Below are 144,179 nucleotides of genomic sequence, written 5' to 3'. Positions count from 1 at the left end.
TATTTTTGTAATAAAAATCCAATATTTAAGCTGCATGGTCCTCTTGTAACTTCCTTTCAGGGGGCCTCCAACCCCAACTTTTGTTTAATGTCTTTATGAGTTACCAGGACCGCACCCCTATAGGTGAGTGAGCAATCACCTGGGACACTGTATATACACTTGGAACCATGCGTCAGAGGGGGGGGGGGGGGGGCACCAGGTGGCCCCGCCCTCTGTTATATAAGACCTGTCAGAAGAAGAGAAGCGTCCCACAGCGGGAGCCTCCCATTGCGCAGAGTGGCCCGAGAATGAAGAAGAGACGCTGTGGAGGAAGATGCCGGACGAGAACACCAGAGCAAGAAGAAGAGGATCGGAGGAAGAAAAAGATGGAGGAAGAAGAAGATGGAGGAAGAAACCGAAGGATGAAGAAAGGAAGAAGGAAGAAAACCAGAAGAAAGAGGATGAAAGAAGACTTTAATAAAGGAATTGTCAAAAACTGTCTCTTGTCATTTTTAACACTTTTGTCACTTTTTTGGTGAAATGGTAGGAAGTACCCCCTTACCATTTCACACAGGGGAGGAGGCCGGGATCTGGGGGTCTCCTTGTTAAAGGAGACTTCCAGATTCCAATAAGCCCCCCGCCCGCAGACCCACACAAACACCGGCCAGGGTTGTGGGGATGAGGTCCTTGTCTTTATCAACATGGGGACAAGGTGCTTTGGGAGGGACCCCAAAGCATCCTCCCAATGTTGAGGGCATGTGGCCTGGTACGGTTCAGGAGGGAGGGCGCTCTCTTGTCCCCCCCTCTTTTCCTGTGGCCTGCCAGGTTGCGTGCTCAGATAAGGGTCTGGTATGGATTTTGAAGGGGACCCCATGCCATTTTTTTTGGCGTGGGTTTCCCCTTAAAACCCATGCCAGACCTGAAGGGCCTGGTATGGATTTTGAGGGGGACCCCCACGCCATTTTTTTTTTGGCACGGGGTTCCCCTTAATATCCATACCAGACCTGAAGGGCCTGGTATGCTCTTGGAGGGGAACCCATGCTGTTTTTTTTTTAATGAAAGTCTCCTGGCCTGGGGGCGGCTTAAAGTCATGTTGTAAATCGCGTAAAGTCACGCTGTGATTCACACTCAAGTCGTGTCCAAGTTGCCTCCCAAAGTCACGCTGGAAGTCGTGTTACCCCTGTGTGAATGGACTGTTAATGATACGGCGTGCGCTATTATGAATTGCGCCGGCATATTATGTGTTGCGCTTATGCGTGCGCCGGTTCATACGCTCACTTGATAATTTATCTGGCGCACAAATTGAGTTATGACCTGGCGCAGCGCATTCATCTTAGTAAATCAGCCCCTATGTGTATACAATAAAATACATACAAGTCATATCATATTACAGGAAACATAATTAACAATGACTAGATTTTATATACACAAGTGATAAAATATAGAATATGTAGATAACATTATTGACATCTTTTTGCACCAAAATAGATATCAGAGAGATTGAAAAACAAACTCTTTGACTGTCAAACAAAATACAGTGGTGTGAAAAAGTGTTTGCCCCCTTCCTCATTTCCTGTTCCTTTGCATGTTTGTCACACTTAAGTGTTTCTGAACATCAAACCAATTTAAACAATAGTCAAGGACAACACAAGTAAACACAAAATGCAATTTGTAAATGAAGGTGTTTATTATTAAAGGTGAAAAAAAATCCAAACCATCATGGCCCTGTGTGAAAAAGTGATTGCCCCCCTTGTTAAAACATACTATAACTGTGGTTGTCCACACCTGAGTTCAATTTCTCTAGCCACACCCAGGCCTGATTATTGCCACACCTGTTCACAATCAAGGCATCACTTAAATACGAGCTGCTTGACACAGTAAGGTCCACCAGAAGATCCTTAAAAGCTACACATCATGCCGAGACCCAAAGAAATTCAGGAACAATTGAGAAAGAAAGTAATTGAGATCTATCAGTCTGGAAAGGGTTATAAAGCCATTTCCAAAGCTTTGGGAATCCAGCGAACCACAGTGAGAGCCATTATCCACAAATGGCGAAGACATGGAACAGTGGTGAACCTTCCCAGGAGTGGCCGGCCGCCCAAAATTACCCCAAGAGCGCAGCGACAACTCATCCAAGAGGTCACAAAAGACCCCACAACAACGTCCAAGGAACTGCAGGCCTCACTTGCCTCAGTTAAGGTCAGCGTTCATGCCTCCACCATCAGGAAAAGACTGGGCAAAAATGGCCTGCATGGCAGAGTTCCAAGGAGAAAACCACTACTGAGCAAAAAGAACATCAAAGCTCGTCTCAATTTCTCCACAACACATCTTGATGATCCCCAAGACTTTTGGGACAACATTCTGTGGACCGATGAGACAAAAGTGGAACTCTTTGGAAGGTGTGTGTCCAAGTATATCTGGCGTAGAAGGAACACTGCATTTCATAAAAAGAACATTATACCAACAGTAAAATATGGTGGTGGTAGTGTGATGGTCTGGGGCTGTTTTGCTGCTTCAGGACCTGGAAGACTTGCCGTGATAAAAGGAACTATGAATTCTGCTGTCTACCAAGAGATCCTGAAGGAGAATGTCCGACCATCTGTTCGTGTACTCAAGCTGAAACCAACTTGGGTTCTGCAGCAGGACAATGATCCTAAACACACCAGCAAGTCCACCACCGAATGGCTGAAGAAAAACAAAATGAAGACTTTGGAGTGGCCTAGCCAAAATCCTGACCTGAATCCTATTGAGATGTTGTGGTATGACCTTAAAAAGGCCGTTCATGCTCGAAAACCCTCTAAAGTAACTGAATTAGGACAATTCTGCAAAGATGAGTGGGCCAAAATTCCTCCAGGACGCTGTAAAAGCCTCATTGCACGTTATCGCAAACGCTTGGTTGCAGTTGTTGCTGCTAAGGGTGGCCCAACCAGTTATTAGGTTTAGGGGGCAATCACTTTTTCACACAGGGCCATGATGGTTTGGATTTTTTTTCACCTTTAATAATAAACACCTTCATTTACAAATTGCATTTTGTGTTTACTTGTGTTGTCCTTGACTATTGTTTAAATTGGTTTGATGTTCCGAAACACTTAAGTGTGACAAACATGCAAAGGAACAGGAAATGAGGAAGGGGGCAAACACTTTTTCACACCACTGTAAGTAGAACAAGTTTACTCCAAAAATGGTTTATAGCTTGTGGCTTTTAAGCCCGAAAAGAGAGGTGGCTTGTAAATGTACAGTCCACCTCATCTCAACCTGAAGCAATTGTCTGTTACAATCCCCTCCACGAGGGTCCTTGTGCACCCATCAAGTTCAATAAACAATACATGAGAAATTTCATAGTTATGTTGAAAGGTCAATTGCACTCCTGTGACCCTTACGAAGAGCCCAGCCAAAGGAGCTCAGGGTTGACCAGGTTCTCCTTTAAACTGCCTATCACATACATGTGGTCTCATACATGCATCCAAAACCGATGTTGGGTTTCTTCCCCATAAAACAAGGCACACTTACATTGAAACAAATAAATAATTCCTGCATTATTACAATTTACAAAATGTCTGGGCCTAAACAAACTATCAGGGACAGCCACATGCCTGTTGGTCTCAACATAATGACAGTAGGCGCATTCCTCACATTAATAAGTGCCTTTTGTAATATAGGTATCACTACTCCTAACACTGATACATACTCTGCACCAGGGAATCTCTTAGCGAGGTATGCTTGTATGTAAATTGTGGAGTTTTGGCAAAAAATGTTTTAACTGAAGGATCATCCATAAGGAGATACCAGCATTTCTTCAAGATATTCAAATTTTGGCCCTGTTTTGTGTATCTCCTAATTAGTCTAATAGTATCTTGATCATCTGTCTGTCTCTTTTGTTGCAATAATTTGTCCCGTGACTGCACAGTGGCCCTTTCATAGGCCTTCTTCAAACAGGATCTGCTATACCCTTTCTGAAGTAATCTATCAGCAATCTATCTTATCAGTCTCCTTGTGGAAACAGATATCATTAGACTAATTCCATCGGATTTTTGGGCATTGACTACACAGAATTGACTTTAATAATGGTTTCAGGTGAGAGCTATCAGTGTGAAGAATCATTTTACCAGCAGTGCTTTTATGAAAGAGGTCCTTATGTGAGTTTTGCTATTATCTGATCCTGAAAATTCTACGTCAAGAAAAGCGACTTTTCGCTGATCATAAGCCATGATAAATTTGAGGTTGAAATCTCTAGTCTCATTATTATCATTGTTATTACATTTTATAGAAAAATATGGTAGCAGAGACTCACAGCCATCTTATACCACAAAGACATTGTCTAAATAGCGATGCCACAGTAGCACATGATTGGTGTATACAGTCAAATTCTCATCAGCAAGCATTTGGCGTTCCCATTTTCCCAGACACAGTTTGGCATAGAAAAACGCACAGCATGTACCAAAAGCCACCCCCTGTATCTGGAGGATATGGGAACCACCACATTAAAGATATTATGTTGGAGAATAAACTTTAATAAATCAAAAATAAACTGATTGTAGGCCCATTACTTCTTTGATGAATGACAGTGTGGATGGCCACAAGGCCCTGTTGTGTGGTATACTACTGTTCAATGATTCAACATCAATGGTCACCAAAATGGTGCCTTTAGAAAGCTGTGGATCTTGTATGGGCTTTAGAAAATGAATAGTGTATTTTACAAAAAAATAGAAGACTGAATATGTGGGGGCACAGATGTGCATCTATCATATGACTAGCCTTTTCCATACTCAAGACTATTGGTCTACCAGAAGGGTTATTTACACTTTTATGCATTTTCTGGGAGGCATAAAAAGTAGCCACTTTGGGGTGCAGTACCCTTATATATTATAAAGTGTCTTTTGAAATATTTTCATTATAGAAGGCCAAATCGAGCAATCTATATAAATCCCTATTTGATTTTTCAATCAAGGAGGTAGGTACTGGACTTTACCACTCCTTATTGCATAGAATTTTATGGCACATCGCCTCATATTGATGATTGTCTATAATGACCACATTGCCACCTTTATCAGATGGTTTAATAGTGATCTTGCAGTAGTTTCTAAGTTAGTGTAAAGCTTCACATTGAGATTCTGTTAAATTAGATTCCTGCATGTTCTGCATTGGCATAGACCTTATCTGTTTGATTGTTTATTGTAAAAAAATAAGGATCTTAGCATTTGGGCGTAATGTGGGAAAATTGCTGTATTTATTCTTAAATTTGTCAATATAAAAGTTCAGTCATTGCCAGATGCCTCAAGAAGAAGTTGCTCTAGGTCAATCTCATCAATTTCATTTCTGACCTCATTTTCCTCAAGGAGGTCAACAAGGTTATGAAAATCCCTTGAGTCCTGTCTCGTAAACCGATACCAATCTACATTTTGAAGGTCATCTGTAGTATTGTTCTTGTCATGTAAGACTCAGAAAATAAGTTTATGGGCAAATAGGTGAAGGTCTTTAATGATTTCAAACTTGTCTGTATTTTGATCTGGGCAAAAGCTCAAACCAAAAAATAATGTAAACTTGTTTTATCTGAATATAACATAGGTAGAGGAAGAACATGGGATTTTAACGGTGCTTACAAGAACACAAGGAATATAATCATATTAAAATTATTTTTTTATTGAAATCACAATCTTGAAAAAACAATTCACTTAAAATAGCTGAGGTAGTTACAAGGGGATTAGCAGTTGAGGCCCCAAAAATAGGTATCAAGGAAGTTCATTGCACATTATCCCGACATGTTTCGCTTATACGCTTCCTCAGGGGATGTGCAAGCTATTACAAAAAAAAACTGATAAAAAGGGAAAAACAAACAAAACTCCAAAAATAAACTGCATAAATATGAGTAAATATATAGTAGCGCATTAAAAAGCCAGCCCCAATAAAAAATGCTTACCCTCAACCAAACATTTTATCTGAAGTTAACATATGTGAAGAGAGTTTAATGACATCTAAGCCACTCTGTGTTCAGGTGGGTCACATACAGTTGTATGCCCCTGCCAGTTCACATTGTAGAGGGTGTTTTTCCCTGTTGATTTTGTAAAGAAATGGGCGCACTACCTTGTGTTTTGAGGATAGTGCCTGATAAAGTGGAAGTCAGTGTTAGTAATTGTACATCATCCAAAGAATAAAGTGCATAGTTGTGACTAGATTATCCACCACCAAAAGTTTAACCTCTTTTTTAGAGCAATAATGCCCTCCTTGTGTTACTCCTGCTCTACCTATACTTATACCTATATGGGACTTAATAAGGAGCGAGGCTTGTTTGAAGAGGTATGAGGGCTATGTATGTAGTCATGTACTATGGACAACTATTGAGGGATTTGCGCAGCCATGTAAAAGCAAGGTTGTCATATTTTTAATATAGTTACTATGTACAGGGTTAAGTGATTTTCTTACCCTGTTTATAATTTACTTCCTTGTGATGGAGAGGATTCCAGGGCTCAGCAAGGGGACTACATCATAACCTTTTAATATAGGAACTGATTTTATTGGCTGGCATATACATACATTAATATCGGTGTTGTAAGTCTACTGTGATATACACTTGTATATATTAAGTGTGGATTATGAAATATCAATTTTTGTTACACTATGTTGTATGCTTTTCAGTGAACAAATTTCCTTCTCCCCTAAAGAAGAAAGAAATGTTGCAAGCCATCAGGAATAAAGAGATTTGTACACAACAACCATGACCGTACATTTACATTGACAGACCTTTGAGGTTTTTTACCTTACAGTATTACAAGTATTCGTTTTAATGTATTTGTTTAAAAAAATGATTTTTTTTTATGGATTTGTATTCCCAAGTAGTAAATTGCTGTCCTTGCTGAATCTGGATGGAGATATCCATTCCAAAGGTTGCCTCAGAGTCAATGAAGAAAAGTTGTGACTTCTCCCAGTTCACTAGTTCACCAGAAACCTCGGCATACCAGCCCCACACCCACAGAGCAAATATAGGGAAGACCCAGCATAGGGTGACCATGTGTCCTGGATTGCCCAGGACAGTCACGTATTTTGCAGCTCTGTCTCGGGTACCAGAATGAAACTGAGCCACCCTAACGACAATGCCCTGCAATGCACTGCGCATTCTGCACCCTGATTGGGCAAAGCGTTGCCCAATCAGGCCGCAGTAAAAGCTGGGGCCGGGAAGCCGGCCGTGGCATCCTTAACAACCGATGAGTCATCAGGTGTCAATGGGCTTCTCTGCTGACTACTGATTAATAAAAATATTAAAATAAATTGCCAGTAAAAAAAAGTAGCAAAAGTAACAAAATAAAGGGTGTGGGGACTCCTGAACCATACCAGGCCACATGCCCTCAACATAGGGGATTTGATGGGAATAGGGGCCTCATCCCCAGAACCCTGGCCAGTGGTTGTGGGGGAATGCAGGCAGGCGGCTTATCGGAATCTGAAAGCCCCCTTTATCAAGGGGTCCCCCAGATCCCAGCCCCCCCATGTGAATGAGTATCCATTCACCAAAAAAAGTGTCAAAATGTAATAAAAACACAGAGACAGTCTTTGACAATTCCTTTATTAAAAAATAAAAAAGTGTCCCCCAATGTAACTTCATCGTCAATCATGCCGCCACCATCGATGAACCCGAAAAGGAAAAAAAACACTCCCGCCCTCCATGAAGGCTAGCCGCTTACTGCAGGCTTCGCCGTTTGACAGTTCTTATATAGGTAAGGGGCAGGGCCACCTGGTGACATCGCCTGGCAACCAGGTGATGTCACCAACCCAGCATGCACCGGTCTGCAATGTCACCATGGTGCCGTGCCACCAGGTGATGTCAATGAAGTAAAATGAAGTACAAAGGCTTATAAAATATTGCAGCCAGCCACAATGTGCATTTTTGCAGTCAAAACACCCCACTATATGCTTGTTAGGTGTTCCCCAGTGGCGGCTGGTGCTCAATATTTTTGGGGGGTAGCAAACAAACCCGCCCCCCTCACTCGCAGTGCTGCCACCCTCAACCCACCCCCCGCAGGAGATGGACCGGGAAGGTGCTGACTCCCCTCGCGCACGGCAAATGCACGGGAAGGTAGCGATCGGTGGCTTTACCGTAGATATGATCCGAGGTGAGATGATGAGATGATGAGATGAGCTTGCCGAGGGAGGAGCCAGGGCTTCACCTCCTGGCCCAACAGGAAGTGGGTCCTGAGATCCGATTGGCCAGGAGTCCTAAAACTTTTTGGCCAAATTGGTTCTCAGGACCCACTTCCTGATTGGCCGGGAGGAGAATCAGGAAGACAATAGCGAATATTAATTCGCTATTGTCACACAACTATATAGGCTCAGGGCACAGTGCTCTGCTCCCCGAGCCCATCCTTTTTGAAACAAATTAGAGCCTCCGGCTCCAATAATGTTCTTCAAAAAAGAAAATTGGAATCCATGCGTCCGACGCCCTGCATGTAGATTAGGGGGGCAGCGCCCTTGCTTGCCTTATAGACGAGCCGCCACTGGTGTTCCTATTGTCACAGCATGCCTATAACAATAAAAAAATATGTCTTATTTTTTAAGATGCTTCTCAAGATGAGGTGTCAAGGCTGATTGCAAGCTTTTTTAAGCAATGTTAGAGTGGGCCTGTCCAAGCCTGTCCTCATTAACATACAATGCAAGAAGCCCAGCCTCTATGCATTTAACCCTTTGTTAGGACAGACAGTTCAAATCTAGTTACATTTGATAATGAAGATCTGTCTAAACAGTACAAACAGGGTTAATCACCCCCCCCCCCCCTCCCCCTTGCTGGAGGGTCCATAATAGAGCATATGTAAAAGTTGAGATGCAGTTTTTATTTTTTTTACTTATGCTATGCGAATGGGAACAGGTAACAAATATAAAGTAGATGTTATCCCATTTTGGCTGCAAAGGTGGAAATACAATTTAAGGATTGGTTAACTGCAATATATAACATTTCGATTTGGGGTTCAGATATGTTTTTAGACAGCACCCTTTTTTTTTTTTTTACTTTGGCCACCTACAATGTGGAGCTCTGTCTTTAGCCCACAGGAAACTGCCCCTACCATAAAAAAAAACGAGTTTGTGTTTAACTCCCAAGCCACATGTCCCAGGATGTCCCAGGTCCTCCCCTGTCTGAATGGTCCTTCCCGATGTGATTTTGCCTAGCTTGCCATTTTTATCTTTGATGAGTAATCCACATAATATCCAGTGGAACCTTCAGAGCATACCCTTGTAGACATATTGTTTACTTTACTCCATAAAATAAACTGTCCCTTCTGCAAAGGGGAATAGAATTGGATGGCTACTGCCATTGGACAGACCTTGTTAAAATCCGCATGCATTACATAATGAAAATGTAGTTTAGGTAGACTTAACCTTTAGGATTTAGCAGTCCTCTATATATGGATTAGTATTATTTCAGGCAATTCTGCAAGAGTATATCCTTTATCTAGGTCAGTTTGTCCACAACTCATCTACTACCTTTTGTGGTTATCAGCTAATCCAGACAAAAAGCAAATCCAGTTATGTGATTAATGGCAGGAGGTATTCTATGCCAATGAAAAAAAAACGTTCTCTTACAATCAGATGGTGAAGCCAAACCTGTGCACCTATTGCTGGAAAAACAACCAACCATCTTCCTGGACCATTTTTAGGTGAATATTTCTGTATCCAGGTGGAGAATTGTGATAAAAAGTCGCCAACTGTCAGCGCTAACTAATTAGGTCCAGACAAGATGAGCTGAATTGATCTTTCATAAAATTAATCCACTCAGCAAAGCCAGGCGTTATAACATTTTCAAGCTGAACTCCCCTGTGAAGTAATAGTGACATTACTCTGCCGACCTAGCCCTCCAACTCCACCATGATCAACTGAGCTCATGCTGAGCAAGTTTTTTTTATGGTGGATGGCTGATAAAGATAAATATCATTACTGAACTAATTTAATGTGGGACAAATTACATATAAGATGAGAAATAAGTCTGCTGGATACTGCGCTTTTTTTTCTGTCTCCCACAGCTGACTAAGCTTGTCTGCATACCTCCCAACTTTGTGTGATGAGAAAGAACGGCACATTATAGCACAAAAGTATATAGTCAAATGACACACCTCTACCATATGTCCCCAAACATGGACCATGAGGATAATGTTTCCTTTTTTTTTTTTAAACAACAAATATAATTTTTTACAGGTTATATGAAAAGTTTAATTCCGAAAAACCCTTTTAATATTAAAATAATACATTTTTGGTTCAATTGTTTTTATTATTTTTGATACCAGCAACTGCAGAGCCCCTAAGAGACATAATGTATACAAGTATGGCATCGCAGGCCAACATAACAGAGTAAGTATCAAAAGGCTCCTGCGCTACTATGGGAAGGATATTTTTAGATACCTGGATGGGTGCTGCACACACCGTGTGAATCAAACAAAACTCAAGCAATCAAAATTAAAAAACAAAGGGTGGTGTTGCGCTCCCAACGTGACAGTATCACTATAAAAATGTGAGAAATAACCTATAGATCCATATCAATCACAAAGTAAAAATGTGACAAATTAAAGTGAATAGTGCTAATAAAGTGCAAATGTGCTACTAAATATCCACGATATTCACTACAATCTCTGTGTAAAAATAAATAAATAAAATCAATATCTAAAACAAATACATGCGAGTATCAACATAATCAACAAAATACATGAGGATAACCACATATGTGATACATCAGTGTAAATCAAATCTGTGCCCCGCAATATAGCAGAGTATAAAGTGCACAGTGTTTTTAAGGTGTAATCAAATAATTCTCCTGTGATGGAAGAAACTCTTCTAAACGGTAGTGAAGCCAGTGGAAATCACACACAGGTGGCAAGCAGTGTAAAAGACTGGTGATTCTCTGGTGTCCACAGAGCCCGTGGGAGTGCTATATAATTATCTTACTGTTGTAAGGTGAACATCATGTACTATAAAATCATCCGCACAGGGATTGCTCCTGTCTTTGGCTTCTCCTATTCAAAACCACCTTCTTTGAGTCCACCATGGATATCTTGAGAAACTCGTAAATAAAATATAGAGCCTGCTATGGTGTAGTATTTTTGTAGTATTTTTGTAAAATCCACGATTTATTAAAGAAATTAAAATACTACTCACATTTCATTCAAGAAATTTGCACAATGAATGAATACGAGCAGCGCGCTCATGTAAGAACGGCACTTACGGTGTCCGTCTGCTTTCCTACGCATTATGTCACTGTCACGTGACTTCGACTGGGATCTCCATCTTCCATCACAGGAGAATTATTTGATTTCACCTTAAAGACACCATGCACTTTATACTCTGCTATATTACGGGGCACAGATTTGATTTACACTGATGTATCACATATGTGGTTATCCTTATGTATTTTGTTGATTATGTTGATACTCGCATGTATTTTTTTTAGATATTGATTTTATTTATTTATTTATTTATTTTTATACAGAGATTGTAGTTAATATAGGTTATTTCTCACATTTTTATAGTGATACTGTCATGTTGGGAGCGCAACACCACCCTTTGTTTTTTAACATAACAGAGTAGCTGTCCTCCCAGATGATTAAAGATGTTGCAATAATCTGTAAAGAGAACAATACAGTACTGTATATGATCTCAAGGCTGTAGCATATTTTATCATAAAACTACAGAAGAGAAGGTATAAAGTTGTGAAGGCGCCATCTTGATGGCAAGTGAGAAAATATGCTTCTCATAAGTCTAGAAGGCGGCAGTCAAAATCAGTTGGCATGAAGCTTGAGACCCATGGATCTTAGGTTTAGGTTTTGTAGAAATTACCCATTTTGTCGGTGAGTTTGGCTGTCGATTTGTCATTAGCGAGCATCCAGTGTATCTTGGATTTTACTGCTGCTAGAGAAAGAGAATCTGACAGCCAGGCTCTAGCTGTCATTTGTTTGGTTGCTGTAAGAGTTGTCTAAACTAATGTTTGGAAAACCCATCTGGTTTCAAGTTAAGTGGTGCCTCTCCAGGGAGCATCAGAATATCAACCCTGAACAGCACGCACTTTCAACATATCGTAGACCTGAGTATATAAAATATAAGCGATTTGACAGGTCCACCGTATGTGTACATAAGCACCAGGTTCTGAGTAGCCACGGAAGCAAGTCCCTGTATGTTTCACAGTATAATGTGTGACTTGAGTCAGAACTAGGCACAAACAATACGATCATTTATAATTACCGGTAGTTTTTACCAGTACATTCTGAGAGCATGATTTAGTGGTGTCCCAAATTTGCTGCCATTGTTGTGGCTCCAGGGTGACGCTAAGATCTGATTCCCACTTCTGTATGTAGGCATGACAGGGTGGCAAGGAGCCAAAAATAAGATGAGAATATTCTCAGAAATACTACCGGTACCACAAGCCACATCAGAAAGGCAGAGGGGTTTGGGTTCCTGGAGAACTGGGCCGACGTCTCAGCTGATCACCAGTTCTATAGAAGAGACGGACTGCACCTAAATGAGGTGGGTGCAAATATGCTGGGAGTGAAGATGTGTGACATTGGTGAAACCAGTCAGGGACCAGCATTGCTGGAGCAGGGTGATGCCTCTAGCTGCCAGGGGAAGAACTCCTCCAGTGAGGGTGGGAGTAAAGCCAAGGGGAAGGAAAGGAAAATTTTGGTGGTAGGGGACTCAATTCTCAGAAGGACAGAGAGGGGGGCTAAGACCCGGCTGTCACGGTGATTGTTGGCACCAATTACAGAGTCAGAGGAAGATGGAGTGTCCTAAAAAATTATTTTAGGGATTTAGGCGCTAAATTGAGGAATAGGACCTCCAAGGTAGTATTTTCAGATATACTACCGGTACCTCAAACCACACCAGAAAGATAGCGGGAGATTAAGGAAGTAAACCAGTGGCTGAGGAGCTGGTGTAGAAATGAGGGGTTTGGGTTCCTGGAGAACTGGGCCGACTTTTCAGTCAGTTACCAGCTCTATAGAAGGGACAGACTGAACCTAAATGAGGAGGGTGCAGATCTGCTGGGAGTGAAGATGGCCAAAAAGTTAGAGGGGCTTTTAAACTAGACGACAGGGGGAGGGTCCAGAGGTAGAGATAGTCAGCGCGGAACATATTCCAGAGGGTAGTATAGGGGACATTAGTGTTAGGTTGACTAAAGCACATAAACCTAAGGTAAGTATAGTAACAAGTCCTATTTGCAATCTCGGAACACCCAATAAGAGGCTAGTATGCGACCGGTCTAAACTACGTTGCATGTTCACCAATGCCAGGAGCCTGGCGGACAAGATGGGAGAACTAGAGATACTGTTCTGCGAGGTGGATTTCGATTTTGTGGGAATTTCAGAGACTCGGTTCAACTTCATGATTGGCTGGCAACCATTCAAGGGTATTCCCTTTATCGCAGGGATAGCGAGGGTAAAAAGGGGGATATCCTGTATATCAAGAATAATGTGAATGAGAATGTGAGAGATGACATCACTAAGGAAGCTAGGGAGGAGGTGGAATCCTTATGGGTAGAGCTCCAAAGGGATGAAACTAAGGGGAAAATAATACTGAGAGTATGCTATAGGCCCCCTAAACTGAGGGAGGATGGGGAGACAGACCTCCTATCACAATTTGGATTAGCAGCAAGGATGGGAAGTGTCATCTTAATGGGGGATTTTAACTATGCAGACATAGACTGGACAGAAGGAACTAGGCATTCGTCTAAGGCTCACCAGTTCCTAAATGTCTTGCAGGAAAATTTCATGGGTCAGATGGTTGACGCATCAACTAGAAAGTGTTACTAGACTACTGATTACCAACAATACAGACCTGATCATGGATGTGGAAATAAGGGGCAATTTAGAAAGCAGTGATCATAGGTCAATTAGCTTTAGTATAAATCACACAAATAGGAAACATAAGGGGAATACAAAGACACTGAATTTCAAAAGAGCCAACTTCCCTAAACTACGAACCTTGCTAGAAGATATACATTGGGATAGAATCTTAGGAGTAAAGAATAAAGAGGAGAGATGGGTTTTCTTTAAGAGCATATTAAATAAGGGCATTAACCAGGGCATCCCATTGGGGAATAAATTTAAAAGAGCAAACAAAAGTCCTGGATGGCTTAACTCCAATGTGAAAATACATATAAAAGCAAAGGAGAAGGCCTTCAAAAATACAAGGCTGAGGGATCATCATCAGCATTCAGACTTTACAAGGAATGCAACAAGAAATGTAAGGGTGAAATTAGGGCAGCTAAGCTAGAACACGAAAGACACATAGCGGAGGAGAGCAAAAAAATCCCAAGAATTTCTTTAAGTATATAAACAGTAAAAAAGGAAGGACAGATCATATTGGCCCCATAAAGAATGAGGAAGGAAATCTGGTTACAAAGAATGAGGAGATGGCAAGGGTACTGAATGTATTCTTCTCCTCAGTCTTCACTAGGGAATCAGGGGGCTTCAGTAACCAAAACTTCAATGTTTATCCTCATGACACATCACAGGATAGAGAGAGAGATTGACTTGGAAAACTTAGCATAATAAGTCACCAGGACCAAATGGCTTGCACCCAGTCTACTAACTGGAATGGTATCAGCTGATTGGAGAAAAGCCAATTTAGCACCAATATTTAAAAAAGGGCTGAAATACATCCCTGGGAATTAGAGACCAGTTAGCCTAACATCAATAGTATGCAAGTTCCAGGAGAGGATGATAAGGGGGGACTATATACAAGATTTTAGTAATGAAAACGGCAACATTAGCAGTAATCAGCATGAATTAATGAAGAATCGTTTTTGCCAAACCAATCTAATAACCTTCTATGAGGAGGTGAGCTGCCATCTAGATAAAGGAAGGCCCGTGTATCTGGATTTTACAAAAGCATTTGACACAGTTCCCCCTAAACGTTTACTGTACAAAGTAAGGTCCGTTGGCATGGACCATAGGGCGAGTACACAGACTGAAAACTGACTACAAGGGCAAATTCAGAGGGTAGTGATAAATGGGGAGTACACAGAATGGTCAGGGGTGGAAATTGGGGCCCCCCAGGGTTCTGTGCTGGGACCAATCCTATTTATTTGTTCATAAACTACCTGGAGGATGGGGTAAACAGTTCAATCTCTGTATTTGCGGACGATACTAAGCTAAGCATTGCAATAACTTCTCCGCAGGATGTGGAAACCTTGCAAGAAGATCTGACCAAATTAATGAGGTGGGCAACTACATGGCAAATGAGGTTTAATGTGGAAAAATATAAAATAATGCATTTTGGTGGCAAAAATATAAAAGCATCTACTCACTGGGGAGAGAACATTTGGTGGAATCAAGGATGGAAAAGGACCCGGGGGTCCTAGTAAACGATAGACTCAGCAATGGCATGCAATGCCAAGCTGCTGCTAACAAAGCAAACAGAATATTGACATGCATTAAAAAGGGGATTAACGCAAGAGATAAAGCGATAATTCTCCCGCTGTACAACATACAGTGATATGCAATGTAATATTGACATAAAATTACACACATAGGTTGGACTTGATGAACTTTCAAGCTCACCTACTATGTAACTATATGTAACTTTGTAATATCAAGCCTGGGGAGTATGGATCCCTATGACAGCGGCTTTCAAAGGGCGTCAAGGTTACCCTTTTATCAGGGACAGGGACCGTAGACAGAATTAGATGTCTGACTTTTTCTTTTTTTTTGAATAGCGGAAGGTTTCTGTTCTAGGCAATTTAGTATCTGCTTGCAAAGTATTAAATGACTTAGGGCCACATGAATTCAGGAGGCTATGCACGTCAGCGATTATCAGGTCAACACGATGCCAAAATGCATGTGGGTTCTCTTATCCTGGTGGAAATGCAGGGTTCCCAGGGAAGGACATTAAGGGCAAAAGAGGGGACTGAAGCCTGTCGAAAATTTAAGATCATCCCATATGGATAGGGAATGCAGAGTGACAGGGGTTCTACAAAGAGGATCTATCACATTGAAGAAGCCATAACAGGTTATTATGGGGGGTAGTGTGTTAAAAGTAGAATAGGATTTTTTTGTGCAGGTATATTGTCAGGCTTGGTTGGCAGCCAAGCCTGTTTTCTTTTGATAATCTAGATTGGGCGAGTGACTCAGGGAGGGCTGGATGACTCACAGGTAGCATCTCTGAGATCTCCCCCTACTTCTAGAAACTTGCAGAAGATTCTGGAAGAATGAGAGTGGAGGAGAGGAGGAGCTGCCTGTATTCTGAGGGCCATGACCAATCTCCAACAGATGGGTTGTCAGGGGGAAGGCCCCTCAAATACTCAGGGTCAGCCCAGCTGGGGCAGTGGAGTTTGGGTGGGAGATGGAGTGTTAGGCTGTTGGTGGCCCTTGAGGGTAGCCCCTAGTCTGGGGAGGGGGGTGACCTCAGGCCTGGGTTCAGGTGCAGAAGGGACCTTCTTCATGACACACAGAAGGGTCCTGACCAGAGGCACAGTAGCAAAGTCGAGGATAGCAGGAGAACATTGCCGGGCAAATCTCCAGGGAGGAAGATAGCCATGAGGGCTGGTGAGTTTACAGTCAGAGGACTGAGAGCCATGCCTTAGAAGACTGGGTGCAAGCAGTCTGGAATGGATGCAGAATCAGTCTGGGAGGACTGTGGAGTCTTAGCCAGGAGGGCTAGAGAAAGGGGCAGCTACAGCCAGGCGGGCTGGCAGTGCTTGAAGCGGTGGTACTGGGAGCAGTAGCCACAGATGAACAGCTTGGCACTAGGACTTTCTTTTGTGCTACACTACCAAAGGAGCTTATGGGTCCCTGCCTGCAAAAGGCATTTGCTACTGGTATGATTCCTCTTGTCAGACCATCCATACAGTGCCAGCTGGTCCTCTGAGTTGTTGTTCCACAAGCAAGATTGGGCTGGAGGTACTGTAGAAAGAGAAGTGTCTATAGGGACGGTATATAGTTGTGTCCCTGAAGAATTCTTTGTGATCAAGTGGGCATCTCATAATACCCTCAACCCTATCCAAGTTCAATATCCCTAATAAAATATAAAAATAAAAAAAAATGCAAAGACTGATTCTTGTCTCCAGCATGTGGTGGAAAAATCTGTGTGCCTGGCTGTGCAGGATGGGAGATACCTACATTCACCAGTGGCTTCTGCGTGGTTAGCGCTACAGAGAGTATAGGAGCAGAGTCCACTGCTTCAAGGTATACTTCAGCCATAGCATGATATTAGATGAGAATGGGCAATTTAAATTATACGTTTTTGTAGAGATCGTTACATCAGGCCAAATAGAGGGAAAGAGGGAGTTGATTCCGCCTCCTGGCGGGAGCCAATGACACCGCTGCTGCGTCTCAGCCAATCAGGAAGGAGAGTCCCAGATGGCTGAGGCACTCGTGCACATCACTGGATAGAGATGAGACTCAGGTAAGTATTAGGGGGGCTGAGGGGAGGGGATACACACAGAAGATTTTTTTTAATTTAACGCATAGAATACATTAAGATAAAAAAACCTCCTGCCTTTACAACCACTTTAATTCTGAGGGTCACAGGCAAGGAGTCATTTTGCAAAAAAACATTCTCACCATCAAGGGCTCAACTAAAAACTAGATAGTTTGCACTTCAGCAAGAAGTGTTTGTCATCTGCAAGTGAAACATACCATGACCTAAAATACAACATAAAAGTTGCTGTGAAACAAACAGAGAACAGATTTATGATGCTAAAATATATTTATATATCTATCTATAGTAAGACAGTTGGGTTATACTGCTGCTTAAGAATTCTAAGAGATCATGTGTCCCTTAATGGACTCCAAGAAAAGGAGTACAAAAATACCATTGATTTTCTCATCTATTGAGGGACACATGGAGGGGAATTTACCAAGACTATAGCAGCCATAATCTGGAGCAGTTGTGCATGACAACCAATCAGGTTCTAGCTTTTATTTCCAAAGCTTAAAGTATAGAATTAAGTATGGGATTGTGTTTTTTTTAAATCATAATTACCTAGGTGGATGCAGCATTGATCTAATGCTGCATCTGTCCTACGCCGACTCTAAGGCTGAGAACTGAGCGATCGGACACTGCTGATGGGTATAGCTTTTTCTGAATTTCTGCCATATTACATACTGTTCACCTCCTGTAAAGTACCTTGTTATTTAAGTATTTTTTATTTTTATTTTACTTATTTGGAAGAGTTCAGGTCTTTCTATTTTTTTTGGGGGGGATCTGACATCTGCATGGTTAGTGAAGCAAGCAAAAGAAAAAAAAAAAGTGAAGGTCGCTCTGGATCTCAGTCACATGTCAAACACAAAAAAACACTCTAATGTGGCTCAAAGGAGGGGAGACGGGCTTGACTGCAATTCCATGTTGCTGTTATACAACTAATTCTCCTAGGAAACAATAAGAAAATTGTTTCCCTCGTCCCCTAGTGTTCGGGCATTGAAAATGTCAAAGGAAAAAGTAGTATTAAGGTATGTGCAACACTAACAATTGCCACTAGATGTCAGTCTTGGAGTCCAAATAAAATCACATTAAAAACAGTCCTAATCTCCATATAATTCCCACATGGTACAACAAGAACACTATTGTCATAAACTGTACTAAAATTCTTAAAGGTGAACTACCAGATAAAAAAAACACCATTTATTCAATTTCTGGATAAATTAAAAGGAATCATTATATGTATTTTACATACAGCTCATGGGACTACCTGAATCTGTCTTCATGTAAACCTCCTTTAATTCCCTGCATAACAGGACTCAGAGTGGGTGGCAGCACTGTACCAGGCTTTGTTGCTTTGCACAGCGCTGTCTATCTGGCGTTGTCAACTTCTCAAAAAGAGGCAAGTCACAGGCCTAGACCAAACTAAGCTCAGATACAGAGTCATCTAAGGTTACTGGACTTTAAATTTGAAATACGGGGTCGGGGGCACCCGCCTGACCATGACCACAAAAGCGTGCCCTCATTTGTAGCCACACCACCCACAAAATCACACCACCAGATTTTTAACATGCCCTGAAACAATTGGTCACAAAGGGAATGATGCAATGCAAGTTGGTGAATGGTGTGTGTGGTCAAATTGCAGTAACAGCAGGCGGTGCTTAAAGTGTAACTCTATACTTAGCTTTTTCTTCAGCAGTCCGACGCCCACAAGGTCCCTTGCTGGCATCTTTTTCCCTGTCTTCTTCCAGGTGCCGTTCTTCGGCCATCTTAATTGGCTGACATGGAGTGATGTCACTCCCATTCAAGTGCAGAAGTGCATTCATCCTGGAACACAGGCACTGTGCAGGAATGAGGAGAGAGCTGAACCAGACATGATGCTAGTTTGTTGACAAAGTGATTGCTTCGTCATTGGATGGAGCGGTCACGCGATAAAGGGCTGCTGTGATTGACCCTTAACCCTGATCTGTGATGCGCTGAGTCCCGTGGACCCAGCGATCAAGGACACTTCTGGAAGTGCTCCCCAGGGGTTGTGCGAGAAGAACGAGCACAGGAGGCCGTCATATGATGGCCTCCCAGACAGTGGCGGCCCATCCATTAGGGGCTCTCTAATAGCATGAATCTATCGACCGCCGCCTATTTATGCCTTCGGCACCTTTCAGGGCACCAGGCGCATGCATTACAGAGGCCAGGGTTTTGTTTTTTAAAGCGGAGGTCCACCCTAAAATGGACCTCCGCTCATCTGATCCCTCCCCCCCTCCGGCGCCACAATCGGCACCTTTCAGGGGGGAGGGGGGTGCAGTTACCTGGATAATCCAGGTAACTGCACCCACTTCCGGGCTAGCTGTCTGCGGAACGAGCGTAGGTTACGCCCCCGTTCCGCAATGCCCCGCCCCCTTTAGCAAGTGCCCCGCTGCCTGCTGGGAAACACACAGCTCCCAGAGGCAGCGGGGACCGTCTGGATTGCGCCGCGCGGCTCGCGCATGCGCAGTAGGGAACCGGGAAATGAAGCCGAAAGGCTCCATTTCCTGATTCCCATACCCAAGATGGCGGCGGGACCCGGCAGCCGAGCGAGCGATCGGCTTCGGGTGCCGACATCGCGGGCGCGCTGGACAGGTAAGTGTCACTATTTAAAAGTCAGCAGCTGCAGTATTTGTAGCTGCTGGCTTTTAAAAAAAAAAAAAAAAAAACGCGGAGTCCCGGTGGACTCCCGCTTTAAGCACCTGATTAGAGCCAGAGGCTCTCATAGGCATCAAAATATGATGGACTTGGGTCGCAGAGGATGCATTCGGAGCCCACGCAGGTACGTTACAACAGCGAATGAATATTCTTTTTTTTTTTTTACTTTTTTTTTGTGACTGCCTGGAATAAGGGGGGGGGGGGGACGGCACCCATGCGCCCCCACTTATAGCTTCACTAAATTTGACACAGAGAAAGAGCATTCGGGTCTGTGGGTTGAAACTCACATGAAACCAGTACTGAGAGAAATGCTGGGCCTGGCATTGCTAACCTTCTGAAAATGCTAATTGCCTGGCTGTCTGTGGCGTCAAATCAACACTGTACAAGAGGAGATTCCCTCTGTAAGTCACTGATCAACCCCATGTGCCCGTATGCCTAAAAACCTGCAAAATGTTGTCTGCATCAGAGGTTTTTGCACAACAGTGAGACACATTGGGGGGTTATTTACGAAAGGCAAATCCACAAGTGCACTTAGTAAATAACCCCCATTGTGTCATACATTGCAGTGTAATTTAGCTTTGGTTGTAAAGTTTCTGTCAATGTGGAGGATCTTATTGGACTGGCTGAATCTGCATGAGCAGCCCTCTAATATTAGTCCCAAGATTCTCTGGCACAGCCCTTGTATCTACTACCCAAATTTGGTCACACGTATCACAGCAAAATTTGATTCTTTCATTAATATTCAGTTATATTATCCACTTCCAGACCACCCACCCACAATGTACTGTGGACAGACGGCCGATGCAGACAAAGCGACGTACTGAGAACCCCCCCACTGTGATTGTCCGCAGCAGGAGTCTGTCATCAAGTCCCTGCCAATGATTCATGGCTGAGACCTGATGATCAGGTGTGTCCAATCCCTGCCCAGTGCTCTATGTTGACCATAACACGGGGTTCTGTACAGAGGGAACAATCTCTCTGTTTCTTGTCCCTGCAAAGGGATAAGAAACAATGAGATATGTGTGTGTAAAATCAGCACGTAATACACACATTGTTAGGCACACAATTGACCCCTTGATCACCGTAGATGTTGACTCCTTCCTAGCCAGTGCCATTAGTACAGTGACATTGTATAGTGTTATCACTGTATTAAATGTAACAGTCTCACTATAAGTTGCTGATCACGGCCTGAGTAGTATTTAAAAAAAAAAAATTATATATATATATATACATATACACACACATACACACATACATATACACACACACACACACATATACATAAACACAGTATCTCACAAAAGTGATTACACCCCTCACATTTTTGTAAATACTTTAATATATCTTTTCATGTGACAACACTGAAGAAATTACACTTTGCTACAATGTAAAGTAGTGAGTGTACAGCTTGTATAAAAGTGTAAATTGGCTGTCCCCTCAAAATAACTCAACACACTGCCATTAATGTCTAAACCGCTAGCAACAAAATTGAGTACACCCCTAAGTGAAAATGTCCAAATTGGGCCCAGAGTGTCAATATTTTGTGTGGCCATCATTATTTTCCAGCACTGCCTTAACCCTCTTGGGCATGGCGTTCACCAGAGCTTCACAGGTTGCCACTGGAGTCCTCTTCCACTATACCATGAGGACATCACAGCTGGTGGATGTTAGAGACCCTGCACTCCTCCACCTTCCAATAGAGGCTGCCCCACAGATGGCTCAATAGGGTTTAGGGCTGGAGACATGCTTGGCCAGTCCATCACCTTTACCCTAAGATTCTTTTGCAAGTCAGTGGTCGTCTTGGAGGTGTGTTTGGGGTCGTTATCATGTTGGAATACTGCCCTGCAGACCATTCTCCGAAGGGAGGGGTTCATGCTCAATATGTGACAGTACATGTTGGCATTCATGGGTCCCTCAATGAACTGTAGGTCCCCAGTGCCGGCAGCACTCATGCAGCCCCAGACCATGACACCCCCACTACCATGCTTGACTGTAGGCAAGACACACTTATCTTTGTACTCCTCACCTGGTTGACGCCACACTCGATGACACCAACTGGATCAAATAAGTTTATCTTGGTCTCATCAGACCACAGGACATGGTTCCAGTACTCCATGTCCTTAGTATGCTTATCTTCAGCAAACTGTTAGCAGGCTTACTTGTGCATCATCTTTAGAAGAGGCTTCCTTCTGGGATGAAAGCCATTACAAGCAATTTGATGCAGTTTGCGGCATATGGTCTGAGCACTGATAGGCTGACTCCCCACCCCTTCAACTTCTACAGCAATGATTTCAGAATTCAAATGTCTATTTTCCAAAGAAAACCTCTGGATATGACTCTGAGCATGTGCACTCAACTTCTTTGGTCGACCATGGGGAGGCCTGTTCTGAGTGGATCCTGTCCTGTTTAACCACTGTATGGTCTTGGCCACCATGCTGAAGCTTAGTTTCAGGGCCCTGGGGTCTTCTTATAGCCTTATGTAGAGCAGCAGTTATTTTTTTCAGATCCTCAGAGACTTCTTTGCCATGAGGTGCCACGTTGAACTTTGAGTGACCAGTATGAGAGAGTGAGAGCGATTAAATTTAACATACCTGCTCCCTATTCACACCTGAGACTTTGTAACACTAATGATCACATCACACCAGGGAGGGAAAATGGCTAATTGGGCCCAATTTGGACATTTTCACTTAGAGGTGTGCTCACTTTTGTTGCCAGCAGTTTAGACATTACTAGCTCTGTGCTGAGTCAGTTTAAGGGTGACAGCAAATTTACACTGTTATACAAGCTGTGCACTCACTACTTTACATTGTAGCAAAATGTAATTTCTTCAGTGTTGTCACATGAAAAGATATAATTAAATATTTACAAAAATGTGAGGGGTGTACTCACTTATGTGAGATACTTTCAATTTCGTTTGGGTACAACATTGCATGACCGAGCAATTACCGGTTAAATTAGCGCAGTTCTAAATTTAAAAAAAATGGCCTTGTCATGAAGGGGGTAAAACCTTCCAGAGATGAAGTGGTTATACGGGCTGAAAAACCTGTGTGTTCTGTGTTTACCTTAGGTCTGATTTTAAAAAAAAAATGGAAAAAGAATTAAAAATGGCACACGATACACATTAGCAATTGTCGTTCATAAACGGTTTCTGACATATCAACATTAAATACACATATACATGAGAAACTTGACAGAAGTATGTGAACGTTTTACAGACTTGTCTTTGATGTTTGTTTTTGGCTTCTTGGCTAGAATAATAAAATTTATTAGAACGGATCAGCAATTGGGAAGAAGTTGGATTAGTCCCCTTTATGACAAGTCTAGTGCTGAAAAAACCTGGAATGGTTCCCAAAGGCGTCCCATATTCAGGGCAAGTTAACATCTCTCAAGAGTGAGTCCTCATGTGTCTGACCATAGAAGACTTGAGGCCAAACATCTTCCCACACTTTGTACACATAAAGCTTTTCTCCCCTGTGTGGACTCTCTGATGTACAATAAGGGAAGACTTCCGGGTGAAACTTTTCCCGCACTCGGCACACAGAAAGCGCTTTCCTCCACACTGAGCTCTGCTGTCCTCATCTGATCCATGAACCCATGTGCTGACTCCTAAGCTGCTATTAGCTGCATGTTTTAATGTGGTCTTCTCTAAAGAGCTTTCAATGTTCTCCATCTTGTCAGAGTTCTCTTTGTTTAATGCTTTAGAAACATAAAAGTCAAGTCCCCAGCCAGCTGAGTAGGGGCATGCAGTCATTTCTCCATTGGTGTATTTCTCAAGGTGTTCACCAGCTACAAGAGAAGAACAAAAACTTATGAAAAATCACAGTAAAGAAGAAAATAGGCTTTTAGTCTAGGTTTACTGAAAAAGTATTTATACGCCTTTAAAATTTTCCACATTTGTCAAGTTACAACCAAAAACATATGTATTTTATTGGGATTTTGTGTGATAGACCAACAGAATATGGCACATAATTGTGAAGTTGAAGGAAAATGATAAAGGGTTTTCACATTTTTTTTACAAATAAATATCTGAAAAGTGTGGTGTGCATTTGTATTCAGCTCCCTGAGACAATACTTTGTAGAACCACCTTGACCTGCGTAGCCCAACAGTCCCCCTCTCAATAATGTCCCATACCAGCCCTTTTATATCTATAATAATGAGACCACACCTTCTCTTTGGAGTAAAATGGCCACAACAGCCTTTTATTAAACATAACCAAAATATTTTACTCCCTCCAAAATATGTATATAAATATATAAATATATATCTACAACTGTAAACAAAACATTTTGAACAACTTTATCAACTCCAGTCTGGTGATCTCTGATGGTAACCCACTTTAACTCCAAAACACCAACCTCACTGCTTTACCTTTTTACCATACCAGGCCTCACGCTGTGACCGCTCAGAGACAACCAATTCCTGCAGTGAAAAACCTCCCAGTATTCCGTCCACCGTTCAGAAATAAACCTGAGGGGCCCATAATACCAATGAGCCCCCCACCCTTTTATATCACCTCTGTTTACCGCCACCGTCAAAGACCACCAGAAATCTCACGCCACAGCCTGAAAGGGTGACCACCTTACCCTTGAGGGCAACCCCACACCCTCAGAGCTTGTTGGATCCCCTCCTGCAAACCCAAAGACCATAGGTCAATCCCGACATCCGTGAGATGAACCCCATCCCTCCTCAGGTACAGACCCTCATTGGACTCCAGCTCCCTGTGTCTGATCACCAGCCCTCCATTCTGAATCACGAATCTCCCCACCACCTTATTCACCCGGATCCTTGTCTTCTGAATGCTGGCCACTGACCTCGCCCATCTCCACTGCGTCCGGGCGACAATATCCGACCACAGCAGGATCGTACTGGGAAACCTAGCACGCAGCTTAAGAAAATCCGCCTTAATGTCAGTCAGCAAATCCCTGACTTTCCGGGCTCCCAGGTCATTCCCCCCAGCATGTAGAACCAACACATCCGGGGGCCCATGCAGCCAAACGAACCTTTCCACCACACTCACCACCCTCTCCCACCGCATTCCTGGTATCCCCAACCAGCGTAATTCCGCTTCGGCCCTGAAAATCCCCAGTTGCCTCCCCGCAGGTCTCATGTCTCCTCTCCAGGCCCCCCAACAAACGTAGGAGTGGCCCACGATCCAAACGAGGCGCGGTGTACCTCCATCTGAAACGAGAAACCAAAACCTGCTGATCCCCGACAAACAAAAAACCCCAAAGAAAAAACACCAACCAATGCCCTTACCTACCCCACGGAGATCCCAACCCTACCCCCGTGGAAAAAACTCCATTAGTCCAGTAACTGTCCCCGTTTTGCATTCCTTTTTAACATCCAACCAGGAATTCCACTAAGGGCAATCCCACTCCCGGGACCGCCCAACCACCAACTGAGGTCGAACGTACGACCGAAACCTACGCGACTCCCAACGACCTATCCTGCGCACCGCCGCCTCATCCAACCCGCACCGGGCCGCTTCCGTGGCCGCCCCGATGCGGAAGGAGTGTGAAGCATATTCCGACCCCACCAAACCACTAAGCGTCAAGCATCGCCGGAAAACCGCCACGAACTGGAATCTGGACAGGAAAGACCCGTCAGCGTGGACAAGGAATGGCCCCGGACTCCCCGGCCTTACCTCACGGTAACTCCGAACCGATTCTACCGGGCAAACCTGTGACCCCGCCAAACTGAACAAGCAAATTTCCACGCCCCTACCCCGTTGGTCCGTCTTCGAACGCCGAAGAGTTATACCCACCTCCGACCCTGTCACCCGCACGTCCTGATCCCACAGCCCCCCCGGAACTTTCTGAGACGGGCTGACCAACTCCCCAATCCGAAAAGCCCCGTAAAAAGCCAACGAAAAGGCCGCCGTGAATAACCAAACCTCGAACGGAGACGTGCAAACCGAGCCCAATTTACCACAAATGGCCACCAAGACCCCAAACGTCACCGGACGTCTCGTGTCCCCCCTCTTCGACTGCTTCCGAAAACCCTTCAGCATCTGACGTATCCAAAAACCCTTCGACCAATCCTCCGACCCCAACAACTTAAAAAGGAATGACAAGCCTGCCATTTTTCGATCGATCGCTGCCGCCGAGCGCCCGCTCTCCACGTTCCGGACCACGAAATAAAGCGCCAGCAGGCGCCAGTCCCCGGCTCCCCCAGCTCCGTCCACCTCTCGCACCAACTCCTGCCATTCCCGCCATACCTTAACGTATGCCGTCCAGGTAGCCCGACTTACAGACCTGCGTATCCAACCCGCGGCGACTCCAAGGGCAGCGCCCAAATCCACCCCGGGCACGGAATCCCGACTGCAGCCGCGCCAGGTGCCAGTTCCCGGAACTTGTCCCACTGGAAACGAGACAGGGAGTCAGCCAAGGAATTCTCCACCCCAGGTATGTGAACAGCATACAGAAAAACATTCAAACGCAGGCACCGAAGGACCAATTGGCGCAACAGTCTGATAACCGGAGGGGATGATGCAGACATGCGATTCACCACCTGCACCACACCCATGTTGTCACAGTTGATGCGCAGCTTCAAATTCCTGCAACTCTCCCCCCACAGCTCCAACGCCAACACAATCGGAAAGAGTTCCAGCAACACTAGGTTGCCCAGGAAACCCGCTTCCTTCCACGAGCGCGGCCAAGGTTCCGCACTCCACCTGCCCTGAAAAAACGCACCATAGCCCGTAGACCCGGCTGCGTCGGTGACCAATTCGACATCGAAGTTGCTCACCGGCCCTGACATCCAAACCACCCTGCCGTTATAGGAGGACAAGAAATCATGCCACACACCCAAATCGTCCCGGTGTTCCTCCGTCAACCGAATGAAGTGCGTAGGCGCCCGCACCCCCGCCGTCGCCGCTGACAGCCGTCGGCAGAACACCCGGCCCATCGGAATGATGCGGCACGCAAAGTTCAGTTTTCCCAGCAAGGACTGCAAGGTCGCCAACTGAACCTTCCGACGGCCCTGAATCTCCCGAATCGCCCGCTGCAAATCCACCAACTTGTCGTCCGGCAACCTGCACTCCATAGCCGCCGAATCTATCACTATACCCAAAAAACTCAACACCCCCACTGGGCCCTCCGTCTTTTTGCCCGCCAATGGCACCCCAAAAACGCCTGCGATGTGCTGCAACGTGGACAAGAGAATCGCACACACAGCGGAGGCCTGGGGGCCGATGCAGAGAAAATCGTCCAAGTAGTGAATGATTGACTCAATGCCAGAAACATCCCGCACCACCCACTCCAGGAACGAGCTAAACTGCTCGAAAACGGAGCACGAAACGGAGCAGCCCATAGGCAAACACTTGTCCACGTAGAACTGCTCCCGCCAGTGACAACCCAACAAGCGAAAACTGTCCGGGTGCACCGGCAGCAACCGGAAAGCCGACTCAATGTCCGCCTTGGCCATGAGCGCTCCCCGGCCGTAACGCCGCACCCACCGGTTAGCCGCGTCGAATGACGTATATGACACCGCGCAGACATCCGGGTCGATGAAGTCATTGACCGAACCCCCCTTCGGAAACGACAAGTGGTGTATAAGCCGAAATTTGTGCGGCTCCTTCTTGGGGACAACCCCCAAAGGAGACACCACCAGCGTGTCCCACGGCTTACCCGCAAACGGCCCCCCCATCCGACCCAGGGCCACTTCCTTCCCCAACTTTTCGTCCACCACCGTAGGGTGCAGCAAGGCCGACCTGAGGTTCCGCGCCAGTGGAGGCGTGTGGAGAGTGAGCATGGTGCTGCCCTGCCCCGTGCTCCCTGCCTGCTCTGATGTTCCCATGTTGACCCTCCCTGGATTACTTGATGCCGTCTAAAATCCCCTAGTACAAAGTGTTTGTATGGTTTCTAGCCTCCTATGCCATATGCGTTTATGCTTGGATATATTTGCTTAATGCCTGACATGCTGATCTGAGCCGTTTTTGGCTTGCTATTTTTTAGTCCGTGCATTGTTATTTTTCTCCTTCCTGGAGAACGGGGGTGCTGCTGCCTGTGCTGGGCTGGCGTAGCGTGAGCCGAGAGTCTCGCTGGGGATCTCGCGAGACTTTGCGCGGCTCCTGGACTCCTGTGACGTTATAGAGCCTCTCCCTTCGTTTTGAATGAGCTTGGCGTGCAGACGGCGCGCAGCGGGCCCGGTATCCATACTAGCTCTCAGCGGTGGGATCCCTGGCGTGTGACCTGTAGGAGAGAGGGGACTCCCGTGTAGAGTTCCCCCCCCCCTGCCGCCCCCCCTCCTCTTTTTGCTGGCTGCCCTCTATCAGATTGAAGGTCAACTGAATAGAAATCCACATTGACAGCGAGGCTTGTCTGAAACCTTGGGGGAGAGTGAGAAAGACCTGGACAACTGGGATGCTCCGCACAGACTGATGGAATGCTGCATGGCTACGGACCCGCAACCAAGATAAGTGGCAATAAATTTGTAACTTCACTGTCTGTTCAATTTCATGGGGAATTGAGAGGTAGTTCTGGATCTCCTGATGCCTTTCCTATAGATATATGGGGCTATGTATTGGCAACTGAGATAAATCCCTCTCTTCCTTTGACCTTAAAATATTATTGAAGTAAATCATCGACTGTTTTGCTCTATCTTGGCTACCTTGGCTATATATAGTGAATATGTGAACATATACATAAGTATAAATATATTACTAATACGGCGATGAGTTTTTGGCTGTGGGGTTGTCTACCGAGAACTGGAGGTCAGGGGTCAATGAGCACGGTCTCCTCTGATGAATGAGGGAGGATTTCTTTTTTACATCAGGATTGTTGCCATAACATTGTGATCCCCCCTCTCCTGAAGGCTCCTTTTTTTTTTTTTTTTTTTACCTGTAAGGCGGGCTATTTACGTGGTCATATAATTTAATTAATTTAATTATGTCAAGAAAAAGATCTCCAGAGGTGCAAACGCCCTCAGAGGGCCAACAAATTACGGGTGCCGCCAAGGAAAAAACTAACCAAATGGCTTCAGCGTCGGCGGCAGCAAAACTGGAGCGTTATGCTCATTCTGGCCCAGTCTCTCCGAGCAAGTCAAGCTCTCAGCAGGCAAATTTACATAATAAAGATATTAAAAACTCTTCGGCCGATAGGAGGAGTCAAGGTCAGCCTGTGGCCAACCCCCCCACTCCAATAGCTACGAAATTAGGGGGCAGTAAGGGAGGGGGTGGAAGCAAACTAGGAATAGTGCCAACAAATCCAGAAACAACTAGCTCCCATTTACCAACGACAGGTAATCTGGATGAAGAACCCACATTAAGAGACATTTTTAATGCAATTAAGGAATGCAAAGATTCGATATCTAATTTTGATGTACAGCTAAGACATATAAAAGAGGAACTGTTGTCTATGAGGCAGGAACTGAATAGGACTATATTAAGAACTACCGAGCTTGAGGAACGCATGGGCACAATAGAAGACGAGCTGAGACCGGTGAGGCAGGAAGTTGAAGCACTTAAGAAAACAGTTACTATACAAGCGGATAAACTCGATGAGATGGAGAACAGAAACCGAAGAAGCAATATTAGAGTGCTAGGCCTTCCCGAACACTGCGAGGGGACTAATTTGATTGGTTTCCTTGAGGGGTGGCTCCGAGAACTTTTTGGGGCCGCAACATTTACCCCGACATTTGCAGTAGAACGGGCACATCGTACCCCGGTAAAATCTCGCCAGGTGGGGGAGCGCCCTAGGCCTATAATGCTTAAGATCCTTAATTACCAGGATAAAGTGTCCCTATTACGAGAGGCTAGAATGAGGGGAGATATCAGATATAAGGGAGCTAGGGTCTCCCTGTACCCTGATTTCTCCCCTGACCTCCAGAAAAGAAGAGCCGAATTCATACCAGTCAAACGAGAAATGGTTAAATTTAAGTTAGAGTATGCGCTCCTATATCCAGCGCGTTTAAGGGTGAATGCATTAGGGAAAACGTTCTTTTTTAATACGCCAGGAGAAGCATCCCAATGGTTAGATGAAACAAAAAAGGATCTATAAATGCACAATGCAGGGTAGCTGGGTGGATTTCAAAGGAACTAGGGGCATATATTTTGGGGGGGTAGGTAGGAATAGGGAGTGTACTTGTTATAATTTGTTATACCCGGTATACTGCACAATGTAGGTGGGGGCTGGGGTTGAGCAATAAGGGTGTGTTGAGTGTAATTAAGCATTTGTAGTGGGGGACAAGAGGTCCCCATGAGTGGGGGTAGATTCTGGGTGAAAGCACCCAGTAGGATTGGTATGGGTGAGTGGTGGGAGTGTCGTGAGAAGGTCACAAGTATACCCCTAGGGGGTAGCCCTATGGGGCGAGGGGGGGGGGGTGGGGGAGGGGGTTTGGTAGAAGGGGAGGAGGGGGAGATGGGATGGGAAGGTGGGGAAAGGGAAGAGTAACAAAAATAATACAAGGATACACAAATTTTGAGATGCACTATTATGTAGAATATAGGATACACATATGTAAAACTAAGGGGAAAAAGGGAGAGAAAGAATTTTTTGGTATTACTATGTTTGTATATCAAAATAATACAAGGATACACAAATTTTGAGATGCACTATTACGTAGAGTATGTAGAATATAGGATACACATATGTAAAACTAAGGGGAAAAAGGGAGAGAGAGAATTTTTTGCTATTATCATGTTTGTACACTTTTCACTCTTTTCTTTTTCTCCTTCCTTTTGCTTTTCTTGGTTTAGACCACCCAATGTGCGGGTTGTTGATTGGCAGGAAAGGGATAGGAAGGGGGAAGGTCTTTTTTGGTGTCAATATACTTATATATTTTTATTTTTATTTTTTTTTTTTTCAATGGTTTTTGAGGAATCTGACCAATTTACAGATCGCTAAGCGGTGATGCAGGCGAAAAGAATTAAGATAGTATCATGGAATGTGCTGGGTCTGGGAGATCCGACCAAAAGGAAAGTGGTTTTGTCAGCTTTAGAGGGCAAAGGACCCGGACTATTGTGTCTTCAGGAGACGCACTTAACAGGTGACACGATTCGGTGTCTGCAAGGTCAGAAATACCAGACCCAGTTCCATTCCGTATTTTCAACCTATGCAAGAGGGGTTAGTATTCTTGTCGATAGGGCGGTTCGGTTTCTTTGCCATAATAGTTGTATAGATGCAAAGGGTAGATATGTTTTTTTATACTGCCAAATTGAGAATAATCCCTACGTGATAGCCAACATATATAACCCTCCTCCATTTAAACTAGAGATTTTATATGAGTTATTATCCTTTGTAATAGATAAACCTGGTATCCCTGTGATAGTAGTAGGGGACTTTAATGAAGTGTTGGATAAATCTATGGACAGGTTCCCAATCGTAAATACACCAATAGTGAAAGATTCCACGAGGTTAGCCCGCTTCTTAAGTGAGGCAGGTTTATACGATGCATGGCGCACTCGGTATCCGAGGGAGCGACAATACTCTTGTTACTCAGCTTCCTTCTCTACACTATCGAGACTCGATATGGCTCTGTTAAATAGTAGTGCGATGCCGCGAGTGGATGAGATAGAATATGGTCCAAGAAGTATCTCGGACCACTCCCCCCTAATACTGACACTTTGTGTTGGTAAGAAACAATACTCTGGCCAATGGAAAATCGACCCTGTTTGGCTGGAATTAATGAAAGATACGGACCGGGTGACAACTGACCTAAAGGAGTTTATTAATATTAATGTAGGTACAGCGCCAGTAGGAGTTGTTTGGGATTCTTTAAAAGCCTTTTTAAGAGGTCTTTTTATCCAATCAACTGCTAGGAACAGGGCCGAATTGAAAAAACAGGAAGAGGAAGTTATTAAGGCGGTGCTAGAGACAGAAAGACAGTATACTATAAACCCGAACCCTACTACCCAGAAGGCTTGGCTTGATAAACAGCAAGAATTCAAGATAATTACTAGGCGTAAGATGGAAAATAGATGTATACTGCAGAAACAAGCAAACTTTGGGGAGGGAGAGAGAGTGGGACGAATGCTGTCCCTGCTGATCAAAGCAAATACGGCCCCTCCAGCGATATTGCCGATTAGGACCCCAGAGGGGGAGACTACGTCTGAAACATCCACTATTAATAATGTATTTTATCGCTATTACAGTTCACTATATAAGTCCCAAGGGGGGAGTGAAGGGGGAGCTATAGCTGCTTTTCTGGGGAATTTGAATATGCCAACAGTAACAGTAGAAGATCTAGCAGTAATGGAGGCCCCGATTACTATTGAGGAACTCCAAAGTGCGGTGGCAGGGATGACTAACTTAAAAGCACCAGGACCTGATGGTTTGGCAATCGAGGTCTACAAGAGATATGGAGAGGTCCTGTTGCCACAACTGCTGGAGACATTGAGGCATTCCTTCGAGTGTGGAGCTCTGCCCTCTTCGATGTTGGAAGCCACAATAGTGGTTATTCCTAAAGAGGACAAAGACTCTATGGACCCGGCCTCATATCGCCCGATCTCGTTGCTGGGGTCGGACGTAAAAATTCTAGCAAAAGTGCTTGCAACACGTTTAAAAAGAAGTGTCCAAAAGCTCATTCATTCCGATCAGTCGGGTTTTATCCCGAATAGATCTACTAGTGTCAACATACGTAGACTTTTTTTGAATACACAGGTTTTGGTGGACAATGGGGGCTCCAGAGCAGTTTTGACTCTGGATGCAGCCAAAGCATTCGACAGTCTCGAATGGGCATACCTATTTAATGTGCTTACTAGATTTGGGTTTGGACCAAAATTTATTAAATGGATAAAACTGTTATATACGGATCCAAGAGCGAAAATTAAAATTAATAATGAGCTTTCTGAAACATTTCTGTTGGAACGAGGCACGAGGCAGGGGTGCCCCCTCTCCCCCCTATTGTTTGTTATGGCGGTGGAGCCGCTAGCTATCGCCATTAGGGCCAGTCCTGATATACAGGCATTTAGAAGAGGACAGGTAGAGGAAAAAATGGCATTGTTTGCCGATGATATTTTACTTTTCCTAGGGGATGCTCAAGCCTCACTGAAAGTGGTAATGAAGATGATCAGAGAATTTGGTTATATATCAGGATTAACCATCAAGTGGGATAAATCGGCTATACTACCACTGGAAAGCGGGTATATTTGTGCTCCCCAGGACATCGGGAACTTGAAACAAGTCGAGAAGTTTAAATATCTGGGGGTGTGGATTACTAGGGATGTAAACTCTTATTTAGATGATAATCTATCCCCCCTTCTAGTAAAGTTAAAACAAAAGGCTGATATTTGGAGTCGACTCCCCCTTTCAATGGCCGGCCGCTGCAACTTGATCAAGATGGTATGGCTTCCTCAAATCTTGTATGTCCTCCATAATTCACCTTTATGGATCGGGGAAAAATGGTTCAAGAAAATAGAATCTCTATTTAGATCCTGTATATGGAAAAAGGGTCCACCGAGGATTAGTTTGCGAACTTTGCAGCTGCCGCTGGAAGAAGGGGGGTTGGCGATTCCACATCCCAGACTTTACTACCTAGCGGCTCAACTGCAACACTTAGCTGGAGCAATAACAAAAAATTAAGCCAATCCCTGCCATAGGCTATTAATGTTAGGGTGCCCACATAACACGCTTATGGAAGCGCTTGAAGCAAATTCGTTTAATATGCGTTGCCCAACGATTACCCAGATTGTTAAAATCTGGAAAACAGCTAAGGCCCTGTTGGGATACCAACAGGTATCCGTGTTGGCTCCCTTATGGGACAATAGGAACCTAGATGAGCTATTTAAAGTGGAAAAAAGTAAGGAGTGGGTAAACCAAGGGATAGATAAACTAGCGCAATTGCTCCAGGATTCGGATATCAGATCATTTGCGGACTTAAGGTCTGAATTTTCTATATCGAATCATTCGCTTTATAAATATTTTCAGGTCAGACACGCAATCCAGGCCCAATTTAGATCACAGGAGATACAGTTGATTGAGATCCCGGTGTTATCTCAAATTATGTCCAGGGACACGCTCAAAGGATTGATTTCATTCCTATATAACAGGCTGGGAGATAAATTGCTAGACCGAAGCGGTATGATTAAAAGTAAAGGGAAATGGGAGAGAGATGTGGGTCCGTTGTCCATACCGGACTGGGACTGGATAATGGAACAGGGAACCAAGGTCTCTATTTCTCCGGCACAGAAAGCCTCTCAACTTTTTTTTTTCCACCAGGCATATTATACGCCTAGGAAAATGTTTAAAATGGGATGGAGGGATAATGATCAGTGCCCCAGATGTGGTCGGGTTGGGGATTTCATTCATATGTTTTGGAGGTGTCCGAAACTGTTCAGATACTGGACACAAGTTATAGACCATGTGAATGAAATATTTGGGTTGACATTAGAGGCAACAGTGAGGACCTGCTTGTTGGCTATACCGGAGGGATATAAAATCCCTAAAAATATATTTGAACCAGTTACTAGATGCCTGTTTCAGGCAAGGAAATTAATCGCCCAGAATTGGCAGGCATGCTCTAGTCCACTATCAGATATATGGTTGGATAATATAAGGAAAACTATTGGTAATGAAAGGGTTTTCTTTATTAAGCAGGGTAACGGTAAGAAATTTAAAAAGATATGGGGTTCTGGATTGGGAAGATTGGGGATTCCCCTATAAAGTATTGTGAACAGGCGTCTCTTAGCCTATATAGCTCCTTTATTTATTTGTACTAGGCATCCTTTGCTAGATGTGTCTTCTAATAGATTGGGGATAGGAGGGGGGGAGGGGGGGTGGGTGGAGGGGAGGAGTAGGGAGAGAAAAAATTTGTATTAGATACGGAATACCAGGATAATAGATACTGGCATGGTGTGTAGCCCATAAATACTAGGGGAGTTTTTATTACTTTTGTACTTCAATTAAATGTTACAAAATCCTTAGGTGATTATACTAAGCTTAAAATTTGAATAACTAAATATGCTACGATGATGTGGAATGGAAAATGAGACACGAGTGAGCGATAAGCTGAACCTAGTCTCTGGTATAGAAACACTGATGTGGCAAAAAAAAAAAAAAAAAAAAAAAGAGAAAAAAAAAAAAAAAAAAAGAGGTTCCGCGCCACCGGCGGCACCACCTTCAAGTCACAGGGTATCCGGAAACCATCCCGGAACCCCTCGGCCAGCAGGCGCGCTGCCACCCTATCTAGATACCTATTTAGGAAAGGAAGCATCCTTTCCACCCTCACCGGCGTCTTCCCTCTTGTTAGCAGCGTCGCCGGGACGCTTTCCCTTTTTAAAGCAGCGAGACAAGGCGTGAGCCCCCCCGCATCCGGAACACCTCGTGCTTGAACCGGCACGCACTTCCAAACTTGCAGGCGCCCTCGTTAAAAGACCAGCACACCCCCCACTTCTTTCCGGCCGACAGTCCTGAGGAGGGTGTACCCCCGGCCCCCCCCCTGAAAAAACGGAGGCGGGGCCCGGGCGGAGGACATCAGCCTCATCCAGAGGCTGATGTCCTTGTGATCCCACCGCAACTCCTGACGCACCGCCTTCCGCTGCCGGAACTGTTCGTCGTACCGGAGCCATGCCACCCCCCCGTACACCCGGTGCGCCTCCCCAATGGCGTCCATATAGCAAAACAACGCCGAGCAGTGTTCGGGGTTCTTTTCGCCAATGACGCTCGCCAAAATCGTGAACGCCTGCAACCAATTCGCAAACGTCCGCGGTATCAGCCTATAATGCCTCTTCTCCTCATCATCTTTTTTCGTGTCATTGGGCTTGACCCGATCCAAATTGAATTTTTCCAACGGGAGCAGCGAGAATATCTCCACATACTCACCTTTGGCAATTTTTTCCCGGACCTCCGGCTTCAGGTGCGCCGCGAGCGATCCCTCGAAGCAGACATACACCTCACATCGCGCCGCATCCCCAATCCGAACCACATCAGTCCGGCCGGGCGTTGCGGCCGCCTCCTCCCCACCGGGCCCCCCGCTCGCTACCAGCACCGCCGTAGCGGACGACGGGGGTTCCCCACCCGCAGCCAGCGGAACCCCCGCCGCCCCAGTGACCGTACCAGCCCCCCAAGGCGCCGTCAGGGCAGGAGATCCCCCACCCCCCCCAAACCTGTCCACCAACGCCCGCAACCCCTCCAACAGACCCTGCAGAGGCGGCGCGGGCCCCGGGTCCACCCGACCCGACCCCGCCACCTTCACCCCACCCAGCGGCGCCGGAGGCGCCGCTGAACCAGCCGCCCCCTGCACAGCCCCCAGCAACCCCTGCAAAACATCAGAAAAAACAGTAGGTACTGACTTACCGGGCCGACCAGGAACACGTCCCACAGCCGCGTTGCCGCTCTCCACCGCCGGATCCACCACTTCGTCTTCAGCGGACAGTTCTCCCTCCGGCCGGTCTTCCTCCTCCCCTCCTCCCCACTCCCAGAGGCCGCAGCAAACAGGTGGCTGGGAAGATCCGTCCCCACAGGGGCCTTGCTCCCCGACTGGCGTAGCGAACCAGACCTGGGGTGCCCCCCCGCACCACCCCTGGGCGTCAGTCCTCCATTTTGTCCCTCAAGCATGCCTGCATTCGCCCGGCGCCCCCCACCCACCGCCTGTGCCTTCCGGTAGGCCGAATCCGGTCGTTTTCCAGTCCCCTCCGCACCGCTGGCTGTCCCCCTGCTCGTGCGGGGCCCCCCGCAGGGGTCCCCCATGCGAACGGTTGCCGGGCTGGACGGCGGGGAGCCGGCGCCATCGCGGCTCGTGGCCCCGCCCCCCGGGGTAGGCCGGCGGCGTGCCGACAGCCCAAGGCCCAGAGTGTCCTGCTGTCTCCGTTTGGCGGGGGGGGACCGACCTGTCCTCCCCGGGCTCCGCCGATCACGAGGTGGCCGAGGGGCGGGGCCCGGCGAGAAGCGCGCCGGAGGCCGAGACCTCCGGGCCCGCAGCACCGGCTCCCCGCTACTCGTTCCTGCATCAGTCTCACCCATCCAGCGCTCCACCTGTTCGGTCAGCCACCCCGAACCCCGCACCTCCGCCTGAGCCCGTAGCCGCTCCAACACGTGGTCGATCGCCGCCATCTTGCCTAGGAGGAGCAGCGAAGAAAAGCTGCCTCCTCTGATATCTTTCACTCGAGACTGGTCCAGTTCCGGCTCCACCCCTTTTAAATATGGCTCCTCCCCCTTGTCCAATTCTCCTCCTCCACCTATCCTGTTCCTGTGTTTGGGTGTCTCCAGGCATCCGGTCATGCCCGCCCCTCCATTACCCCTCCCCTTCAGTTCGTATCATTCCGGGCTCCCCTTCTCTGCAAGTCTTTTTGGGGATGTCTCTACCTATTTTTTATATCTAGAGAGAGAAATTTTTGCCCATTCTTCTTTGCAAAATAGCTCAAGCTATGTCAGATTGGATAGAAAGTTCAATTTCGGTCTCATCTGAACAGAGCACCTTCTTCCATGTTTGCTGTGTCTCCCACATGGCTTCTCGCAAAGTGCAAGCAAGACTTCTTATGGCTTTCTCCTTGCCACTCTTCCATAAAGGCCAGATTTGTGGAGTGCACAACTAATAGTTGTCCTGTGGACACATTCTCCCACCTGAGCTGTGGATCTCTGCAGCTACTCCAGAGTTACCATGGGCTTCTTGGCTGCTTCTCTGATTAATGTTCCCCTTGCCCAGCCTGTCAGTTTAGGTGGACGGTCATGTCTTGGTAGGTTTGCAGTTGTGCCATACTCTTTCCATTTTCAGATGATTGATTGAACAGTGCTTTGTGAGTTGTTCAACTTTATCCCTGACCTGTCTGGTGTGCTCCTTGGCCTTCATGTTACTGTTTGTTCACCAAGGTTCTCTAATGCCACGTACACACGATCAGAATTTTGGTCCGAAAAAAGCTCCGATGGTTTTCCCAACGGGATTTCGCTCAAGCTGTCTTGCATACACACGGTCACACCAAATTCCGACCGTCAAGAATGCAGTGACGTACAACGCGTACAACGGGACTAGAAAAAGGACGTTCAATACCCAGTAGCCAATAGCTTCCATCTCATAGTTGAATCTGAGCATGCGTGAGTTTTTGTGCGTCTGAATTGCATACACACAATCGGAATTTCCAATAGAAAGTTTTTCCGTCTGAAAAATTGAGAACGTGCTCTCAAATTTTTGCTGGCCAGCTAAATTCCGATGGAGCAAACACACGCTCGCATTTTCCGATGAAAAGCTCTTGTCGGTCTTTTGCTGGCCGAAATTCCCATTGTGTGTACACGGCATAACAAACCTCTTAGCCCTTGTACACGCGGTCGGAGATTCCGACGGAATGTGTCCTATCGGACCGTTTTGTCGGATATTCCGACTGTGTGTGTCTCCATCGGACTGTTTCCGTCGGAATATCCGACGGATCAACTTTTCCAACTTGCCGGTAAAATTTTCTGACAAAATGCTCCGATCGGACTTACTCCAATCATGTGTAGCCTACTCCAACGGAAAAAGTACCACGCATGCTCAGATCAAATTCCTAGACCAAAGGTATTGGCTACTAGCCTGAACATAGTCCCGTCGTAACAAAATAACGTCATCACGTTATGTACAATCGGATTTTCCGACAACTTTGTCCGACCGTGTGTATGCAACATCACTTCCGGAATTAATGGTTGTCGGAATCTCTGACCGTGTGTACAAGGGCTAAGAGATTCACAGAACAGCTGTATTTATACTGAGAATAAATTACACACAGGTGGACTCCATTTACTAATTAGGTGACTGCTGAAGCCAGTCGGTTCCACTAGATTTTAGTTAGGGATATCAGAGTAAAGGGGGCTGAATACAAATGCACACCACACTTTTCACATATTTATTTGTAAAAAAAAAAAAAAAAAAAATTGAAAACCATTTGTCATTTTCCTTCCACTTTACAATTATGTGACACTGAGTGTTGATCTATAACATACAATCCCTGTGAAACATGACAAAATGTGGAAAATTTCAAGGGGTGTGAATACTTTTTCACTGTACATGTGTGCGGGTGTGGTGCGACTCACATTTGCATGGGTACAGCAGCACATTCATGTGAGTAGACCTGTGCTTCCTGCAGGGTAAAAGTCCCTTTTGTAATGCAGCCACGTGATACTGCATGGTGTTTTTAAATCATGTGGTGTTAAACACCCAGAAACACACTGCATTTTCTGATGTGTGAGAGTGTCTTTAAGACATGTTGCTGCAAAACAGTAGCGCGTTTGGCTGCGGTCGTGGGAGCGTGTTCAATGTACATGCATTCCTGCACACCGTGAACCTAGTCTTATTACCGCTAAGGGTCTAAAGCAGAACTCTGGGCTAAAACCTCTTTACATGTCCTTGTTGCTGATTTCCTGCCTTAACTGAATATGTCATCCATCTTCTGGTTCACTCAGTAGTTGCTCTGAAATAGCCTATTTATTTTCAGATCAAACTGTTAATTCCCTTTGTTTTACAGTTTGTAATACCAGTGGCTGCATTGCCTCCTATTCTCCCAGCCACTGTGTGGCACATCCCTCCTGTAGTTCTTTCTCTAGGAAGCAGTGAAGTAATTCAGCCCTACTTGCAGTGGTGGGTGGACCGAGACCCTCAGTGCATTCAACATGTACAGGCCTAGTGTACCCACCCACATTCAATACAATTCCCTGTGGTTGATGGGAACTGTAGTTTCCTTTTATTGCAGAGGATATGATGTAATCCCTGTTAGACCTCCTCCTTGGCAGAGCAGATACTGTTATCCTTTGAATTACAGAGATAAGGTCATGAAAATTCAATTAGACGTTCCCCCTAAATGGTAAAGATTTTAAAAATTGTATTAAAGCGGATTTCCACCCAAAAGTGGAACTTCCGCTCGTTGTGCTCCTCTCCGCCTCTGGTGTCACAATTGGCACCTTTCGGGGAGAAGGGGGGACAGGATACCTGTCTAATACAGGTATCCTAGTTCCACTTCCGGGAGCCTCAGCCGTGGGTATTGATGGCACCGCCCGGCTCCCTCCACCTTCCCCGGCCACAAGGCCAGCAGGAGAGAGGAGCGGAGCCTCACGCATGCACAGTAGGGTTCCTGGCGTAACCCCGTAAGGCTTCACTGCTGGGATCCCTTACTCGCAATGAAGGCGGCATGCACCCAACAGTTGACGGACACATCTGCAGGACAGGAAAGTGTCCAATTATTAAAAGTCAGCAGCTGCAGTATGTGTAGCTGCTGGCTTTTAATTTTTTCAGCGGTGGGTGGACCTCCGCTTTAACTCCTTAGTGCAGTGGTTCTCAACCTTCTAATGCCGTGACCCCTTGATAAAATTTCCAAAGTTGTGGGGACCCCAACAGTAAAATTATTTTTGTAGCGTGGGTTGTCAGAACGTAAGGCAAGACAAGTAATTTGTACCCCTAACCCACGCACATTTAGCGCTCCCCAAGTCCCTTCCACTCATACAGTATTAAAACCCCTTATGGTACATTTTAGGATGTACCACTCTTTCTCTTTGTTCTCCTTCCTTTCCCTTTTATCTCTTTCTATCCTAATTTCTTGTTTTCTTTCCCCATTCCTCTCTCTAGCTGTCTTTCTTGTTCTTTCTCTTATTCTTTTTCTCCCTTTTTCTTTGTTCCTCCCACACTTTTCCTCTCCCTTCTAGAGTACTCTGATGGACCGCGACAGGTACTCGGGTACCCTGATGGACCGCGACAGGTACTCGGGTACCCTGATGGACCGTGACAGGTACTCGGGTACCCTGATGGACCGTGACAGGTACTCGGGTACTCTGATGGACCGTGACAGGTACTCGGGTACTCTGATGGACCGTGACAGGTACTCGGGTACTCTGATGGGCTGTGACAGGTACTCTGGTGGACTGTGATTGACAAGTACTATGAGGGGTGCTGATAGGTCCTCTTTATTGGGGGGGGGGGGGGGGGCAATCAGTGTGATTGGTGTACACTGTAGGCGGTAACGAGATGTTACCGCAATCTCCTCCTCACACACGATCGGTGTGTGAGGAGGAGAAGCCGGTAACATCTCGTTACCGCGGTTTGCTTACATTTTAGTGATCGGCTGTGAAAGGATCACAGCCGATCACGTGGGTAAACAGCCGGCCAATGGCTGTTTACCAGCGTCGGTGACGAGCAGTGTTCCCGGGGAACACACCGCCACCGACGTGCACGAGCAGCGCGGTTGCGCGCATGTGCCGTGCACAGTGGGGGTGTGACCAGCCTTGACTTCATCACGGCCGATCACGTGGTAAACAGCCATAACCAATGGCTGTTCACCCCCTTCGGTGGTGAGCGGTGTCTCTGTGACACGCCGCCACCGAAGAAACAGGGATGCGCGCACATGTTTGCGCCCATTCCCTGTTTAAACGGGAGGCTATCATATGACGGCCTCCCGCCACAACAGGTGCGCCGCCTGGCCGTCATTTGACTGCCGGCCGTCAGAAAGTGGTTAAGTATGTCCCAATCATGGCAGCCATCATGCGGGTCTGGCTAATTAAAAGGAGCGCGATAATAGAAAGCAACACTGCTGCTTCATAGATTGATGTAAGGCAGTGATGCCATTTCAAAACAATACAACTTGTCCAAAATTATATTTTTGAAACCAATTTAGCTCTTATACCTGTATACGTCTTAATGCACAAAAGCAAGTTTCTCCAAGGACTGTTTATTATGCAATTACATCTAGATTGTAAGCTCTAAGCCCTCCTGTATTAAATTATATTGTAACTGTACCATCTGCCCCCACTGTTGGTGTTATATAAATCCTGTATAATAAACATAATAATCACTTAAAGTGGATGTAAACCCGAGAAAAACTTTGTCAAATCCTCCTCCTTGTTCTGACAGGTGATTTACATATCTCATGCCCTAGCCTAAGAGACATGCATTATTTTTTAGTTCCCTCCCACTCCTTTCTTCAGCAGCTCTGCAAGGATTGGCTGTTACACACCTCAGCATGATTTGGCATGGTGAAGTCATGTGGGGACTTTTCTGGGTTTTGACTGGATGTTAGGGATCATAGCAGAAGTTCAGTGTAAGAAATACACAGGAGAAAATGCATGTTGATAAGGGGAGTGTAGAAGTGGGTGGGGAGTCTACTGACATCACAACTCCACCCACTGAGCCCTGGAAAACAGACCCACACACAAAATCTGCAGTTTTTTGGGTCTCATAGCAGACAGAGGGGAGACATTTGACAAATAAGTATACATGCAGGAGGCATGTATATCCTTCTAGATAACCAATATTGCAGTAGTTTAGAGAGGATGAGAGTGGGTTTACATTCACTTTAAAGTGGTTGTAAAGGTTTTTAGTTTTTTTATGCATTCAAATAACAAACATGCCTATAGTTACCTGCAGCCCAGATCCTCCTCTTCTGGAGTCCCCATCGCCGGCGCTCCAGGCTCCTTTTCTTCATTGGGTGCCCCCACAGAAAGCTGATTTCCATGGGGGCACCCATGCGGGCTCACTCCCAAGTCCCACTGCTGCGTCCATTGATGCCTTCCCCCCCCCCGGCTTCACAGAACTTGACTGACAGCAGCAGGAGCCAATAGAGACTGTGGCTGGAGCCTTCAGTCCGCTCTCTGCTGAAAACGGGTCACAGGAGTGCAAAATTGCAATCCTGTGACCCATAGGAGAAGTACAGCCAAACGAGCCCAGGCTGGACTTTTAAGTATTATGCCAAAAAGTCACAGACCATATATGGGGCAATGCAGAATAAAATCTCCAACACTTTTCTGGTGACTGCTTTCTGAATGTCCTGTGCCAAATTTAGAAAAGCAGCGTGACAGTTCTAATGAGATTATAGCAACACTTTAACATTACGTTGCAATTGCAGCAACTACGCTGTAATTCATAAAGAAATACGTCAGTTTTGGAGATGAGGAAATTTTAAAAAGATCAATGTCATTTTGAAGTAATTTGTGTTGGGACAGAGGAGATTTTCTACCCCCACATTGTTGGTTGTGAGATGCTGGTGGCTCAATGGCCGCTGGTGTCCTACCAGCTAATAACACTTGGCCACAAAATGTCATTGGTTGCTAGGATGCTGGCAGACCAGAAGCCAAGCGCAGCCTAGTAATCAATTAAGCACAACATCCTTGAGACCTGTGCACAAGGTCAACTACGCTTTACGAATTACATGTAAAGACGTTAGTACAATTTCTACTTACCAGAGCATGGGTTTTCTAGAATTTCCTCCTTTATATTTAGAGAATCTTCTTGTGTTATCTCCTTTACAGTGGTACAAGATGAAGCCACGCAGTTAATAACAGGTGCCCCGGGTAATAGACATGGGTTGTCATGTGACATCTGAGCTTGGTCTAATAAAGCAGATTCCAGCTCATTCATTAATGGCACTGGCACAACAGTATTATCTGTATCTGATAAATGCTGTATATCTTTTAGCCTCTGTTGTTCATCAGGCTCCATCTTCAAGACATCATCGGGATTCAGGGGCAGCTGACCTGATCAAAAGAACAAAAATAAAAAAGACTTGATTTTACAAGAAGTTAAAGCAGTAGTGAAGTTTAGAGAAAAAAAAAAGCATTCCTCCTGCAGGTTAAGGGCATAATGTGCTAGTATGCGTCACATAATAGCCCATTATGGAAGACTTACCTTAAAACAAAGCCCTCCAATGGAGTGCTGTCACCACTGACAGGACTTCCATCTCATCTGCACCCAGTCTTCCTTCCAGGCTCTGGCCATTTTAATGGGCGAGCTGCGATGATGCAACTCCCACGCATGTGCACGGGAGCCACGGACATGGCACAGTGCTCTGAAGGTATCGTATACTCTGTATGCCGTTCCATCAGAGCACAATGTGCATGCGCTGGTGATGTGACTAGCTGCAGAAATAGTAAATTATATCCTAAATGGTGCACGTTTGGGAGACGATATTCTTCACCAGGCGGTATTTACTACCACTTTAAAACAAAATTTAACTTGAAGAACAAACAGTCTGTGAGGCTAATATGACCTGTTGAAGGCATAACAGACATTATTTACTGCTAAGCCAAACTAGCTTCTACAAGCTAAGAGAAGTGTACATGAGAACAGACACTCACATCCTTTACTAAGATTTATTGTCTCTGTAACGGGCCATACAAAGTAAGACTCAGATTGGTTGGCATCAACACATCTACCATTCAGCCAAAAAGAGCATTTGTGAGATCAGGTACTGTTGTTGGACCAGAAGACCTGGTTCACATTCAGCAATCCAATTTATTCCAAAGGTGTTCAATAGGATTGGAGGTCAGGGTTCTGTACATGCCACTTGAATTCCTCCATACCAAACTAATCAAACTATGGCTATTTATATTGACGCTGTATATACAGCATCTCACAAAAGTGAGTACATCTCCCACATTTTTGTAAATATTTGATTATATCTTTTCATGTGACAACACTGAAGAAATTACACTTTGCTACAATGTAAAGTAGTGAGTGTACAGCTTGTATAACAGTGTAAATTTGCTGTCCCCTCAAAATAACTCAACACACAGCCATTAATGTCTAAACCGCTGGCAACAAAAGTGAGTACACCGCTAAGTGAAAATGTCCAAATTGGGCCTAATTAGCCATTTTGCCTCCCCGAGTGTTATGTGACTCGTAGTACTACAAGGTCTCAAGTGTGAATGGGGAGCAGGTGTGTTAAATTTGGTGGTATCGCTATCTCACTCTCTCATACTGGCCACTGGAAGTTCCACATGGCACTTCATGGCAAAGAACTTTCTGAGGATCTAAAAAAAAAAAAGAATTGTTGCTCTACATCAAGATGGCCTAGGCTATAAGAAGATTGGCAAGACCCTGAAACTCAGCTGCAGCACGGTGGCCAAGACCATACAGCGGTTTAACAGGACAGGTTCCACTCAGAACAGGCCCCGCATTGGTCCACCAAAGAAGATGAGTGCACATGCTCAGCATCATATCCAGAGGCTATCTTTGGGAACTAGACATATGAGGGCTGACAGCATTGCTGCAAAGGTTGAAGGGGTGGGGTGGTCAGCCTGTCAGTGCTCAGACCATATGTCGCACACTGAATCAAATTGGTCTGTATGGCTGTCATCCCAGAAGGAAGCCTCTTCTAAAGATGATGCACAAGAAAGCCCACAAAATGTTTGCTGAAGACAAGCAGACTAAGGACATGGATTACTGGAACCATGTCCTGTGGTCTGAGGAGACCAAGATAAATGTATTTGGTTCAGATGGTGTCAAGCGTGTGTAGCGGCAACCAGGTGAGGAGTACAAAGACAAGTGTGTCTTGCCTACAGTCAAGTATGGTGTTGGGGGTGTCATGGTCTGAGGCTGCATGAGTGCTGCCGGGACTGGGGAGCTACAGTTCATTGAGGGAGCCATGAATGCCAACATGTACTTTGGCATACTGAAGCAGAGCGTGATCCCCTCCCTTTCAGAGACGGGGACGCAGGTCAGTATTCCAATATGATAACGACCCCAAACACACCTCTAAGATGACCACTGCCTTGCTAAAGAAGCTGAGGGTAAAAGGTGATGGACTGACCAAGCATGTCCCTAGACCTAAACCCTATTGAGCATCTGTGGGGCATCCTCAAATGGAAGGTGGAGGAGCGCAAGCTCTCTAACATCCACCAGCTCTGTGATGTCGTCATGGAGGAGTGTAAGAGGACTCCAGTGGCAACCTATGAAGCGTTGGCGAACTCCATGCCCAAGAGGGTTAAGGCAGTGATAGAAAATAATGGTGGTCACACAAAATATTGACACTTTGGGCCCAATTTATACATTTTCACTTAGGGGTGTACTCACTTTTGTTGCCAGTGATTTAGACATTAATGGCTGTGTATTGAGTTATTTTGAGGGGACGCCAAATTTACACTGTTATACAAGCTGTACACTCACTACTTTACATTGTAGCAAAGTGTAATTTCTTCAGTGTTGTCACATGAAAAGATATAATAAAATATTTACAAAAATGTGGGGGGGGGGGGGGGGTGTACTCACTTTTGTGACATACTGTATACCCAAAACAGTATTTTTAAGTTGTGGATAGAATAAGGAAAACCCCGGTCATGTATTACTGCTATTCAGGGTCCCATTAGGGAGATTTTCCCTCACTTTCTATACTGGGGACAATATTTAACCAGTCAGGAAATGAAGGAACATCTACACCAGAGAAACACACAGCAATAAAGAGTGAAGAGAGGTTCAGGCATTCCCCAACTCAATTTAAAAAACTACATTTTTTTATTAACCTAAAATTTTTTTTTTTAGAGTTCATTGAAGGACAGGGAGTCTTTAACTTTTGTCTTGTTTTGTACAGAAGAAATGGTCACTGGCAACAAAAAAATGCTAGCCAGCACAGGAATAAGTTCCCCCTCCCACACACACACAACCAGCATTATTATTATAAAGGATTTATATAGCGCCGACAGTTTATGTAGCGCTTTACAACTTGAGGGTAGACAGTACAAATACAATACATTTTAATACAGTAAGAATCAGAGGGCCCTAGAGCATGCCCCAGTTTTGCAGCCTGATGTTTCTCCTGGAGAAGAAACACTTTGGTCTGAGTTGGGCCCTAGACTCAATCAAGACAATTCAAATGATGAGTCCAGTTCTAGCAAAAATTTCAGAAGGTTCAAGATCCATCCGAACCATTGTAATGTCTGTACAGTTAAAGCCTATCCAACAGAGCTCATGTCAAGTGTACCCTTAACCGGTTCCCGACCAGCGCACGCCAATGTACGTCGGCAGAATGGCACGGGCAGGCATATTGGCGTACAGGTATGTCCAATCTCTAATGCCATCGTGAGCGCTGGTCGGGACCCCCACGAGTCCGGTCGCAGGTTCCGCGGACTCGATCTCCGCGGGCATACCCGCGATCGTCTCACAGGGCAGCTGAACGGAGAGATGCCGTTGTATACAGCATCTCACCGTTCTGCCTAGCAACTAGTGACGCTGATCTCTGCTCCATGTGATTGAAGCAGAGATCAGTGTTCACTAACTGAAAGCCCAGCCTCCAACAGTTAGTAACACACCCCTAGGAACACTTAACCCCTACATGGCCACCCACTGGTTAACCCCTTAACTGCCAGTGTCATTTAGACAGGAATCACTGCATTTATATAGCAGTGATTGCTGTATAAAAACAATGGTCCCAAAAATGTGGCAAAAATGTCCAATGTGTCCACCATATTGTCGCAGTCGCAATAAAAAAAAATAATAATTATCGCTGATCGCCGCCTTTACTAGTAAAAAAAAAATTATTAATAAAAATGCCATAAAACTATGCCCTATTTTGTAAACGCTATAACTTTTGCACAAACCAATCAATAATCTCTTATTGCGATTTTTTTAACCAAAAATATGTAGAAGAAGAATACGTATCGGCCTAAACTTTTTTAGATATTTTTGGGGGATATTTATTATAACAAAAAGTAAAAAATAATGATTTTTTTTTTCAAAATTGTCGCTCTATTTTTGTTTATAGTGCAAAAAATAAAAACCGCAGGGGTGATCAAATACCAGCAAAAGAAAGCTCTATTTGTGGGGAAAAAAAGAAGGTCAATTTTGTTTGTGAGCCACGTCGCATGACCGCGCAATTGTCAGTTAAAGCGACGCAGTGCCGAATCGCAAAAAGTGGTCTGGTCTTAAGCCAGCAAAATGGTCCAGGGCTGAAGTGGTTAACAGGAGTTTGTCTATGTATCCCAAGATGGGAATGTAAGGAAAGTGCGGTAGTATTAATATTAGGACCAGTGCAATGGGGAACACCCAAGGTGTAGACAAGAGACTAAAGGGCAGGGCCATGATTGTAATGTAGGGGCCACCCATGCCATTTCTTCAGAAGCCTGTGCTGTGACTGCCAGCTCCCACGTGAATGCGCGGGAATGACGTTATGCGACTCCGGCCAGTCACACAGGAATCCGCAAACCAGGAAAGGAAGACGGGCGAAGATGGATGCGATATCCACCTGGGATGATGAGGACTTCACTTGTAGGTAATTTTAACAGAAAGTGCTTTCATGCAATGCATGATAGCACATTATGCCTTTACTTTTGCAGGTCAGGAAAAAAAAAAGAAGAAGAATGGGGCTTTACTTCCTCTTTAAAGACTTTCTGTGTCCCTCCACGGACAATAAAGAAAAAGCATGTTTACCTCTGTCTGTGTTGCTCCACCTGTGAGACACTCTACCTTGTTGCCTGCACTCAGGACAACCTATTTACAAGACAGGAAATGAAGGAGCCTCTCTTCCGACATCAGTAAAACTTGGGACAGGGTTCTAATCCTTCCACACTCTAAAAAATAAAAGGTTTGGACTATAGATACGCTTTAAAGTGGATGTAAACCCTCACATATACCTAGTGAAGTGAACAGCCTCAGCTGATACACAGAGATGAAACAAATCTCCCTACATAAGTTTTACATGTATATCTGCTGACTTCACCTTTAGAGATTTTCTCTTCCTGTTCAACAGTGCAGTGAAGCCTGGGCATACAGCCAAGCCAACTGATTGGATGAAAAGCACAGATTCCCTTTCCTCATAGGTAGAGACTTTCAGCTCTATTCGTTGAATTGTTCAGCACTCTGCTATTCTATTTATAGCAACCTCCCCAACACAGAACTCCGGCTGCTTTTATCATATGTGACTGAGAACTTGTCAGGCTAATAACAGAAGAACGGAGCAGGAGACAGCTATGAGACATAGTGCTTTGAAGAGAGATAATAAAACACTGAAGATATACAGTTAGGTCCATATATATTTGGACACAGACACATTTTTTTGCAGGCATTTACCAAAACATATTCAAGCTATAGTTCTATAATGGATATGGGCTAAAAATGCGCACTCTACATTGAGGGTTTGTACATCCAAATCTGAGGAAGAGTTTAGGAATTACAGCTCTTAAGAATAGCCACCCCCCAGAAGCAATTGGACAGTTGAATCAAAATCTGCTTCACGGTCGGGTGTAATTTCTTCATCAATTAAGCAGGTAGTTGATTTTAAGTGTGATATTTGCATATGGAATCTATTACTGTGAACCTACATCATGCATTCAAAGGAGCTGTCCATGCAAGTAAAACAGGCCACTGTAAGGCTTTAAAAACAAAACAAATCCTTCAGAGAGATTGCAGCAACATTAGGAGTGGCCAAATCAACCGGTTGATACATTCTGAGGAAAGAAAAACGTACTATTAAGCTCAGCAACATAAAAATGTCTGGATGTCCACAGATGACAACAGCGGTGGATGATCGCAGGATCCTCTCTATGGTAAAGAAAAACCCATTAACAACATCCAGACAAGTAAAGGACACTCTCCAGAAGGTGGGCGTATCATTGGGGTTGATTTACTAAAGGCAAATCCACTGTGCACTACAAGTGCACTTGTAATTGCAGTCACTGTAGATTGCTGTAGATCTGAGGGGAAGCTCTGCGGACTTTATCATCCAAAAAATGCTGTTTTGTTTATTTTCCTTGCATGTCCCCCTGAGATCTACAGCAACTGCACTTCCAAGTGTACTTGTAGTGCAAAGTGGATTTGCCTTTAGTAAATAAACCCCATTATCAACAATCAAGAGAAGATTTCACAAGAGCAAATACAGAGGGTTCACCACAAGGTACAATCCATTAATAAGCCTGAAGAATAGAAAAGCCAGATTAGACTTTGCCAAAAAAACATCTAAAAAAGCCAGACCAGTTCTGGAAAAGCATTCTTTGGACAGATGAAACTAAGATTAATCTGTACCAGAATGACGGGAAGAAGAAAAAAGTGTGCAGAAGGCTTGGAACAGCTGATGATCCAAAGCACACAACGTCATCTGTAAAACATGGTGGGGGCAGTGTGATGGCATGGGCATGCATGGCTTCCATTGGCACTGAGTCATTGGTATTTATTGATGATGTGACAGAAGACAAAAGCAGACTGATGAATTCTGCAGTGTTTAGAGATATACTGTCAGCCCAGATTAAGCCAAATGCAGCAAAGTTGATTGGACGGCGCTTCACAGTACATATGGACAATGATCCAAAACACACTGCAAAAGCAACCCAGGAGCTTTTGAAGGAAAGGAAGTGGAATATTCTGCAATAGCTGAGTCAATCACTTGATCTCAACCCAATTGAGCATGCATTTCACTTGCTGAAGGCAAAACTAAAGGCAGAAGGACCCACAAACAAATAACAACTGAAGACAGCTGCAGTTAGAGCCCGGCAAAGCATCAGAAAGGAAGAAACCCGGTCTTTGGTAATGTCCATGGGTTCCAGACTTAAGGCAGTCTTTGTCAGTAAAGGATTCAACAAAATATTAAAAATGAACATTTTATTTATGATTATATTCATTTGTCCAATTACATTTGAGCCCCTGAAAATGGGGGGACTGTGTATAAATATGGTTGCATTTCCTAAAAATTTTACTTGATATTTATGTTCAACCCCTTAAATTAAAGCTGAAAGGCTGCACTTCAAATTAATTTGGATTGTTTCATTTTAAATGTATTCTGTTGGCATATGGAGCCAAAAGTATGAAAATCGTGCTGCTGTCCAAATATATGTATGGATCGTGCCCAGCTCATATTTCACGAATCAGGTTTACATCCACTTTAACTCATTAAATTGAAGGGGTGTCCAAATTCTTTTGACTATATAATGTATTTACTACATACAGTAAAGACAAGACAGTTTAGTTGGTTTAGAGATTTGTATGGTGTGCTTTATCAATTAAAAAACAAAACATACATAAGGGCAGCCATTAATAGATATGCTTTAAAAGCAAACAAAATGAAAAGAAAAAGCCTACTTACTATTATGGATTTCCATATGCACTGACAGATCTTGATAGCGATTGAAACAAATACCACATTGAGAGCAAATATTAGGGGGTTGACCAGTGTGGGTCCTCATGTGTCGGACCAGAGAGGACTTGAATGAAAACCTCCTCCTGCACTCTGTACACATGTAGAGTTTCTCTCCTGTATGAACTCTCTGATGTACAATAAGGGATGATTTCCGAGTGAAGTTTTTTCCACATTCAATACAGTGATAAGACTTTTCCCTGCTATTAGATCTTCCGTCAGGGTTTGATTTAGTGGCTTTTGTACATTCAGCTCTCTCCACTCCACTGAAAACAAGACCCTGCAATGCCTTTCTACAGCCATCGTCTCTTGCCTTACAACTGCTGAGATGTGGACAGTTTCTTTCTTCTGAAAAGGTTTTAAAGTCATCTTTGGTGTCACAACCTTGAAAGTCAATATTTTCCGGATTCTCTGCATGCATCAGCCTGTTGGAAGACGTGGCACTAGCTGAAAAATACAATGCATTAGTAGCTGAAGTTCTCAATCAATAGATAAAACACAATGCCAATACCCTATTAGTACACAAGCATGCAGAGGCGGCTCTCTAATTAGGCAAATTAGGCAGCAGCCTAAGGCCTCGCGCTCCTAGGGGCCTCGCAAGTGCTGCCTAATTCGCCTAAGTTGTGTGTGGAAATGGGAGGGAATGTCCCTGGTCGGTGTCCCCGAACCGTCTTTAACATGGGGGAACGCGGTGCAACTACTTTTCCCAGTCGTGGGCGGACTGACCACTTGAGAACAGCTTGATGTTCCGGGTCAGTGGGTAGCTGTATGTATTTCCCTCCTCCGACTCCTCCCCCTTCCGCTGCGCTCTGCATGTAGCAGCTGAGTAGCTCCCTGCTCTACTCTCCGGGATGGCTCGACCAGCAATGGAGGACTTGCCACGTCATCGAGGAGCCAGTCTGTCAAAGCCTTAAGGTACAACTACCCAACACTGACAGGCTGAAAGCATCCCGTGATATCACCTCCTGACTGAGTGCACCACGAAAATCAAGGCTGCCAGCCACCCGCCCGTGACCTCACAGCCCTGAGTGATGTGATGCATGCCATCTGGTATATGATGTCACCTACTGACCCCCTGCCATAATCATATTCCAATTTCTCCTCATCGTCCCCCCTGTTCCTGGCATCCCACTTCCCTATCTCCTGTCATCATACTTCCTATCATCCCCCCTGTCATCATTTCTATCCTCACCATAATCCCCCTGAGCCTGGCATCCTACTACCCCACCCCATGTCATCCTCATCCCCCCTGCACCCCACTGCCGGCTTCCTACCACCCCACCCCCATCACCCCCTGCACCCCACTGCCAGCTGCCTATCACCCCACCCCATCATCTTCCTCTTCCCTGCACCCCACTGTCAGCTTCCTACCACCCCACCCCCAGCTACCTACCACCCCACCCCATCAACTTCATACTCACTGCCAGCTTCCTACCACCCCACCCCGTCATATTCATCCTCACTGCCAGCTTCCTACCACCCCACCCCGTCATATTCATCCTCACTGCCAGCTTCCTACGACCCCACCCCACCATATTCACCCTCACTGCCAGCTTCCTACCACCACACCCCATCATCTTCATACTCACTGCCAGCTTCCTACCACCCCACCCTGTCATCTTCATCCTCCCTGCACCCCACTGCCAGCTTCCTATCACCACACCCCGTCATCTTCATCCTCACTGCCAGATTCCTACCACCCTACCCCCATCATCTTCATCCTCCCTGCACCTCACTGCCAGCTGCCTACCACCCCACTAGTCATCTTCATCCTCCCTGCACCCTACTGCCAGCTTCCTACCACCCCACCCCCATCATCCCCCCCTGCACCCCACTGCCAGCTACCTACCACCCCACCCCACCCCATCATCTTCCTCCTCCCTGCCCCACTGCCAGCTTCCTACCACCCCACCCCCGTCATTCCCCCAACACCCCATTGCCATCTTCCTACCACCCTACCCCCGTCATCTTCATCCTCCCTCCACCCCACTGCCAGCTTCCTACCACCTCACCCCGTCATCTTCATCCTCACTGCCAGCTTCCTACCACCCCACCCCTGTCATCTTCATCCTCCCTGAACCCCACTGCCAGCTTCCTATCGCCTCACCCCATCATCTTCATCCTCCCTGCACCTCACTGCCAGCTTCCTACCAACTCACCCCATCATCTTCACCCCCCCCTGCACCCCACTGACAGCTTTCGACCACTCCACCCCCGTCACCCCCCTGCACCCCACTGCCAGTTTCCTACCACCTTACCCCCATTATTTTCACCCCCCTGCACCTCACTGCCAGCTTCCTACTACCTCACCCCCGTCATCTTCATCCTCTCTGCACCTCACTGCCAGCTTCCTACCACCCCACCCCCATCATCCCCCCTGCCAGCTTCCTACCACCTCCCCCCGTTATCTTCATCCCCCTATACCCCTCTGCCAGTTTCCTACCCCTGACCCCTCTGTCATCTTCATGCCCCCTGTACCCTACTGCTGACATCCTACCACCTCATCCATCCTGATCAGCATCCCCATCATCACTCTGTATCCCACCTCTAGCATCCTACCACTCCACCCCCTGTCATCATCATCTTAATCCCTCCTGGTACTCCACTGCCAGCTTCCTACCACCCCACCCCCTGTCATCACCCCCACCCCACCTCTGACATTCTACCACCCTGCCTCCTTTCATCAAAATCCCCATCCTTCCCATGTACCCCATCTCTAGCATCCACCACCCTACCCTGTTATCATCACCCTTATCTTCCCCCCTTTATCCCACTGTCAGCCTCTTACCCTCCATCCTTATCATAATCCCCCTGTGCCTGGTGTCCTACCACCCCACCCCCTGTAATCTTCATCCCCCCTGTACCCCACTGCCAGATTCCTAGCACCCCACCCCTGTCATCTTCATCCCTGTTGTACCCATTGCCAGTTTCCTACCACCCCTCTGTAATCATCCCCCTTTACCCCACTGCCAGCTTCCTACCCCCACCCCTGACATCCTACCACCCTGCTCCCTGTCATTAACATCCCCATCATCCTCCTGTACCCCACCTCTAGCATCCAACCATCCTACCACCATCATCATCCCCCTGTACCCCACCTCTAGCATCCAATCATCCTACCCCCATTATCATCATCATCCCCCCTGTACCCCACGGTCAGCTTCCTACCCACCCACTGTCATCATTATGCCCCTTTGCTGACCTCCTACCATCTCACCAATTTTCATCAACATCCACATCCTCCCTCTCTACCCCACCTTTGGCATCCTACCATCCACCCCCTGTCATTATCATCCCCATCATCCCCCTGTACCCCACCTCTGGCATCCTACCACCCTGTCTCCTGCATTATCATCCTCATCCCTCCTGTACCCCACCTCTGGCATCCTATCACCCTACCCCTTATTGTTATAGGGAACATGTTATCTCAGCCCCTCACCCCAATGCTGCCACCATCATCCCAAACTACATCCTGTCGGCCAACCAACTGTACCCCAAAAGTTGCATTACACACCACAATACTGTCTTGCCCACCAGTGAGAGGTAATGATGTGCTGTAACCTCTGACAAAAAATCAGTGAGTGATAATGATGAGCAGTAATCATTAGCAACCAATCAGTGAGCAGTAATAATGTGCAGAAACCTCTATCAAGTAATGATGTGCAGTACCTCTAGCACCAATCATTGAGTGGTAATATTGTGCAGTAACCTCTAGCAACCAATCAGGGAGCAGTAATGATGTACACTAACCTCTAACAGCCAATCAGTGAGCTTGGAGCAATCCGTGAGTGTGAACCAGACTTTTATGTGTACATTATTAAAGTATTTTTTTCAGAAAAGTCTATGTGCATGTTTGTTTTTTGGGATATTGGGGTGGACAGTAAAATTGCTAGGGGTCTATTGCTTGAATTATTTTTCCCATTATGGAAGTTATTAGGGCCCCATGTCTAAGATTTGCCTAAGGCCTCACAAAGCCTAGAGCCACCTCTGCAAGCATGCTATACATTTCACTTTGAAGTAGTGACAATTTTGCAAAGAAAGATGTTTTGATGGGTTCACTTTGGGTTTCTACCCTTGGGCTAGTCGCTTCCGTCTAGTAGATAAATGGTTACTAATACTACCTAATTGAGACATTATTTTTTATTGTACAGGATTTATATACCGCCAACAGTTTACGTAGCACTTTTATATGTGGCTCGTCCATTAGGTGCATCCGGGCACCGCTCCTTCTATCCATAGCTGCCACATCCTAATTAATGCCGCTACCCCCTATTAATGCATCCGGCCCCTTTCAGGATGCCAGACATGAATTACAGTGGCGGAGGTGTTTATTTTTTAAGCACCAGATTAGAGCTAGAGGCCCTAATAGGCTTCAAAATAGGATGGGCTTTTGGCACAGAGCATTTCCCCATGAGCCCATCCAGGTGTTACAACAGCGAATAAAATCAGGTCTGATACCTGTCACCCGATTGGCTTGGACAAGCAATACTATTGGACGCCTAGGAGGAGGGGAGGAGACGCACTTCGGAAGCGAGGAGAAGACACAGGTGCCGCTGCCTGATGTGCCCGCTGCCTGATGTGCCCGCTGCCTAGATGGGGTAAGTCCCAATGGACCGGCAGACAGCGAGGGGGGGGTTGAGGTGCCATGGCGGGGAGGGGGCGTGGTTGTTTGCCGCACCCCCAAGCAAAAAAAACACCAGCCGCCACTGCATGGGACTATACCAGTATCCCTCGATTTTGATACTACTGTATGCCTTTAATGTTAGCCTCAGCAATGTAAAAATTTCTACCAAATTACTCTATTTTGTAAAACGAATAAGAACGATTGAAACTGAAAAAGCAGCAGTTAGACGATATACAGTAACAAGTAGGGGTGCAACGGATCAAAAAACTCACGGATCGGATCGCTCCTCGGATCAGAGTCAAGGATCTGATTTTCACATTTAACATTTAGTTAAATGTAAAAATCAGAGGTGTTCTGTCACATTAGCAACCATATGTAAGGTCAGCAGGTTTGCTTTAATATCTAAACAGTCCGTCGGATTTACAAATACTGTATTTAAGCATATAAGCTCCGTTTTGTGTTGAAAATAACTGTGAAATCTAAAATTCCGGTAGGTGTAACAAGATGTCCGCTTGCCCCCTACTCACCATCATTACTGTGCAGGAGTGTGGGGTGTAGCAAGATGGCGGCGACAAAACGTCACTTCCCGACGAGACAGCAGGCGCCGGGTGTACCAAGATGGCCGCTGTTCCGGAGCTAGGCCGAAGCTGCGGCCTTTCCAAAGCCACACGATCAGTGGAGCACTCCGCGGAATGCCGATCTGAATAGGCAGACCCGTTTGGATCACGGATCGGTGAAAATCCGTTGCTCCCCTAATAACAAGTCACTTACGGAATGACTCATTGATGATTTTCTCATCAGCCACCACTGTAGTTTTTAATAGACATGCAAACAAAATGACCTGCTGTGCTAAATAGAAATGATACGAAGGATTAAACAAGCAAGCACTGGATGGTAGAATTATTTATGTTTCAGAAAGGATACACAATGAAACCTTAAAATATGGAACAGTCCCACATAAAAAAAAAAAACATATACTTTCAGTTGTAAACATGTTAGGTCAAACTGCGCAGTCAAAGTATATGCCAAGCAAAACCGTTTCTTAGTTTTGGATAAGGGGACGCTTGTACAGTTTTACAGCTATCTGGGGATCTGTTCTATTGGCCATACACTATACGAAAAATCGTTCAAACTCATTTCCGAATAAGGAACATTTGGCTGTGAGAGCAAACGATAGTGATAAAAACCTTCTGTGTGCAGCAGCCCCCCTCAGCCCCCCAATACTTACCTGAGTCCCATCTCTATCCAGCTATGTTGTACGAGAGACTCTGCCTTTCAAGACTCTCCCTCTTGAATGGCTGAGACACAGCAGCGGGCATCATTGCCTCCTGCTGCTGTCAAAGTCAGTGAGCCAATAAGGAGAGAGAGGGGGCGGGCCGTGCCATGGCTTCATGTCTGAATGAACACACAGTGTAGTAGCTCGGCTCAGATGACCCCATAGCAAGCTTCTTGCTGTGGGGGCACTCAGGAGGAGGGAGGGGCACAGATCGCCGGTGAGGGACCCAAGAAGAGGAGGGTCTGATCTACTCTGTGCAAAACCACTACACAGAGCAGGTAATTATGACATGTTTGTTATATTTAAACAAAAAAAAAAAAAAAAGACTGTAATATCACTTTGAGTGCCGGTTCACACTTGTGCAAAGTGCATGTGGTTTGTGCCGCACTGCTGTGCAGATCACATGCGATACAAAATTTCCATTGCATTGACCAAAATCGTGCAGGACCCTTTTATTTGTCCACAGCAGAATCGGATTCGATTCCTGTCCAAATTCACAGTTCGCATTGCGATCTGCGAACTGATCTGGGGGCGTCATTAACTGTGGATTGACACCCCAGCGGTTTGCATAGGACAGTGTGAACCGGCGGCGATTCAGGTGCAATGTGGGAACCCCTGCTGGATTTGCAGGGTTTCTCGCATCGGGCTTAAGCCTAGGTTCACATTGACTGCGGGTTAGAAATCGTGCAAATTCAGCTGAACTTGCACAAATTCATACCCACATGTCAGTCTGACGTCGGGAGCGATTTCAGAGACATCTGTGTGGGTTCCTGCACATATGCCTATTGAAATCGCCCTCAAACTCACCAAAAGTAGTACAGGAACTACTTTTGGAAATTGGTGCAGTGCCGCAAAGTTGGCGCCACACCGATTTGGACGGTGCTATTGCCGGTGTCCTGTCAAATACTGTCCCCCGTCGGATAGTGTCCGCTGTGTACTGCGCATGCGCAGTACACATGACAAGCAGATTCCGAAAATATCTGAAGATGAATGGCACCTGCGCTGTGAGTCCAGGTTCAAGCCCCACCATCCAAGTGGACATAAAGTTAGAATAAAAAAGAGCCGAGCGAAGCGAGCCCGCGAGGGGCCCTCTAACTATGTGCAGCCCTTGTCCACTTGGATGGTGGGGCTTGCACCTGGACTCACGGCCGTTCATCTTCGGAGATTTTCCGAATCTCCTTGTGCTCCGTACTGTGCAAGCGCTGCGCCTGCGCAATACACAGTGAACACTATTCGATAGGCAGACATTTTTGGACAGAACACCGGCAATAGCTGCCGATTTGGCATGCAAATTTACCTGTCAAATCGGTCCGATGAGAACATGGGCTCAAGGTCCTTGCACACAGGTGTAATTAAAGGGGGAGGGCCAGCTGAAAAACTTTTTATTAAGAGTCAGCAGCTATAAACACTGTAGCTGCTGACTTTTAATAAGCAAACTTGTTGTAAGCAGACTTTTAATAAGCAGACTTGATGAGGTAGAGAGGTAGAGCATGTCTCCGCCGAGGGAATGAATGGGCACAGATGAGTAAAAACGGGGGGGGGGGGGGGTGCTGGGGGACTGCTGAGTGACAAACCTAAAAAAAAAAAAAAAACAACCCCTTTAAGCTGCATACACAATAAGATTTGATCCAGCATATCAACAAAATATGTCAAAAGCTACTTACAGGTAAACAATCCACTTCACTTAAACTGAACCCAGGACCCTGCATTTACTATATCTGGTCTCCTACAGTACTCAGAAGATGGAAATGCATTTATTTTAGTAAATATAAACTGCTAAATACCCTGTCTCATCAGCAGTATATAGCAGTCTAGCTGGATACACACCATACAACTTTTGTTGTTAGATTTCCTTTAGATTTACCTTCAACTATGTAGTACAAGGGCCTGCCTGATTTCATACAAATTGAAAGTGTTGGAGGTTTGACCTTGTATTATATGGTTTTGGTAAATCTAAAGCCCTATACACACTATCAGTTTTTCTGCAGATTTACCAAAACCATATAATATGAGGTCAAACCTTAGGAGTTTCAATTTGTATGCAATCAGGCAGGCCCTTGTACTACATGGTTTTGGTAAACCTGAAGGAAAAAAATCAGCAGAAAAACTGATAGTGTGTATGGGGCTTAAAAGGAAAACATCTAAAGAAAATTGTATAGTGTATATCCAGCCTTATAACTTCTATGAGTGTCTGGATAAAGCTTGTAGAAGTTTTCATTCTCCTCTGACTGTCCAATGAGGCTGCAGGACCCAAACCCTCTCTCTGGACAGTGCTGATTGGCCCTGCGTTGCTCCCAAGAAAAAACTAAATAAAAAATCTCTATCAATACACACCAAACTGAGCATGTGCAGCGTGCCAAAAGGCTCTGTACTATCAGGAAATGGATTGGGGACTGTGGAAGAAGGGGAGGATCAGAAAAAGACAGGATCAAACAGCCTTTTAACAAAATCCAGAGAATTAACACCTTACAGTATCTCACAAAAGTGAGTGCACCCCTCACATTTGGGGTTGTTATCATGTTAGAATACTGCCCTGTGGCCCAGTCTCCGAAGGGAGGGGATCATTCTCTGCTTCAGTATGTCACAGTACATGTTGGCATTCATGGTTCCCTCAATGAACTGTAGCTCCCCAGTCCCGGCAGCACTCATGCAGCCCCGGACCATGACACTCCCTCACCTGGTTGCTGCCACACACACTTGACACCATCTGAACCAAATAAGTTTATCTTGGTCTTATCAGACCACATGACATGGTTCCGGTAATTCATGTCCTTAGTTTGCTTGTCTTCAGCAAACTGTTTGCAGGCTTTCTTGTGCATCATCTTTAGAAGAGGCTTCCTTCTGGGGTGACAGCCATGCAGACCAATTTGATGCAGTGTGTGGCATATGGTCTGAGTACTGACAGGCTGACCCCCTCAACCCTTCATCTTCTGCAGCAATGCTGGCAGCACTCATACTTCTATTTGCCAAAGACAACCTCTGGATATGACACTGAGAATGTACTCTCAACTTCTTTTGTCAACCATGGCGAGGCCGTTTTCGATTGGAACCTGTCCTGTTAAACCACTGTATGGTCTTGGCCACCATGCTGCAGATCCGTTTCAGGGTCTTGCTGCTCTTCTTATAGCATAGGCCATCTTTATGTAGAGCAACAATTATTTTTTTCAGATCCTCAGAGAATTTATTGCCATGTGGTGCCATGTTGAACTTCCAGTGACCAGTATGAGAGAGTGAGAGCGGTAACACCAAATTTAACACACCGGTTCCCCATTTACACCTGACACCTTGTAGTACTACGAGTCACATGACACCAGGGAGGGAAAATGGCTAATTGGGCCCAATTTGGAAAATTTCACTTAGAGGTGTACTCACTTTTGTTGCCAGTGGTTTAGACATTAATGGTTGTGTGTTGAGTTATTTTGAGGGGACAGCAAATTATCACTGTTATACAAGCTGTACACTCACTAATTTACATTGTAGCAAAGTGTAAATTTCTTCAGTGTTGTCACATGAAAAGATATAATAAAATATTTACAAAAATGCAAGGGGTGTACTCACTTTTGTGAGATACTGTATGTTCCGCAGCGAGTAGAACAAGCATGCTTTACTGTATATAGAGACTGATTTTACTGCTGTGGGTTTAGTAACACTTTAAGGTATTTCAAGCAGACCCTCACACTACTCAGCTGTGTGTTAATATGATGGATCAAATCTGAAAGGACACCCAACTATAAATGTCCATCATTAGTTACAGTGTATACACACGATCCTCATGGAACATGAAGACATACCTGTATGTACTATATGATGTCTCAATAACAGATCCTGCCTCCAGAACTGTTGACCACACTGCAAGCACACATGGGATTCCCCTGAACCGCTATTATTAACATTGTTGTTTCTTTTGTCTTCTGCTTTCAGATTCAATGTCTGGGTCTTGTGTGTTTTCAGGTGCACTACAAGCTGTGATGTGTGCCGGAAGTTCTTTTCGCACTGAGAACACTTATTGGGTTTCACTCTTCTGTGAACTTTCTGGTGCTGGAAAAGGCTGGAATAGCGAGGGAAGCATTTGCCACAATCTGGACATATGAAGTTCCCGGTCTTTGGGATGTGGATCCTCAGGTGTCGGACCATGGAAGACTTGAGACTGAACCTCTTCCCACACTGTGTACACATGAAGAGTTTCTCTCCTGTATGGACTCGCTGATGGACAATAAGAGAAGATTTACGGGTGAAACTTTTCCCGCACTCGGCACACAGAAAGTGTTCCTTAGCACTCCTGTTCTTGTCTGCTTTATTGCCAATGTACATAGAATGCTTTTCTGCCAAATTTAGCTGGGCGGTACTGCATGTGTCTTTATGCTGGGCATTGCTACTTTCTTCACCTCTCTGACCAGTTTCACACACACTGGAACAAGTTCTTGTGTCACGGACTGTGCCAAGAAAATATTTACCTGCAGAATAAAGAGAAATAAAAGGAACATCATTTCCATTACATTAGTCAATTCACAGTATTTGCGAAGAGTGGTATAATACATAAAGGGAGCCAATCAAAAATGGGCATTTGTATTCATTTAATATTCTAATCTTGAAGTCCTGATAATGAAATCATAGCTCCTCCTTCAATAGCGGACACTTTCCCCCCTGTCGCGCCTAGGCCAATTTTCACATTTCTGTGCAGTTACACTTTGAATGACAATTACAGTGTAACGCTGTACCCAAAGGAAATTTGCATCATTTTTTTTTCCACATAAATAGAGCTGGTGGTATTTACTCACCATTGGACTTTTTATTTTTTACTATATATAAACAAAAACATATTTAACATTTTGAAAAACAAAACCGCATTTTTCTTGGTTTGTTATAAAAATTTGCAAATAAACAATGTTTCTTTATAAATTTAGGCCAAAATGAGTTCTTCTACACTACATTGGTAAAAATACCCCAAATCTGTGTCTATTCTTTAGTCTGTGTCTACAAATCAGTGGTGTATCAACGGGAGGGGGTCCGTCCCAGGTGCCACACAATTGGGGGGGGGGGGGGGGGGTAAGGCCGGCGGCAACTGCCCGAGGTCCTGTCATTGTAATGGAGCCCATTGCGCTGCCCACAAGATGTTTTGCCGGCCAGGGCTGACTGATCATTTGGCATGAGTGTTAATTTTGGCAGCAAATTTTGATTTAGTTTTAGTCTTAGGACTAAAATGGCATTTTAGTTTTAGTCCCATTTTAGTCTTCTGTAATTGTTTTAGTCGTATTTAGTCGACTAAATTTCCAGTACATTTTAGTCGACCAAAACTCATTTTAGTTATCTAAAATCGAATGGGTGTAATTAAATTGTAATGCATTAGTTAAGATTTCTCTACAATATCCAAACATTATATACTGCTGGAGTGAAACAACTAATATGCCATTTATGGTATTGCGGTATGAAAATGCACTACAGACAAGTGTTAATTTTGAAGTCAAATTTAAAATGTAGTTTTAGTCTTAGTCTTTTGACTAAAATGGCATTTTAGTTTTAGTCACATTTTAGTCGACTAAAATAGTATAAATTTAGTTGACTAAAAAGTTTTAGTCGTTTTACTCAACGAAACTAACACTGTCGGGCACCGAGGGTCAGCAGGTGGCCCCATGTCCTCCCATCTCCTGGCTCCTCTCCCTCTCCACTGGGCTTCGGATCTCCTGCCATGTGAAAAACCCATCCGGATGATGCCTGCTGTGGCTCCCCAATCGCCTCTCCAGTGTGTAATCCTCCACAAAGCCAGCACACTGCAGACATGACTCGGGATAGCAAGAAATAAGGGACCCCAACAGGAAAAAAAAAAAGGTCACGTGAATCCTGCCTGTCACTACCCATCTCCCTGTGTCTGCTCGGGAATTACACATCCCAGCATGCCCAGCCAGACACAGGCTGCTGGGGCAGCATTGGACTTGTAGCTGTGGATTGGATGCTGAGTGTAGGAATGAATGGGGGGGGGGGGGGGGTCAGGTCCAATTCCTCCTGACCTGTCAGTGGGCACAGGACCAGTAGCTGAGTGTGCATATCCATCCAATGTTGACTGCTGGAAGTTCGTCTTCATCAAGAGTTAATTGCTCCAATTCATCCAGGACACAGAATCCCCTTACTAAAACCCCATAAACATGGGCCGAATGTTGAGAGACATCAGCCAGTTCAATAAAAAGTCAGACATTCAGCCTGTCTGTATGTCAGTCTGTCCAACAGAAGTCGACCGTTTGGCCGGCTTATGTTAGATGAGCATGCTAGAAAAGCAGCAGCTGATCGACTTCCAATCAGTGCTCACAGCCAATTCGTGCTGATTGAAGTATTCTGGCAGGGGGGCCATCCCACTGTCAGAACACAATAGCTCCGATTAGAGCTGTCAGTTTTGCACAGAGCAGCCCCCATCCTCCTCTTCTTGGGTCGCTCTTCTGTGCTCTTGGCCCCTCCCTCCTGTTGAGAGCCACCACCGCCTGCAGCTTGCTATGGGGGCTCCCGAGCGGAACCGCAGCTCCCTGTATCTGTTCAGACACGGAGCCACGGCCACAGCCCAGTCCCGCCCCCTCTCTCTCCTCATTGACAGCAGTGGAAACCAATGGCGCTTTTCTGCTGTCTCAGCCAATGAGGAGGGAGAGTCCTGTAAAAAAAACAAGTCTCTCAAGCAACATCGCTGGATCGAGATGGGTAAGTATTAGGGGGGCTGCTGCACACAGAACGTTGTTTAACTTAATGCATAGAATGCATTACGATAAAAAAACCTTCTGATTTTACAACCACTTTAGGTTTGCCATACACGGTTCAAATTTTGTTCAGTTCCTGATGAACCAGACAATATTTTGTTTCTAGGTGGCCCTGTCCGCCCCCTCCCGTTTAACATCCTCTGATGAGGAGCCAGGCTGAAAACTGACCAACAGGGGCTGCATCCAGTTCCAGTAGGGGGATTCGTCCATCGGTGTTGTATAGCACAGATGGAGGAATCTGCTGACTGTACAAATAATCTCAGTGTATGGCCAGCTTTAGTGAACGATAGAAGACTTCTGATTAAAGTTAGTCATATACTATACTAGTAGAATTCAGTTAAAAAATGTTTTAGAAATGTTAGTTCAACTTTTTAATTGCACTGTCTTTGGAATGATTCAATTTTAATTATATCATATAATCCAATGAAACCGCGTGGGAATGTGGAGATTTTGACAAGCTGCCTGCGGCAGAATTGCTACTGGCAGCGTCGCCCATCTGACATTAGCTAAGGGCTGCTGTACTTTGCTCTTACCCTAATATTCAGGTCTGCACATACACTATAGGGCTGTTACTGATTAAAAATTTAGTGTTTGATTAATCGTTTTTTTTTTTTTTAATCGATTAATCGACTAATTTCGATTAATTATAACGCACATACAAATCCAACTACTTTTAGCTGATCCCCTTGCATTGCAACTCTGCAAAAGCCAGTGGTAAATGTGGTATAAACTATATACAATCACCCGACACTAGTTCGTTTCCACAATCCATGACTTCATTTCACAGTTCACAAAAATGTTTTAAATTCAAACTGTAGCACTGACGTAAGTAATTTTTTTTTTCCACAGTAGCGTGATAATCCTTCCACCTCCGGTCTAACTAATCACTGTTACCTTATGGCATGGACCCCTGTGCAAACAGGTGGTCATGCAAGCGGGTATCAAAAGGGTTAACACTGACCATAAACTTCTCTCACAATCTCAGGTCATGGGTAGAAAGAAAAGATCTAAGTGCTCACCGCTCAAGTATAAGATTTAATTTTTGTGTTCAAACACAAACTACTCACATGATAAAAACACAGCATGTAAAGCCGACAATTGTGTTAGTTCTATAGGGCAGCATCGGGTGGCGTCATGCGTAACTCCTCTCCCGTACACGTTACGGTCAATCAGAAACTTCAACATCACCGGACTCCTCCCCCTTTCCCTTCGTTAGCAGACGGAGGCACTTGGGGAAGGGGGGAGGAATCCGGTGACGTTGAAGTTTCTGATTGAGCGTAACGTGTACGGGGGAGGAGCTACGCATGACGCCACCTGTATCTCCGACGGAACTCCCTGAAGACCCTGGAAGTTGGTGGAGAGGTGAGTACCGGTCAAAAGAATTTTGATCAATCAAAAAAATGAACGATTAATCGAGGAATTAATCTTTAATTTTCACAGCCCTAATACACTATATTGTAAAAAGTATTGGGATGCCTGCCTTTACACGCACATGAACTTTAATGGTATCCCAGTCTTAGTCCGTAGGGTTCAATATTGAGTTGGCCCACCCTTTGCAGCTATAACAACTTCAACTCTTCTGGGAAGGCTGTCCACAAGGTTTAGGGGTGGGTCTATGGGAATGTTTGACCATTCTTCCCGAAGCGCATTTGTGAGATCAAGCACTGATGTGGACAAGAGGGCCTGGCTCGTAGTCTCCACTTGAGGTCAGGACTCTGTGCAGGCCAGTCAAGTTCCTCCACCCCAAACTTGCTCATCCACGTCTTTATGAACCATGCTTTGTGCACTGCTGTGCAGTCATGTTGGAACAGGAAGGGGCCATCCACAAACTATTCCCACAAAGTTGAAAGCATGAAATTGTCCAAAATGTCTTGGTATGCTGACACCTTAAGTGTTCCCTTCACTGGAACTAAGGGGCCAAGCCCAACACCTGAAGAAAAACAACATGACAAAATAATCCCCCCTCCAACAAATGATTTGGACCAGTACACAAAGCAAGGTCAATAAAGAAATGGATGAGTGACTTTGCGGTGAAGGAACTTGACTGTCCTGGTCTCAACCCGATAGAACACCTTTGGGATGAGAGGAGACTGCGAGTCAGGCCTTCTCATCCAACATCAGTGCCTGACCTCACAAAATGCACTTCTGGAAGAATGGTCCAACATTCCTATTGACTAAACCTTGTGGAAAGCCTTCCTAGAAGAGTTGAAGCTATTATAGGCTAACTCAATATTGAACCCTACCGACTAAGACTGGGATGCCATTAAAGTTCATGTGTGTCTAAAGGCAGGCGTCACAATACTTTTGATAATATAGTGTACAGTATATACTGACACAAGATAAAATCAGCTGTGTGCTCAATAATCTAGTTATCAGCATTAGGATTTGAGGCACCTTTTTCTCACCTTGGTGTACGCGCTGGTGTTCTTGGAACATACTTTGCTGCAAAAACCTCTGACCACATGATGGGCCCATGTGGGGCTCTTCTGCAGTGCCTGCATTGCTGGTCAATTTATCTCTATCATCAGAGTCCACTTCAAATTCCGGCTCCAGGTACGTCCTTAGAGCTGTGCATTTTCTCTGGTGTGCGACCAGCTGTGATGCTCCAGAAAAGCTCTTCTCACACTGGAATGATTTTTGCCTCCTGTGAACTTTCTGGTGCTGAAATAAGCTTGAGTAGCGGTTAAAGCACTTGCCACAGTCAGGACAAATGTTTAGGATTTTTGGAGAATGAGTTCTCAGGTGTCTGACCATAGAAGATTTGAGGCCGAACCTCTTCCCGCACTGCGCACACATGAAGCGTTTCTCCCCGGTGTGGACTCTCTGATGGACAATAAGGGAAGACTTCCGGGTGAAACTTTTCCCGCACTCGGCACACACAACGCGTCTCTCTATACTGTTCACATTCCCCTCAGTGTGATTATATTCATCTTCTAACTGGCCAGAACCATTAGTCCCAGCCAGCTGAGAGGATGTATCTGAATCGGACTTATGGCCAATAGAGCTGCCATTTGTGAGTCCACAAACGCTGACAGCAGGCAACAAAGGCTTGGCTGAAAAAGAAAATTTAAATGCACTATTAGAAATCCCATATTTAAGATCTTTATAAAGAATAGTTCTATATTTTAAAGCAAACCTGTCTTGGGGCCCTGCTGCCTACTCATATATTTGCAACTGTGTGCAAACTAAACGCCTGGTTTTAACTTAAAGTGTTAGACAGGAAAATGTGTTTTTTTGCAAGCTGGCTGGTAAGTGAGCTTGGAATTTTTCTTTGTTGTTTTTTGACATGTCACCCTTCCATGTGCTTGTACCAGCTTGCATACCTCCCAACTGTCCCTGATTTGGAGCAATGTCCCTCTATCCCTCATTCCTCCTCATTTGTCCCCCATTTTGGTCTGATCCATATAGATGTATATAAAATACACTTTTTAATCTATCTTAAAGTGTTTCCCAGTCTTAAGCCTTTCATCTGATTTCTTAAATGCTACATTTGTAAATTCCAAAAGCCAATATGAAGAAATAGTAGTGGTAAAAAAAAAAGCACTTGTGGGTTTAACAAATCTTGTTTTTTTGTACAATTCTCCTTTAAGAGGGCGTGGTAAGGGGTGTGTCCTATGCCTGCATACTTTTGCTGATAGGTGTCCCTCATTCCCAGCTAAAAAAGTTGGGAGGTATGCCTTGTATACTGTCACAATTACCTTTGTGAAAATGATGCGTGCATCCAGCCTAATCACTTATTATGCAAAAAACACAGTTCCCCAACCTCTAGCAGGAGGAAAAAAAATCCCTAATGGTACTTTTCTGGCACTATGGCCCTGTAAAATGGCCGCTGCTAAATTCAAGAATCCCTGCCTCCTGTTTTGGTAGCTTTGCCAATACATGTGGCTGATTCAGGTAGTTCTTAAAAGTGCCAATTTTACAAAGTGCCGTTATTAATGGACTAAATTCAAAAACAACTACCTGTAGTTCATAAATAAGGAAACTGGAGTTAATTAACACCTTGGCGAAAAGGAAGGGGAAATATGCTGCCTCTCAGCAGCCAGGCCTTGGCACTGAGCGGTCCCATTTTTGTGTGAAATAGCATCCATAGAACTGTGCCGGTGAGCACGCACCTCCAGCACAGTGATTGGCGGCTCATGAAAAGCTCCTGATCACTGCTTGCGATCGCGAGCTTTCCAATCATGTGACTGCCATGACAGCCAATAACGGCAGTCACATGGTCACAAGCCACGCCCCACCTTCAAGCATTCCAAACCCCTTAAAGGGCTGACGAGAGAGCCAGTGCCAAGGGGTTAAGGCCAAGTATAAGCTGGTGTACAGAGACAGGCAGATTGCCTGTCTCTGTATGCAATGTAGCAGGTGGCATATTTTGCTGTCGCTTCCCTACTCCCCTTCCCATCTATCACTGATTGTTAAGGACGTTGTTGGCTTTTTCCTCATCAGGTTCACTCTCTCAATGTGATTGACAACAGGCAGTAGATGGATTCTATAGCCCATTGATAACAAACCTTGGCACCCTAGATGTTTTGGAACTATATTTCCCATGCTCAACTTCACTACAGCCATGCATGAGCATCATGGGAAATGTAGTTCCAAAACATCTGCGGTGCCAAGGTTTGCCTTTACTGCTATAGCCATTAGCAGGCTATTGGCCAAGGATTCACTCACTGCCAGCTGTCAATCGTGAGAGATGAGACCCTATTAGGGAACTATTATCTGTAAATACTCATTAGACTTCACCCACCCAGCATTAAATCTCTACCGGTTACAATATCTGTTATACATGTACCTGTTGCATCTGTGTACAGACCTCTGTGACTGAATGAGGCGGCTGTGGAGGTGGAGCCCCGCCCATCTGGGCCAATTTCAAAAGTGTCAGTGGCTGAAGGGGAAGGGTGCGGGTGGGACAAATAGCACCATGTCAGACCCGCAACGTGCAAAAGATGAAGTTAGCCTTTAAGGGCTCCTTAACTCCAGACAGCCATGCTGACTACACAGCTGCTGGTGTGTGCTGGCAGGAAGAGTGCAGATGTGCCAATACTGTGCACACTACCATTTATCTTTTTTTTTTTTTGCAAACTTTATTAAAATGTCTAAATTACATTTCATAAAGCTCTTTTTACACAGTGGCATTGGGATGCAGTAGTTTGTGTCGCAACCAGCTGCATGCAGTTTTTTTTTTTCCAGCGCACACCCTGGGCACTAAAGGAAACTGGATTTTTACCTTGTCTTGCACTGGGACTGTGCTTGGCAGTCCCTGCATGCTTGGTATGAACAAATCCTAAAAACATTTGCGTTGTTACTTGCTGGATGTGTAAAATATAAAGCCATTGATTTCTGGTAGGAAGTGACTTTAAAGCCAATATACTTTTTCCTCACCGATGTGTCTCCTCTGGTGTCTGATAAGGGAATTGCTCCTTCTAAAGCCTTTCTTGCACACATTAGATTCCTCTGCTTTGTGGAGGATGGGGACTTGCTCCACGACATTAGAACTTCTTTCAGAATGTCCCTTTCTTCCGTGTATCCTCTGACGGACCACGAGTTCTGATGTTTGAACAAAACTCTTCTCATACTCACAGCATTTATACTGTCTATCTCTTTTATGGACTTTCTGGTGCTGAAAAAGGCTGGAATAGCGAAGAAAGCATTTGCCACAATCTGGACATATGAAGTTCCCGGTCTTTGGGATGTGGATCCTCAGGTGTCGGACCATGGAAGACTTGAGACTGAACCTCTTCCCACACTGTGTACACATGAAGAGTTTCTCTCCTGTATGGACTCGCTGATGGACAATAAGAGAAAATTTCCGGGTGAAACTTTTCCCGCACTGACTACAGATATATCTCTTTTGTCCATTGTAGTTCTCTTTCCCAAGGTCAGTTTTATGATCACCATTTTCCACCTTTTCATTCATTTCTGCCTGTCTACCACTGTTCTGCATGTACTAGTATTGGAGGATGTTTCACTCTCTGTTCCTGTAGCCATGCTGTGCTCTTCCATGTTGTAATCATATCCAGACATATAGGGAGGATTTTCTTCTCCTAAAAAAAGATTAATAAAACAATGATCTATTACATATTACTGGTAGTGCAGAACACAATATACCACCTAATATATGAGTGAGTGGAGTTTTCTCAGAAAAATCCAAGTGACCAGGACCGGGGCAAGGGGTGGGCAGGAGGGCAAACACCCCTCACTACATGTTCCAGATTAAAGCTGCATGATTAATCGTTAAAAAGATTGTGATCTCGATTCAACCCTCCCGCCTCACAATCTTAACCACTTGCCGCCCCCATCCACTGCCAAATGACGGAGGGGCGGTGCGGCTCTCGTTCTGGGATGACATCATATGAAGTTTATCTAGTTCAACCACAAAAAAAAAAAATAATAATATCATACAATCCCATATACCCAATTCTATACCCACAGTTGATCAAGAGGAAGGCGAAAAACCCCAGCAGAGCATGATCCATGCTAGGACACGGTGTGTCCCCGATCTCTGTGAAGACCCATGGCCTTGGCTCTTTAACCATGTGATCGGCTGTGTCCAATCACAGTCGGTCACATGTAAAACACGGAAATGCCAGTAATTGGCCTTAATTGTCTCACACTGACAGAGTGTGTGGCAAGGAGAGACGATCAGAGGCATCTCCTTGCAGGGGACATTCAGACATGTAATCAGAGAACTGATCATCAGTGCCCTAATTACAATACAGCGCCACCAGTGCCAGAAATCAGTGCCCATTAGTGATGCCAGTCAGTGCTGGCCATCATTGCTGCCCATCAGTGCCACCCATCAATGCCGCCAACAGGGCCCCCTATCAGTGCACACAAGTGCCACCTATCAGTGCGGCATATTAGTGCCACCTCATCAGTGCAGCCTATCAGTGCCCATCAGTGCTGCCTCATCGGCGCACATGAGTGAAGGAGAAAAAAATACTTATTTACAAAATTTACTGACAGAAACTGAGAAAAACTTTTTATTTTTTCAACATTTTCAGTCTTTTTTTTTTGTAAAAAAATAAAAAACCCAACAGTGATTAAATACCACCAAAAGAAAGCTCTATTTGTGTGAAGAAAATAATACAATTTTCACATGGTTACAGTGTAGCATGACCGCGCAATTGTCATTTAAAGTGTGGCATGGGCAGGAGGGGGGTGAAAGTGCCCAGAAGGCAAGTGGTAAATCCAGCATTTCATGTAACAAGTGCAGAGCAGTTCTCTGCTCTGAGAGATAAAAATAAACAATGGGGGTTATTTACTAAAAGGAAAATCCTCTTTGCACTGAACGTGGTTTTGGGTTGAGATTAAAGCTGCACGATTAATTGCCAAGAATCGTTATCGCAATTTTTTAACCGTTGCAATCTTGAAAAAAAGTGTTTCCCGATTCTTTCTCTGCAGAGAATTCTCTCTGCTCTGCTAAAGCCGACAGCCTTCAAAAGAAAGGAAAAAAAAATGGGCAGTCTGCCAAAAATCACATTCTTTAGCAGTGAAACGTTAAAGTATAAACATTGTAACAATTTGTCCTTTAGATCAAAAGGAATACATGAGAAAATGAGGGAAGTTTAACCACTTAAACCTTTTTCTGACATTTTTTGGTTTCAAGTTAAAATCATTTTTTTTGCTAGAAAATTACTTAGAACCCCCAAACATTACATTATATATATATATATATATATATATATATATATATATACACATAGACAGTACAGTTCCCTGTCCTAGTAATTGTCGCCCAGGGTTCTCAAATAGGCAGGTTGAGGGGCTCCAGGAGTATTTAATGTGGAGGAATCTGTTTTATCAGTTTCCTCCAAAGTTTGTAAAATCCACTTGGGGACCTGGAGCCTGGAGATTCCATAGCGCAGGGGTGTCCAAACTACAGCCCTCCAGTTGTTCAGGAACTACAATCCCCATCATGCCTAGTCATGTCTTTGAATGTCAGAGTTTTACAATGCCTCATGGGATGTGTAGTTCTGCAACAGCTGGAGGGCCGTAGTTTGGACACCTCTGCCATAGCGTTATGGGTGGGATGGAATCTCCAATCCTGGGACCGGGTTTTTGGAACAGCCAGGAGTCTGGCTGGTTGATTAAGCAGGTGGGTCCTGGGCTTATAGCAAAGTTAGGATTATGGTTCTGGGCTCCACCTAGAGCAGGGGTGTCCAAACTACGGCCCTCCAGTTGTTCAGGAACTACAATCCCCATCATGCATAGTCATGTCTTTGAATGTCAGAGTTTTACAATGCCTCATGGGATGTGTAGTTCTGCAACAGCTGGAGGGCCGTAGTTTGGACACCACTGACCTAGAGAGACAGGAGGTCTCCAGGAGTCCAGAGAGTGCAGGTGTGCACTAGAGAAAGCCAGAGACCCAAGTCTGAGGATCAGAGCAGTGAGGGGCTGCTTTCTAGATAGACACTGTGTGTGTTAAAGCTGTGCGCATCTGAGACAAATGAGAGCCTGAAGTGGAAGGCCTGAGCAGCAAGAAAGCTGAAAAGAGGTACAGTAGTTGTGCAGGAACCCTGTTATATGGCCAAGAGGGCTGAATTGTAAAGCCTAGGTGGCAGTGCTGCTGAAGAGAGCCAGGTGGCTTGGCATTTTTCATGTATTGTTTTTTGGAAGAAGAACCCCTGTGTGGGCAACCAAGTGCATGTATGAACTTTATGTTGTTCCTTTTTAATAAAAGTGGGCTACCATGCCCTTAAAACGAAAGTTCCTGTTCGCTGTGAACTTACTGAAAAGGCATCTGCCACAGAGTTAAACATCCCCCCAATGTTACAAGTGGTGGAGAATGCAGGCACAAGATGGTGGAATCCGCGTCCTTGCTCCACAGTAAGTTCAAGTCAGGAACTATTGGCTGTGTGTGGAAGTGCAGCCAGGCAAAAAGCATTGCTTGTTGCAGGTGGTGTACCTGTGAATGAAAAGTAAAAAATTTTTTTTCCTGCTATGAACTGTGTTTGTGTGCATGAGACAGCACAATCTGTGTGTGCACTGTGCAGGTGAGGAAAGCTTGCATGAAGAGAAAAGCAACTTGCTTTAAAGAGACACTTTAATTTTCCTGGACTATGTAAAGTTGTTCTGGAGTCCCTAAGTATGGGGCGGTCAAAGCTCCTAAAAGAAGCAAGGTTTGCTGAAATGAGAGACAGAGCTCTGTGGTTGGAGGGGTTGTTACCGCCCGAACGAGCCCCATACATGCCTGATCAGAGTTTATCAAGGAGAAAAGGGGCTGGGGTTGTCCCTAGCAACACTGGTGCAATGAGTGCACAGGTGACTGCTGTTATGGAGAGTCCACCAGCATTTGAATCTGCAGTGGATTGGTGCAAGCGGCGCCTGGCAGGAATTAACCAAGCTACAGAGGAAAGCAAGCCAACCCTCAGTGCAAGGGGAAAGCCGCTGGATGTTCATAACTGGAAGAGGGCTGTTGTTGCCACTGGCAAAGCTGCTGCAGTTAAAACAGCTATTGTGAAAGATGTGAATGTGTCACAGCATGAGACGGGATCCAGCAGAGAGAAGCCCATGCTATATGCAAGGAGAGAGGCTGATCAAAGGCTGAGAATGAGAGTGGTTGCCCATAGCAAAGCAGAGGAAGCCAGTCGGGCTGTTTGTGTACCATGGGCTATGTCTAATAAGGATCGTGGAAAGTGGCTTAAGGAGGAGCCCATATATCATGTTGGAGAGAGCCAGCAAAGTTCTGCTGGGAGAGCGCGGTCTCCCATAGCAACCAGAGTGAAATTTATGCCTGAAAGGAGCTGCAGTAGAGATTTGGTTCAGCGTCCCCACAAAGAGGCCTGTGCATTCCGGCCAGCTGGGAATCACCAGGAGAGAATCGCTTTGGAAAATAATCGTCCAGTGCCATGCCTGGAATGTGGCCAGCTGGGGCATGGTGTGTTTTCTTGCCCTAGGTTATGGAATAAGACTGGAGATAATGTTGCTGAGAAAAAAGTTTTGTCTGTAGGCCCAGATTCCTGTGAAAATATGTTTGCAGTCACCCCTAGCAACAAGGAGTTTCCTGCTGTGCCTGCAGGGGGTGCTAAACAGTGGGAGATTCCTGCTGTAGTTTCATTCCCATGGCCACCAGGGGAAGTTGGCCAGTAAAAGTGCAGCAGAGGACTGGTGCATAAGACAACGTACTCAAATGAAGATGGTGACCCCAACTACTGCGGTGGGTAAGACTGTCTTTAATGAAGTGATGGCTGGAACTGCTGATTTCATGTATAAAAGGACTGGTTACGAGACTGTCCATGACGATGTGAGAGTGACTCCAGTTAGTGGGGCCACTGAATGTGCACTTGAGAATGACTTTTCCCTATACAGTGGAAATGCAAGGGTCAAAGTCCAAATAGAACCTGTGTTGGTGACTAAAAGTGTTGTGTCTAGTGACTATCAGGCTCAAGTTGACCATGGGCTAGGACAACCTGCAAAAGCTAAAAATGCTATAAGTGTTACTGTTAATGAAAAGTTTGCTGCTGTTGGGAAAACTTTTGCTCTGAAAGAACCTGGGGTTGGCAAAAGTGGGCCATTGCCTGTAGCAACTGGTGGTAAGACAGCACAGTTGTCCACAGGAATCTCCAGGGAACTTCATGTATTGTAGTCAGAGGTTGCCCTGGACAACTGCGATGTCACTCTGGTGGGACAGAATGGAACTGTACTGTGTAATGGTAATGTGTTAGTGCAAGCTGCTAGTACTAAAAATGTGCAGGTAAATGGTGGATGAACACAAGCTGTGAAAAATGCAAAGGTGTGTGAGGTTTATGAAATGCAAGCCGAGAAAGGTGGTGAATATGGTGTATTGCAACCTGTGCTACCACAGTCTGACATGATTTACAATGACTGGTGTAATGAGTCTGCAGCTAAGCCAGTCTGTTCTTATGTGTCTCCTTGGGCAGATGGATCGGTGCTGAGGAGTACTGCAGAAGGGAGCGCACATACAATAGATTGGGATAGTTGGAGTAAAAATCTTATCTCCCTGATAGATAAGGCTTTTATGCACAAAAATAAGGTGGACACGGTTTCTGCTGTACCAGCAGGGGAGACTGCAGAACAGCTTGTACCTGAGGGCGCGGTGGCTGCTGCAGGGGTTAACCCTGGTGAGCAGGATGAGCCAAATAAGGGCACAGCAGAGACATTGTCCGTGACCCACCAAACTGAGGTTTACATGGAGTGTCAACGTGACGTCACTGGTAATGTTCTGTAGCAGTTCGTTGAGCCTGAGAAGTTGGGTATGAGTCCAGCACCTGGCAGCGCTCTGGTGGAGCACCAGGCTGCGTTTACCTCCAGCCGGGAGGAGGTTCTGTTAACCGTTGCAACTTTTCAAGTCTCAGCAAGTGAGTCTCTCTGCATTCCCAGTGTCATGAAAGTCCCCAGGAAGGACTTGGGTCTGGAGTCAAGGGCCTGGTTATTAACCCAAGCATTAAAAGAGATGCTTGAACTTTGGGATGTACAGCCAATCTATACTAGTGTGTCTCCTCCACAGTTTGATGGTCTGGTACTGCGGAGTACCTCTAGGTGGAGCACTGTATGGCAGGCTATACAGAGCAAAGAAAAACAGGACAGGAATGGTTTATTCCTAAATTTACTACTTTTGTTAAAAGTTGCCACTACGTATGCTGCTGGATTACGTCCAGAAGAAATATTTGAGACAGACTTTGGAGAAATGGAAAATGAGCCTAAAATGTCTGTGGTTTCACCTCCTAACAGCCAGGTGGGAAGCATTTCTGCTGCTATGGTTCAGGGTGGTGCTGGTCAGTTGTCGGTGAAGGGCGCATATACTGCACCAGTAGAAAAACCACATGAGGTGGAAGGGCCATGTGTGGACCTGAAAGCAGCAAAGATCCTGACCAGGGCTCAAACAAAGGTGGTTAAAGAGACCGGGGTCCCCAGTCCAATGGTTGGTTTAGGTGACAAACCTAATAAAGTCCCCGGGACAGGGGAATGGACAAGGAGCGTGATAAAAATTGTATGTGGATCAGACGAGAGCTTGCCTGTTCCGGTGGATAAAAATACAGATGGCATCAGAACAGGTCAAGTGGTAGGACAGCTGCCTGCAGAGTGGGTGAACCCAGGTGAGGTGACGTCCTGTGAGGTTCCTGTGGGTGATGGCGGCCCTCCGGTATGGGTGCCCTCTGCGGACTCTGCCCTAGCAAATGTTAAAAAAAAAAGGCATTGGTGATATGTGCAACATTGAGAGGTCTAATGTTGGTTTGAATATGTCTGTCAATGATGAACCAAGTAATGTGTTAATGGTACATGATAATGTGGTGTCCAAAGGTACAGGTAAACCTGGTAAACAATTAGTGACTGCTGAGTCAGGTACCAGAAATAAGAGGCGGGTTCCCATTATAAACACTATAGAAATAGGCCCCCTACAGTCTCAGAACAGTAATACTGAGAGCGTTTTGGGGAAACCAGGAAACTTGAAGCGTGGATGCAGAAGGGTTGGTAGAAAGACCAGGGGTACCCTGTTTAAATTTCAGGAGAAAAAGTCCTTATGGAAATGCACCCGGAAGAAGAGTCGGGAAGATCTCAAAACCCATTACAGAGTGACAGGGGGGCAAAGAGAGAGGCACCAATGGAAGTGGTGGGTTGAGTTCCCCTTTAAGAGAAGTGAGGTTGGACAGGGTTTGACTTCTGTAAGGTGTAGTTGGCACATAGGTGCCAAAAGGAAACAATGTGTTTCGCCCTCTGGTTCGAAACAAGGTGGAGGGATATGTGACAGTACAGTTTCCTGTCCTAGTAATTGTCGCCCAGGGTTCTCAAATAGGCAGGTTGAGGGGCTCCAGGAGTATTTAATGTGGAGGAATGTGTTTTATCAGTTTCCTCCAAAGTTTTTAAAATCCACTTGGGGACCTGGAGCCTGGAGATTCCATAGCATTATGGGTGGGATGGAATCTCCAATCCTGGGACCGGGTTTTTGGAACAGCCAGGAGTCTGGCTGGTTGATTGAGCAAGTGGGTCCTGGGCTTATAGCAAAGTTAGGATTAGGGTTCTGGGCTCCACCCAGAGAGACAGGAGGTCTCCAGGAGTCCAGAGAGTGCAGGTGTGCACTAGAGAAAGCCAGAGACCCAAGTCTGAGGATCAGAGCAGTGAGGGGCTGCTTTCTAGATAGACACTGTGTGTGTTAAAGCTGTGCGCATCTGAGACAAATGAGAGCCTGAAGTGGAAGGCCTGAGCAGCAAGGAAGCTGAAAAGAGGTACAGTAGTTGTGCGGGAACCCTGTTATATGGCCAAGAGGGCTGAATTGTAAAGCCTAGGTGGCAGTGCTGCTGAAGAGAGCCAGGTGGCTTGGCATTTTTCATGTATTGTTTTTTGAAAGAAGAACCCCTGTGTGGGCAACCAAGTGCATGTATGAACTTTATGTTGTTCCTTTTTAATAAAAGTGGGCTACCATGCCCTTAAACGAAAGTTCCTGTTTGCTGTGAACTTACTGAAAAGGCATCTGCCACAGAGTTAAACATCCCCCAATGTTACAATACACACACACACACACACACACACACACACACACACACACACACACACACACACACACACACACACACACACTTTTTTTTTTTTCGTAGAGGCCCTAGAGAATAAAATGGTTGTTGCAATATTTTATGCCACACTATATTTGCACAGCAGTCGTTCAAATGCAATATTTGGGGAAAAAATTACACTTTAATGAATAAAAAAATAAATAAAAAATAACCATTAAAAGGTAGCCCATTTTTTTGTATAATGTGAAAGATTTTACGCTGTGAGAATCATGAGAGAATCGTGATATTTTTGTTCTAAGCAAAAAAATTGTGATTCTCATTTTGGCCAGAATTGTGCAGCTCTAGTTGAGATACACTCTCCCAGGGCAAGTCATCGGGCCTCGCTCGACTCACAGGAGAATGCTGCAAAGAGCAGAGTGATGTCATTACGACACAATTCAAGACCCGCCCACCACCAAAAACCAGTCCGAAGACTTCAATAAAAGTATAAATTGTAGAAGTATGTGCAACATACAACATACTAACATACAGAGGCATTTACAGGCAGAAAAAAGTCAAATGCCTGGAAAACTGTCATTTTTGAGCTGCAGAGTGCATGAGGCCTTAAAAGGAGTTGTAAAGACAGAAGGTTTTTATCTTAATGCATTCTATGATAAAAAGCTTTCTGTGTGTAGCAGCCATCCCAGTACCCCCCTAATACTTACCTGAGATCCCTCTCTGTCCATTGGCAATATCCACAAATGTCTCAGCCATCTGAGATTCTCCTTGCTGATTAGCTGAGACAGCAGCAGTGCCATTGGCTCCCGCTGCTGTCAATCAAAGTCAGCTAGCCAATCAGGGGAGAGGGGGGCGGGGCTGGCCAATTCAGGGTTCCATGTCTGAATGGACACAGGGAGCTGCGACTCAGCTCAGGTGCCCCCATAGCAAGCTGCTTTCTGTGAGGGCACTTAACAGGACGGAGGGGCCAGGATCACAGAAGCGTGACCCAAGAAGAGGAGGATCTGGGCTGCTCTGTGCGAAACCAACTGCACAGAGGAGGTAAGTACAACATGTTTGTTATTTTTATAGGGAAAAAAACAATCGCAATCATTTAAACCTTTTCCCGCTGGCCGCACGCATATATGCAACCCTATCTACTAAACATCTTTCTGTGCTGAGAGTGTACACCCTGCGCTCTCCCAACACAGAGACCAACGGGTACCAGAAAGCTCCCGATGCATACTTGCAATCGGGAACTTTCCAATCATGTGAGGTCACGTGTTCAGAATTCCCGCCTCCCGCCATTTAAAATCTCTTAAAGGGCCGGGAGGCGGCAGTGGGAAGGGAATTACACTGTTGGATCTCCTTCACAGAAAAAGTATATAAAAGTGAACTAACTCTGTGCACCCCCCACTGCCCTGGTAACCACCCTTGAACGGCAGATGCCATCCCAAACAGTACCCAGTATCAGCACCTCCCTTTACCCGGTCCATGGTGCAGGCTGCATCCTAGGAACACAGTACAAGGAAGTGGGCTTGTTTATACTGCAGCCAGTCAGCCATCCCAGTAGCATCTCTCCGCTTCTCATACTCTGGGAATGATCCTTGTTGGAGCCAGCATATTTGGCAATTCAGTCAGGAGGAGGGATCACTGAAGTTTTCAATCAGCCGTTCTCGGCTGCATAGTGCTGCCTTCACAGCTCCCGGCTGACAGGGAGTCTTTTATTCATAGATCTTCATTGACTTTTGCTATGTGACCTGATGCCAATTGTCATCCTGATTCTTATATACATATCGGGGAACAGACTATCATTCGTTGTGCTTTCCCAGTGACTAGCTGACAGGCTATAGTGTAATTTCCATGCCATTCATAGCCTTTTGGATTTCAAATTACCTGTGAATATACAGATTTCATTTCAGCCCTTGCCCCTCTCTTCTCCTTTCTATCCTTTGGACTGTTCCTGACTTGCAGCCTTTTTTCAGCCATGGACTGGTATATATATCTTTTTGAGCATTGCAATGGTCGTTGCCTTCATTATGATCTGATATATGCCTGGCTGGTGATGCAGTCACCCTAATCTGCACTTCCCTATAGTGCCTCATTGGTGCTATTGAGTCATTTTTGGGTGGCGTCTCATGTTTTGTCGTGTGTGTGTGTGTGTGTGTGTTTTTCATTTGTCCTTGTCCCCAGACTATCTTGTTTATTTGCAATGTTTGGTGTAAGGATGAGCTCAGGCGTATTCACAACTAGCATGTGTAGAGCCTGCCAGGAAGTCGGCACTGCGGAGAGCGCTTATCATAGGCAGTGAGACAGTGTCCTGATGTGCGGCTGCAGAGATCGGGAAATGTCTCACTGCCTGTGATTAACGCTGTGCAATGCTTGACATCCTGGCGAGATCTACACATGCTAGTTGTGAGCATGCCTGAGCTCATCCTTAGTTTGCTGTAGAATTTTTGCATACTTTTTAATGATTGGTCTGTTTTTTTAATAAATGTATTTTGATTTAAATATTTTTTGGTTATTATTTCCCTGGGTTCTCTTGTGTGGCACTTGGCACTGTGCCTTCTTCCTGACATAGTGCACAATTTTACACATGCTCCTTTTAGCCACGGAGTCCCACTCGATCTGAGTGTGCGGATAAATACCTGGCGGTACCATTGTGTACCTTACATTATTGGTTCCCTTTCCATCCCTTTTGTTACCTGAGCTGTCATTGCACATGCAGCCGGTCCAGGGATTTAAAATATCAACTCTTCTATGGGCAGCACTTCCAGTACAGACCAGAGCTATTCTGATTGGTCAGCACCATCTCTGATCCATCGCAGAAAGCACTGTGGAAATAAAAGAGAGAAGAACCCAGATTACAAAATCACTTGACCGCTGGACCAGCTGCATGGGCGCTGACAGCTCAATATCCCCGGAGGTAAGTACAGCCAGGACCGGGGGTGGGGAGGGTGTTAGGTGACCTTTTTCATTTTTCTGAAAGGGTAAACTAAGGCTCCATGCACACTGGGCTTAAAAAAAAAAACGTTGGTTCTCTTTGGAGTAAAAAACGGTCATATAGAGCATTTTTTGTACAGACTAGACGAGTTTAGGAGAGTTTTACATATTTTTTTTCTCCCAGTGAGTTCCAATCAAAAGCACAAATCAGAAGGGTTTTTTTTTCCCCCTGCTTCTAAACGTTGATCTCAAAATATGCCTGTAATCATCTTCATGTGTATGGACACATAGGATAACATTGAGCTGCTTCTATAGGCAGAACACAAAACTCCTGTAGAAGCAATGTCTTTTGTGCTAGCATGCATGGAGCCTAACCAAATCCGTGAAGGCAAAGTATTAGCATGACAGCCAGGCAATTAGCATTGTGAAAAGGAGACATCAGCAATGGCAAAGTACAAATTCCTCAGGAGGCCAGCTCCCCTCTAGAGAGAAGCTGCTCTTTTCATGGGCTGGTGACTGAGGAAGTGGGGGTGAATCTCCCTAACGGGGACACCACAAGAAAAGTATGGCAGCGGTCCATCCTTCAAAAAATTGAATATAAAGTATCATAGGGATCTGCCCACCATGTCCTGGTGACCACAGAAGAAGTGAGGGGAAATCTCCCCAGTGGCAACACACAGAAACAAAAAGCAGCCAGAGGTCCACTCTACAACACAGACTGTGATATAAAACTATGACAACATTGTAGAAGCACGTAGTCATGGAGATGTGATAACCACCATACACACATACATACATACATACATACATACATAGGGACGCTCACATAGCAACACAGCTCACCGCTCCGCCCCCTGACCCCGGCCCTTCACACCTACTAGATCCGGTGCTCATGGAAGCGCGAGGGTTTCTGGGAGTTGTAGTTCAGGCGGCCCTGTACACAGCGGAGGGTGGGTAGTACGAGAACACTGTGACACTACAACACCCAGCAAACACCGCCTTTTTCATACACAACCGCACAAGCTGTCATGAGGAGGAGCTGCCGATAGATGTCGCACTCTACTAGTGGAGGACCGTATACGTCGAGGGTCACGTCCGACAGCAGCGGGCGGGGGTGTGTCCATAACGTGTTTCAGGATTGATCCATCTTTGTATCCAATCAGCGTGCGACAGGAAGACTGAGCGGAAGTGTGACTTTGTTTACAGGTGTCACGGAGAATGTTAGCGATGAGTGTCTGGAGAGCGGCTCCATGGGGGATCGGGGCTGCCTGGACTCCGAGGGCTGTGCTGCGCCAGGTCAGGTGTACAGTATAGTCTCACCTTAGCCGGGTCTGTCCTCCGGGTGTAGGAGAGGTGACCCCACATATCCATTATTCTCAATGGGCATTCCATCTCCCTGTTAAAGTCTATGGGCATTCCTTTGTCACCATATCTATTCATGTATACGAGAAGCCAGTACTATCTGTGGAAAAAATAATCCATTTAATACCAGAGGCCAGAGAGTTCTCTGCAGGCACCACTTCCCCTAACTATAGTCAGAGAAATACCAAGAAACAAAATTGGGAGTTTCGAGGTGCAAAAAATCAAATCAAATTGATGGCACAAATTTCATTTTATTTAACCACTTCAGCTCCGGACCAATAAACACCTTAAGGACCAGAGGTCTTTTTGCAATTTCGCACTGCGCTGCTTTAACTGGTAATTGCGCGGTCATGCAATATTGCACCCAAACGAAATTTGCGTCCTTTTCTTCCCACAAATAGAGCTTTCTTTTGATGGTATTTGATTGCCTCTGCGATTTTTTTTTTTTGCGATATAAATGGAAAAAGAGCGAAAATTTTGAAAAAAAAAGATATTTTCTTCTTTTTGTTATAAGAAAAATCGAATAAACTAAATTTTAGTCATACATTGAGGGCAAAATTTATTCAGCCACATGTCTTTAGTAAAAAAAAATGTCAATAAGCGTATATTTTTTGGTTTGCGCAAAAGTTATAGCGTCTACAAACTAGAGTACATTTTCTGGAATTTACACAGCTTTTAATTTATGACTGCCGATCTCATTTCTTGAGGTGCTAAAATGGCAGGGCAGTACAAATCCCCCCCAAATGACCCCATTTTGGAAAGTAGACACCCCAAGGAAATTGCTGATGGGTATGTTGAGCCCATTGAATATTTATTTTTTTTGTCCTAAGGGATTGAATAATGACAAAAAAAAAAAAAAAAAATTTTTTTTACAAAAAGTTGTCACTAAATGATATATTGCTCACACATGCCATGGTTATATGTGGAATTGCACCCCAAAATATATTCCGCTACTTCTCCCGAGTATGGCGATACCACGTGTGTGGGACTTTTTGGGAGTCTAGTCGCGCACGGCACCCCGAAAACCAATCACCACCTTCAGGATTTCTAAGGGTGCAAATTTTTGATTTAACTCCTCACTACCTATCACAGTTTCGAAGGCCATAAAATGCCAAAATAGCACAAAACCCCCCAAAATGACCCCATTTTGGAAAGTAGACACCCCAAGCTATTTACTGAGAGGCATGTTGAGTCCATGGAATATTTTATATTTTGCCACAAGTTGCGGGAATATTACAAACTTTTTTTTTTTTGCACCAAGTTGTCACTAAATGATATATTGCTCACACATGCTATGGGCATATGTGAAATGACACCCCAAAATACATTCTGCTGCTTCTCCCGAGTACGGGGATACCACATGTGTGGGACTTTTTGGGAGTCTAGTCGCGCACGGTACCCCGAAAACCAATCACCACCTTCAGGATTTCTAAGGGTGCAAATTTTTGATTTAACTCCTCACTACCTATCACAGTTTCGAAGGCCATAAAATGCCAAAATAGCACAAAACCCCCCCAAATGACCCCATTTTGGAAAGTAGACACCCCAAGCTATTTACTGAGAGGCATGTTGAGTCCATGGAATATTTTATATTTTGCCAAAAGTTGCGGGAATATTACAAACTTTTTTTTTTTTTTGCACAAAGTTGTCACTAAATGATATATTGCTCACACATGCTATGGGCAGAAGTCAAATTACACCCCAAAATAAATTCTGCTGCTTCTCCCGAGTACGGGGATACCACATGTGGGGGACTTTTTGGGAGCCTAGCCACGTACGGGACCCCGAAAACCAAGCACTGCCTTCCGGATTTGAATATAAAATGCTATAAAAAACAAACTAACCAGAGTCACCCGTAACACTTATACGGTGATCAGTGGTGAAAGGGTTAACTAGGGGCAATCAGGGGGTTAAAATTTTTATTAGGTAGTATATGGGGGTCCCTGGCGCTATATAAAAACCTGACGGGGAACCTAAATAACTAACTGGCTAACCAGCGTCACCAGTGACACTTATACTGTGATCGCTGGTGAAAGGGGGTGAAAGGGTTAACTAGCAGCAATCAGGTGGTTAAAACCATTATTGGGTAGTATATCGGGGTACCTAGCGCTATAAAAACCTGGCGGTGAACCTAAAAAAATAACTAGCTACCTAGCGACACTAGCGACACTGATGCAGCGTTCAGAAAAATTATCGCTTAGTGACACTGGCAAAAGGGGGTGAAAGGGTTAACTAGCGGAAATCAGGGGGTTAAAACCATTATTGGGTAGTATATCGGGGTACCTAGCGCTATAAAAACCTGGCGGTGAACCTAAAAAAATAACTAGCTACCTAGCGACTGTAGCGACACTAATGCAGCGATCAGAAAAACGATCGCTTAGTGACACTGGCAAAAGGGGGTGAAAGGGTTAACTAGCGGCAATCAGGGGGTTAAAACCATTATTGGGTAGTATATCGGGGTACCTAGCGATATAAAAACCTGGCGGTGAACCTAAAAAAATAACTAGCTACCTAGCGACACATGCAGCGATCAGAAAAATGATCGCTTAGTGACACTGGCAAAAGGGGGTGAAAGGGTTAACTAGCGGCAATCAGGGGGTTAAAAACATTATTGGGTAGTATATCGGGGTACCTAGCGCTATAAAAACCTGGCGGTGAACCTAAAAAAATAACTAGCTACCTAGCGACTGTAGCGACACTAATGCAGCGATCAGAAAAACGATCGCTTAGTGACACTGGCAAAAGGGGGTGAAAGGGTTAACTAGCGGCAATCAGGGGGTTAAAAACATTATTGGGTAGTATATCGGGGTACCTAGCGATATAAAAACCTGGCGGTGAACCTAAAAAAATAACTAGCTACCTAGCGACACTAGCGACACATGCAGCGATCAGAAAAATGATCGCTTAGTGACACTGGCAAAAGGGGGTGAAAGGGTTAACTCTAGGGGCAATCAGGGGGTTAAATCTTTATTGGGGGGTGATAGGGGGCTACCCTGGACCTAACACTAACTGTCCTGACAGTTTTTACTGTCACAACTGACACTGAATGCATTGATCAGTAAAGAAATGATCAATGCAATCAGTGACACTGTGACTGGGGGGGGAGGGGGGGCGGGGGGGGGGATCGGGGGGGGGTTTGTGTGCCTGTGTGTACCTACATGTCAGTGTAGTGTTGGTGCACACTTACTTTTACTCTTCTCCTCGTAGTCCGGTCAAAAAGACCGCCCCGAGGAGAATGACATCACTTCCTCCTTCCTGTGTAAACAATACACAGGGGAGGAAGCTTCTCATTGGCCAGGAGCGATCCAGAGGGGGTGGCCGAAAACCAACGGCCATCCCCTCATCACGGAGCGCTCCTGGACCGAATCGGACCGCCGTAAACAGCGGGAGGGGGTCCGATCGGACCCCCCACCCGCTGGAAGGCAATCACGTAGATGTACGTGATTGTGCCTGCCTGTGCCATTGTGCTGACGTACAATGGCAATACGGCGGTCCTCAAGTGGTTAAACATACATGGTTATAAAAAAATATATATTACATATATAAATAAAGTTTAAAACCAGAACATAAATGATCATGCGGTCACAATACAAAAGTTGGCTGTCACTACATGTTTTGCCAAAATCATGGCTTCTTCTGGAGCTTTTGTAGGACCTTTAAACTTGATCAAGGTTCCAAAGGACCCTCAGGGCCCGTCAGAATGTCCAATGAGGTATCAATGTGCCATGAAGGGGGGACAATAGCCCTAATTTCACATCCTGTTGTGATGTGAAAAGTCAAGCAATTCACAGGCCGATAATTATATCACTCCTAAAATGTGTTTCATATACTTGTAGGAAGCTTCAAAGGGGCCGTACCATCTAAACGCTTCCTTCATTGAAGATAACTGTATTCCTTTCCTTAGTATCAATATGATACCATTGAACCAGGGAAGACCAATGTTAATTAATCTATACCAAGGGAATATCCATTTTCACCTTCGATTTAGAATTCTGCAAGTTCCATACAGGGCGAAAGGCCACAGCAACCTTGCGATCGGGGCTGCCTGGACTACGAGGGCTGTGCTGCACCAGGTCAGATAGTCTCACCTTAGCTTTGCCTGGCCTCCAGGTATATGACAAGCCAGTACTAGCTGTGTCTGTCCTCCAGGTATATGACAAGCCAGTACTAGCTGTGTCTGTCCTCCAGGTATATGACAAGCCAGTACTAGCTGTGTCTGTCCTCCAGGTATATGACAAGCCAGTACTAGCTGTGTCTGTCCTCCAGGTATATGACAAGCCAGTTCTAGCTGTGTCTGTCCTCCCAGGTATATGACAAGCCAGTTCTAGCTGTGTCTGTCCTCCGGGTGTAGGAGAGGTGACCTCGCACATCCATTCATGTATATGAGAAGCCAGTTCTAGCTGTGTCTGTCCTCCAGGTATATGACAAGCCAGTACTAGCTGTGTCTGTCCTCCAGGTGTAGGAAAGGTGACCCCACATATCCATTCATATATATGACAAGCCAGTTCTAGCTGTGTCTGTCCTCCAGGTATATGACAAGCCAGTACTAGCTGTGTCTGTCCTCCAGGTGTAGGGGAGGTGACCCCACATATCCAATCATGTATATGACAAGCCAGTTCTAGCTGTGTCTGTCCTCCAGGTGTAGGGGAGGTGACCTCACACATCCATTCATGTATTTGAGAAGCCAGTATTAGTTGTGTCTGTTCTCCGGGTGTAGGAGAGGTGACCCCACACATCCATTCATGTATATGAGAAGCCAGCTCTAGCTGTAAGTAGAGGAGGGAATGGCTAAAAGAACACACTTGACACGATTTTATTCTTTGTGTCCCATTGAGGAGATGTCCCCCACTTCCTGGATTTCCCAAAGGGGATCCACCAAAACCAGTGTCCCCGTAAGAGGATTTCACCTCCGTTACTGCTGCAGTGACAACTCACAATTCTGAATCTTCCCTCACTTTGGGCTTGTTCACACACGTGAATATTATTGCTGCCCCCCTGAAAAACAGGATGGATCGCTCTTCAGTGGCAGTGGGGAAATTATATGCTGCATCCTCGCTGCCTGTTTTAACCCTCAAAATGCCCATCCACCACACCAAAACTGCATGCAGCAGTGGCATGGTCCCATCCACTTTAATGGGTCGAGTTCAATGGCAGTATGCTAAATGTAACACGCTGCTTTCTTTTTTGGCCACAAAGAAAAGCTTTGCATCCATGGCATATGTACATCCCTAAGCATTTTTGTGTTGCAGTGGTAAAACCACAACTCGGTTCCCTGCTTTTACCACCTAAGTTTGAACTGTGTCTAGGCTGCATTTACACCTGGGCAATTCCTAAACATGCAACAAAGCACAGAAATGATTTTTATACAGGATTTATATAGTGCTAATAGTTTGGTCAGCATTTTACAAGGTTAAGGCAGACAGTACAATTACTCTAGATGGCCCTGCTCGTTAGAGCTTACAATCTAAAATTTCCATGCGTTTCAGGAAACGCATTGCAATTGCAGGTCACGCTTGTGGTGCTGTTAATTGTTAATAGAACCTCAAGCACAGGTAGCAGAAGAAAATGTGCTACAGATGTGGCAAAATGTGCACTGAAAAAACGCCCGATGCTCCACAACCGAAAGGGTACTTTGGGTGTTTGTCACCCAGGGCATGAAAAGTGCAGAAAAAACATGAGCAGGAACACACGTTCCCACTATGCTCAGGTGTGAGTGTGGCATTACCACTGACTGTGTGAAGGAGCTCTTTTATCCCTGGTGACCCAGGTCTCCCTGACAAACTGAAAAAGCGATTGATGCTGAGAGCTCCTTCGCAGTAACATGTGTGCGATCCTGCTGTGTGATGTGCAGGGGCACTATGATGCATTGTTACAGTACATAACACTTTAATTAAATGTTACAAAATGACACTTTATGGCATTCTATGCACTGTAGCATGTTGCGGTGCTTTACAGTGAGGTTTGTTCTGTAAAATGGTACCATGTCTGTCTTTTTATACAATACACTGCAGCCCACCTCAAAGCAGCATTGTGATGTGAATGGGGCATATAGAGAACAATCGTTTTCTATGTTCCCTTCAACTGAGCCTGTGTTGATCTGTGCAGAGCAATGCAGCTCAATAAATATGGTGTGAATGAGCCTTAATAGGAAATTCTTGATGAAGCCTTTGTACTAAGGATGAGCTCAGACATGTTCACAAATCCATGTGCCCACGCCCGCCAGAAAGCTGACACTCCACAGAGCTAATCACAGGCAGTGAGACATTTCCCGATCCCCGGCTGCACAGATTGGCAAATGTCTCACTGCTTATGATTAGGGTTGCGGAGTGTCAGCTTCCTAGCGGGCACGTGGACTTGTGAACACACCTGAGCTTATCCTTAGGATATATAGCAGTGTGCAGAGTATGGATGAGCTCAGGCATGTTCGCAAGTCCACATGCCCTGCCAGGAAGCTGACACTCCGCAGAGCTAATCACAAGCAGTGAGACATTTCCTGGTCTTTGCAGCCGTGGATCAGGAAATGTCTCACTGCCTGTGATTAGTGCTGCAGAGTGTCAGTTTCCTGGGGGGGCGCGGGCATGTGGACTAGTGAACACGCCTGAGCTTATCCTTACTCTGCACACTGCTATATACCCTTTCTAGCAAACTTTGCTTTTTAGTTTACACATATTGCAATACATGTTCAAAGTAATCCCTCCATGACCAGTCATACTCTAATCTGCAAACACAAATGCTACTGTGGACACAGTGCTCACCTGGGGCAAACGGACACAAAATTGGGGAGAGGTGCTAGGTTCAGGTCTGGTCACTGACCTGCATTGCAACAGAAACAATATATATGTGTGCTTAAATCCCAATAACTTGTACATGCTGGTTTATCCAGAACTTCTAGTTCACATGTAGTCACACTTTTTTAGCGCCTGATAAATTATATACAAGCTATTGGGGTTTGAGCACAGGTATAACTTATTTCAAAGCCCTAATAGGGGCACAGAGAACAAGAAAAAAACAAAAATAACAGGGCCCTTCCGTTTTCTTTTCAAAACTAAAAAAGAAGTTTCTGCCTTTAGATACACTTTAGCACACTGAAATGTATTCTGCTAAAGCATTTAGTTGTAAGCCAGTATTAAAGTAGAACTCCACTTAAATATATTTACGTTGTGGTCCCTTCCACCCCCTGTATTTAGGGCTGGTTCACACCAGATGTAGTTCAGCGTATTTTAATTTTGTGTCAAAAAATGCATGGGTAGTATTTAACATGGATTCCAATGGCCTTAGTTCACACCAGTGTAGTGCATTCCAGTGCAGTTGACAAAAGTAGCACATGCTGTATTTTCTCTGTATGGAACACGGCTAAATGCATCAAAGTACAGGAACATCCATGTCAAAAATAGGGGGAAAAGTGCACTGGAACGCATAGAAAACACGCTAAAAATGCGCATGCAGAAAAGCATCCAGAATGCGGATATTGTGGTGTGAACCGGCCTTAAAAAAAAAAAAAAAAATGCCCAAGCCTTACAAATCCTCTCTGCACTCCATGCTTCCCTCTGCGTCCAGCACTGCCGGTCCTCTGCAATCGGAACCGAACTCTGCCCATATCCAATCGTTTACAGCAATCCAATCGTATTCAGCAGGCTGTGCCAACAGGACTCCAGGACAGGGTGGTGCTATGTGGGTGGGACTCAGTCTAGGAGGAATTTTTTATTATTTTTATATATTTTTTTTTATCCAAAAGCGTATTGTAATTTGGTAGTGCTGATAAAAAAAAAAAAAAAAAAAAAGCCTTAAGTTCCCCGATAAGATCTACCTGATATCTGAAGTATGAAATCTGTAACTAATGATTAGCCATGTGTGTTGACAGGTCAGTTCATTACCTGTATATGCCTTCCCTTCGGAGGTGAAGATTGTTGAGGTTGGACCTCGGGATGGATTACAGAATGAGAAGGTAAGCTGACCATTTGAGCTGATCGTCTTCAATCGTTTTACAGGCTTAAATATTTGTGTAGGAATTTTGCTTGAGAATTTTTTTTAAGGCCTCATGCACAGGACATTAAGAAAATGCCAGCGCTGCTGTCAGGGAAAATGCAGCACTAAAAACTCGCTTTTCGCATTGTTTTGAAAAACGTTTATGAGCGTTTTTGAGCATCAGAATAAAGAACACTCCCTTATTTTACACTATCGTATAAAATTAAAAAATGCCTGTAAACACGTTTGACACATTTTTAGCCCTTTCGCGTTTTTACAGTCAAACAGCCCCTGCTCCAGGAGGCACTGGCAGTCCCTTTTTTTTTTTTTTAACCATCTCTAAAAGCTTATGCCTCCAAACTCCTCTGAAAGTTTACATGTGCATGGACACATAGGCTAACATGGAGGAGAGTTCAGAGGCAGTAAAAAAAAAATGCCTGACGCCCCTAAACTCAGCTGCGAAAACGTCCTGTGTGCATGAGGCCTAAAGGCCCGTACACACGGTCGGACTTTTTGACAACAAACATGCAAATTAGCTGTTTTGGAGCAACATCCGACTGTGTGTATGCTCCATCGGACAAACTTTTTCTGTTTTCATCGGACTTTTGTTGGCTGTGCGAACGGACAAACTTTCTGGCAACAAAAGTCCGATGGAGCAAAGTCCGACCGAGTGTATGCAAAAGCATCGGACTTTTGTACAAGGTACAAACACGCATGCTCAGAACCAATACAAAAGATCAGACTACAATACAGAAGTTGACCAAAGGTGGTGCTGGAGTCATTGAACGTCCTCTTTTGAAGTGGCGTCAGTACGTTGTGACGTCACTACGTTCGTGTTTGTTGTCAAAAAGTCTGATCGTGTGTATGCAATACAAACTTGTGGACCACGCCCTTTGTACAAAAGTCCACGGGAAAGTTTGTACAAAGTCCGATCGTGTGTATGGGGCTTAAGACTATTTTGGCCAATGGAATGCTATTTTTTAGGAAAAAGGAAAAACGGGCAACGTGTGCTTTTTTTCAGGTGTTCCTATTGAAGTCTATTGGGGCCAAAAATACTTGACACTTGTAGCTGAAAAGATGCTCGTGTACTTTTTTGAACTACCAGCTTCAAGTGACACTGCGCTCAACTGTGAACTGGCACAACTCAAAACCATGGGATTTTAAATGTTTGTTGTTTTCCAACTTCAAAATTCTGCTAAATTGTTTATCTAAAAAACATCTCATTTAGCTTCAGTCACATCACTTAGTATGCCTTACAAAATGCATGGTTTTTAAAGAACTCTGAACCACAAGGATCTCAGGAGTGATGACGTCACTTCCTGTTAGTGTTACATTACTGCACACTGAGACTACAAATCCCACCCCCTCGGAATTAGTGTCTGAATGGGCAACCATATGGGTGGGACAGAACAGGAATCTTCAGGCCCGTCAATTAGACTATGCAGTACAGTGGGTGGAGCATACTGGGGGTGTGACACTCCTGGGTCCACCCACTACAGTGATCAGTAATTATCTCACAGCTTGATGTATAAAATAACTACAGTGGGGAAAGTACAGGACAGGTTACCCGGGGGATAGCGCACATGGCAGCCATCAGTCTTAAAGCAGTAGTAAACCATGTTTAAAAAAAAAAAAATACACACTGGTCCTGCAGGCTCATGTCATGATGTGCTAGTATGCCGCATACTAGTACATTATGGCAAACTTGCCTAAAAAATGAAGCTCTCCAGCAGCAGGCTGTCACTGCTGAGAGGGAGTCCATCTTCACCCAGGCTTCCTTCTGGGTTTACAAATAGTCACAAACACAAACTGTTCTGCGCTTGGGAGTGAGCCTGCTCAGGATGAATAAGCTATATCTCCATCTTGGTTCAACAGGGTTAAGCCAACTCTTGCTGCCCTCTAAAGACTGGGGTAGTCTGATATTCTAAAACCACAAGAAAAAAAAAAAAATGGGCGCACCGACCTAGTGCATTATCTATCCTAAAACCATAACTTTATTGTTAAACAAATTATTTTGGTTCTCAGGAAGAGGTTTAACCTTGAAACGCGTTAGCCTTTTAAGGCTTCACCTCCTGCCTAAGGTTTTGATGCACTATAGACTGAACATTGTTATACCATGCGACAAACTTTGATACTGTACCATGTAATGAGCTCTAACTCAATTGTGATTTTGTGAGTATAATACTTATCACTTTTTAACAATAAAGTTATGGTTTTAGGATAATGCATTAGGTCAGTGCGCCCTTTCTTTCTTTTTCTTGTGGTTTCCTTCTGGGTTTGTGGGACCTGGCCATTTAAATGGACGAGCCGCGATGACCTCACTCCTGCGGGACAGATCTCTCAATGGACAGCATGCCGTCCATCATTGAGAGCGCAGTGCACATGCGCCAGTGACATCGCTGGCTGCTATATATGTAAATATCTCTTAAACGCTGTACTTTTAGGAGATATTTACTGCACCTACAGGTAAACCTTTTTATAGGCTTACTCGTAGGTACAATATAAAAAGTGGAGTTTACTATCGCTTTAACAAATAAGTTCACCTTTAGTAGCATGCTACACCTGTACTTAGAGTGCAACATGTTAGTGTGCACCTCTCCCCATTCCCCCTCGTTAAAGGGTCAGGGGGGGATTTGCTCCCCACACCTGCAATCACAATATTAAAATGGCTCCGCCCACACAGCTGCATCATTCATTCGCACAGATCTGTGAATAAATGAACCACAAGTCCTGTCTTCCACCGCGGAAGACAGCTTGTAGTTTCCTTTTTTCTCTCTCTCTCTTTTTTTTTTTTTTAAATCATATTTTCAGATATAAAGGGGTCGGGGAAAGAGCGGGAACAACTGAGAATAAGGACAACTGTAATAAAACCACATAACAAAACACAAAGATGTGTCCAAATCCGGGAGGAAAAGAGGGCAGCTGGGTCTGTTGAGGTTGAAGACAATCCAATGATAGCAGGCTGTGAGTTGAGCGAGGAGATGAATTGGAGTTTTATGTGGGAAGGTAGAGAGACCTTTGTATTCTCAGTCCTATGAGATAGTCCTAATATGGGCTTCCCATTTGGACGGGAAACAAGTTGATTATAGATGAGAATTAAATTCAGCATCATGTTTTTCATTTAGGTAGACATATTGGACATCAGTTTTGACATCCATGATGATCGGGGAGTTGGTTGAGTTCCATTTTTTATTAATATAGTGTCTAACGGCTAGCAGGCAAATGTGTATTCACATTGATTTGGATCAATGAGGTGTCAAGCGAGGATATGTGTGACTGTCCTCAAAGCCAAATAAAAGAAGAAGGGGGGTCATATGGTGGTAGAGGGTGAGTAACGGACAGTATGTACACCCTCAGCTCATTCCAAAAGCTTATGATGGGCTGGCAGGTCCATAAACAGTGAGTTAAAGAAGGTTTTGCTTGGTGGGGCCTGTGCAAGAGCCATAGTTAATAAAGGAGGGAACATATGCACGATGGAGTACTTTTTAAATTGGCTTTCTCTTCACATTTAACTGATCACCGCAGAGACCATGGTGTTGTAGCCCTTTAATAATTTGTCCATGAGTTGTCAGTAGGAAAGTCTTTGGCCCAGTTTGTAGGTTTCAATGAATTGTGAAGGCAATGGTCAGAGTCCTTGTAGTGCATTCATTCTTCCTGCGGTTCAGTAGCTTTCTGCCCATACAGGCTTGCGGCCGGTTGGTATATTTGGGGGGGGTGGCAAACAATGCACCCACAGCCACCCCCCCCAGTCGATCGGCTCACCCCCGCAGTACCCCCCTCCAGTCAGTCGCTTGGTCACCAGCCCTGCACCACTTACCCCATCTAGGTCCCAGGCAGTGAGTCCTCCGGGCGGTGGCTTCCCCTGCGTCTCCTCCTCGGCATCACAGTGGCTTCCACGGTGCGTCTCCTTCCTCCTCCTTATGCCGCCAATAGGATCGCTTCTCCTCTTGGCAAGTCGGGTGACGGGCCTCAGGACCCACTTCGTGATTGGCTGAGAGGAGAATAAGGAAGACAGTAGCGACTATTAATTCGCTATGGTCACACAAGTGGGTGGGTTCTCACTGTGCCCTGAGCCCACTCTTTTCTGAAGCCATTTAGAATCTCTGGTTTCTAAAAAAAAAAAAAAAAAAAAAACCCCATTGGAATGTATGCGTCCGACGCCCTGCATGTGGATTAGGGGCAGGAGCATGGATTTGAGGGGCCGCAACCTGCGCCCCGTATGGATGGGCCGTCTCTGGTCTGCAGGAGCCTGACATTGAACCTACGATCTGCTGATCATGAGTGAAATGCTCTGCAGGCTCCTAAGAAAAAAATATTAAATGCACATTTGTTTTACCTGCTAAATCATTTCAAGTTAGCCTTTAAAAAGGTTCGGAGCGCTTTTCCAGGAACAAAAAATGCAGGTGTTCTCACTGCCAGGATTGCAAGTTTGCGAGTACTTTCAACAACAATAAAGTATTTAAAAGTATATAGGGGCTTTTTAAACAACCAATAGATTTTCTGGCCAGAGTTCAGCTTTAAAAATTATTGTAACTGGAATATTCCCCAGCATTCTGTTTGTTTAAGCTTCTATCCTTGTATGTCTTGTAGACCAATGTACCAACAGAAGTGAAAATCAACCTCATTAACATGCTATCCGAATCTGGGTTGAAATCAATTGAAGCAACAAGCTTTGTGTCTCCAAAATGGGTTCCTCAGGTATGTACCTTTTTATTGAGCTGTGGAGTGACGGAGAGGAACTTTCTCAAACCAATAATTTTGTTGATCTCCCTCACCAAATTGCATCATATGTGTATATACAGTGGCTTTGTACATGTGTTCTTTCTTTAAGTATTATGGAAAGGATAAAGTCTGTTAAAAATCAAATATTCCATATTCATATCAATTTTTCCATCCAGCCAGCAGGTGGTGGAAGTTGGAAGTCTAGACTACTTTTCATGTTTTCAGCTATTTCATTTCAGCTTTGTTGAAAAAAGGACAATGTTTACAATTTTTGCATTAATTGTTTTTTGTAAAAAAAAAAAAAAAAAGGTTGCATATATGATAAAAAAAAAAACTGATATAAAACAACAGTTTTAATGTAATACATAATAATAAACACTACAGGTGCACTGCTTGTAGCGTTTAATGCTTAGTACTGCCTTTCTCCTCTTCTCTTTCCTCTCCCCCCCCCCCCCCCCCAGATTTTCTTTTTTCTTCGTGATTGCTATTGATAAAGGCAGATAACACATAGATAGACATAGACCGTCTGATAGGCATTGGCAAACCTATTTATTGCTATTGATGCAAACAAATAGATGAACAAAATAAATAAACGGACTGATTGTCTTTATCAACCATTGTGGTTAGGATTGACTGCCATCCTAACTGAAATTGACATGACATCAGTGGACATAGGATGACAGATTGATCACTGGCAGACATTGTAACTGCACCAACAGAAGTATGAAAAGACCTTCACAGTGATAGTCTACTTGGTACTGGTAGACTGACTGGCATTTGTATAGAAAGATAAACTGGTTTACACGTTATACATTAGATGATAGTCTTCCAGTTTTGCTGTTCTTATGGGAGAGAGTAACGCTGGGTACACACGAACTGGAACTCGTTTGGTTTAGCAGGAACTGGCCGAATTTTGATTTGTGTGTAGCCCTCTGTTCAACACCAACCCATCTTTAGACTAGCTTCTATCAAAGTGTCCTGCTGGAAAACCAGCTTTCAATCAGCCGTTGCAGGCTGCAGCCAATAGTGGGGAGAGGGCCTATTTAGGAAGTCCTGCATTGGACACAATACGTATATGGGCGGCCCCGACATTGATGACTCCATCACGCTAGGTGGATCCATGTACAGTGCCTTGAAAAAGTATTCATACCCCTTGGAAATGTTCCATATTTTATCATGTTACAGCCAAAAATGTAAATGTATTTTATTGGGATTTTATGTGATAGACCAACACAAATTGGCACATAATTGCAAAGTGGAAGGAAAATTATAAATGGTTTTCACATTTTTTTACAATTAAATATCTGAAAAGTGTGGCATGCGTTTGTATTCAGCCCCCTTTACTCTGATACCCCTAACTAAAATCAAATGGAACCAATTACCTTCACAAGTCACCTAATTTGTAAATAGAGTCCACTTGTGTGTAATTTCATCTCAGTATAAATACAGCCGTTCTATGAAGCTCTCAGAGGTTTGTTTAGAGAACCTTAGTGAACAAACAGCATCATAAAGACCAAGGAACACACTAGACAGGTCAGGGATAAAGTTGTGGAGAAGTTTAAAGCAGGATTAGGTTATAAAAAAAATATCCCAAGCTTTGAACATCTCACGGAGCACTGTTCAATCCATCATCCAAAAATGGAAAGAATACGGCACAATTGCAAGCCTACCAAGATATGGCTGTCCACCTAAACTGACAGACCAGCAAGGAGAGCATTAATCCGAGAAGCAGCCAAGAGGCCCTGGAGGAGCTGCAGAGATCCACAGCTCAGGTGGGAGACTCTGTCCACAGGACAACTATTAGTCATGCACTCCACAAATCTGGCCTTTATGGAAGAATGGCAATAAGAAAACCATTGTTAAAAGAAAGCCATAAGAAGTCCGTTTGCAAGAAGACATGTTGGGACATAGCAAACATGTGGAAGAAGGTGTTCTGGCCAGATGAGACCAAAATTGAACTTTTTGGCTTTAAAGCAAAATGCTATGTGTAGCGGAAAACTGCAGATCACCCTGAACACACCATCCTCACCGTGAAACGTGGTGGCGGCATCATATTTTGGGGATGCTTTACTTCAACAGGGACAAGGAAAGCTGGTCAGAGTTGATGGGAGAGGAATGGAGCCAATACATACAATCTTAGAAGAAGACCTGTTATGCCGCGTACACACGATCGGAATTTTGGTCGGAAAAAGCTCTGATGGTTTTCCAGACGGAATTGCGACAGGATTTCAGGATTTCTGATGAAAAGCTCTCATCGGTCTTTTGCTGGCCGAAATTCCTATCGTGTGTACGCGGCATTGGAGTCTACAAAAGACTTGAGACTGGGTGAAATAAATACTGAAATTGAAATAACTTCAAAATGAAATAATACCGAGGGTGGTTATGGAATTCCTCTGATAATGTTACTGTTGATAGCACAATATTATAAGGTTAGCTATTAAAACAAATGCACTACTTAACCACTTGCCGACCAGCGCACGACGATGTACGTCGACAGAATGGCACTGGCAGGCAAATGGGCGTACATGTACGTCCCTTTAAATTTGCCGCCCTGCCATCAAAAGCACACCGGCGGTGGCGCGCTCCCACGCTGGTCTGGACCCCCGTGAGTCCGGTCGCGGGACCCGCGGACTCGATCGCTGCGGGCATACCCGCGATCGTCTCACGGAGCGGCCAAATGAAGAAATGCCGTTGTAAACAGCATTTCTCCATTCTGCCTAGCAACTAGTGATGCTGATCTCTGCTCCATGTGATTGGAGCAGAGATCAGTGTTCACTAAATGAAAGCCCAACCCCCCCACAGTTAGTAACACACCCCTAGGAACACTTAACCCCTACACTGCCACCCACTGGTTAACCCCTTCACTGCCAGTGTCATTTACACAGGAATCACTGCATTTATATAGCAGTGATTACTGTATAAATGACAATGGTCTCAAAAATGTCTGATGGGTCCCCCACAATGTCGCAGTCACAATAAAAATCGCTGATCGCCGCCATTACTAGTAAAAAAAAAAATAATAAAAAATTATTAATAAAAATGCTATAAAACTATCCCTATTTTGTAAATGCTATAACTTTTGCGCAAACCAATCAATAATCGCTTATTGCGATTTTTTTTTTTACCAAAAATATGTAGAAGAATACGCATAGGCCTAAACTGAGGGAAAAAAATGTTTTTTTATATATTTTTGGGGGATATTTATTATAACAAAAAGTAAAAAATAATGCGTTTTTTTCAAAATTGTCGCTCTATTTTTGTTTATAGCGCAAAAAATAAAAACCGCAGGGGTGATCAAATACCAAAAGAAAGCTCTATTTGTGAGAAAAAAAGGACGTCAATTTTGTTTGGGAGCCACATTGCACGACCGCGCAATTGTCAGTTAAAGCGACGCAGTGCCGAATCGCAAAAAGTGGTCTGGTCTTTGACCAGCAAATTGGTCCGGTCTGAAAGTGGTTAATAAAACAACGTCTTGTTTCCCAAGAATATAGGAAAATGCTAACATGTAAATACCATAGAACATAACACAAGAACATCAAAGATACTTATCGCACGGTCTTCTCAGCTGGGCTCAAGATGATGGTAACAGAGAGAGCCATCAGGCACAAGCCAAGAGCAAAAAAGGGCCGACTTCCCTTCTGTGTGCACTTTTTAAACTTCATCCATACACCGTCCAGACCCAACCCTATTGCCAGCCCACTTAGGTTTCTAACGAATGAAAGTAGTTACGGGGCAGTCCTTCTCAATACATTATATTTCTGTCCGTCTTGCTGTATTGGCCTCTAGGGGCTGCATTGTCCGTGTATCATGTCTATGTATCCTGGGTCAATTTTCAATGCCTTTGATCTTTGTAACCCACCTTCAAAGATGGCCATGGCGGCCAGGATAATTGATGAAGTTTGCTTGCATAGGGTTATCACATCAGACGGCCAGGAGTCAAGCTTTTGTTCAGCCTTGCTTCTTCAGATGAATAATCTGATATGATACAAAGCTTTGATGTGCAACTGCAGAAATATGATATTAAACCAAGTTGCCTTCCAACACTGGGGAAGAGGTTCACCTTCCAGTAGGACAATGGCCCTAAACATATAGCCAGAGCTGCAATGGAATGGTTTATATCAAAGCATGTTCATGTGTTTAAAATGGTCCAGTCAATGTCCAGACCTAAATCCAATTGAGAATCTGTGGCAAGACTTGAAAATTGCTGTTCAAACGCTCTCCATCCAATCTGAAAGAGCTTGAGCTATTTTGCAAAGAAGAATGGGAAAAAAACTTCACTTTCTAGGTGTGCAAAGCTGGTAGAGACATACCCAGAAAGACTTGCAGCTGTAATTGCAGCAAAAGGTGGTTTGACTCAGAGGCTGAATACAAATGCATGCCACACTTTTCACATTTATTTGTAAAAAAATTTGAAAACAATTTATAATTTTCATTTTACTTCACAATTATGTGCCACTTTGTGTTGGTCTATCGCATTTACATTTTTCAAATAATCAGTTTTAGTCAGAAACTTACCGATGTTACCAATATTGGTCAGACCTCCTCCCCCTTTCCCACTGCGGCGCTCGCTGCTGTCTCTGCCAATCTCTGTCAGCGATGCGGCAGGCAGCAGAAAGATGACATCATCTTTCAATGCCTGCCGCCATTACCATTGTTCCCGCCCCTACAGTAGGGCTACGAAGGCTGTTCTTGACAGAGAGATAATTACATCATCTGTCACCGCTTGCCTGCATGTGAAAGTTTACCCTCTCAGAGGCTGCCAAAAGTAGTGTAAGTAGTGACAATCTGCATCTAGGTGACAGTGGCAAGTGACACGCTGCATCTTGTGGCAGGTGACGTGATGTACAGAATATCGGCACCTGCTATCGGCCTGAAAGGCGGCCGAAAAATCGGTATTGACCCCAAAAAAACAAAATCGGTCGACCCATAGTCCTAAGGGGGTGAGATGTGTACTGTGCTTGCCAGCTAGTGGGGAGATGAGATGTAATATGCCATTCGGTCCACATATGTCTTGATTCGACATATGGCAATGTAAATTATCCAGATTGCCCAGTTCTACAGAGTGTGGCTTCACGTATGTTATCCCTTAAAGGGGAAGTGCTGATTTGACCTCATATTTATATAAGGGTCCTATTGTGGAGGTGAACAGCTGAAGGTGTCACAAGGTGAAAGGGTTGCACCCCACGAGATTGAGGAGTGAATTTTGAGCACTTTTCCATTCAGTTCAGAATGGGATTTTATCACCAATGAACTTTAATATTCTTGATCTGTGTCACACTTTGTCACACTTTGTCACTTTTTGCACTTTAAACAAGTCTATATGTTGTATTGTGATTTATGGAAGTGAAATATGCATGTTTATCATTCATTTCTGTAGTATAAATTGATTAGGTAGTACAAATTCTGCATTTGATGTGAGATTTTTATTTATCACAATATTCATATGTAGCAAGGTTCCAGGTCTCCTTCTGTCTAATGACAACCTTTAGGGCCAGAGATGTCTGACATCCTTCTGTATGTAGTGGGTGCAAAGATGGTTAAAGTCATTGGGCGCCAGACACTTCTTGGATGTAAAAGAGGTTTTATTTCTCAACAGTCCTTTTTTGTATTTTTGAGGGGAAAGAGGGTTAGGGCCAGGACATTCTTAGATAGTTGCAAACTCAATTAGCAGACTCTGAGACTTCAGTAGGAGGACAGCCATGCAGGGAAAGGCCTCCAGCAAAAAGCCACATCTGCCTGTGTAGGAATGTTGTCTCCTATGGCAACAGTCTTTAACAGTTCCTAACACAAAGCGTAAAAAAGTTCTTTCAGCTTCACTACAACTTCTCCTTGTAGTTCTTCAATACACTGAACTCCCGGTCTCTCACCAGACCCTCTGATTCACTGCCACTGAATCCCTTGAGCTCCTCCAGTCTTCACGGTGGTATCTTCCTCAAGTGTCACCCCAGCTTCTCTGCTGGGTCCCTAGCTTGGCACTCTAAATACCTCGGAAGCTTCACCCACGCTGGCCTGCTCGGTCCCTAGCTTGACACGCAAAGCTGCTCTGCAAGTGTCACCTCCACTGGCTGGATCCATGGCTTGATTCCCACTGAAGTTTCCCAATTCTTCACCATCCCCATCTGGTGAGAATGCTGCTTTAGTACTTGCTTCAGTTACTCACTGTGGTCCCTGATAATAAGGTGGATAGTCCCTTACTGGCGACAGCTTCCCCTCTACCTCCGACCACGACAGGTTCTCCGGCCGTCAGAACCGTCACTTTTGGTTGGACTGCAAGCCTCAGTCCCAACCCTGCGCTGTTCTCTTGCTTCTGGATAGGCCCTCAGACAGCCTAGCAGCCAGATGTGTCCGGGATAGGCCCAATCTCCACCCTAGCAGCCTGGGCAATATAACACACGTCCACCCAGTCAGCAGTCCATGTGGCACAGAACATCAATCAACTGACTCCACCCGAGTATATAGATTCTCCCAGCAGGCCAAGGGATTCAAGAAAACTCCTGCCCATTGGCTGAGATACCCTACATACCCATAACCTGACCTTGGGTTGCCCTTCTCATATCTAGTACCACCAAGTACCCATCCACCTAGTGGTAGAAGAGAAAAGTGCAACAAGGCCAAACTTAGGGAGAAATCAAGAGATCTCTATCAATTAACCAAGATAACTACTCCTGCCAAGTAAATTTGTGAGGAGCTCCCTGCCTTTACTACAGGGTGTTGCATATATATTTATGGTATTTGGGGGGTAACACTGCACTAATTGGTTACTATGTCCAAAATCCTGAGACAGAGACTCTCTTCTATAGAGACTACAGAGTGCTGCAAATCTCCTTCCCAAGCAGGGTGCAGGGGTGGGGTATGAGAGGCTGTGGTGGCTACACGGGGTAAAGGAACTTTGGCGCTGTGATAGTGCCACAGACCTCCTCCCTCATGCAGCCAAAAAAGTACTACAAACCCTCCAGTCATTCCCCTGCAGACAGTAAGTGCCAGATCCCCCACATAAGCTCTATCTTGTAAACATACAGCTTGCGGTCAGAGGTTATTCTCTCAGAATTGACTACACTTTTTGAGTCTCAACATGAGTGTGGCAATAAGCAAGGGTGGCTGTTTGTGCTTTCTGTGCTTTAGAGGTGCAAAGAGGGCAGGAAAGTCGGCCAAGAAAACATAACCGTACCAGAACAGCGAGTGGCATCCCCCCCTCCCCTCAGTGTCCTGTATCTTTGAGGACAGCCTGCATGACATGGGTATTGCGGGACAGTCACTGAAAACCTGGCACTGTCCCGAAAAATCTGGGACAGTTGGTAGCTATGTTTTCACGGTGCTGAAGTGATATTATTGAAATTCTAATATATAACAAATTGCCAGGGTATATTATGCATGGTGCTGGGAAATACACTTGATAAGAAATCGTATATATGATGTATGAATATAATATGATATATGTAGTGAAGAATATTATTGATTGTGATGGGAGATAGTATTTACAGTGCTTGCAGGTAAACTTTGTTAGTTGATGAATTGATGCTGTTGGTTGGAGTTATTATATATAGTGGGATCTACTAACTACTTTGAGTCTGCATATTCTCCCTTTGCCTGTGTGGGTTTCCTCCAGGTACTCCGGTTTCCTCACATACTCCAAAGACATGCTGGTAGGTAAATTGGCCCTAGTATGTGTATATTTGTATGTTAGAGACCTTAGATTGTAAGCTTCTTGAGGGTGGGCACTGACCAGAATGTAAAAAAAAAAAAAATTATATATAATATATATATATATAAATTAAAAAAAGAAGCTGCGCTGAAAATCATAAAAGTGTGTGATATATACTCATATACCACATAATGATAAAATAACTCATTGCCAATGCGAAAAAAAAATTTCTCCCACCCTATATACAAAATTATTGATATTTTAAACTTAAAGAAAAAATAAAAAGCAATAGTGAAAAACAAATGTACATAGTCCAAAAATAGATGAAAAATCAATGATTAAATGTAGAGGCAGGAGGATAAGGAAATTAAACTTCAGTCCTCTTAGGTGACCCCACACACAACACCCTCAAGACATGAAAAAAGTGCACCAAGAAGAGAATCCTCCACCACTAGATCGACTGAGGCTTACCAGCTAGCCAGATCTCTTTTTAAGAAGATCAATCGTGCTTGAGAATTAACCCCCAGTCTGGACCTTTATATCGAAATACACCGCTGGTGACTCAGATCTGTATATTTCCTCCTTTAAGCATCTCTCATCCCAGCCACATTGATGGATATTAATGGGATAAAACAAACAGAAGAGGTCCCATAGCGTAACTCCACAAAAAAACTTTTATTAAAACACATAAGTATCAAGAATTTAAACTCACAATTTAGCCGTATACAAGCGTGTGTATAAAATAACGAGCCGGCCGGCTCGCTCTCTTTCTTACTGCCCGTCCTTCCTGGACCAACGTGGAGTGGTGGTGACGTCAGCACGCCGCTCAACCCTACGTAGTTTAGTCAAAAATGACTTCTTCCTGGGGTACCTAGGGGTATTTTTTTAATGTTGGCAATTAGTTATTTTAGTATCATTATGTGGTATATGAGTATATATCACGCACTTTTATGATTTTCAGCGCAGATTCTTTTTTTAATTGGTATTTCATTGTGTGTATCTCACATTAATTTACAGCAGAAGTTTTCTAAAACTTTACTTGTTCACGGATATTTATTTATTTATAGACAGTGCTGTTTTTTCACTATATATATATATATATATATATAATAAAATATAATACACACATGCCGATCAGCTATAACATTATGACCAACCACCTAATATTGAGTAACTATGGCCCCCTTTAGCTAAAACAGCCCTGACCCGTTGAGGCACGGACACCAAAGTAACATCCACATGAATGGCAGAACCCAAGGTTTCTCAGCAGAACATTGCCCATAGCATAACACAGCCTTTGCCTTGTTGTCCCGTATCCTGGTGCCATCTCTTCCCTAGGTTAGTGAAACACACACAAGAAAACGTGATTCATCAGACCAGGCCACCTTCTTCCATTGCTTCGTAGTCCAGTTCTGATGTTCATGTGACCATTAAAGACTGCTTTTGGCTGTAGACATGGGTCATCATGGGCTTCACAGCCCCATACACAACAAACTGGGATGTCCATTTTTTTCTGCTTTTACCACATCATCTTCATGGACAACATAGTAACAAATAGGTCCAGTCAGCCCAATGACACCCAGTAGAAATAGGCAAGTCATCCCCTAAAAATTATAAGCATAGATCAAAGGGGGGGGGGAAGAAGGATGGGGGGGGATTTTTGAGCGGTGCTGATTATACCAAGAATGTAACAAAATATAGGTAAAAATTCCTAAAAGTTTATTAATATTCATTAAAACAGCAAAAATAATATGCGAGAAAATACAAAGCAGTATACACGCAGTTACTCAGCCTGTCAATTTTCACCTTTGGGATCCCTCTTGCTGAGTAACTGCGTGTATACTGCTTTGTATTTTCTCGCATATTATTTTTGCTGTTTTAATGAATATTAATAAACTTTTATGAATTTTTACCTATATTTTGTTACATTCTTGGTATAATCAGCACCGCTCAAAAATCCCCCCCCCCATCCTTCTTTCCCCCCTTTGATCTATGTTCATGGACAACATGTTCACTTGCTGCCTATTATATCCCATTAATTTTCAGATGCCTTTGTAATGAGATATGCCCTTTTACCTGTGATCATAATGTTGTGTGTGTGTGTGTGTGTGTGTATATATATATATATATATATATATATATATATATATATATATATACTATATATGTCGTCTCTGCGTAAATTGATTGTGCTATATGAATAATAAATTATGATGCTAATGATTAAGGAAATATTAGTGGCACTTTAGCATATAATTCTGGTGCTTTGGAGGTAAATAGCGTTATGGTGCTTGCAGTAGGGTATATTCATTTGGTACCAAGCTATGTTTTTATGATGCTGAGGGACAGTATTTGTTGTGCTTTTGGGGCGCTATATTACATTGCTGGGGAAAATTATTATGGTGCAGAGCTCTTATATGGCTGGATGACATTATTGCTCGAATAAGGGTCTAGTATGGATTTGGTGGGGGGGGGGGGGGGGGGGGGTTGGGCGCCCATGGCATTTTTTTAAATTTTGGTGTGGGTTTTCCCTTAAAATCCATACCAGACCCCAAGGGCCTGCCTGGTATGGATTGGGGGGGACCCCAATGCTGTTTTTTTTTTTTTTTTCATTCAGCTGTCAGCAGGGAAGCCCATTGACAGCTGATGACACATCTGTTGTTAAAGACACACCTTAACAACCAGCTTTTACTGTGCCCTGATTGGGCAAAGCTTTGCCCACTCAGGGCTTAGAATGCACTTTGCAGTGCACAAGTTTGGGTGTTTGCTGAACGGGCAAACGGGCAATGTTCGGGCCGAACTCTTGCTTGGCCCATACCGTTTGCTTAGCATTAGTTATGGGCAATAATTGTGTAATGCTGTTTGTAGCATGTAATATTATTCTAGCTGTGTGTATATTATGTATTAAATTGGATGTTTAATGCTGAAGGAGGCTGTCCTTGCTGTGATCTCATTCTGAAAATGCTAGTTGCCAGGGTGTGATGTTGCACCTCTTGTTTCAATACTGAGATATTTTCTCTGACTTTCCTGATGTGTATATTTAAGAAATAATTCAGCAATGGCAGTCATTACAGCTCTATTAAAACAGATTTACTTTAGTTTAGATTTAGCAGCTGGATCTGGAATCGGTGATCTGGAAGGAGGGGAGATCCTTAGTGACTAGAGACTCTAATTCCCTGTACACACGGTTGGACTTTCCGACGGAAAATGTGCGATCGGATCTTGTTGTCAGAAAATCCGATCGTGTGTGGGCTCCATCTGACTTTTTTCTTTGGAATTTCCGACACACAAAGTTTGAGAGCAGGATCTAAAATTTTCCGACAACAAAATCTGATAGTTTAAATTCCTATCGTGTATACGCAATTCCGACGGACAAAGTACCACGCATGCTCAGAATAAATTACGAGACGAAAGCTATTGGCTACTATCCCCTTTATAGTCCCGTCGTACGTGTTTTACGTCATCGCGTTCTTAACGATCGGGTTTTCCGACAACTTTGTGCGACCGTGTGTATGCAAGACAAGTTTTGGGCAAAATCCGTCGGAAAAAATCTGACAGATTTTGACGTCGGAATGTCCAACTGTGTACAGGGCATAAGACAGCTGTACAGATTCTGTTCTTGTTTTAATGAGAATGTCTGCTTCACTGTCTAGCTAACAGGCTCTGTACATGGCCTAGCGGTGCATCAGTGGTGGCCAAGGATCTGGCCATGTATTCTGGATGTAGTACCTGGATAAAAATTCTTCTTGAGGAGGATTACCAATCCTCCAATAGGCAAGATAGTATTAATACATATGTTTTGGCAGTGTGATTAGCAGTTGACCTGGTATTCAGCTTTAAGTATCTCAGCCCTTCAAATTGCTGATAATTAAAACATACCGGTATTTTGAACATGTAAATGCTATTTACAAGTCCTAATTGTACTTGTAATTTTAAAAGAATGTTCATTCATTTTGATTAGATGGCAGATCATGTAAAAGTTATGCATGGAATAAAGAAGTATCCCAGTGTCAGCTATCCTGTCCTAACTCCAAACCTCACTGGATTCCAGGCAGCGGTAAGTTCTATATAACTAAAGGTATGTTGAGTAAGGGGTATGTCTTTTTGCTGATGACCCAAAGGTGTGTAATAAGGTTGATGGTCCCAGAAGTATTCTGTAACATGAATTATGATTTGCCAAAGCAGTAGAAACTGCAGTTCAGTGTTTCTAGATGTAAAATAATGCACCTAGGAAAAATAATCCCTTTAAAGAGTACAACATTGGGGGTACAGTTTTGACCAGCACTACAGTGGAGAAAGATTGGGATGCACAGTTCCTTGAAAGTATTCATACCCCTTCAAACGTTCCACAATTTGTCATATTACAACCTAAAACATCAATGCATTTTAATGTGATTTTATGCACTAGACCAGTGATGGCGAACCTTGGCACCCCAGATGTTTTAGAACTACACTTCCCATGATGCTCATGCACTCTGCAGTGTAGTTGAGCATCATGGGAAATGTAGTTCCAAAACATCTTTAGTGCCAAGGTTCGCTATCACTGCCCTAGACCAACACAAAGTGGCATATAATTGTGAATTGGAAGGAAAATGATAAATGGTTTTCAAATTTTTTTTACAAATAAATATCTGAAAAGTGTGGCGCGCATTTGTATTTGGCCCCCTTTTTCTCTGATACCCTTAACTAAAATCTAGCGGAACCAATTGCCTTCAGAAGTCACCTAATTAGTAAATAGAGTCCACCTGTGTGTAATTTAATCTCAGTATAAATACAGCTGTTCTGTGAAGACCTCAGAGGTTTGTTTAGAGAACCTTAGTGAAAAAAAACGCATCATCATGAAGGCCAAGGAACACACCAGACAGGTCAGGGATAAAGTTGTGGAGAAGTTTAAAGCAGGGTCATGATATAAAAAAATATCCCAGGCTTTGAACATCTCATGAAGCACTGTTCAATCCATCATCCGGAAATTGAAAGAGTATGGCACAACTGCAAACCTACCAAGACATGGCCGCCCACCTAAATTGACAGGCTGGGCAAGGAGAGCATTAATCAGAAAAGCAGCAAAGAGGTCCATGGTAACTCTGGAGGAGCTGCAGAGATCCACAGCTCAGGTGGAAGAATCTGTCCACAGGACAACTATTAGTCGTTTTCTCTACAAATCTGGCCTTTATGGAAGAGCGGCAAGAAGAAAACCATTGTTTGAAAGAAAGCCATAAGAAGTCCCATCTTTTAGTTTTTGAAAAGCCATGTGGGAGACACAGTAAACATGTGGAAAAAGGTGCTCTGGTCAGATGAGACCAAAATTTAACTTTTTGGCCTAAGAGAAAAATGCTATGTGTGGCGGAAAACTAATCTTGCACATCACCCTGAACACACCATCCCCACCATGAAACGTGGTGGCAGCATCATGTTGTGGGGATGCTTTTTTTCAGCAGGAATATAGAAGCTGGTCAGAGTTGACAGGAAGATCGAGGGAGCCAAATACAGGGGAGTCTTAGAAGAAATCCTGTTAGTCCGGAAAAACACTTTGAGACTGGGGTGGAGGTTCACCTTCCAGCAGGACAACAACCCTAAATATACAGCCAGATCTACAATGGAATAGTTTAGATCAAAGCATATTTATGTGTTAGAATGGCCCAGTCAAAGTCCAGACCTAAATCCAATTGAGATTCTATGGCAAGACTTTAAAATTGCTGTTCTCGGACGCTCTCCATCCAATCTGACAGAGTTTGAGTTATTTTGCAAAGAAGAATGGGCAAAAATGTCACTCTAGATGTGCAAAGCTGGTAGAGACATCCCCAAAAAGACTTGCATCTGTAATTGCAGCAAAAGATGGTTCTACCGAGTATTGACGTAGGGGGGCTGAATACAAAGGCACCCCACACTTCATATATTTATTTGTAAAAAAAAATGTAAAAACCATTTATCATTTTCCTTCCACTTCACAATTATGTGCCATGTTGTGTTGGTCTATCACATAAAATCCCAATATCATACATTTCCGTTTTTGGTTGGAACATGACAAAATGTGGAAAATTTTAAGGGGTATGAATCTTTTTTTTCAAGGCACTGTACTTACTTCAGATGATTTCAAAATAAACAGGCAGTGGGAAAAGTGAATAGAATTCTAGGATTCCTCACTAGAGGGGTCACCAGCTGGAGGAAGGAGGTCCTGATTCCCCTATATAGATATTTAGTGAGACCTCATTTAGAATACTGCCCAGTTCTGGAGACCTCACTTCCATAAAGAGTCCAGAGACAGATAACAAAAATGGTGAAGGGTCTGAGGGACAAAACATATCAGAAGGGACTATAGGAACTTAATATGTACAGTTTGGAGAAAAGAAGGGAAATGGGAGATCTGATTGTCTCCCCTTTGTGGCCTGTTAAATTTTACCATCCCTGAAAAGTGATGTGTGGACAGGAAATTTGAAGCCAAGCAGCGGGCAGATAAATTGCGAAAGGTGCCGGTGCATGAGCCTCCATCCTCGGGTGATTGAGCTCACCATTCACTCCTACTTCCAAGCGACTGAGTACACTAAGGTAAGGGGAACGCTGATTTAAGTGGGGCTTTGGGAACCCTGATTTATGGGGGGAATGCTGGGAACTCTGATGTGGGGGGGGGGGGCTGGTGGTGAACAGAAACCCCCTTACATCAGAGTTACCCTTTACACCAGAGTCCACAGTGATTCCCCTTTAAAAAAAAAGTGTTCAGGTTTGGCACGAAAAAGAGGTGGCAACCCTAGTTCAGTGGGGCATGTCAGACCACAGGAGCAGTATTATCAGGGTGGACATGGCATTTGGTCAGGTTTGGAAACTTGTCCTGACCTCACCTCCATTAGCTTGCCCTTGTACTTACAACTGCCCTTTTTTGTTATTGTAATACAGTCATGACGTGTGCTGTATGTTAAATTACTGAGCATCATTCAGAATCATTCTGTTGTCAGGTTGAATGTGGTGCCAAAGAAGTGGCCATATTTGGAGCAGCTTCTGAACTTTTTAGTAAAAAGAATATTAACTGCAGCATAGAAGAAAGCTTGCAGAGATTCAAAGCCGTTACTGACGCAGCAAAAGAAGCCAATATACCTGTGCGAGGGTAAGGACCTTTCTTTTTATGAAGAAAGCATTGTCGCCTTTATATGAAAAAAGCAATGTTACCTGATTCTAGTAAGTTCAATGACCGCGTTCAACACATTTGTCTGTAAATTGACATTTTATTTAACTACTATTGATATATTGTGCTGCTCACTTCCTAGGAAAACATAAGTTCTGGAATTAAAAAAAGAAACATACATGCTCACCTAGGCGGATGCAGCATCCTCTGCCACCTCTACATCGAGAACTGAGTGATCAAACACCGCTGATCACTCAATTCCTGCTCTTCAGGGAGCCAGAGAATGTCAGTTACTGGCTCCCTGCTTTGCCCCCCCCCCCCCCTGTGCTCACTGGAGCACCAGGCTGTGCAGAGGGTGGAAGTGGCTGAGCCAGCTGCCAGTCAGGAGTCTAGGTGGAGACTGGACCGGCTGAATATGGGTCACAGTATGCTGTATACAGTATTGTCTTGGCCTAAGGCCTCATTTACTATTGCGGTTGGGGGGCAGAAAAAACATGGTTAAGACATGATTTTACCACTCTCCCTTAAACTGCAAAGGCAGTAGGCATGGGTTTACACATTACAAAAGCTAAACTTAACCCCCCTTTCACAAACATGACCCATTCACGTGAACAAGGTCATAACCACCCCCCGACCATGTGCATTGCAGTGGTGTGGGTTAAAGCAGGCAGTGAAGAGACAACATGATGTCACCTCCCCACCTGTCAAACGCTCTTAAGAGCGATCCGCTGCAGATCGCACTTTAGAGGACACCACACATGTAAATAAGGACTTAATTGGCTGAGAATGATAACTAGGTCAGCATGTAAAGCCAGCATTGTTGTTTTTTAGGATCCCCTCCAGGATGCACTTGCCTGAAACTGAAAATTACAGTTTTAAAAAATAGTTATCTTTTTTTATATACAATTGTATTATATTTTACTTTTTATTGAACCATTCCTGCTCAGGGCCGTAATTTAATATTGATTGGACCATGGGCAAACATTTTCTTGGAGCCCCTCCCAAGGCAATTTCCCCCCCCCCCCCATCATTACACAGGACTTCCTCCCCCATACTTCCCAAATCACTGTGGGACCCCCATTTCCCCATACTACCCCCAAAATTACAGGACCCTCCTCATGCATCATTACACAGGAACCCTCCCCCATACTATGCCCATCACTACACAGGCCCCCTCCCCCATACTACCCCCCCCCCCCCATTATTACACAGGATCCGTCCCTCCATAATACCCCCATCATTACACAGCCCCCCTCCTGCTAAGGGTGGAGGAGCAGGGAGGGGGGGTGGTTATTGGGGTGGAGAGGCAGGTATTGGGGTTATTGTTTAGGGTAGAGCAGCGGGGAGGGGGGTTTATTATTGAGGGTTAAGAGGGGGTTATTATTGAGGGTGGAGAGGCAGGGAGGGGGTTATTGCTGAGGGTGAAGTGGAGAGGGGGTTTATTATTGAGGGTGGTGAAGCAGGAAGGGGGGTTATTGTTGAGGATGGTGAGGGTGGTTATTATTGAGGGTGGAGAAGTGGAGAGGGGGTTATTACTGATAGTGGAGAAGCAGGGAGTGGGGTTATTATTGAGGGTGGAGAAGCAGGGAGGGGGGTTATTGGGGGTGGAGAGGCAGGAAGAGGGGTTATTGTTTAGGGAGGAGAAGCAGGAAGGAGGGTTATAGTTGAGGGTGGAGAAGAAGGAAGGGGGTATTTACTGAGGTTGGAGAAGTGTAGAGGGGGTTATTATTGAGGGTGGGAAAGCAGGGAGGGGGTTATTGAGAGGCAGGAAGGCTGATTATTGTTTAGGGTGGAGAAGCAGGGAGGGGGGTTATTGTTGAGGATGGAGAGGCGGGGAGGGGGGTTATTGTTGAGGGTGGAGAGGCAGGGAGGGGGGTTATTGTTGAGGGTGGAGAGGCAGGGAGGGGGGTTATTGTTGAGGGTGGAGAGGCGGGGAGGGGGATTATTGTTGAGGGTGGAGAAGCAGGGAGGGGGTTATTGTTGAGGGTGGAGAAGCAGGAAGGGGTTAACATCAAGGCGGTCAAAGGGTTAACTGTGTGCCGGGGGGGGGGGGGTTATTATTGATGGTGGAGGAGTGGAGAGGCGGTTATTATTGAGGGTGGAGGATTTGGATTCTAATCCCTCCTGACCTCCCAGCAGCCGGGTGTGTGTGAATTCCTGTACCCTGTAGTGCACCAGATTAGTGCACTTAGTAAATCAGAGTTCCACCCGTTTTTTAGTTTATTAAAGGTCAGCAGCTACAAAGTGTAGCTGCTGACTTTTAAAAATCACATTCACCTTTCCCACGGTCCATCCATGTGGCCGCACGGAGCATCGCTCCTCACCCTCTGCTCTCCTCAGCGCCATCATATCTACTGTGGGCAGTGACACCCACCCGTGACAGCTTACGGCCGGGTACGCACTGTGCTCTGCCATTGGCCAGAAAGTGGTCCCAGAAGATCGCTGGCAGAGAGGGGCCGCCTAGTATTTTTTTTGTTTATTAAAAGTCAGTAGCCACAAAAAAAAGTGTATCTTCTGACTTTTAAAAAAAGACACTCACCTGTCCCAGCGATGTGGTCACCCGAACCCTCCAATCTCTCCCCTGCCTGTCCACGGCGCTGGCAATACTACTGTGGGCATCCAGGTGTGATATCTTGCAGCTTCACAGCCAGGTGCGCATGTCTCACTGTGCTGTCCTACAAAGCCGGGCAATCTTCTGGGACCTGTGATGTGTCCCAGAAGATTGCAGAGAGGAAGGGCGGCCTAGGTGGAACACACGGAAGTGGGAGCATGTCAGTAATTGCGATGCATCGCGGAATCGAATCAAATTGAATCGTTGACGAGATAATCGAATCGTGAGACCAGGGAAGATGCGCACCCCTAAAATAAATATATATATATATATATATATATATATATATATATATAACTGCTATGGGACGGTTGAGAAGTGGTTAATGTCATGAATTTAAATGAATATGAATTTATTGTCATTATCGCTATCTTTTTTAGCGCAAGAAAAGCTCAAGAAAATGCATCCCTTTAAATCCTATGTATGTCCTCACACGGTCCCTTGCACTTCCGTTGTCTTGTTAAAAATCTTGCTTGCTGCATTTTTGCTCAGTTATAAAAAAAAAACGCTCCTCCCCGTTAAAATGCATATAAAATGCATAAACAATGCACCCGTGTTACGTTTCTGATGCGGTTTTGGAATCACATGACCTATGGAAAACACACCATAAGCACAGTAAAATCGCGGCAAAGTCACCCACGTTTTCGACACCATTATTAGCATCCTTTTCTTTATCTGCAAAATGCCAAAAACACAATTTTCGGCCACCGAGATTTCAGTGCATATTCTAGAGTATTTATTTCTGTCCAGGGTTTTACAGTGTTAAAATAAAATCATAGTCGTTCAATTAAATTGTCACTACGTAAAGTATATGTTTTTGTTGCTACTCTTTTTTATTAAATTATAAAACCAGTCTCCTTGGGTTTTCTGACATTTTGTATCTGTTGACTTTGCAGGTATGTGTCTTGTGTTCTTGGCTGCCCATACGAAGGGAAAATATCACCAAGTAAAGTGGCAGAGGTAAAATAATATATGGTATCTTTTCTGAAACTACACTGGTCTGCACAGATAAAAATGAAAGATTTATTATTCTTTTTTTTTTCCTTTAGGTGGCACACAAGATGTTCTCTATGGGTTGCTATGAGATTTCCTTAGGGGACACAATTGGTGTGGGGACACCAGGCAGTATGAGAGACATGTTGACTGCTGTTCTAGATGTTATACCATCTAAAGCCTTAGCTGTTCACTGCCATGACACGTACGGACAGGCTTTGGCCAATATTCTTGTAGCTCTGCAGGTAACACTATGCCTTTTACCTATCTCTCACATCTGTAGTGTTTAAAAATTCTCCTTTTAAAAGGTAAAACCTTCACCATTCCCTCTGGATACTGAATTGGAGGGTCTAGTTCATTATAATCACCTGGTGCAATTTAACTTTTGTTTTTTAATGAAAAAAGCTGCAGGGCCTGCATCCCTAGGGGCCCATTCACACCAAAATGCGTTGCGGAAATGGCGTGTTTCCTGCACTGCAGGTGAATTATGCTCTGCCCTTGCGAGACGCATGTGGGTGCCAATGAATTGTTAATGACTCCTACTTTTTCAGTGTTCCTATGTGTTTTGCAGCCCCAGTGTGAACTGGCCTTCAGGACATATTTAACCCTTGGGGAGTGCCTCACCAAAACTGAAATTATTATAGGGGGTGCCAAAATTTGTACTGGAAAAATCAATGGACCAATAACACAAGTAGGAATTTACGTCCTTTGAGGACGTTCTATACACCGACAGCTTGTGAAGCAATTGTATATGCCATATTATTATTTTTTTATTTGCTATATTTTTTTTCTCACGAAAGTAGAGTTACAGATTAAGTTAAATTGATGTGGCTTTCCTATGTTTATGTGATTACTGTACATTTTTTTGAGTATTGAATTATCTATACAGATGTGTAGATTCTCTTTTAAGGTACAGATATTAGACCAGTGATTCTCAACCAGGGTTCGGTGGAACCCTAGGGTTCCTCCAGAGGTTGCTAGGGGTTCCTTCAGCATTGGGTCATTTCTGTCTCTCGGATAAGTTCCCACCGACACCATTGATCTTTTTAGCTAGCTGTAAGGAGGTAATTGACCAATGACCACTGACCACAGGTATAAGGACCATTCTTCCCACTGACCATCACACTACTGTATCGTGAGTTGTAGATTCTAAATGTTAGCAGGGGTTCCCCGGAGACTGGAGAACTATATCAACGGTTCCTCTGAGATGAAAAGATTGAGAAAGGCTGTATTAGACATTAGATTTCACAATATACAATTTTGATGTCTTTGGGCTTTACTGGCCAAGACTCATCAAGGGGAATAGTGATCATACATATTGAAAGACTTGTTTGATTGCTTTTGTCTTCCCCCTAATAAACTGATGCTGGATCTCTGCTGAGTGACGCACCTTGCCATCTCATAGGCCGGAACAAAGCTTGTCCATTCGCTTTTAGAGAATCACACACTGGCACAGATGCCTGCACATCATATTGTCCTCTATTGTCTCTTACCAGACTGACTAAATAAAAATTGCTGTATAGGAGGTGCATTTTTTTCAGTCTATCCCATGACTGGTAGACTTGCACTGAGAGGGATGTATCAGGCACCACTATCTGCTCTTTGTTTTCCTTATATTTATACAGTGCGAATATATGGTATTTTACAACATTACAGGCTATATAAAAGCATGCATAATAATCTCTTTATACCAAAGGAGCTTACAATGTCCCAATCACACTCGCATTCACTGGGACCAGCCTTGGAGAAAGTATAAAAATAATTCCTAACAGTTTATCACTTCTGCAAAAATGAGTTTGATGCCTCACCAGGCAATCATATAATGTCAGCTATGAAACCCAGTACGTTACGTATATTACCAAAGGGTGGCCATAAAGAGCTCTGCCCACCCCATCCAAAACCCAATATGACACTTAGGTGAGGCTAAAGCCACGTAGGAGGCAATAATGAGCTCTTCCAAGAAAATCCCACATTTTGGGATGTCACCGGAACAGGAATAGAGAGAAAATTTAATTTTGGGGACACTAGATCTAGTGAATCTGGTGATAACCTATTATTCCTTCACTTTAGAGGGCTTTCTCTTGACTTCTAATTTTGGCTATGAGACAGGAAGTGAAGAGAAATCTCTCCAGATGTAAAAAACAAAACAAAAAAACAGACGTGTTATAACCCTTCCTTACTCTATCCAAAATGGGGAAAAAAAGGTTTGCCCTTAGTTCTATTGCAAGTATGGGTCAGATTGTGCATGTAATAATTCCCTATGTGTTTAGAGTTGATCATTTGTTAGGACATGAGATCTACAGTAACCAAATCACAAAAATTGGAACATGTGTAAGATTTATGGTTATTTGAGTTGAAAAATGTGTCATAAGCTTTAAAGTGGAACTAAACCCGCTATCCTATAGTTTTCAGCCAAAAAAGCTGCCATCTTAGCCTTTGTTTGATCTTCAACTGCCATAGTGCTGCTCATGTGATCAGTTATGATACCAGACATTTGATGGTTTGACAATTTGGTTGAGAGCCCAACCAATGTGACAGTTACATTCCTGGTACCTGCTGGGAAACTGTTAAAGAGGAGTTCCAGCCTGTATAAAAAATAAAATAAAAATAAAAGTCAGCATCTATAAATACTGTAGCTGCTGACTTAATATAAGGACATTTACCTGTCCAGGTATCTTGTGATGTCAGCACCCCAAGCCGATCCGTCCATCAGCTTCAGGTGCAGGTGCCGGCATCTTCACTAGGGGAAACAGGAAGTGATTTCACAGTCTGTTTACTACTGTGCATTCGCGTGTTGCGCTGCACTTTCTGAATGTCTTCTGGGACCTGAGAAATCGTGCGGCGATCTTACCCGGAGGTGGGAGCGGGTACCTGGTTTTGACAGGTATCCCCCCCCCCCCCCAAAAGAAGTGGCAAATGTGGCAGTGGCAAATGTGGCAGTGGAGGGAGGGTGTGAACAAGCAGAGCTTCCACTTTTGGGTGGAGCTCCGATTTAAATCGATGGGTTTAGTTCCGCTTTAGGCAGATTGGAACAAAGCTTTATAATCTATATATCCATCAGATTGTACAGGAGCTTTATGTATGCTCTGTAGCCTTATAATGTTTTACATACCATTGTTTTCAAATTATATACATTTTTATGTGACAACTGTGTATAGAAAAATATCTTGCAGTTCCAACAATTTTAAAAAGACAATTGGATTGTAAAATGCTATGTATGTGGTTAACATAAGTCCTCTTAAGGGTTATTAGATATGATGTGCGTTTTTTTTTTCTAATTATTCAGTTGAATATACAATATGGCATTTCAAAACATAAAATTATGGAATCATAATACTGTGCTGCTGAATAACATTTAGTTTAGCTTCTGGCACAATAGCTAGATACACAGATGGTGAGGCTTCCCACACACATACAAAGAATATATTTCTTCATTACTTAAGGCCATAAGAAGAGCTCTGATCAGAACATTTTGCTAGGATTATAGACCATGTTCTTTATTTATTTTTATTTTTTTTCACATTTCTTTTATCATTATGAAAGGATAGATTCTATAAAGCAGTCCAGATCAGTTTTTTATTTAAGGGGAAAAACTATACATTTAATTTTGAATAACCAGTCCTGCATTCCATTATACTTCTGATGTTTCATTCTGCTGTGCAGTTCTGGTTAGCTGACACTTTTGCACTCTGTGTAACAGATGGGAATAAATGTGGTGGATTCCTCGATTGCCGGCTTGGGAGGATGTCCTTATGCACAAGGAGCTTCGGGAAATGTGGCCACAGAAGATGTGGTTTACATGCTTCAGGGCCTTGGCATTCACACGGTTTGTATAAATAACCTTTATTTTGATGACCCTGTCATAATGAGCCATCATGTCACTACTTTTTATATTGTCTCTAAAATGAAACCTTCACCAAAAACGCTAGTCAACACTGTATTCATTAATAGGTGTGCTGATATAACCTGTTCACATGTGTATGTTCTTTTGGATTCAAATGAACTGCTTGGCAGATAAAGTACCATCCATCCTGGACTTTCCCCTACACACTGGTTTGTTGGTGGGAATTATGTCCAACCATGGTAGAGACGGGGCCAAATGGCTAGGATGCCATGGCTCCTGGAAGTGTACTGAGTATGATGCCCTGTTTGCTTTCACTTCTATAAAAGTAATGCCCCAGTGGTTTGGCACAAGTTAAGGTGGTGGTGCCAGGTGTGGCTAATCCCACGCAGAACTTGAATAGAGCTACAGTACTTCTACAGGTCTGAGTCTCATTGGTTCAAAAAACAAACTTTCATTCGAACTTCAATTACAAAAAAAAAATTATATGAAAATTAGAAGGCCATTTATTCTTACCTGTCCTGCTACCAGTGCCTCCAATTTTCCCTATACCAGATGAATAATCTTAGGCCTCTCAGTACGTCCCTTATGGATGTGATGGTGAGTGGATGGAACTACAGCACTCCAAAGTGGACAAAGGCATATATGGCAAACAAAAGATATAAAAGTTTCTTGATGCAAAGATTTTTTTTATTTACAATCTCCTGGTGTGCTTACTATTTGTTCCTGAATGTGTTAACACTGTTGCAATCTTAATATGTTGCTAAATTCCAGTATAAAATAAAATAAAAAATGTAATCGCTCTCTTTTACAAATAAACTACCAAAGTGCAAAAAACTCTCATCACTCACCCAATGATTTTGCAATGATCATGTATCTAAAAAAACGCTGTAGAGGATTGCTCCCTTAACAGGGAAGGCGCTCCAGGCTGGTGTATAATCCGACCAGCAAAGAGAGTTTGGATCGGTTTGTCTGTATACTATATATATAGGGAATGTGATAGCGCTACTGCAAACTACAAAATATGATACCAATAATGTTATTGGTATTATCATTATCGTCGTTTGTAGTTTGCAGCAGCGCTATCACATTCCCTATACATATTATCAAATGTTGTTTTGTGATGACATCAGGGTGATAGCAGCAGCTATATTGCATTTGCACATCAGTAGTACAGTAATGCTTCAGTTCACAAACTTAATTTGTGAAACGATTTGGGTCACGAACCAAGGCAAATTTTCCCATAGGGTTCAATGTAAATCCGGTTACTTCATTCTAAACTTTTTTAAAAAAATTTTTTGGGTTTTTGAACCACAAAAATATGAAACAAAGTACAGTACAGTAAGACGAGAGAAAACACTAACCTTGCTTGAGATGACTTCTGGCCTGGAGGAAGGTGGGTGGGAGGCGGTTATTGGTTGGAGGGAGAGTCCCCCTGCATAACAACATTGGGGAGATGTCCTCCTTCAGGGGTTTTCTCACTTCTTTGTCTCTTAGCCGCAGTATACTCACAGTACTCTTCTCTGTGACTGTGATCCACCTACAGGAAGTCAACACATCAGAGCAGGGGAAATGGGCGATGCTCATGTTCGTGAACCGAAACAGAGTTTGCGTACCAAAGCAAATTTTTTATGAACTTTTCTGTTCACGTACAGGCGCGTTCGTGAACTGAGGTATCACTGTATATTGTGTGTTTTATTTTATTCACTTACCACTAGGTGGCAGTGCATAAACTACCACTTATTTATTGTCTCTAAACTAGCAGAGGATGGTGCATCAAAAGGCCACTGCAGAGGATTACTCCTTGACAGGGAAGGTGCTTCAGGCTGGTTTATATTCTGACCAGCAATAAGAGTCGCGAGTTATGTTAGCATGTAAATGGTGGTGGATAACATACAGAAGTGTAATAAAATAGAATCAGATTAAAGATAAAGGTTGAGAAAAAAACATTTGATAACGCTGATGATCACTGTTACTTTGGACTATAATTGGAGACTTTCTTGTATATAATTGATTTATCTTAAAGATAGCACGAAACATTGTTTCTTTTCTTTGCACAGGAGCACGCAATCATTGCACTATATTTTTTATACACTTTTTTTTTTCTTCTTTATTTACATTTTTGGTCACAACATCATTGGGTGATTTTTAAGAGTTTTTTGCATTAGCACTTTATTTGTAGTAGATAGTTATTCAATTTTTTAGTTTATTTTAGATTGAAATTTAGCAACATATTAAGATTGCAACAGTGTTAACACATTTAGCAACACATTAGGTTGTAAATAACAAGGCTTTAACCTCCCTGGCGGTATGATTATTTCAGATTTTAGGTGCTGAAAGCGGTACCATTATTTTGCATGGATATTTGGCGTTTTATATTGTAGGCCTGTAATTCTTAGAAATAATTCACTTAATTCTATCCAAACAAGTGTCTAATAGACATCCCGGGTATGATAACATTTGAAATATGAAATCATAAATTATAAATTATATATATATATATATATATATATATATATATATATATATATATATATATATATATATATATATATATATATATATAAAATAAAACTATAAATAATCATAACAAATAATATAATAATAAAAATGCAATATTTATTCAATAATGTAATCAAATCAAAAACGCCGAAATATGCTGAGTTGCAGAATTGTCGCTGTCATTACTTTTAGAGTTTGATGACGAATTTCCCCACAAATTACTATCGCTCAATTCTGTGAGTGATTCTAATTTATTATCGTTGTTTTCTAGCTGGTCTATAACCACTTTTGATGTAAACTGAAATTTTTTGGTTGCTATGGACAATCTCCAGTTTCCAGGCATAAAGAACAGTATTTATAATATGAAACTGCATGCAGGACACTGGACAAACCACTAGGGACAAAGGGGATGTGTAATTATTTGATACACTTCTGTAATCTGTTACAGTATACTGTATCTACACTGTGTTTTTTACTTTTTGAATTTGGCGCCAAACTCCGTCCCCGTGCATCACAGGGCTCGCAGGGAACGGAGCTCGGCACTGTGACAGATTGAGCGAGACACAGCAGCTCGCTGATCACATCAGGGAGACATCGCTGGATCCAGGGGACAAGGTAAGTAACCCCCTCCATGGATCCAGCGATGCAATCCCGAGTCTGGCTCGGGAATACCGCTTATGGTAATGAAATCTTACCCCGAGCCAGACTCGGGAATACCGCCAGGGAGGTTAATAGCTATATAGTAATTACAAACAAAAAAGAATAATAAGCTTTCTTTTCTCACACCGCTGTTACCCAATGAATATATTTTGCAAGTTTGAGTTTTTCTCAATTTTATACAGCCGCAGTGATAAAATCATATATATCATCCAGGCGCAGTTCACATTTGCCTCCAGTCAAGCTAAACCAACATGTGAAGAGACAGAGGAAATGCTTTTTCTGCTTGCAGCAGACTGATTATATATTCTCGACCTAGGCAATGCCATCTGATTCAAGCTCTGTGGGCACTTTCCAATTATAAATGGTCCTAGTTTTTAGACAAATTATAATTTTACTGTATATTGTGATATAACATAAATGTATTCATGTAAATATACTAATTGATCTATTTTATTGATGCTTCTTTTTAGGGCATTGACTTGAGGAAGCTGACAGAGGCTGGAACATATATATGCACTGCTCTAGGAAGGAGAAGTAATTCAAAAGTAGCTCAAGCGACATGCAAACTATGACCAGCAAAATCAATACAGTATGCACTCTGTATACAGTAATGCCTCCAGTAAGCTGAATGACTTGGGGCTCTGGACCTTACTATCCTGGTGTATCCTGGTGTATGGAAGATCTGCTTTCCAGCATATGACTTGGTAGATTATACATCCTTGCCAAGCAATTCTAACTTGACTTCTAGAAAGCAACTTGTCTAAGAAAGGCCAATGCAGGAATCACGGCATATATAAATTAAATCTCTATAAGAAGTCTGTACTAAAAAAAATGTGTAGACTCCAATGCTAACTTTCTTCTAAAAAAGTTGGATGTTGCTGTTGGCACTTTCTGATCAACTAACCTGGAATAAATATGCAATAACGCTTTCATCTGCCTATTTGTTACAAGACAGTATCCGAGAAATTGATCAGGCTGTTGGAAGCAGGAAGTCAGATAACTAGAATTTTCAGATAAAGATATCAGCAATGGCAGCCAACATGTTCTTTTTTTCTTCGCACAGATTTTCTTTAAATACATTTTCACTTTTCATGAAAAAGTGGGATACACCTTTTAGCTATGTTCTGCAGCAAGATCCTTCTGATTTTATCCATTTTACTAAGTGTTCCCCATATTAGTGACCAGTAGAATGGAACAGATATCGACTTTTTCTTTGTGAAGAATGCCTGTATTATTACAGAAAGCCATCCTATTCTATTGCATCTTTTACATTCTACCCAGAAAAAAAAAATCAGGCGAGTTAAATGTTTCAAAATCCATAATGTGCTGGTAGATATTTGGGGTTGAAATACTGTAGAAGAAATCACAGTGCAGGAAATGGCTTTTAACTTGTGAAAACAAAGCTTAACATTAAATTGCAAAACATGTCATCAAGAAGAGATGGTTGGTAACTAACTTATACCTGTGAATCATTAAATACAGTGTAATGTATATTATTCTGTAAATCATTGTCTTATTCTGTAAATCATTCATTATTTTATAAATGCAAAACTTTTCGTCAGCTTTACAGGCACTTCCCATCTGCAATACAAACAAGTAGCCACTGCCCCTACCTATAACTGGTCTTTACAGCAAGGAGCACTGTAAAGCCCCATACACACTATCAGATTTTCTGCAGATTTTTTCCTTCAGATTTACCAAAACCACGTAATATGAGGTCAAACCTTAGGAGTTTCAATGTGTATGCAATCAGGCAGGTCCTTGCACTAAATGGTTTTGGTAAATCTGAAGACAAAAATCAGCAGGAAATCTGATAGTGTGTATGGGGCTTAAGGGCGATTGTATGTCAAACAAATAAAAAAAAATGTTATACAGCCCATTTAAAATGCATATACCCGCCACAAACACATTACAGAAACATTTTTTATTTGAAAAATAAGTTGCAGGCACATGCTTTTGTAAATTACTGCAGATGGTAACATTTGTGCAGACATATGGCAATTGGCTGACTGATGGGCAGATTAGGAAAAGATGATGAAACTAAACAAGTGCCAGTAGCTGAGCAAAAATGAAAATAAAATACAGAGAATATTCTTCAATTCCTCTGTTTCCTTTTTAGTGATTACAAGGAAATTGGACATCCTAATCTGTTGGCATATGATTTCATTTTAAAAACATTAAAGTTACTGTACCTCTTTAAAACCCCATTGTAACAGTCTAGTCTGTTTATGATTTTGAACATTTTGAAACATGCTGTTTTGTATATTTGCAATTGTTTCAATAAAGTTTTTAAAAACAAATCTAAACTTAGTCTGAAAAGACCCAAAAAGGAATATACCCTTTCCAGCTGGATCCAAAACTCAAGTAGGCTTTGACTTTGTGGTCTTCTCCTAATGCTTTAAAGTGCCTTAAAGGGGTTGTAAAGTAAAAAATTTTATTTTTTTAAAATAACAAACATGTCATACTTACCTCCACTGTGCAGCTCGTTTTGCACAGAGTGGCCCCGAACCTGCTCTTCTGGGGTCCCTCGGTGGCTGTCTCTGCTTCCTCCCGCAGGTGCTTCTCACGTTAATGCGAGCTCCCTCGCATTGGTGAGAAGCACTGCGGGCGTGCTCCCGTGATACAGTCGGCGGCTATAGCCGCTCGCTGTATCACAAGGCCCCGCCCCCCGGCACGCTGCGTCATTGGATGTGATTGACAGCAGCGCGAGCCAATGGCTGCGCTGCTTTCAATCCATCCACTCCAGCCAATCAGCGGCCAGGCTGAGTGGCGAAGAGGACGGCGGGGGCGAGCGCGGGATTTTCGAGGGGTCAGGTAAGTAAAACGGGGGGACTGGGGGCGCCGGCAGTGTGAGATGTTTTTTCACCTTAATGCATAGAATGCATTAAGGTGAAAAAACATTTACCTTTACAACCCCTTTAAATTGTACGGATGTTTCAATACAATGCGGAACCGGTGACGTTTAGACAGGTGGACATCATAATATTAATTGGGTCACACAATATCAGAATTTATAATATCTCACAAATTTTACTGGAGGACTATGTACTTTTGGAACACATTTGCCCTTATTTTCTACTTGGCAAGTGACTCCATGAATGCATGGCTTGGAGGATCGGAGGTATTTTTTTTTACCATTGAACATACTGTATACTTAGACTGGCCATAGATGGATCTTTTTTTATTTCTTTTTATTTAGCCAGTGGGCTGAACAAAAAAAAAAAAATATGAACAAATTTCTCAATCCACACAATCAAGGTGAATAAAGGAATCCTCCCCTTAGACATTGTATTCAGAATACACTGATCATAATCTGCTGACTGTTGGACAAGCGCATTTGACAAAACTTGATTGTTAGATCGACTTAAAGTGGTTTGTAAAGGCAGAAGGTTTTTTTATTTTATGCCTTAAGATAAAGTCTTCTGTGTATAGCAGCTCCTCTAATATTTACCTGAGGTCCCTCCTAGAATCAGCGATGTTACAAGGGTGTTTCTGCTCTCCTCCTCATTGGCTGAGACAGCAAGTCAGTCAGCTAATGAGGAGAGAAGGGAGCAAAGCAGAATGGACATTGGGAGCTGTGGCTCAGCTCAGGTGCCCCATAGCAAGCTGCTTGCTGTGGGGGCACTCAACAGGAAGAAGGGGCCAGGAGCACCAAAGAGGGACCCAAGAAGTATAGGATCTGGGCTGCTCTGTGCAAAACCACTAAACAGAGCAGATAAGTATAACATGTTTGTTATTTTTAACAAAAAAAAAAGAGTTAATGGTTAACTGGGACTGTCGTGAAAGCCACTTCTAAAGAGTCTCAACGAAAACTGTCAGAACAACATCTCAAAGGACCGCCCTCTTGTAATAATAATTATTCTGCAAGCCCTCTGTGTTCCCCTGCCCCTTCCACTACCATCCTCTTCTTTTTGACTGTACATACCCTGTCAATCTAGAACTAGCATTGACATCATAAATGCGCTCTGGCAGAAAGTTCCAGCACTCGGTAGATTAAACTTTACTACTGCTCACTGCTGCATTTGTGGTGGCCTTGCCGCTGTTTATGCTGATCTGGCTGTCACAGCACAAAGGTTGTGGCGTGTCTTAGCCAGTTTTCAGACCTTAACCCTATAGAAAATTTATGGAGGGAGCTTTGAGTTGCGAAACGACAGCCAGGAAACCTTGAGGATTTAGAGAAGATCTGTAATGAAGAGTAGACCAAAATCCCTCCTGAAATGTGTGCAAACCAACTACAAGAAATGTCTTACCTCTGTGCTTGCCAACAAGAGTTTCTCCACCAAGCACTAAGTCATGTTTTGTTTGGGGATCAAATACTTATTTTACTCACTTAACTGCAACTCAATTTATAACATTTGTATCGTGGTTTTTCAGGGTTTTTGGTTGATATTCTGTCTCTATCATTCAAAATACACCTATGATAAAAATTATAGACCATTCATTTGTTTGTAAGTGGGAAAACTTTCAAAATCTGCAGGGGATCAAATAATTATTTGCCCCACTGTACGATAAATTAGAGCTGCTTCTACAGGCAAAATGGAAAACTTCTGTAGAAGCAGTGTTTTTTATGCCCAGGTGTGCATTGACCCTAAGGACTCATTCACACCTACGCATACTGCAGTGACGTCTGCGGGTTTTTACGTAGTCTGGTCGAAAAAAGACACAAGTCTATCACATTCAACCAGTAAAAAAAAACTATAATACAATCCCATATACACAATCCTTCACCCACAGTTGATCCAGAGGAAGAAAAACCCCAGCAAAGCATGAGCCAATTTGCTACAGCAGGTAAAAAATTCCTTCCTGATCCCCAGAGAGGCAATCGGATTTTCCCTGGATCAACTTTACCTATAAATGTTAGTACCCAGTTATATTATGTACATTTCGGAAAGAATCCAGGCCTTTTTTAAAGCAATCTACTTAGCTGGCCAGTGAAGGGATGTTTTAGATTAATGTTTGTTTTAGCTTATTGCCTGCCATCTTAGATATTGTAACGTATAATATGAGTATCCATTTTAAGATAAATATTCACATAGTCTGTTAGGAGTTAAATTAAGAGTTAAGTTCCTCTTATTGAGAACAAATGTTCTCGAGAACAATCTATTTTTCTCTACTAGCCTTTCATGTGGCCAGTTACTATATGAATTTGGGGGTGTATATTGTATTCTGCACGTACTCAGTAATTTTCCACTGCTTGTTTTAATTAATGTCTGTATTTTATCATATACTAATGTAAGGAGGGTTGGGCTTTCTTTGTGAGGTCATTTTGCCCTTATGAGCTGAAGTCCGGAAATAAATTGTTAGACCACTTTGAGAACTGTATGGTGTGTTTGTGTGTGTGAATATTTCCTGATCAGAGTGGTCGCCAGGCCTGCTGGGTTTGAAGGATACTCTAGGCAGATACCTTAACCGAGGGTCCACTCACCCCTAGACCACTCTACACCCCAACAGCCAGAACCACCTCTGGAGTAAGTCTATTCCACATTTACACAGCTCTTGCTGTGAAGAAACCTTTCCGTATTTGGAGATTAAATCTTTTTTCCTCTAGATGTAAAGAGTGCCCCCTTGTTTTTGGAATGGCACAATTCATTTGAATGGACCTCCCTCCGCTCCAAATATGCACCAAAGAAGCTTGTTTGGCACAGAGCCAGACATCTTTGGTGTTGTGTTTTTTGCCTTGATTTTCATGCGTTTTTTGACACAATCACAGAAAAAACACACCGCGTTTGGGGTGTCATTAAGAAATAATGGCATCGAAAATGTGCCCCTCATTTTGCTGCGATTCTAGATTTACGGGCAGAATCACGTGATTCTGCCTGCAATTCCAAAATGCTCAGGTGTGAATGGGGCGTAAAAGTTCTTGTTACAGCTATATTATGACCACATCAGCCATACAATTACCTTTTGAAACTGAAGACCTTTGAACAGATCCATTCACAGTAGATAGTTTAATGAGCATATTTCACAAACAGAGGCAGGCTGCCCTTTAACATACATGTGAAAGCAAAGTAACCATTGCAGTGGATACCTTAAAAAGGAATGTATACAAAGATTTTGTATACAAAGAATTTGTGACTAAATATCTAAAGCTTCTAGGTGCATAGAGCAGAGAGACACAGCTTATAAAATCCTCTTGTTCTGGTAAAGAACCCCAGAAGTTCTTCAAAAGTATGACCCCTCCATTCTCCAGGCATGTTGGAGATGCCTTTAAAGATGTGGGTATGCACTACCATATTTTCTGGGATCTGACCTTTTTGGATCTCGATGGAATCTCTCCTTTAAGATCTTTTTGAGATGGATTTCCCTCTGGACCCAGTCCAATATCTATTAGGTCTCCCAATCCCAGGGGGGTCTCCAAGCATACCAGGAAATTGATGACTTTTATTTTATTAGCTGTTAAGAAAGTGATATCCACCTGTTGGTTATCCTCTAATCCTCCTACACAGTTCCAACTGTTACAGACCATAGTTTACATATGCAGAATGGAACATTTGACAGCAGTGATTCACGACTTCTTATCCCAATTTTCAAAGTAAACTATGGTCTGTAACAGTTGGAACTGTGTAGGAGGATTAGAGGATAACCAACAGGTGGATATCACTTTCTTAACAGCTAATAAAATAAAAGTCATCAATTTCCTGGTATGCTTGGAGACCCCCCTGGGATTGGGAGACCTAATAGATATTGGACTGGGTCCAGAGGGAAATCCATCTCAAAAAGATCTTAAAGGAGAGATTCCATCGAGATCCAAAAAGGTCAGATCCCAGAAAATATGGTAGTGCATACCCACATCTTTAAAGGCATCTCCAACATGCCTGGGATCTGTAGGATAATTCTCAATATAACTCAGAAACAATTTCCCACACCCCCGATTGAACACCCTCCTTATTAGGTTTTTCTCTATTTCCCCCCATATGACAGCTGTTTTGTCAAAACCCATGGTGTACCTCCTCACCTCTTCTTTTTTTTCTTGATGTTTCTGAAATGTTATAGTTCCTTATTGTGTTGTAACTCATTGGCCTGAGGATGGAGTCACAATAGGGTTATGAGATATTCCCCTTGCACACGTAATCGGCTCCACAGGCCTATAATCCCAATTCCCAACTTTTGCACTTTTTAAAAGTGATACATGTTCCTTCTACGATTGTTTAGTGATGCCAATACCATTAGGAGTCTAATGCCACGTACACACGACCGGACTTTCCGGCAGACTGGGTCAATCCGATCGTGTGTGGGCTAATCCGATCGTTTTTCATTAAAAAAAAAAATCAGATGGACCTAGAAATAGAACATGTTTTAAACCTGTCTGACGGACTCAATTCCTATCGGGAAAACTGTCCGTCTGTGTGCTGGTCTGACGGACCAAATACGACACAAGGGTATTGGCTACTGGCTATTGAATTTCCTTTTTTAGCCCCGTCTTATGTCATCACGTTCAAAATGAACAGACTTTCAAACGGACTTAGTCCGTTCATGTGTGGCCAAGTCCGTTCATTCGGAAAGTCCGTCGGAACTCCACTGAAAGTCAGTCGGGAAGACTGTCTGACCTAGGCAGCCGAAAAGTCTGGTCGTGTGTATGCGGCATAAGATGAATATAATGCTCCTATAGAACCTGATATAAGCTCCTCTGTATTCACTTGTAAGGCCTCATGCACACTGGTCAAACGCCTTTCCTCCAGGCAGTGGAAAAGCAAAAAGCAACGTTAAAAGCATGCCTAAAGCTACGTTTTGCAAACGCATTTACCTTTGGGGGTTAATTTATTCAATTGGCCAAAATGTATTCTGGCCATTAAAATGAATGAACGCTCAAGTGCTAGCTAGTGTTTAGATGTGTTTATAGACCTTTAGGCACAGCAAGCGTTTTTTCTGCTCAAACTTTTCTGAAATTGTAAGTGATGGGATTCCCACGAGATGAATCCGGCCTGCCATGCCTTGCTGTGTGACCCTTGCACCCAGTTTTGCAGCAGGAAGGTGGCGGAACTCCATTCTGCCACCTCTGGCTCTCACTCCGCTCCTCGCTGTCACTTGTAAACACAGAAGCCTTCTGTGTTTACAAGGGACAGCTTTGCTCAGTGCACCTGGATTACTGCACACGCTCACAGATGGGCACGGCGGAGACAGATCTCCAGAGAAAGAGAGAGAACGATCTCCCTACCAGGTGCACCACCTACACAGAAAGGTACTAGAGCAGGGCCAGGTAGAAAAGAGAGATGCTTGGAATCTTTGGGGGGTTGGGGTTGGGGTTGCACACCCTGCACTCTGTACACCACATGCTTCTGTACTCTGTAAACCCTGCATTCTGTAAATAGCATTCTGTAAATAGCACACCCCTGCACTCTATACACAATGCACCCCTAAACCCTGCATTCTGTACATAGCCCACATATGTGGTATCCCCGTACTCAGGAGAAGCAGTAGAATATATTTTGAGGTGCAATTCCACATATAACTATGGCATGTGTGAGCAATATATCATTTAGTGACAACTTTTTGTAAACTTTTTTTTTTGTGTCCTTATTCAATCACTTGGGACAAAAAAAAAATATTCAATGGGCTCAACATGCCCCTCAGCAATATCCTTGGGGTGTCTACTTTCCAAAATGGGGTCATTTGGGGGGGTTTTGTGCTATTTTGGCATTTTATGGCCTTCAAAACTGTGATAGGTAGTTAGGAGTGAAATCAAATATTTGCACCCTTAGAAATCCTGAAGGCAGTGATTGGTTTTCGGGGTGCCGTACACGGCTAGACTCCCAAAAAGTCCCACATATGTGGTATCCCCGTACTCAGGAGAAGCAGCAGAATATATTTTGAGGTGCAATTCCACATATAACTATGGCATGTGTGAGCAATATATCATTTAGGTATCAGTGCTCATCAGTTTAGCCTATCAGTGGCCATCAGTTTAGCCTACCATAGCCTACCATTGCCCATCAGTGTAGCCTACCATTGCCCATCAGTGCAGAGTATCAGTATCCATCAATGCAGTATATCATTGCCCATACGTGCAGCCTCATCACTGCCCAGCAATGTATCAAAATACATAGAAAAGAATAGAATAGAGTAAACAGAACAAAAAAGAATAGAACATAAAAAGAACAGAATAAAAAAGGATTACTAAAGGAATATTAGAATAGAATAAAAAAAAAAGAATATAATAGAATAAAATAGATTGACCCTCTTTTTAAATTCAAATTTCAAATAGAATAAATTTGAATAGAATATAAAAGAATAAAAAAAATAGAATAGGAAAGTATAGAAAAAAACAATAGAATGTAACCTTTTCCTGAAATTCTAATTTGAATAGAAAAGAATAGAATAGCATAGAAAATAGAATATAAAATAAAATAATAGAATAGAATAGAAAAAAAAACTAAATAGAATAAAATAACCATTTCCCAAAATTTGAATAGCATATAAAATAAGAGAATAGAAAAAAAATGAATAGAATAAAATAGAATATAACCATCTTCTGAAATTTAAATTTAGAATAGAAGGGGGCGTGGCCAAGATGTCGGCGTGAGCAGACGTGCTTCCCGGAGCTCTGCTAGAGACTGATCCTACTGCATCCTTTCACCTGCGCTATCGACTGCTGGCGGTTTGTCTAGCCCACCCTATGCCGTCCCGTTCATCTGCGGGACACAAGGGAGGTAGGAGGAATCGGTTTCCTCCAGGGGCATTGCCGCTAGACGCTCCGGACTCCAGTGGAGCAGGAGGATCACGTGCCCATTCCAACATAGCGACGCAGACCGCGCCGGCGGAGGCTGATGCATCTTCCCTCCCGGGCATACCTGAAGTGATGGCCGCCATAGCGGCCTGCCAGACGGCGCTGACGGGGAAGATGGAGGTGGTCCAGACGGAAGTTGGCCTGATTAGGCAGGACCTAGATAAGATCCGTTCGAGGTTGGGAGTGGCGGAGCAACGAGTGGGCCAGGCGGAGGATGTGCTGGCGGAACACTCGGTGGCGATCCGGACCTTGCAGGCTAAGGTGAGGACCCTGGAATTCCGTGCGGAAGACGCCGAGAACCGTAGTAGGCGGAACAATCTGCGAATCGTCGGCCTGGCGGAGGGGGAAGAGGGACAGAACCCCACGGTATTTGTGGAAGATCTTATCCGTTCCCTGTTCCCGGAGGCGCAGCTATCCCCTTACTTCACGGTGGAAAGAGCTCACCGGGTCCCTCCGCAGAGGGGCCCGGCGGGGAGCCCCCCGCGCAGCCTGATTCTGCGCTTGATGAACTTCAGGGACCGTGATGAGGTGCTCAGAGCAGCGAGGCTGATGAAGGAGGTCAAGTACCAGAATTCTAGGCTGCTGTTTTTTCCTGATTACACCATGGAGACTCAGAAACAGCGCAGATCCTTCGATGCGGTCAAGGCTTCCATGAGGGCCAAAGGGATCAAGTATAGCATCCTCTTTCCGGCGAAACTGCGGGTGGTGGATGGTGAGACTGTCCGATTCTTCACTAATCCCAGGGATGCTGCATCTTGGCTGGAGACACTACCTGGCTGACTATCCTGATGATTTACTCCTGGCTGCTGAGTCTGCTGAGGTGGCTTTGTACTTTCTTCCTCATTTGCGGATCTTTTTGTTTTTGTTTCTTTTACTTTTTTCTCTATTTTTCCCTGAGCTGAGGGGGGGTACTGTTGTGGTGTCCCCCACCTTCACCTCAGTCCGGCTGGGATCCGATGGTCTGTTGGAGTGGGCCTATCGCGCCTGGTCCATCCTACAGGATTGAGGGGACTCCACTGATTAGGACTGTGCTGTAGGGGATGGCTGGGTGAACTTTATTGCTATGTCTTCTGTGCTCTAGCAACTCTTAAGGGGGGGTTATAGCGCTGGTGGCAGGTAGGGATAGTGGTCTCCCCCTCTGTGTGAGGTGAGGGGGGGGCTGCGTCCTCCTGGCGGTCTGGTGCACGCCTACCTGAGTAAGTTGCTCACAAAGCCTTAAGGGTATTTTGCGGTTAAGTTTGGGGATCTATGCGGGACTCCACTGTTGGGGTTTTGCGGGGTGGGGGGCGGGGGCGATCGGCCGTTGCTGATCAGTTTTGGTTTAATCTAAGTTTGGGTTTTATGTTTTTTCTTTTTCACGGTATGTTGACACATGTACAATTCTACTATTGGGGGTGGATTATGGTCTCAGGGTTCACCGTTCTTGCTCAGGAGGGCTTTGCCGCCTACATGTATGCTGGAACTGGGGCACCCTCGGGGGCGGGATGGTTTTTTCTTTGGGGAGGGGGCTATGTGTCTAAATCCGGACATTCATTTTCGATGGTTTTCAGTTATGGCTGAATTCTCTGTTCTATCCTGGAACGTGAGGGGTCTGAACTCGGCGGTCAAGCGCTCGTTGGTGTTTACCTTTTTACAAAGATACTCACCACATATTTGTATCCTTCAGGAGACGCATTTGATGGGCTCCCGAGTGCTTGGCCTCAGGAGAGCGTGGGTTGGCCAACACTACCATGCCACCTACTCGAGTTACTCCAGGGGGGTGAGTGTGCTTGTTCACAGATCCCTTGCGTTCCAGCTCCATGAGTTGAAAACGGATCCAGGGGGCAGGTTTCTTGTTTTGCATGTTACTATTGCGAATGTGGAGTATGTTCTGGTGGGAATTTACCTGCCTCCCCCCGCAGATACTGACCTTCTGTTTGCCATTATGAACATAGTTATAAAGTATGGAGTAGAAAATGTCATGTTGTTAGGGGATTATAATATGGCCCCGTCCCCGGAGCTAGATAGACTCCAACGGCCCTCTCGTGAGACTCCGGGTCTGACACGATGGGCTGATACTTATGGGCTGGTGGATGTCTGGCGCCATTTTCACCCTTCGGGCAGGGAGTATACTTGTCCTTCTGCCACGTTTCGTACCTTCTCCCGCATAGATCTGGGGTATGTCTCGCAGGCTATGCTGAGTCGGGTGGTGGGTGTGCGGATTCTGCCCAGAGGGGTGTCTGACCACGCTCCCCTCCTCCTTGGGGTCTCTCTTGGGCTCCCTTTGCGGAGGGGACTGTGGAGGCTGTCGGGGTATTGGATAGCGGATGTGGGGGTTCAGGAGGATATGCCAGAAGCCCTCTGTCAATACTGGTTGGAGAATGCGGACTCTGCGGAGCCCCGGGTGGTCTGGGATGCGTTCAAGTGCTGGCTGAGGGGAGAATATGCCTCTAGAATTGTCAGGTGTCGCAAGCGGTCTGTGCAGCTGCTGAAGGAATTGGAGGGGGTGTTGAGGGAAAGGGAGAGATCTCATGTGGCGGACCCCACCCCCCTCAGATATCGGGATTGGCAAATGGCACTTCGGGCGGTCGAGCTCCATAGGATAGACTTAACTAAGAAGTCTATGCTGGGCACTGCTCAAAAAATTTTTGAATATGGGGATAAAAATGGGAAGATGCTCTCGTGGTTGGCCCGGGGACACTCTACCAGCGCTCATATTGGTGGGGTCAGGGACGGGGGAGGGACCCTCGTCACGGACCCGGAAGGGATCCTGAACCGGTTTGTGCAATATTATAGCACCATGTACTCCACTAGGGTGGATTATGGGGACCCGGCTCTCCTGGCCTTTCTGGATGGGGTGGAACTTCCCGCTCTATCCCGAGAGGCGATGGACCATTTGGAGAGGTCCATATCGTTGGAGGAGGTTCAGATGGCTATGGCTCAAATGCAGGTGGGGAAGTCCCCTGGGGCGGATGGTATCCCTGTTGAATTTTACGCTACTTACCAGGAGTTAATGGCCCCTAAAATGGTTTCTTTATTTGCCCAGTCCCTGGAGAGGGGGTCGCTCCCCGAATCCATGTCAGAGGCGATCGTGGTGTTGGTGCCCAAGCCGGGTAAGGATCCCGAGGACTGTGCGTCTTACCGCCCAATCTCTTTGATAAATGTCGATGCCAAATTGTTGGCAAAGGTCCTGGCGAATCGGCTGGCACAGGTACTGGAGAGCCTTGTTCATGTGGACCAGACGGGGTTTATGCCCGGTAAGGGTACCGACATCAATCTGAGACGCCTTTTTCTTAATTTAACTATCCCTCACGACAACGCTGGGACCAGGGTTGTTGCCTCCCTGGATGCCGAAAAGGCATTTGACTCAGTGGAATGGGGATAATTGTGGGAGGTACTCCGTAGATATGGGTTCGGTCCCCATTTCCTGAGTTGGATGCAGTTGCTTTATAAAGGCCCGAAGGCGCGGCTGCGTATTAATGGCAGGCTATCGGAGGCGTTTCGGTTGGAGAGGGGCACCCGGCAGGGCTGTCCCCTCTCCCCGTCGTTATTTGCGCTGGCGCTGGAACCTCTGGCGGTGGCCCTGAGGGCCTCCTCGGGGGTGGTAGGGCTTAGAGTCGGCCCTCTTGAGGAGAAGGTGTCACTCTACGCCGATGACGCTCTGCTCTATTTGAGAGATGCGGATTCCTCCTTGCGAGCGGCATTGGAAATTTTCAATGTATTCGGACGTTTCTCTGGGGTCAGGATAAACTGGACCAAATCCGTCCTGTTTCCTCTGGACCCGGGGTCGAGGGCGGCTGCGGCGGACACTCCCCTCCAGTGGGTCACCGAATTCAAGTATCTAGGGATAGTGGTGGGCAGGGATCCGACACAGTACTTTGATCTAAACTTGAAACCGGCCCTCCTTCAGCTGAAGGCTAGATGTGCCTCCTGGGGGAAGCTTCCCCTGAATCTGCTAGGTCGCATTAACCTATTAAAGATGGTGTTTCTCCCCAGGTTTCTATATTTTTTTAGGAACTCCCCCGTTTTGCTCCCGGGTGCCTTTTTTGCGTATCTGGATGGCTGTGTGGGTTCCTTTATTTGGGGGGGATCTAACCCCAGGATTGCACGGTCCACTTTGTGTCTACCTGTGCGTTGTGGGGGGCTGGCTTTACCGACTTCAGGGTCTATTACTGGGCGGCGGTCCTTGTGTCGGTCCGTTGGTGGTTTGCCCGCTCTAGGACGAACGCTGCGAGCTGCATTGAAGCAGCTGGGGTGGGTTCTTTGGAGGATCTTGCCGATTTAGTATACAAAGGCCCTGGGGCATGTCGGGGGCTTCCGCTTCCAACTGGAACGACGCTCAGGGTGTGGGGGTTGGCCAGGAAACGGTTCATTAAGCCGGGAGTCTGGTCCCCCCGACAGCCAATATGGGAGAACCCTAGCCTCCCGCACTTTCGGACGGTCCCTGATCCGAGGGTGTGGGTGCGACATGGGGTGCGGACGTTGGGCGATATCATCACGGGGGGTACCCTGAGGACGTATGGGGAACTTGCCACTAAATTTGATTTGCCCGGGTGGATGTATTTCCGTTACCACCAACTGAGACATGCAGCCAGGGCGCAGCTCTTAGCAGCTGCGACCCTATCTATGGACCCTGTGGAGGAGCTACTGTCTCTGGACCAGCTCTCCAAGCCTCTCTCGTCCCTGTACACCTTGCTACTCAGTGTGGATTCTCCTAAGATGGAGAAATTGTGGAAGGCCTGGCAGAGGGACATTCCCGTCTTGGAGAGGGAGGATTGGGGAGACTGTTTCCAGGATAGTCTTGGCCTGGTGATTTCCTCCAGAGATAAGGTAATACAGACCAAGTTTTTACATAGGGTTTATTATACTCCACAGCGGTTGCACAGACTGTATCGGCAGAGGGACCCTGCCTGTACCAGGTGTGGAGCAGCGGAGGGAACGTTCTTCCACATGTTCTGGAGCTGCCCGGTGGTGGCCGCCTTTTGGACTGATGTGTTTGACACCATTGATGACCGTTTGGGCTTCTCTCTGCCCCGGTCTCCGGAGCTGGCTCTTCTTGGCATTCAGGACGAGGATCAGAGGCCACGCTATTCCAAACTCCTGATTGCCTTTTTGCTTTATTATGCCAAGAAGGCCATTCTCCTTCGCTGGACCTCTGCTTCCCCCCCGACGCTGACCCTGTGGGAGGACATCATTAATAAGGCCCTCCCGTTATACAAAATGACGTATATCAGTAGGAAGTGCCCTAGGAAGTTCGATGGCATATGGCTGCCCTGGACGGGTGGAGACAGGGCGGGGGTATAGATACAGGAACTCTCACCGTTAGATCTGTGGGTTGAACCTTCTCCCCCCCTGCCCCCCCCCTCCTCCTTTCCCCCCTCTTCTTCTTCTTTTTCTTTTTCCTTCTCTTGTCCTTCCCCCCCGTGCTCTTGCCCCTTCCTCCTTTTTTCTTTTTCCCTTGGTCTTCCCTATTTCTACATACACCCCCCCCCCCCCCCCTTCTGTGGGATTTGATGAGGGCATGGTGGCTATCATACTGCATTATCTCTTGCATGATCTCTGGCTAGCCACTGCCTTCGCAGGGTAATGTCGGGGATGGTTGTTGTATAATATATATTGCATTCCATGTGGGTCGCACTGTATTCTGATTTCCTTTTTCTTTGTTGTGTGTTTGTACACCGCCTGTTTTATTTGGTATTTTTTCTGTTTTCTGTTTTCTGAATTGTAACCTGTGTCTCTAATATCAATAAAGCGAACTTTATTCACCGTGAAAAATTTAGAATAGAAAATAAAATAGGATAGAAAAGAATAGTATTGAAAAAATATGACAATTATTATCCCAAAACACCCTGTTTCACTTTATACTCAATAGGGATACTATATTATATAGATACTATATTGTCACCCAATTGCTATGCAAGCTAATAACAATATAACCATCTTCTGAAATTTTAATAGAATAAATTATATTTTGAATGGAATTCGAATTCGAATGAATTTTTCCAAATTCTGTCAAATTGAGATTAATTTGACTGAATTTGGAAAATTCGAATTGACTCGAATTCTAATAAACTAAACGAATTAAATGAATTTAACTAAGGCCGCTTTCACACTGAGGCTCTTTACAGGTGTTTTAGCACCTGCAAAGTGTTTGTAAAGCGCCTCTCCTGTTACTAGATTGTGAAAGCCAGAGTGCTTTCCCATTGGAGCGGTGCGCTTGAGGGACGTTAAGGCCACTTTCACACTGAAGCAGCGGCTGCGCCAGCAGTAAAGCACCGCTAGTTTTAGAGGCACTTTATGGTTGTTTTAGCAGCACTTTTCGACCACTAGAGGGGCGCTTTTAACCCCCGCTAGCAGCCAAAAAATGGTTAAAGGCGTCCGAAAAGCACCGCTGCTGAATCGCTTTGCAGGCGATTCGACAGCGCTGGCCATTGATTTCCATGACAGGGGCATTTTGGGAGCGATGTGGTCACCACTCCTAAACTGCTGTAGGACTTTTTTCCTGTCCTGCAAGCGCACCGCTCCAGTGTGAAAACACTCGGACTTTCACACTGGGACTGCAGAAGAGAATATTTTTATTATTACTTGCTTGCTTTTATTGTGCGCCATAACTTTTATAAGCAGCATGTCAGAAGGTTTAAACAGAGAATCTGTTTAAATAACATACCAGTATCTTATCCCTTTTATTAGATTATTACAAAATGCACCAGCACACAATACCATAATCAAGTTCCTTTTTTTATTATCATTAATATTTTAACATCAATATTTGATCAAAGGATTTAATGCAATACAACATACAACCAATAGTACGCTCAGTTTTCTTTCTTCTTTTTGGCATAGTCTTCCCTTACGTGTTTGAATTGTTCTCCAACTGCTTCCGAAAGCAGCATAGGATAAAAAATACTGTCTGGAATGAGGTCCACAGCATAACTCTGAAAGAAGAAAGAGAGGATGTGAAGTGCCCAGTTATATAGAGCGGCAGCTCCGGCATTGCCTTTCACTATCTTATATATATCTTAAGTAAATGTGGCTGTGGCATTCCAGTTGGCAAACAATCTATATAATTGGCACGTTTTCCATGCAGGATGGCAACAATGGGTGGGCAGTAGATGTGCAGAACAACAAAAATTTGTTTTGTTTCGTTAGTAACATAAATTGGTTTAGTTCAATTCATTCAATTTGTTTTCGGAATTTGTTTTGTTTATTGATTATTATTCTAATCAATTTAAAATTTTCCAAATTCGAATCGATTCGACTTTTCCCAATTCAAATCTATTTGAAATCAAATCGAATCCTGCTAGAACCTCATTAAAAATCTAATTCAAAATCGAATTTATTCTATTCAAATTTTGGATGATGGTTATATTCTTTCTAGTCCATTCTATTGTTTTTTATATTCTATACTATCCTTTTCTCTTCTATTATATTCTATTCTTTTCTATTCTATTTCAATTGATTTTGGAAACCAGTTATATAGTTATGTACCTTTTATTTGTTTATTCTATTCTTTTCTATTCTATTACTTTATTTTCTATTCTATTCAAATTCAAATTTATTCTATTCGAAATTGGAATTTTGGAAGATGGTTATATTCTATTCTGTTTTATTTTTTCTATTTTATTCTGTTATTTTCTATTCTAATCTATTCTATTCAATTTGAAATTGATTCTATTTGAATTTTGGGAAATGTTTATATTCTTTCTATTCTATCCTATTGTTTTTTGATTTTTTTATTCTTTTGTTTTCTATTCTATTCTTTTCTATTGTACTGGAATTCAATGTATTCTGTTTGAAATTTGAATTTCAGAAGATGATTATATTCTATTTTATTCTGTTCTATTTTTTATTCTATTTTAGTCTACTCTATTTTTTAGTCCACTGTATTCCTTTATTTTCTATTCTATTTTATTCTGTTTTACTCTATTCTTTTATTTTATTTTCTATTCTATCCCTTTATTTTCTATTATGTATTTTTCTATTCTTTTATTTTCTACTCTGTTCTGTTTTACTCTATTCTATTCTTTTTTTTCCTGTTATATTCTTTTCTATTTTATTATATATTTTTTTCTATTCTATTCCTTTATTTCCTATTTTATTTTTTCTCTTTGGAAATTGTAAAACAAATCAAAAACTATTTGAATTAGAAAACTATTCTAATCATTTTGAATTTGATCTGAATTTTTTTTCGTTATTTTAGATTCCTTTAAATTTGTTACTATTGTAACTTGGAAATTTCTTATACATTTGAATTTCCGAAAAAATAAAAATTTGTCTGAATTCAATTTGGAATGAAACAAATTGCACGTCTAGTGGGCAGAAGGCGCAGTTGCTCAGGGCACAGGGGATCGAGGGCATCCCCTCACCACATGCATGCTCCAGATTAGTGACGGGCAACCAGTGAACCTTGGCTTGACGTCTGTTCTGACAGCTTCTGCTGTCACACTGTGATCTAAACACCTTCTAACTGCTAAAAAGGAAGTGATTGGCCATGCATGTGCAGTGCATACTCCAAACATGGGAAACAACAGCAAGGGGGAAGAGAATGGGCTATAGCAGGGATCTCCAAACTACGGCCCTCTATTTGGTCAGGAACTACAATTCCCATCATGCCCAGCCATGTCTGTGAATGTCAGAGTTTTACCATGCCTCATGGGATGTGTAGTCCTGCAACAGCTGGAGGACCGTAGTTTGGAGATCCCTGGGCTATAGCATGCATTAACAGTAGGAGGGGGTTCTGCATCCTTGCTCTGGGCCCTGGATGAACCTTTCCAAGAATATAAAATAGTAAAGTAACTGAACAGGGGATGTACTGCTTCTCACTAGCTGCATGTTCTCATTTCCAATGTACCCCGATGACATCAGATTATCCATGGCAGCTGTGTGTTATGTAGGGTTACAAAAAACTTTTAGATGATTGTGTGATTACTAATTAATTAAAAATGCAGCACTCTGTATGGTTTAAGTGCAATACCATTTATTTGGAACGCCACACCAACACACCTTAATACTTCTGAATTACCCCTTTGCACACTGCTTAAACATTCCAAGTCAGGGGCGGACTGACAACTCATGGGGCCCCCAGGCAATAGGAGATTATGGGGTCACACAGTATACAATCACACAGTATACACATACATGTACACAAAGTATACACAGGCGTATTTCTATTGGCTGAGAAGGTACTGGAGAGGTGGGGCAGCTATAATCTCAGGATTTTTAGACCAAAAGGATGTCGGTAAGGGCCATTTCAGAGACAGATGTAAAGAAAAACAGATTTTTACATACTGTCTCTGGTTTTACTGAGGCTGGCAACCCTGATGGGGCCCCCTAGAGACCCGGGGCCCTCGTTCAGTCCGCCCCTGTTCCAAGTATTATGTGAAGGTCCACAGCGGTGTGCAGGAGGTCCATTTTCAGTATCACACCCCCTTTAGAACTTTGTGTTATATTACTCTTTGTATATGTAAACTATTTAGATTTGAGCAGAGATGTATCTTCTTCACTCCATCGCACCTGTTTAATGCATCAGCCTGAGTTTTGGTATGCCATCCAAAATGCCGCATGCAGAATTTTTGGTCCGTAGCGGTGCTTTAGGCAGCCAATTGAAATCAATAGGCTGTCTTAAGGCAAGGCACAGAAAAGTGTATCCATAGATGCCATATGGGGGCTGTTACCCCAGGACTGTGTTACTGGCAAGATCAACGGATGAAAATAAATGGGAAAAAAAAAAAAACTAACAGAGCCACCTCATTCAAATACTAGTAAGCTGCAATATAATGATTTTTTGTCCTTGGTTTAACCACTTGCCGCCCGCCCTATAGACAATTGACGGTGGCAAAGTGGTTTCATAATCCTGATCGGACGTCATATGACGTGATCAGGATTATGAGCCACTGCGCGCCCCCGGGGGCGCGCATCGCGGCGATCGTTGTTGCATGGTGTCAGTCTGACACCCGGCAACTACGATCTCGGTAAAGAGTCTCCGACGGAGACTCTTTACCACGTGATCAGCCGTGTCCAATCACGGCTGATCACAGTGTAAATAGGAAAAGCCGGTGATCGGCTTTTCCTCACTCGCGTCTATCAGACGCGAGTAGAGGAGAGCCGATCGGCTGCTCCTCTGACAGGGGGGGTCTGTGCTGATCGATTATCAGCACAGCCCCCCCGAGGATGCCCACACTGGACCACCAGGGACGCCACCAGACCACCAGGGAAAAGGTAATCCTCCCTAGACCACCAGGGATGCCAGTCAGCACAATGGATGCCAATCAGTGCCCACAATGGGCATCACTGATTGGCATGCATTATTGTTTGGCACTGATTGGCATCCATTAGTACAGTATAACACCAATGCCGCCTATGAGTGCCCACCTGTGCCGCCTATGAGTGCCCACCTGTGCCGCCTATGAGTGCCCACCTGTGCCGCCTATCGGTGCCCACCCATGCCATCTGTGCTGCCTATCCATGCCCATCTGTGCCGCCTATCCATGCCCATCTGTGCCGCCCATCCATGCCAATCCATGCCAGCTATCAGTGCCAATTTGTGCCACCTATCAGTGTCCATCCGTGTCGCCCATCCGTGCCGCCTATCAGTGCCACATATCAGTGTCCATCAATGCCACCTCATCAGTGCCACTTCATTGGTGCCACTTCATTGGTGCCACATCATTGGTGCCCATCAGTGCCGCCTTAGCAGTGCCCATCAGTGTAGCCCCATCAGTGCCCATCAGTGAAGGAGAAAACGTACTTATTTACAAAGTTTTGAAACTCAAACAAAAAAAAACATTTTTTTTTTCAAAATTTTCGGTATTTTTTTATTTGTAGCGCAAAAAATAAAAACCGTAGAGGTGATCAAATACCACCAAAAGAAAGCTCTATTTGTGGGAAAAAAATGATAAAAATTTAATTTGGGTACAGTGTAGCATGACCGCGCAATTGTCATTCAAAGTGCGACAGCGCTGAAAGCTCAAAATTGGTCTGGGCAGGAAGGTGTTTAAGTGCCCGGTATTGAAGTGGTTAAATACACTTTAATGATAATTTATTATCTGTGGCAGCTGTCCATGTAGGGCTTGCGTATGTCTGAGATAACTGTCTTCTGTACAGGGAAATTTATTAACTAACTACCAGTTCTTAAAATTCCTCCAAAATAAAATGAAGTCTTCCAACAATATAAATTTATATATAACTTATATTGTCAAATGTATTGAGACACCTGCCTTTCCACGCACATGAACTTTAATGGCACCCCAGTCTTAGTCCGTAGGGTTCAATATTGAGTTGGCCCACCCTTTCCAGCTATAACAGCTTCAACTCTTCTGGGAAGGCTGTCCACTGGTGTGCAGTCATTTTGGAACAGGAAGGGGCCATCCCCAAACTGTTCACACAAAGTTGGGAGAATGAAATTGTCCAAAATGTCTTGGTGTGCTGACGCCTTAAGGAGTTTCCTTCACTGGAATTAAGGGGCCAAGCCCAACACCTGAAAAACAACCCCACACCATAATCCCTCCTTCATCAAATGATTTGGACCAGTGCACAAAGCAAGGTCCATAAAGACACGGATGAGAAAGTTTGGGGTGGAGGAACTTGACTGGCCTGCCCTGTACAGAGTCCTGACATCAACCCGATAGAACACCTTTGGGATGAATTCGAGCGGAGACTGCAAGCCAGGCCTTCCCATCCAACATCAGTGCCTGACCTCACAAATGCACTTCTGGAAGAATGGTCAAACAATCCCATAGACACACTCCTAAACCTTGTGGGCAGCCCCTGAAAAACAACTCCACACCATAATCCCCCCTCCAACAAATGATTTGGACCAAATCTATTTCCCTTCAGTTACCAGAAAAATCCTGTAAAAGTTACCCCATTAGGCTGTGATAGACCACATTATTGCATTGCTCCAATCTGTATTACTCAATCACAAGAAGTAGAGTTGCTGTACCTGGAGAGAGTGTGAAAGGCATCCGCTAGTCCTGTTTGTATATCCCACAGTGTTCAACGCTTCACAAGCAAAGTCTGCCGGAGATTTCACAAATATGTTTGTCTTCATCTTAAAGGTCATGTCCGTTGAGACCAACAATGGCATCACACTCTGTAAAAACAATTGGAAACAATGCAAGTCCAATTAAAAAAAATAGTTTCAGAATTTCATGGATATTATACAAACACTTGTAAATCCATACATAATATTAATGTAACTTTCATTAAAGTAGAATACTGGAGGTCATTGCTGCTTAGTGATTGCAGTATTCTAGTCTGTATCTCCTCAAGGTAATACATAAAACTTGGCCTGTTAGTGGGCCCTGAGGACAGGGTTGATGACCACTGGGTTATGGAATCTAGCTAACAGCAGCTAAAGGCGGGTATAGGTGACTATATTGAGATACAATAAAATTCAGCAATATTTAACAGAATTGCACACAGTGTAAGTGCTGCTTATAGGGTTTAGTTAACCATATAGAAGGCAGGTGGGAGGCTGGCTGTTACACGGAGCACAGACTTATGGCTGGTACACACTGCCAAATATTGGCCAGTATCAGCCAGTTCAACAGAATCCGCCCGTGTGTACTAGGCTTTAGTACAGCGTGTTCCTTGGGTCTTTTTTCATTCAACCTCCTGAGCTGAACGAAACAAAACTTAGTGTGTACCGGGCAGTTCAGTGCTGCCCCATTCACTTTCGGCACTACTAAATGTATCATGCCCTTTCATTTTTGCAATTTCGTTTCATCAGTTGCAAGGCAAAGCATCAGCAGAGCTACAGCCCTGAGTGACTGCATGCTCTTCTCTAGGTGAGCTCTTAGGGGCAGTAAAACCGCTCAACCACTATGGCCGGAGCTAGAGGGTTGCTTGAGTGGGCTCTACCCAGCCCAGATTTCTGTTGCACCCTAACCCCCCCCCCCAAAGTCACCCCTCCTGACGCTGTGCCAGCTGTCTCCCATCCCCGCACAGTATACAGCCTGAGCACAGGCAGCAAGAACTCTCATTCGAAATGTGAAATCCAATTCCATTACACACAGCTATGATCTGCAGTGTATAGCTGGTTACTGCAGCTGAGCTACCGTTCTGACCATGAAATTTCACAGGTCAGAGCTGCAACATAGCAGCCAGCTACTCAATGTGCAAATCATAGCTGTGTGTAATGGAATCAGATTTCAGCTACAGTGTGTGCTGTGTGGGGAGGAGGAGTTTTTTCTGCCTGTGATCTGGCTGTGTACTGTGCAGGAATGACAGAAAGAGCTGTGCCTAGTGCCCTACCAGCAGTGACCCCTGTCCTCTCTCTTGCCAGCGGTGACCCCTGCCCAGGGTCGCCATCGGGGGGGAACAGCCAATACAATGTAAGGGGCTCCGGGGGTCCAAGGAGCCCGCCCAGGCCAGAAGATAGCAGGACGGGTGAAGGAGAGCCATGTTGTGCACTATAGAAACAATCTCTCAGCTTCTGCTGCTCTCTGTGTCATTGAACTCAGACATTGAGCTCTTTACTGCTATTTACTAGCTGGGACTAGGTAGGAAGATTTCCTTTACAAGTAGAGGCTGTGAAGGAAAGGGAGGGGGGAGGTTTGCATACAGGGTGGGGCCAGAGACTTGTGTGTTTACCGATTTGCGTATGTGTGGGTCTGACATATATATATACAGGTGGGGCGGGGGGTTGACAGATATATAGGTGTGAGGGGGGCTTGCATATATACAGGTGGAAGGGCTGACATGTATGCAGGTGTGAGGGGGGCTGGCATATATACAAGTATTGGGGGCTGACATATATACAGGTCTGAGGTGGGCTGGCTTATATACAGGTATGTGTGTGGGGGGGTGGGGCTGACATATATACAGGTGTGGGGGGGCTGTCATATATGCAAGTGTGAGGGGGGGTTGGGGGGGCGTGGCCGGATGTGAACGAGGCAGCGCGCGTCTCTGCTTAGCTCCGTGAATCCTGACCTTATCCGCGCTGTTGGAGTGAACTGACTTCATCCTATTGCTCATCACTGTTTGGGGGAAGGTGAGAGGAGTGGAACGATGCCCGTTTCAGCCTCCAAGAAACACCAGAAGCCGCCGAAAGACTCGCGGTCCTCGCGCTCCGTGCGGGAGCGGGAGCGGGACTCCGCCCACGCCATCTTGCCTGCGCTGGACTTGGATCAGCGGGAGGGCGCGAAAGTGCAACAGGCGGCACAGCAGGGGAACAAGATGGAAGCTGGGCCAGACATGGATGGCCCGGAGGAGCAAGTGCTGGCGGTGGATACAGCGGCAATCACACGACCGATCCTGGAGGCGATCAATGTGAGTAAATCGGAACTCATGGGGCGCATAGACCTGTTGTCCTCGGAATGCACATTAATTCGCCACGATCTGGATAAGATCAGGGGCAGACTCACCACAGTGGAAGACAGGGTCTCTGAAGTGGAAGACGTTAACCATGCCCACGGGACTAGTCTACGGGAACTGCGGGAGCTAGTGGGCTCCTTACAGCGCAGGGCAGATGACGCCGTGGACCGCCAAAGGAGAAATAATGTTCGGGTGGTGGGCCTGCCAGAGGGCGCGGAGGGGGATAAACCTGTCATATTCGCTGAATCTTTCTTTAAAACCTTATTATCGCTGGAGAACTTACCCCCTACCTATGTGGTAGAAAGGGCCCACAGGGTTCCTTCAGGTAGAAGACCTCCTGGAGCACACCCTCGGCCCTTTCTGGTGAGATTCCTGAATTACAGGGACAGAGACATGATCCTTGCCAAGTCCAGGAAGCTTAAAGAGTTAAAGCATGAAAATGCGCGCGTGATGCTCTTTCCAGACTTTTCCGCGGCCACACAACAGCAACGCCGATCTTTCAATGATGTGCGCAGAAGGCTTCGTGAGAAAGAGGTGCAATATAGCATGCTGTACCCCAGTAGACTCAGAGTGCAATACAAGGGAGGGGTTAAATTTTTTGATAACCCCTCCGAAGCATGCGAATGGCTGGATAAGGAGCTCTCATGATGGATCCTCCGGGCGCGGAGTGGCGTTTACGTTTTTGTTTGCTGACGAGTTGTCTGGGGTAGTGATGGACGAACGTTTCGCCCGGCGGTCGTTTCGCGGCGAATTTCCGACATTCGCGGTCCGCACGTTCGAACGCCTTTTTCCGTCGTTCGCCGCGGCGGACTTACGTGTTTAATGTATACAAGAACTTTAACCTTTGGTGACACGTTTATCATGTGATACAGGACAGCCAATTGAGACATGACAGCACATGGACACTTGGACATTCCCCCTAACCTATAAATACACCCGATCCGGTGGCCATTTTACATTCTTT

The 144,179-nt window shown here is 44.3% G+C and overlaps 3 protein-coding genes across 3 annotated transcripts in view; 1 reads left to right on the top strand and 2 right to left on the bottom strand.

Annotated features, from left to right (window-relative positions):
• Window positions 1-23,154: 23,154 nt before the first annotated feature.
• On the bottom strand, window positions 23,155-80,827 carry LOC143960217 (uncharacterized). The gene is made up of 8 exons (XM_077468548.1): window positions 80,608-80,827; window positions 79,544-79,672; window positions 68,773-69,434; window positions 65,799-66,446; window positions 60,448-61,110; window positions 50,706-51,203; window positions 43,102-43,395; window positions 23,155-23,823 (listed from the first exon to the last, which is right to left on the bottom strand). The coding sequence occupies exons 3-8, from the start codon at window positions 69,332-69,334 to the stop codon at window positions 23,423-23,425; spliced, it is 3,066 nt and encodes a 1,021-aa protein (XP_077324674.1). The 5' UTR covers window positions 69,335-69,434; window positions 79,544-79,672; window positions 80,608-80,827; the 3' UTR covers window positions 23,155-23,422.
• Window positions 80,828-80,906: 79 nt separating this feature from the next.
• On the top strand, window positions 80,907-121,496 carry LOC143960218 (hydroxymethylglutaryl-CoA lyase, mitochondrial-like). Its single transcript, XM_077468551.1, has 9 exons — window positions 80,907-81,082; window positions 89,010-89,088; window positions 93,699-93,806; window positions 105,434-105,529; window positions 108,423-108,571; window positions 112,097-112,160; window positions 112,250-112,438; window positions 115,894-116,019; window positions 119,667-121,496. Exons 1-9 carry the CDS (start codon window positions 81,000-81,002, stop codon window positions 119,766-119,768), a joined length of 996 nt encoding a protein of 331 aa, XP_077324677.1. The 5' UTR covers window positions 80,907-80,999; the 3' UTR covers window positions 119,769-121,496.
• A 14,123-nt stretch (window positions 121,497-135,619) lies between these two features.
• LOC143963274 (very-long-chain 3-oxoacyl-CoA reductase-like) overlaps window positions 135,620-144,179 on the bottom strand; it is a 92,364-nt gene continuing 83,804 nt past the window's right edge. The window contains exons 10-11 of the mRNA XM_077472838.1: window positions 140,841-140,990; window positions 135,620-135,834 (exon numbers count right to left, since the gene is read on the bottom strand). Of these exons, the coding sequence (XP_077328964.1) occupies window positions 135,715-135,834; window positions 140,841-140,990 (270 nt within the window). The 3' untranslated portion in view covers window positions 135,620-135,714. The remainder of the gene's footprint in view (window positions 135,835-140,840; window positions 140,991-144,179) is intronic.

This window comes from Lithobates pipiens, unplaced genomic scaffold (genome assembly GCF_037356315.1).
Source record: "Lithobates pipiens isolate NorthernLeopardFrog02 unplaced genomic scaffold, aLitPip1_a1.2 Scaffold_8, whole genome shotgun sequence".
Lineage (NCBI taxonomy): Eukaryota > Metazoa > Chordata > Amphibia > Anura > Ranidae > Lithobates > Lithobates pipiens.
The sequence above is the reverse complement of the archived record's forward strand: the minus strand, read 5'-3'. Positions and strand labels throughout refer to the sequence as shown.

Coding starts and splice junctions, on each gene's coding strand:
- LOC143960217 (XM_077468548.1), bottom strand. CDS start 69,334: ATGCAGAACAGTGGTAGACAGGCAGAAATGAATGAAAAGGTGGAAAAT. Junction 61,111..65,798: donor ACACCAGCGCGTACACCAAG/GTGAGAAAAAGG, acceptor TTTATTCTGCAG/GTAAATATTTTCTTGGCACA. Junction 43,396..50,705: donor GCATATGGAAATCCATAATA/GTAAGTAGGCTT, acceptor TCTTTTGATCAG/GTCAGCTGCCCCTGAATCCC.
- LOC143960218 (XM_077468551.1), top strand. CDS start 81,000: ATGTTAGCGATGAGTGTCTGGAGAGCGGCTCCATGGGGGATCGGGGCT. Junction 108,572..112,096: donor GCCAATATACCTGTGCGAGG/GTAAGGACCTTT, acceptor TTGACTTTGCAG/GTATGTGTCTTGTGTTCTTG. Junction 116,020..119,666: donor AGGGCCTTGGCATTCACACG/GTTTGTATAAAT, acceptor GCTTCTTTTTAG/GGCATTGACTTGAGGAAGCT.